Source organism: Vidua chalybeata, chromosome 3, assembly GCF_026979565.1.
Source record: "Vidua chalybeata isolate OUT-0048 chromosome 3, bVidCha1 merged haplotype, whole genome shotgun sequence".
NCBI lineage: Eukaryota > Metazoa > Chordata > Aves > Passeriformes > Viduidae > Vidua > Vidua chalybeata.
This window is the reverse complement of record NC_071532.1, coordinates 42,023,256-42,163,706: the sequence shown is the minus strand read 5'-3', so window position 1 is coordinate 42,163,706 and position 140,451 is coordinate 42,023,256. Positions and strand designations below refer to the sequence as shown.

General features: G+C 40.1%; 4 protein-coding genes across 6 annotated transcripts; 3 read left to right on the top strand and 1 right to left on the bottom strand.

Annotated features, from left to right (window-relative positions):
• Window positions 1–879: 879 nt before the first annotated feature.
• On the top strand, window positions 880–7,089 carry FAM89A (family with sequence similarity 89 member A). Its single transcript, XM_053938219.1, has 2 exons — window positions 880–1,164; window positions 5,105–7,089. Exons 1-2 carry the CDS (start codon window positions 913–915, stop codon window positions 5,261–5,263), a joined length of 411 nt encoding a protein of 136 aa, XP_053794194.1. The 5' UTR covers window positions 880–912; the 3' UTR covers window positions 5,264–7,089.
• A 25,751-nt stretch (window positions 7,090–32,840) lies between these two features.
• On the top strand, window positions 32,841–72,574 carry TTC13 (tetratricopeptide repeat domain 13). 3 transcript variants are annotated; one of them, XM_053937089.1, is made up of 23 exons: window positions 32,841–33,375; window positions 37,091–37,185; window positions 39,952–40,027; window positions 42,813–42,883; window positions 45,129–45,194; window positions 46,686–46,778; window positions 47,835–47,951; window positions 48,770–48,880; window positions 51,190–51,272; window positions 52,374–52,515; window positions 53,876–54,050; window positions 54,493–54,649; window positions 54,919–55,049; window positions 55,381–55,513; window positions 55,997–56,089; window positions 60,302–60,385; window positions 61,832–61,916; window positions 64,216–64,322; window positions 65,676–65,811; window positions 66,482–66,561; window positions 67,702–67,780; window positions 69,274–69,353; window positions 72,412–72,574. In XM_053937089.1, the coding sequence occupies exons 1-23, from the start codon at window positions 32,922–32,924 to the stop codon at window positions 72,533–72,535; spliced, it is 2,772 nt and encodes a 923-aa protein (XP_053793064.1). In that variant the 5' UTR covers window positions 32,841–32,921; the 3' UTR covers window positions 72,536–72,574. The 3 variants fall into 3 exon arrangements, 2 of the variants coding, with proteins under 2 accessions (XP_053793064.1, XP_053793063.1); XM_053937088.1 differs by having other exon boundaries at window positions 64,213–64,322; XR_008429731.1 differs by lacking the exons at window positions 66,482–66,561; window positions 67,702–67,780; window positions 69,274–69,353; window positions 72,412–72,574 and adding an exon at window positions 65,244–65,341 and having other exon boundaries at window positions 64,213–64,322; window positions 65,676–65,760.
• A 779-nt stretch (window positions 72,575–73,353) lies between these two features.
• Window positions 73,354–96,503, top strand: C3H1orf198 (chromosome 3 C1orf198 homolog). The gene is made up of 4 exons (XM_053937091.1): window positions 73,354–75,703; window positions 82,984–83,034; window positions 91,591–92,145; window positions 94,033–96,503. Exons 1-4 carry the CDS (start codon window positions 75,356–75,358, stop codon window positions 94,087–94,089), a joined length of 1,011 nt encoding a protein of 336 aa, XP_053793066.1. The 5' UTR covers window positions 73,354–75,355; the 3' UTR covers window positions 94,090–96,503.
• A 16,795-nt stretch (window positions 96,504–113,298) lies between these two features.
• On the bottom strand, window positions 113,299–135,599 carry CAPN9 (calpain 9). The gene is given in 21 exon segments (XM_053937507.1): window positions 113,299–113,325; window positions 114,121–114,179; window positions 115,190–115,213; window positions 115,216–115,305; window positions 115,960–116,038; window positions 117,444–117,512; window positions 119,822–119,886; window positions 120,462–120,519; window positions 121,020–121,100; window positions 122,163–122,199; window positions 122,762–122,970; window positions 123,616–123,755; window positions 124,508–124,695; window positions 127,883–127,960; window positions 129,760–129,845; window positions 130,092–130,175; window positions 130,688–130,856; window positions 131,208–131,341; window positions 131,948–132,066; window positions 132,485–132,554; window positions 135,555–135,599. Coding segments are annotated over 21 exon segments (1,911 nt in total).
• Between the last annotated feature and the right edge of the window lie 4,852 nt (window positions 135,600–140,451).

Here is a 140,451-nt window from a genome sequence, read left to right as displayed (position 1 = left end):
ATGCTTGGAGATAAAACACTTTTGGTACAAAACTTGGCCGTGGGCATGTGAAAGTGTTGTGGATTAAGACCAGCTGGTAATTAAGCACCACAGCTCCTCGCTCAGCCACCCCACTCCCCCGCCCTCTCCCCCAGTGGAATGGGAAGGAAAATCAAAGTAGAACACGTAGGCTGAGATAAGAGCAGTTTAATAATTGAGAACAAAGTACAAATAAAAAAGGTGAATATCCCTTTGGCCAGTTTGGGTCACCTGTCACGGCTATGCTCCCTCTCAGTTTCTTCTGTGTACCTTTTCCTCAGCAGAGCATGAGACAGACACATAGAGACAAAAAAAGGGATAAACACGACTTAGCAAAAATCAAAACATCAGTATATTCTCAACACTATTCTCATTCTGACTCAAAACCACGGCACGGTACAGGCTACTGAGAAGATATTTACCCCACCCCAAACCGCGGCAGAAAGAAACATCTTGATGGAAAGGTAGTCGCGTTATCCAGGCGACTAATGTAACACCATCTCCACAGAAGAACTGGTCACCCTCTGCCTGCAGCAGTTAATCTGCTTTCATGCTTGCTTTCACTGCGCTTCATCCCTCCCCCGCTGCCCCAGGGCCCTTCTGCCTCCCTGTGCCCGGGGACCGAGCGCTGCCGCGGGGGTGTTTCTGCGGGGCACGGGCTGAGGCCGCGCCCGCAGGCATTCGCCTCGGCTCAGACAAAGCGGCCCCGGCACTGACCGGGGCATCTGCGGCGCGGCTCCTCCGCCTCCGCCGCACGGCTACCTCCCCTGCCTCCCTTCCCTCCGCCGGCCCCGCACGGCTCCCCCGCCCGGCCCGGAGGCGGGGCGGGCTCCGGGCGGCGCCTCCCGCGGCGGGGCCGAGGCGGCTCCTTCCGTCGGTGGCCGTGGCTGCAGCATGAGCGGGCCGGGGCTGCCGGGGCCCGGCGGCGGCGCGGGGCTGCCGCCGCTGCCCAAGAGCCTGAGCGGGCTGCTGAACTCCTCGTCCTCGGGCGGCGGCGGCCAGGGCGGGCGCTGGCGGGACCTGGAGCGGCTCTACGCGCAGAAGTCCCGCATCCAGGACGAGCTGAGCGGCGGCGGCCGGGGCTCGCCGCGCCCGCCTAAGCCTCCCAACCTGGACGCGGCGCTGGCCCTGCTCCGCAAGGAGATGGTGAGAGGGACGGGCCGGGGCTCGGCGGGGCGGCGGACGTGTCGAGCGGCGGCGGGGGCACCGCCACCTCCCCGGGGCCAGAACGGCGCCCGGCTCCGGCCCCGGGTGGGCGCGGGCGGCCCGGGCCGGTGCAGCCCCCGTAACCCTGCCCGGCTGCTGGTACCGGCGGTAGGGAACGGCGGGGGCCGGTGGCGGCGGGGCTGCTCCGGGTGCGGATGGGGAGCCTCTTACCGCGCCCTGCGGCACCCCTCGGGACCCGGCACCCACGATGAAAGGCTGGAGTTAAAAAATACCCCAGTGTCGGCAGTGATTCGTGCGACCCAAGTGGCTGGGATTCGGCGTAGTTTTCTCCAGGACTCTGTTTTGATCCTGTAGCGCGGCGTTATTATAGCAAAATTCTTCCGGGCGACCTGGCGCACCTTTTGATTAAACACTAATTGGGTGTTGGTGCTTTGCTGGTGCAAGCTGCAGCTGTAATGACTAATAATAGCCTAAGCCTCGCGCGCTGAGGATTCTGTAGAATCAGTAGGACAAGGAGCTGCTGGAGAGGGTCCAGTGGAGGGCCACAAAGATAATTAGAGGTCTGGAGCATCTTTCCTACGAAGTGGGACTTCAGGAGATGGGCCTGATTAGTGTAGAGAAAAGAAGAGGAAAATCTTATTAATATATATAAATATCTGAAAGGTGAGTCTCAAGAGGATGGTGCCAGACTTTTTGGTGGTGCCCAGCCAACAGCATGAAGAGCAATGGCCATAAACTTAAACACAAGGAGTTCCACCTCAACATGAGGAAGAACTTTACATTGAGGGTAGCAGACCACTGGAACAAGCTGCCCAGGAAGCTCACGAAGTCTGCTGTCCAGAGACATTCAAAACCCACCTGGACACGTTTGTGTGTCATCTGCCTGAGGTGACCCTGCGTTGGCAGGAGGGTTGGACTGGATGATCTCCAGAGGTGTCTTCCAACTCTTAATAATTCTGCGAAGCATATAAAATATTATATTGCTGAAAATCTGCCAAGACTGTTTTTCTCAGGCTAAAAATGTGCTTGAGGACAAAAAGCTCTTTTGAAAGGTCCTTCTGTGGATTTATAAGGACAGTGTAGTGTGCTGAAATCTTAGTCTGCCCCCAGTGTTTCAATAGTTAGAGATAATTCTTAAAACTGTGTATTAGAATTGCCAGTTTGCATTAAAGCTCAGGAAGGATGGGCGTCTGTCAACTGCTGGGGCTTTCTTCTGCAGTGTTGTAAAAGGAAACAAGGACATATGGTCTTAGTCATCTTAAGCCTTTCCAAAAAAGCAAAGATAACTCATTAGGCAAGTCTAATCTATTTTTTTTCCTAATTGGAAATCAATTGACATACTTCTCAAGTCATTTGATAACTAGACTTCCTCTTTAAACTTCAATACTCTGTTGTCCTTGATGATAATTTGATAAAATACTTCTGAAGAAAAAGATACTTCTAAACACATCAAAGACTTTCAAGCAACATGGTCCTTGGTTCCAGATGTACTTGTCTGTGGCCTGTGCAAATTAGAGAGACTCTTGTGTACCAACAGGCTGTCTTTCATCAAGAAAATAAAAGCACTTTATTACTGATACTGAACACTCTTTCTTGCAGCAAAGATATTTTTATTGAGTAATGGGTTTGCTTTAAATTTTCCATAGTGAGTGAGGAAGAAATGCACAGAGCATCTTCTGCATGATCAAGCAAGGTACTGTGTATGTAAGTTTTTAAAGCTGAGAAAGTGATGAACTTGGATGCTTTGGAGAGGGAGGGAGGAAAGGAGAGGTCACTTCAGAACTGTGATTGTAAGGAACAGAGTTATCACATGGAATTGTGTGCTATAGGTTGGCTTATCAAGAGTCAAACACAGCTTGGCTGGCATTAAAAACTGTGGTAATGCTATCAGGGTTGGACATTTCTCCAGGCTTTTCTTTCCTTGGGGATCATACTTGAAAGTTTTGAAGAGGCTGCATTTTTCTCAGTAGACTTCTTGTTTGATTGCTTGATATTAGTGGCAGCAACAAAATATAAGATATTAAACGTAACCATTTGGTTTAAAGACCTATTATTTTAATTCTGCTGAGCAATTTTTCTCTTGAAGTTTGTGCTTGGCAGTCAGTAGGATTGAACTTCACAGAAGGTACTGAAGTCTTTTATGGAGCTGAAACAGGAGAGCTGCTGGTGACAATGCACCCACTTTCCCTGGGAGACAAAGGTCGCCGGTCTCCAGGTTGACTTTTTTTGCTTGATTCACTCCTGATTGTTTTTTGAGCAGCTCTGGATTGCAGTCTTGTCCCTCAAACATTTAGCTCTCATGCAGGTCTGCCAGGTGGATCTTATGCTTATATGTCAGAGCGTTAAGTCCAGCCTCACAGCATTCTTTCTTACCTGAGGTGAGCTGTTTAGGTTATAAAGGAAAATGGGTGAGAAAAGTAGCATAGATCTGAGGTGGTGGAAAGACCTACCTGTAATATCCTGGCAGCTAGTACAGTGTTCCATGTCTTGTCCTAAAGTCTTCACATTTAGCCTGTGCTGGACTTCATGTTTTAGCTTCATGATGTCACCAAGTAATTTGTATTGTTATTGAAAGATGCTGTATCCTGTTTTTCTTAGTGGCATTGTGGTGTATGATTTTCTTTTCTCCCCACTTTCAGAAAGAGCTACTGGTAGCCTAGTTCAGCAATGTCAAAGTAAGATCTTCATGGTAGCTTCTTGTGGTTTTCTTGTGTGCTGAGTATTTTCTTGTGTCCTGAGAATTTAGAAGCATAATGAGAGGCAAAGAGTTCTCATTCTAAGTAAAATACAGCCTGGTGTTCAGGTTGAAGTAAAGGCTGCTAACATTATTTATTTCCTCTTGACATGAGTTGTGGCAAAAACTTCTTTTTGATGAAACTGAGGCTCACTTGGAGCAGTATGTTGGCTTAACACTTCCTTGAAAAATAAGGCTGAAATGGCTGTTTCTCTAGAATCTCTAATTGGGTTAAAATTTGCTGCAAGACAAAACCTAGTTTTAATTTGATCTGACTTGGATAGGTGACAATGCCAAGTGAACTCTCCATTTTGTTACCAGGGAGGGAGACTGAATTGAGTTAAATGAATAGCTGTATTTCAGCTTGCAGTGCAACGTACTGGTTTTGTACCTGGCATAAAATGCAGCCCTTTTTTTAAGTGGTTCTTCAAATCTTTAATTTGGTCTGGAACTAATATTTGAGAAGCTTAAGGACCAGAATATTAGGTCCATAATTATAATCAAGCCTATGCTTGAGTGGCACATGAAAATACTCTGAACATTTGCAAGAGATGACGTTTGTCCTTGTGTCACTTCTGCTTTAGTTTTGCTGCCAGGAAGTAGTGTGCTGTATTGTGCTAGACACATGTGACTTTGTAAGATGCTTGTTTATGCCAATATAGAAAAGAAAATTAGAGTAGAAATACTTAGCTGGGAAATGGGAAAACCAGTTAGAGTCACATTTAAAACTTTTACTCCAGGCCGTTTCAGACAAAAGCAGAGCGCCTGTGATGGTGTGAGAAAAAGATGTGTGAAAGACACATGGTGTTTCTGGAAGAATATCTCCCTTGCATAATGAGGAATATAGACTTTATGAATTTATCTGCCATGGCTCCTACAGCAGTGAACTGCTTATTGGAAGTTAAGCACATCATTGTAATACAACATTTTGAAGAACACTTTGCATTTGTTCTGTACTATTGCATCACATCATTCATTGCATCACTCAAGCATAGGCTTGATTATAATCCTTTTGTCCAGTTTATCCCGTGGGGCATCTGTCACCTTAGAAAATGAATTTTACTTTCACATTTCGTAACTGTTCAAAGTGGAAAGAAGCTTGAACCTCCAGTTTAGCAACAGAAGATATACCGCATTACACTGCCATAGAAAGACAATTGATTGTTTGAATTGTTCCCCCTTCAGGTTGGCCTTCGGCAGCTGGATATGTCATTGCTGTGTCAGCTCTACTCCCTGTACGAATCCATTCAAGAATACAAAGGTGCCTGCCAAGCTGACTCTAACGCAGACTGCTCGTATGCCCTGGAAAACGGATTTTTTGATGAAGAGGAGGAATACTTCTAAAAACAGGAAGATTCCCCTCGAGGCTGACTGAACTGAAGTTCTTTTGTCCTTCTCTCCCTATAACACACCTCAACAAGAACAACTGGAATTTGTATGGATCCCTCTTCCTGAGGAGGAACACCCAGCTACCCTGAGTTGTATTAAATTCTCTTATTTTAACAGGCTGTCAGTACAAGTTACTCATGCAAATACCGCTTGAGCAAAGTGCTGTACTTTAACTTTTGAAGAGTCTCCAGACATGCTTGACAAGAATTTTCAATTTAATTTGGAAGGTGGGCGTTTTCACCTTACAAGCGTTGGTAGCTTATAACTGGAATTCTAATCGTAGTAGACAGCAGCGACTTCCTGCGATGTAATAACTTCATAAGGGGGGAGGGAAGCCTCTGCTGTGGTGTCAATAGCTCTAGATGATTTTTGGGGGGGTCAGTGGCATTGATAAATGCATTTTGAACAGGCATCTGGATGCACGCACATCCTCAGCACTACTAAGCTAGTTCTGCTCTTACCAGCTGCATCCAGTTTTGTACTGGGTGAATTGTTTACACAGTTTGGTTGTTTTTTTTTTTCTCCTTAAGCTAATTTATTCCTAGCTTACAAGCTGTACATGTGATAGTGAATGTTATCAGCAGGGTTTTTTTTTCTGTTGATCTAATTCACTTTCTTGGTACTACCACTTGGCATTAACTTTTATACACTTCTCTGGATTTCTTGCATCGACGTAGCTCTTCGACCTGCTAAACGCTGCTCTGAAATGGTTTGCTTAGGTTTTACTGCACTGCATAGTAAAAGCACATTTTCAAACATAGTCTGTCTGCCACTATGTGGCTTGGAATATCATGAACTCTTGTGCAAGTGTTCTTGATCATATGAAGAATAAGGAAACCTCTCATATGACAAATTACAATATTTTATACTGGGTGAACTTTGTTGCTGTAAGGTAGATGACAGCTCTTTTTAAAAATGCGAAATATGTATTTTGAGCACATACTTTGCATATATTAAAAGTTTTTATACTAACTTGTTCTTGAAATAGAACTTATTTTTGTTTTCAGAACTTACTAAAGCTCTTAAGTTTTTTTTTTAATTCATAGTGTGAAATGCTTAATCAGCCGAGAGTTGCCAACTGAGTTTTCACCCTTCTCTATTTTAAGTAAAATCAACTCCCAATGTGATTTTAGTTTCTTAAAATTAATTCTGAAGATTGCTGTAAAGCACAGTACATGAATCTTGACACAAGGTAATAATTAAGGGCTTGAACCTCAAAGGGTTTTTGCATGGTTCATGTCTGGCATGCATGCAGTTTGCAGGAAGAATTGGAGAGCACATTCTGGGGTAGCTCCTCTGTTAGTTTTTAACAAAGACTAGGATGTTTCGGTGATAAAAGTCAAGAGACTTCCAGGGTGCATTCCCTCTAAAACTGACTGATTTTAGTGGAATTCAAAGGCCACGAGTAAAGACTGTGCTGTAATTGTGTATGTGTATAAGTTCTTAATCTAGTCTGTGGCAGTGGTTGGATATTTTTTTAATGTTAATTCTGGTCTAATTGGTTCACTCACCCAAAACTAAACTGAATGATAAGGAAAACACAGATAATTCAGATAGTTATATCTGTACTTAAAAGTTGTGTGCGTATGTGTGTATACATGTATAAATATATATACACACACATATTTACATGCAACTTTATGCTTTGACTTAAGAATGTATAAGCTTTTAGTATAATTTGCTGTGCTTTTAGTATTTACATGAGGCTTTTTCTAGTCTGTTGAAGTACTGCTATTTCCTTGCTCTTTCCCAAAAAATAAAAAGCATGATGTTTAGCATAACTTTCTAATGTAGTGTGTATTTTAATTTACCTTTTCAGTGAATACAAACCCTATCCCCCTTCCCAACCCTCCCATAAGAAAACTAGGACTAGTCATCACCCTGGACTGAAAAAATCAATTTTTGAATTACATTTGAAAAAGTTCCACCTACCTCTATTTGGAATGGAATTTCCTGCTTCTCTGTCTTAATTAGATTTTATTTGGTTTTGAATTCAGGAGAAAATCCTGTTTCTATTACTAAAACTAATGATTCTGTTTTACAGATCTTTAGACAGTGCCATTACTTAATAGTCTCGGTGGTGAGAATGGACTAGAGCAAAATTCACAGTACTTTCTCTTACATAAATTAAAAAGCAAAATGATTCATGTTTCTAATCGTGCTCATGATTTAGGCAACATGGAACGTTTGGCTGGTATTTCCTGTGACAAGGGAGGAATAAAAGTCCTAAAACATTACTCCACAAAATTTGGACTGAAAACCAGGATGGATTATAAGGACTTGCTAAGATTTCAGCACCCTGTCCCTTTTATTAACACCATCTTGCGTGGGAGAGAAGTTATAATCTGTGTTCCTAAGGAAAACTCAAATGCCACGAGGGCTGGCTAGCCAGATGAAGGTTTTAAAAAGAAGAAATTTGTTACTAAGTCTATAAGCAGTTGTTTCAGAGGCTGATTTCTATACCTGATGTTGCAGTTGTGAGCTGTATCTCTTTACCACATTGTAACAGCACGAAGCAGGGAAATTGCTCTGAAAGAGAGGTGCCTGGTATGAAAGTGTAGCTTAAATACTGAGTAGTTGCTACAGGCAGCTTCAGTCCGAGTTTGGTGGATGGAACAGAGTCATCATGTTACTACAAAAGCTTCCTACCCGTGGTCCAAACCATGTCCCAGCACAGCTTTCCCATTTTGACTCCATAACCCCAGTTCATCTCCTTAGTTTTTAAGGGTACCTTTTAAGGATACAGTAAAAGAAACCCTTGGAAATTTCTCTACCCAGTGAACACTGTGCAACTTTTCCAGTGCCACATAGCACATGCAATAATGAGCAGGCCCAGGAAAAAACAGGTTTACAAGGAAGCAAGAACAGTCAGGCTCCTGCTGCTCCAGCAGTTCAGAGGGTAATCTACCCTGTGTGACTTCAGTGGCCTTTCTCCAAAGGGCCTATAAATGTGGTTAAGCAGTTAGAAAAAATTGTTGGTTCTCTACTAGCCGTACTTGAAGTTTTATTTTTACTTCAACAGCATATCACCCTCATTCCACTGCCATGACAACTGCAGAGTCATACTGTCATAATTACATTACAGTTTAGTTCCCTGGAAATTTCCTTAGTCTACAAAAAGAAAAGAGTCTGGAAGGACTGCTCTGCTTTGGAGAATGCAGGTGCCAAAAAGTAATGGGTGACTGATACTAAGGCTAATATAACAGATGAGCATTTAGGTTCAGCTTCAGATCCTGGTGAAGTCACTGACAGTGCTATTGACTTTAGTGTGGATTGACTTCAAAGCAGGGATCTTTTCCTAAAATCAAAATTCTGTTTGTTATTTCCACGACTGTGGAACAGCTGCATACTAAGATAAAGGAGATACTCAAATACACACCACAAATGTATTACTAAAAGGTGATGCTTTAATGCACTGAAATGCAGTAGGCAATCATTGGAATAATTTGTAAAAAGCATGAATGTTGCTTCAAAGAAAGAGTTTTCCAGTAAAGGTGAGGCAATATTGCACTCAGTTTAGGTGTAGTTTAGATGCTTGCTAAAGGTGAGGCTTTAGTACAATATTTGGTTAGTCATGAAATTGGAAGACTAGGAGAACTAGGCAAAAATTATTATAGTATTTGTAATTAATTTAGTTTCTAATAATAGGTAACCAAATAATTTTATGTGGTTTCTAAAATAATTTGATTTTTTAAAAATTATGTTTACAATTTCTTGTAAAGAATTCAGTTTGCAAATTTTAAATGCATTGAAGAGAGTAGCAAAGCCCCCGCAGTGCTTATAATTGATCCACCTAGTACCTATTTATAAGCCTAAGGTTTCGTGTCACATTTAGCCTTCATCCTAAGGAAACAAAGTGTATGCAGTAATCTGTCCAGGCATTTTCTGTCAGTCTGCTTGCTATAAACTAGATCTAGAACAGGACAGAAGTTGGAAAGTTGCTCTGTTCTTAGAAACCTTTTAAGAATTTGGAGCTGGAGGGGAGAGAGAGACTTAACTGCTTCTTCCTTGGACAGGATCACAGGTATAACTCTCCCCTTTTGGCTTCTGTTTGGCCACCCCGCTGCCAGAAGGCAAAAGCTGGGTGGTCAGGCAGCTGCTGGCAGCTCTGCAGTAGCTGGGGCACTGCAGTGCTGGGTGCCAGGGGGGCCTGTGGGAGGGAGGTGAGTCTCAGCACATCTTTTAGAGAGTGAGGATGAAAACTGCATACGCATCAAGGGGCTCTGGGAACCCTCCAGGGGCTGCCTTCAGAACTCAGTTGGATGCTGGAAGAGCAGTGGGGAGGAATGTTAGAGTTTCTGGAGGTGAGAGCTCGGCACAGTTTGGAAGAGATGCTGAGGTCCTGGGACATGAGTTCTTTTAAGTCCCATATTTGATTAGTTCTGCTGCTGACACCTTGGGGGACTTTTCATGTCCTTTTTTGACTTGTTTTAGAGACTGGGGTTACGCTACTTGTCATGCATTTTTAATAGGACAGTCATTTGTTGCTGGTACACACTCTTGCTTAACTGAAAAGAACGTGTTTTCTTTGACTTTATTTAGCTGCCTAGCTAAAGCCATCCATTTTCCTTGAGGAAATAGATTGCTCTGAGGGCAAAGGAAACTAATTCCCTCACTCTGCTGTTCAGCTGCCTGCTGGGGAGGAATGTGAAATGGAAGGATTAATCAGGTATGTGCCAAAGGGAACCCTAACAACAGGTCTTTTCTGCAATGTAAAGCTCTATGACCTTCAGCCACTTAGAAAGAATTTACTCTGTTTTTGTGATGCCTGCCTGTACAGGATACATTACCACAGCAGTTTGAGGTTCATATTCCTTTTCATATATGACATGCATTTTCTCAGAAAATAACTCCTCAGAAGTACATTTTTCCATCCATTATCTTTGGTTTATTTGAAATTACTACATTTAACTCTGGACAACGCTGCATGACCTAAGGAAATAACTTGTTTGTTTTTTAGCAAAGTAGTTAAAATATTTCTCTTATTTGCAAAGTCATCTTCTATTGATTTTAACATTTTCTGTAAGTTTCCAAGCTCCCTATGTGGTAAAGCCTCTTAACTGCTTATTCTATGATCCTGGCCACACCAACTCTGCAGGTAGCTTTACAAACACTCAGGGTCTGCTGTGAGGACTAGGTTCTGCCGTGGCTGAAAGAGCCTGGGGGATCTGTGCACAGGGACACACTCTCCTGAGCTGAGGTGGTCTGGAAAAGCCGAGATGGCCGTACAGAACCCAGAAGTGCTCTAGGGATTAAAGTCTAGGTAAGGCTGGATGTGTGCTGGACTGGCACCTGCAGCTTGTGGGGCAATTGCATCTTGTAAGGAATGAAGAGGATTAGCATGGGGTTCTCACTGAGATGACTCACTCAGCAGTGAGTTTGGCTATTTGGTTTTAAATGACAGAGGAACTTTGGAGGGGATGAATATTCACTGCAAAAGTCTCTTTCCCTTAGGTTTTTGGCCCCTTCTATTTCATCTGTTCTATTCACAAAAATTAATTAAATGAATGTGGGAACAACCAGCCCTAAGTAATGAAGCCCACATATGATTTCAGAGGAATGTACTTTTAGCAGTAGAATTTACATTTTTCAGATAAGGTTGGTATGCAAGTTAAAAAGACGAAGCCATCTGCTATTGAAATACACAGACTTGTGACTATTTTGGTTCTTCTCTGACCTTTTGCCACAGATTTTAAATGCATTTGTGCTAAGACTTTATTAAGATAATGTCTGAAAGAGAATGTAATCTTTCAGAATTCCTCAGTTTAATATGAGAGGAGAAATCCCATGCAAATAATGGATTGTTAGAATTTAGTGGCTGAAGCAGATTGTTTGGAATTGTTGGTGCATAAAGAGTTCAGTTCTATGTCAAACTACTGCCTTAAATTCACGTTAGCAGTTCAATCCTCCTTGCAGTGCTAACTACTCACTTTCAGAAGTCACAAGCATTTCTTCCACAGGTCAGAAGTGTCCTGTGGAACATTATTATGTGATTATCTGGGTAGACACATGAGTAAGAGTTTGTGAGCTCCTTTTGGCTCAGGATACCAGGCGCTGTGACAAACAATAAAGTTGCCTGTCTGAGCCCTACCAGCTCTTGCTTAAACTCTTCTGACTCGTCAAACAGCAGAACCTTTTAAATAATTTACAAGTAGGCAGTGTAATAAGGTCATTACTTCAGTTATGCAAGCACCTGGATGACAGGGACAGTACATTTTGATGGTTTTTTTTCTCTCAACTCTTTACAGTATCTTTGGTTACCTGAATCTTGATTTTAACAAAGCACTAATTATTTGTATTGAAAGGCCTCATGGATAATGGAAAATTCAAACATTGCATGCAGAGGTGAGCTAACAAGCAAAGTTTTGAAAAGGTAAAGCACAAGCTTAAACAGGACCACATTTTAACCTGTTCCATTACTCCTAAACAACATCAAAGGCTGTATTGTGGAATAAAATAACTTCTTATATGCTATGTTGCACTAAAGGTAAACAAAAATAGTTTGGTATAGGGGAAGGACATTTTATCAGAATCAGCTGAAAAAAATAGTATATAAAATCAGAGAGAAAATTAATTTCTCATAGCATTAGAGTATCAAAGCTCTGTTAATATGTGGATCTTGACCCGTATGAAAAATCTTGTATCTTTAAAATAACCTTGCTCTTTCTGACTGATACTTAGTCATGATGCTCAAATTGGAAAAACATTTCCTTAAATACTTTGCATCATTGATATAACCTGTAGAGAGCATGGAATATATAGCATCTATTAAATGTATAATTTGTGTGCATTTTTAGAAGAGGAAAGACATTTATGAACAGAGTTCTAGTGTATTTTTGGAGACCATCATTGCACAGTTGCTTGCATACAGGATTAACCCTTAAGGATAAACGAGAGAAGTAGAAATTTGCAGTAATTTCTGTGGGAAAGTAGGAATTCTGGGTTTTGCATATATTTTATCCTGTCTCATGCCCTTCCTTATAGGGTTTGCTTGAGGTCTGAGTTCTCATATGTAAATAGGTTTTGTCTTGTCTCCAGTGCTTTGTGTGGTTACACAATGGGACTTTTCACTTATCACTAGCCAGTTATTCAAAAAGTCCTTTCTGTTTCCGTTGCAAATACACGACTGTTTGAAGCTTTCAATGTTCTTTCTTCTCATAGAGCATAATACTCTTTTCTGTGCTTTTGAATGCAGGTGTGTACAGGCAGAATGCATCAATCAGTATTAGAGAAGCCAAGCATATCTCGTTATTACTGAAGACATTTATTTGTATAAGCATCTGCTAAAATGTGCACCCACTAATGAAAATTTACAATACAATTTCTTTTGCAAATGAGGAGAGTTTGTAGGGATGCATTTATTCTCCAGGAACAGAGATCTCAATGCAGCATGCCCATTCTCTCATTCTCTGAATTACTTTCATTTGTAGGCACTGATTGTATTTTTGTTTCAGCTTAATGGTGTGTTACCCAGTGCTCATGTCCTTACAAAAAGTCTGTAGTAGATATGAAGAGGTGCAGGTTGCCTTGTTCATTTAAAACTAAATCTTCAATGTTTTGTGGTCCTTGCAGCCAAGGAATTTGATGGATTTTCATATCACTGGTTTAGCAAGTCTAAGCAGGGAGTAGCAGAATAGGAAGCGTGCAACCTGGAGAATAAAATTGAAGGACAGAAACTTTCTAGAAGACCAAGCCACCATCTTCACAATAGATTCCTCAAGTAAAATCTTGTATTTTCACAAAATCATATTGCTTGAATAAATGGTCATAGTTGAAAAACAACTGGACATAAAACTACTACATGCAGTGGGAGCTGGCGGGTCTCCTAATTTAGGAAAGGCAGCTTAGGTTTGGTCTCTGAGAGCCAGAATCTCTGCCTGCCAGGGAGAACATCTGTCAGGAGTGCCTATCCATCCCAGTGGCTGGCAGAAGGACCAGATGACCTCTGAGATCACTTCTAGCCCTGTCTGATTCTGTGAAAACAAAACTGTTCCCGAGGGGGTGGCAGAGGCAGCTGCCTGCTCAGGACAAAGAGCTGAGCCTTCAGGAGCAGCTGCTGCAGAGTTTAGAGGAGACAGCACTTTCCAATATAATGGCATGAAATGACAGATGGCACCTTCCACCCTGCCATTATAGTGAGGAAGGATCTGCACACGAGGGCTTCCTGTTTTGCCATCCTCTATTAAGTCATGTTGGAGAGGATTAAAAATACCTCTCTGAACTTTCAATCAAAGTGCTTGTGCAGCTGAATTAGATTAGAATCACCATGCTGGTATTTTGTTACCTAAAAGTAGCCAAGTAAAAATGAGAGAAGGGAGACGTGATCTCTACATACTTCTGATAATGTTTTGTCAGGGACATGACATTTTTTAAAAACTGATACAATCTGTTCTGTTGCACAATACTCAAACTATTGTGGGAGGAAAGTGCCTTTCTTGCTGGTGGCCTTTCCTTTCAATGTAGGACCTTTAAACAGACAGAAGCTGCACCATTTCATACATAGATAAGGCAGAAAATTCACAGACTGTAGGAACAGGATTGACCTTCCCTCTCCTTCTATCTACACACACACATCATTTACATAAATTGCACAATTCAGTTGAGCAGAAAACTATTTTAGGGAAAAATCCACTTAAAGAAGTGCGGAATACATTTGAAAAGATGAGAGTTCTAGTACAAACTAAGTCTTGTCATGTGGTTATGTAGAGAAATGAATACCTGCCATTGTGTTCGTCCACAGCAAACTTAATTTGCTTCTCTAAAGAAAAAGGTTCAAATAATGTCCACCATTCCTGAAAAAAATTCTTCGTGAATCATCAGTATTTTATTTTCATTTTGCTCCCTTCCAGGACAAAATGAGTAAGAGATGGATTGTGTTTTCCTTGCTGTGCAACCCATCTGCCATTTTCACACTACTAAGCAGGATAAATGTCCTTAGAGGGAAACAGATTCCTGCTTTGGTCAAATTTATAAGGCGTATGCTCAATGTAATACATTCTCCTTTGGTCCCTATCCTGCAAAATCCAAGACACTTTTTCTTGTGCTGGTATGTGGCATGTTATTATCCACTGGATGTTCTCAATAGGAAATGTTTTCTTCCTAGTTATTATTACACTTCTGTTGGCTTTTGATTTTCAGTGATCAAAAGAACGCTGTAGCCCTGCTAAGAAAAAGAGAGACTATCTCTACTGTAGCCAAGACATGATACATATGTGGCTTTGATGGTTAAAACCAAAGCTTTATTCTGGAAGAGAAATGAGACCAAAGAAAGGATCAAAGTTAAGGAGTGATGCATGTATGACAGTATCAGATGGGCTGCAGCTTGCCTGGCAGGGAATCACTATAAAGGTAACACCCACAGATGCTTACAGAGTGAATAAGCAGTTCTGAGGAAGGAGTGCAAGGTGAGTAGAAGTGCTTATATGTTGTTGAGGTCTTCTTTTCTTGTTTAAATCTGTGCAATGTTATTGAATTTGTTTACTAAAAAGATACCAATGGTTTGTAGTATTTTTTAAGAAATATTTTTCTGCAAAATGTACCAGTGCTTCCTACCTCAAAGTCTCAAACTGTCAAATAAAGTACCTTATTTTTTCTTTTAGATAGCTGAAAGCAAGATCAACTAATATGCCAGTTCCCTTTGCTCCAAGTTTTTAAACCAATTTCAGATTTATTTTGGCACACAACAGCTGCAATAACTTCAAAATCTGAATAAGGGATGAGTGATTTGCTGTATATACTCCTAGAAGTCTTCAGATGTGTACATTCCAGAACTGCATGCCAGCAAGGGTCAGAATTAAAGCTCCCCTTAGTATATATAAGACTTTAAACATGTCACCTTTAATATTCACATTCTCTGGCTCCTGGCTTGTCTGTTTCCTATCTGACATTCATGGTGTTGACTGACTCCTAACAACCTGCAACTGAAAGGACCTAATGCTTTTCATCTTTCTAAGCAGACATGAACAGATTAATCCTCCCCCAAATCCTGTGATGGTGGAGATACAATCATTTTATGGAGCCACATATATGACCTGCTCAAGGTCACAGCACTGGTTGGTCTTAGAGCCAGGATTAGGATTCAGGTATTAATTCAGGTCCCCAGTCCTGTGCTCAGAGAGCCATGGCATGCACTTCTGTGCAGCAAAACAGTTCTTCTGCCTAAAAAATGTCCTCAGAATTACAGTCAGAGATTGTAAGAAATCAAAGGGATCATCTGGATTTATTTCAGCAGCAGCCAGCACGTGTAAAATCTCTTAAGTTCACACTCTTATGCTTCTATGTAAAGGAATTTAAACCACATTTTTACCCAGGGAAAAAAACCCAAACAAACCTAAACAATAGCTATTATTTTAATGAATAGCTATTAATTAATAGCTAATAAAATATCATTAGCAGTATTCCCAAGTTGCTTTGCAGACCTGGCATTTGTCTACACAGAGCTCAAAAAAAGCTTTATAAATTTAGGATAGCAGATCAAGATTTCCTGAAGCTCCTTATGTTCATATCTTCTTTCTTGCCACCTCAGTAATACAGTAAGCATTACCAGAAAGACTAAGAAGGTCAGAACAGCTAAGAGGCAGGAGAGAAAATGGGAATCTTATTATATACAACTTCCTGCAAATTTTAACTGCAGAAACCTGAGCTTCAAATTAATTCATAAACAAAAACCCTATTGAATTTTAGCAGTGGAGGAATGCATTCATTCTCTCTCCTGCCACATGAATTTTTGCAGAGCTCAACAAGATGCAGAATAATCCCAGCTTGTGGGACTGTTTAGGTTTTTAAGAGATGTCGTCCTGAAATAATTTGAATTTTACAGCTTTTGTGGTTGTATCTTGAATTGACCTTGATACCAAGTCACTAAAACAAGTATTTTGTGATCTGTTTTTCATCACTAATTTCATTCTCCAAACTGAAGATGGATGTTCATTTTTAAAAGCTTGGATTTGTGATTTTAAAAAACAAAAATTAATCACAGTACACATATGTAAGAGTGTCTGTGTGTTCCTTCCAGTTTTGAAATCAACAGTGGTTTCCTCATCAACTCCAGATTGGCACTGCAGTGCTTAACACCAGTCGGCTGGGGAGTGCTCAAGGAGTGCAAAAGCAGGCAAGCCCCTGAGAAACAAGGGCATGCTTGTTTTATGAGAAATCAGCTAATAATTTTCCAGTACAGATGTCCTGCTTTACTTTCAGTTTGGTGAAGACTGGGGTAACAAATGACAGCTTACATGCCTCTGAGATAGGACTTTCATGGAAGAAAGGGCTCCCTTGTCTGCATGTGCAGGAGGGCACAAGAGTGGTAGCCTTTGCACCAGCAAAGCCTAATGCAGCACACGCTAATGCAGAATGAAGGGAGAAGCTCTGCTGTTGCACAGCTCTTCCTGTTCAGTGACTAATTCTATCACCGTACAATTGCTAATCCTGCCTTATAAAAGTGTATTTTTAAGGCTGTAGTGCAAACCATTGAGGTAATGAGATTACTGGTATATTTTCTAGGGAAACCCATAGACTTTACTGCTCGGAAAACATCTTTTGCTATGTCGTATTGTCACTTAGACTATTACAAAAATGTCTGCAATTAATACTACTCTTCTTTCATGTTCATCATTTGCAAACTTGGTAGTAGAATGTTTTTATATTTGCTTAATGATATACTCATAAATATCAATACTGCATATTTTCTTACATATTTTTCTTGAGATGCTATCTCCTCAGTTTTTATTGCCATCTTAATTTTGTAGAAGTCTGCCAGACTCCTACTTTCTCTTTTAACCCTCCTTAGCTTTTACTGTAATTCTCAAATTTTGCATACACTAATTTCTAATTACTTGCTACATGGCCTAAGGACCCACAGGAGTTCCCAGTTCCCACTTTGCAATCACTAAGCTGTTGCTCAATCCAAGTCTCAGTAACACCCCTGGTTTTTCTGTGCATTTCATGCAACACAGTTCTGAATTTGCTCCATAGGCACAATACCCCTTCTGATTCCAAGCAAAAAAAGAGTTTCTATAGGTTCACTCCCAGGTTGCTGTATTTTTAACTCAAATAAATCCTCTCCTATAACTTAGTGAAACAGATTATGATCCCCAGAAAGGGCTATTTGCCATCCATCTTCCAGAATAGGTAACTGTTTCATTACAAAGTTTATGGAAAAAAGATAAGTTCAAAAGACAAAAAAGAGTAAAAGCAAGAGAGATGTGATGGTTTTAAAGAGGCAGAACCTTAAAATAGTCTTGGTTCTCTCTGAAGCACCATATGCTTTCAAAAGCATAAAAGCTGCACTCATCTGCGCCCCCCTTCCCAGTGGGCATCCTTAAGCTCCCCCTAGATTTATGAAATATTAGTGTGTTTGTCATATTAGTTTTGGTAAAGGAGTAACTTTAACACCAAACAATGCTGAATACCCTACATTACTAATGATGCCTCTGGAGACTGAGAACCTGTACCACACCTGCTTTTTTCCACAGCTCTGTAGCTTTTAATTGTCTTCTCTTGCTTCCAAGTTGTGTAAGGGCAGTGGTGGCTCCGGGCAGCATTACAGAGTGCGTAACTGATACATTATCAGTGTATGTGACACCATAGGTAAACGCTGCTTCTTTCTGAATGTGTTCGTGTCCATTCTAGGTGTTCTGAAAAAAACCTCAGAAAATATCTGAAATCAGTTTTTAAAAATTCAAAATGAAGTTTAATTTAAGAAGACTATTCTCAAATAAAATTTATATACATTGTATTTACAATTTTGCCGCTGACAACATCATGTTTACATATAATGATCTGCATTAGTTACACTGAAATGGGCTCCACTCAGCCTCTAGATTGAAACCACTGCCAGTGCTAGTGTGGATGTCAGATGCTCACCAAAGCTGCTCTGTCGCTCCCCAGTTAGGCACTGGAGAGAAAACAAAAGGAAAGGCTCATGGGTTGAGATAAGGATGGAGAGAGTTTAGTCACCAGTTACTGTCATGGACAAAACAGACTCAACTTGGGGAAATCAATTAATTACCAATCAAATTAAGAGTCTCATATACTTCAAAATGTTGCAATTTGGGGTTTTTTGCTTTCTCTGACACACTCAGGAAATTGCAAAGTGTAACACAACAAAACTGCTGTCAGCCTTTGATTTAATAGAATCAGCAACCATTTGCTTTTCTGATCAAGTAACTTGCATAGCATGGGCAGTTCCATCAGACAAACACATTTGATATCTTTTGTGGTCGCAATCTAGACTAACTCTAAACCTATTGGGAATTAACTTGAAGATGTTGCAAAATGTTTTTTGATTCATTCTGGAAAACACAGACCTGAGATAGCTTCTGAGGAAAGCAAAGAATGGTAATAATCCCTATGGACAGTAAAGCCTTCCAGAACTCAAGCAGGAGAGGTAAATATTTGATGGAATGAATGGAAACTGATCTGCACAAAAGTGGGTTTGTGCCCTTTTTACTGTCTTGTGGAAACTGATTCTGTCAGTTCCTTTGTGGGCTACTTAGCTCTTCTTTTGCCTGCTGAGGAAGAAGGTGCAGAACTTCTATAAATGTTTCTTCATTAATTTAGGCCTAAACATTTTTGTTGTTTGTTTATTTTTAAACAACTACTCTATTGCTGAATGGCCTCATGTTTCAATTTTTGTTTCCACTAAATGTACAGCCAGATGAGGACTTGGTGGGGGGGTGTGACTTAAATGCAGAAGCAGCAGTATCCCAAACAGCCCTGCATGTCGGGGGTCAGGCCTTTCACTCTCTCTTCAGCTTTCAGAACAAAGCAGCATTTATGAGATCACACAAAATTTCAAATATTTATGAGATCACCTAAAATTTCAAGCCAGTTTAAAACTATCATTCCTAGAGATTACTCTAGAACTAGATATTTTATTATTTTGGATTGTTACACAAACATTACAGAGAATGTAGGTTGGTTTTCCTACTGTAGTTTCACTCTGGAATACTTGCTTTTTCTCCAATAAACTATTTGCAAATGTTCACTTTTCTCTTTGAAAATCTGGTTTTGCGGAAATACAAATTTTGGCTTTTACATTTTTCCACTGACTCCCTTCCTCTTAAGGGAACAGTTCATTATCCTCTCTCTGCCAAAATGCACTGATTGGTAGCAGAGCTGGGTTTTTTTAAGTGTACCTTTCTTATTACAGCAACAGCTATGCAGCCAGATTTATAAAACTGTTAGGATAGTGAGACATTCATATTTTTAATGGGAAAATAAACAACCTAAGGCAGAAGTTTTATGGCTCAGCACAGTAAATAGCCAAACTTCTAATGCTTTTTTGTTATCTATCACCTTCTCATAGGGATCTATGAAAACAGGGCTTTTGGAGCCTGCTGGCAGAGATCATTCTTAGAAAATTATCATCATGTTGTTGGTATTTCTTCACTGGGCTGACATTTCAAACATGCCATCCCATTTTCTGGAACAAGCAGACCACACCATTTTCCAAAATTAATCCAAAGAAGATGGCAAACCAAGGGAGTATTCGGTTCAAGTTCAATGTAACTGCAAAAAAAAAAAAAACAGAACAAATGTATCAGGGATCATTTAAGAAGATCACAGAAATCATATGAAAATTCATATTAATTTATGTGTATTAGAAATCACACAAATTTGTTAAAAGTCTGCATTCTGAAGACATGAATGAAATTAATATGAAATTCTAATTTTTCAGAAACTCAGAAGAAATCTATTTTATGTTTCAATGATTCATGAGTTGCCTCAAATTGTAACAGATGGATCTGGTGGATATAATACTGTATATACAAAGAGATAATAGTGAGATAATAGGTACTTTTTTTCTTCCTTTTTTTTGTTTCAATCACTTTCTAATAAAGTTTAAGGAACACAATTTTAAACTAGAGCTATTTCAGTCACATATCTGATATAGATTAAAAAGATAACAATAATGACTTCTGTAACATCAGCAGTCTCTCACACATATTCTATACACATAATATAGTATATAAAATGCGAAAATGTACCTCTAATTGCCTGAGAGTTTGATATCAAGACAAACACTTTTATAAATGCAAGGCACAAAGGCGTGTAGTCGTGCTCCCAAATAACAGCTGGAATTAGCAGGAGCTTTCCGTAGGTAGACAACAGGAGTGCTTTGAGAAGTAAGATGAAGTCAGACTTTCTTTTCAGCATCTCAGGTGTCATCCACCACAAGGTAATAAAAATGCCAATGAAAAATGAAGTTTGTTCTGAAAGGAGATAAGAGGTGTTGGAAAGAGAGAACGAAATGCCAAAAATCAAGTCCAGATCTGAATGAATTTCAGTAAAATTACATGTCCCAAATGCAAAGGAGTCACTTTTTAAAAGCCACAGGGAAATACAAATGTTCTCTATCTCCTGTGTTCATTTTAATGGCCAAATATTTCTTAAACCAATTCAGTATCACGACATTCAGAATAATTCTATCACAGGATTCTATCTGTAGGATTATAATACTTGTGATTTCTGACTCCATATAGCAGAGGAAGTCAAGCATGAGAACCTCTTCACTTTCACTTTTTAGCAACAAGAGAGGTTTTTTTTTTCAACTGTCTGTTAGGCTGTAAAACAAAATCAATCATTCTTTGCAAAAGATCACCAGCAATGAACCCTTTTCATCCAGCATGAGAAAGAACACCAAGGTGAGAACACCATTGAGCTACCAGACTTTTTTTGCCACCACTCCTGTGATATGCTGGCATTAATGCAGATGTCAAAGAAACTCCCACAATAATTGTAATAGATGAGTCACTACTGAAAAATCAGTTCAATATTTTTACTGACATACTATAAAAACCTACTTAAAACAACATCAGACAATAAAGGATTTAAATTAAGCTCTGAATGTGTAAGAAAAATACTAGTTTTAGTCTGCAAGTTTGATTAAAACACTATCACATCTGAAAAAGTATGAGAAAAAATGTTTTAACCAGCATAGAACAAAACCGCTCCCCTATCTTCAAGTGCAGTCTTAGAAGTATTTACTCTTTATTGTGGATGACACTAGTCTGTATTTTAGTGTATTTGTTTATAAAAACCAAACCCAAGCAGATACAGCTTTTCCCAATTGTTTACATTAGTAAGGCTGTATCACCTTAATGAATAATAAACTTTGAAGTCAACAGAAACATGGAATAAGGCTGAGCTCTACACTGATCTTCAAACTATGTCAAGAGATATCAGGCAAAGATTTCTGGATATTGCCACTTTTCGTCTTTTCATATCTAATGCTGATCATATCAGTCTGAACTGTCATCAGGACCAAAGTAGGCATTTGCATTAAATGCAGGCAAATTAGAGAATATATGTGTAATTGTGTAACCATACTGGGTTGGACATCACATCCATTCTGTATAAATTTTTTCAGTATGGGCTTGAAGTTCTTCAGTGTTTAAAGAGTATATATTACAAATCACCAATCTTACCTAAAGAAGCTAAGCCAAGCATTCTATAAAAATCCCATTCTTTGGCATATCTGATTAAGTCATCAGGATCTGTATTTTGGCTTGAATCCTGTAGTTGCAACCACCTGAGATAAGCTTCACAGAGCAAACAAAATATGCAGAGCTTCCCATGAATCTGGTAAATGAAAGAACAATAAAAGGAGTAGTATTAAATCAGCATAAATTAAAGCATTAGCAAGAAATCAGTATTTAAAATACGTTTAAACACCTTGACACAAACTCTGTAGGTGTATTATTTTTCTTTAGCATATAAGCAAAATTACTTCTGTTGAGCCACTAGTTTAGCACTTTTAACATCTGTTAACATGATAGTCAAATTACAGTTACAACATGCACAAAACTGCATGAACAGTTCTGTACAGAAGAAGCTATATAACTGTGGTTAAGACCTGATCCATACCATTTAAAATTGGGAAGGCTATTCAGCTAGGAATGAAAAACCAAAATTATGCCATTGCTAGCATAGAATTATACTATCTAAAATTTCTGTTTAAGGGCAACTACTCCATTCAGCAAACTGATTTAAGTAGCCTTGCTCCTTGGGACAATCTCCACTAGAAGAAATTGGTAGTGTAGTTATACCAAAATATTTCTTAGTCATATAAGGGTAAGGCACCAAAAATAAAGGGAGCAATATAACCAAACAAAACCATTTAAAATATCTTCTGAAGTGATGTCAAAAATTATGTTGTGAGGGCCAACAGTTAGCATATTTCCACAATATACAGTCTATAAGCCAGTGCATATATGAGGTGATTTCTGGTCTTATACAGATTAAAACAAGCCATAACAATTTCTGTGCTGGATTCTACTTTTTCCATTGAAGGCAAGTTATGCCAACTGCACATACATGCATAGGCATTGCCAGTTTAAAATTCAACTCAATTTATTTTAATAGATGAACTTTTCACAGACAGTCCTTGCAGAAGCCTCACAGGAAACATCATTACCAATCTCTAGAAACCGAATTAATTAAAAATATTTAAACAGATTTATGCTTGAAAGATGAAGCAAATGTATTTATCTACACTGCTTAAACTGAACTGGCTAAGAGGTACCAACATGAAGACACATACTTATGCTTAAAGATTTTGCTCTAGATTAGCTTCCCTCTCCTGGGAAATCAGTCCTTAGAGTAAAAATATACAATACTAAAACACTACACCTCTACACTCCAGACTGGCCAGCCCAACTATGTAATTCTGCATCAACCACAGTTCAAGTGAAAGCCACCATCTTTTGCTCTGGTTTTGAGGGCATGGTTAATTACACAGAGGGAAACTTATGAGAAATTAGTACAGTAAGTTTAACTGGCACAGTATTGCTAATTTGGTATGTTATACTCTGATTGCTCATTTGAAAAAGAATTGTTTCCAACAGAAATTCAATTTGAAAATTAATTTGCAATTAGGTCTTTCTCTTACGGTGGAATTTAGCACATCATCCTTTTAGCACCAATTACTGTGATAGGCAGGTTAGAGGTTAGGTAGAAAACTGCACGAACAGTTCTTTGCAGTTCCTTCTCTTTAACATGTAAGATGACTTTGTATTTGCTGGTACTGCAGCATCACTTCTGGGAGGACAGAAGCTGTCTGAGTAATGGTGGGAGTTTGAGATTCCATGTGTTCTATTCATGATATAACTGGTTCAGCTTGCTGAAATCTGTGGAAGTGCAGGAGATGAACAGTCTTTAAAGTTTTATAACTATTGCAACAGACTTACCAAACCTAAATATATTTTTAACAAAAAAAGCCACAAGGTAGGGACAAAGCAACTTACATTTATCTTTGTATTGAAAAGAATGTGCCTGTATGCTTGCGCTTTGCATAAAACAGCATTAATCAAGATGATAACAGGATCATACTCAATGTATTTATCCACAGATTTCTGGCAGAATTTCTGAAAATCACAAAATAAGAAGAATTAGGGGGAAAAAAAAGGAAAGGAAGAGTTTAAAAAAATTTTCTCTGATCTTAGTACAACTGGATAAATACAAATTAGCAATTCAATTATTATTAGTTTTTCTCTAATGTCATCTTCATTTTCAAAAGTGTTTTAATCCATCCAGAAAAACTGCTTCTTCTCCCTTGACACTACACTTGACACACAGAATTCCCTTATAAAATAGAAAGATTTATTATTGATTTTTACAGGGTTTGGATTAAGATCGATAATGAAATGTACAGGAATGGACTTTTGTGTTCCACAGATGCCAGAAACTAAACTACTTTTCTAAGACTCAAGAAATGCACCAGTATCATGCTAAAGGTTAACTGATCATGGCTCATTTACTGCATATTTGATTTGTGTTATTTTGGGTATCTTTTAGAAAGAAAATTAATTTTTTCTATCACTTCTTCATTTTCAGAGATGCTTTATCCTCCTATCCTACCTTTTTCTTCCTTTCAAGGAGACAGTAAATATTTTTTGCTGTTGTATTGTTCTTCCATACTGTTAAACTGTCTGTCTGTTTCAACCAGTTTTCCATCATTAAGCAAACACCAATACATTCAGATACTGATAATGTAGTTTTCACAGAGATCCACAGCCAGAGAGTCAGTTGGCACTAAACAGTGGTAGGACACTAAAACATCACTTCTCCAACACGTCTGCTGGTTCTGCTAGAGAGGTTATTTCACCCAGGCCACTGGGAACTGCTGGTCATCAATCCCCTCCAGCTTTATTGACTTACCTGCCTGGCTGATCACTCCTTGATTTGAGTTAGGGCTAATAAAAGGCTGTTATACTGCGAGCAGGAGGGTTAAATAATCTCACAAAAGGTTTATCTAGCAGACCTAAGGAGGAAGTAACTTCTAGCAGAGAGCTGAGGAGTAGCAGAGGAGCAGCAGCCACCACTTCAGCCCAAACAAGTGCACTTGCAGAAGGGTGCTCTCCTGCAGGCCTGCTTTCTCCTGCTGCTTATCCTCCAGCCTGGCTACTTGGTTCCTCCAAACTGTCCTCAGCTGATCTTGGTCCCCCAGGCCTTCACATTAGCTGCCATGCTGAGAACACAACAGTCACAGAAACTATCTCTATTTCAATTATGAGTGCATGGTGGTGCACTGCCAGAAGAGAAATGTCGGCACACCACTTTCTAAAATGCTGCAACAGTCAAAAATGCAGCATCATGCAGACAACACACACCTACAGACAAATGCCCAGGACAGAACATATAGGCTTCTCAATTTTCATTTTTCTGTCATACAAAGACCAACTAAGTACCACAATGCTGCTCAGTCACCCTGCAATAGGATGAGAAGGAGACTCGGAAGAAGGTAAAACCCATGGGTGGTGAAAAGAATAGTTTCATAATTGAAATAAAGCAAAATATAATAATAATAGTAATGAAATGGAAGATAATAAGAGAGAGATAACGCCCAGGAGAAACAAGAGCTGCACAATGTAATTTCTCACCACCCACTGGCCAATGCTCGTTCCATCTCTGAGCAGTGATCAGCCCCTCCTGGCCAATTCTCACAGTTCATTTACTGGGCATGACACTCTATGGGGTATGGAGTATCCCTTTAGCCAGTTTGGGTCAGCTCTCCTGGCTGTGTTTCCTCCCAGCTCCTTGTGCTCCTGCTGGCTGGCACAGTATGGGAAACTGAAAAGTCTTTGACTTGGGGTGAGCACTAATAGCAGCAACTAAAACATCCATGTGTTATCAACCTTATTCTCATTCTGAATCCAAAACACAGCACTCTACCAGCTACTAGGCATAAAATTAAATCAGCCAAAACTATGACAGTGTCCAAAGTTAACACTGCCTTGCAATTTAACAGAATTATTTTTGTAGAATCTGAGAATGCAGAATTTCACCAGCAAATTGACTCAGAAGTCCAACATCAATGTCAAGAAAAACATCTGAACAAATGCATAAACTGAACACAAGGTCTAGGGGATGCTGCAACCTCTAATCAGTGTTTGGTCCAGCTTAAGGAAAAACTCAACTCATTTCAATAGACTTATTGCACTGTGTATGACAGTACACAAGTTAAAGATAATGAATTTAAAAACTCCCTTAATAACCAGGAGTTTGATAAGTCTAAAAATAAAGTGAATTAGATGGAAAAAGAACATAACACAAGACCACAGTTATAAGATTTAATAGAGTGAAAGAGAAATTGCTACTTTAATTAGAGGCAGTGTCTTGCTGAATTTCTTTCTACTGGGAAATCATAAACATATTCTTATAGGTAGTAGTTTGCATATATCACATCTCTGGGTTGATGTAGCATTGGACAAGTGCAATTTTTTCAGTAGGTTTATTCACACAAGCACTGGGCAAAGTAAGATTATTCAACACAAGGGATGTTATAAAGGTTAGATGAAGAGTATCTTACATAAACCCAGTTTCATTATGCTCTCAAATTCTCCTACAACAGAACATTTTCTGACCAGGACCAAAATTCTTTCTGAGTAAAGAATGGTATTTTCAATCGGAATATCCCAATCAAACACTGATCAAAAAATTTGCATTAAGAGGTATTGAAAAATTTTCACTGACAGCTGACATGATTTTTAGACAATGAAAATTTATCAGACCAACCATCCAGGCAAAACCAACAGTTCAGAATTTTACTGCAGATATATATGGAGACTGCTGCAAATGAATACAGAAATAGTGGTGTCCTCTGCCCCACAGCTTCTGGCAGTCAAATACCAAACCTTCTCTGCAGCTGTGAAAATTATGTTGAATTTAGTATTTCTGTCTTCTAGAGCTATATGAGAGCCCTATTCTTAATATAAGTTATATTCCTAAGATACTTTATTTCTGAGTCTCTGTTGCAAGAAGGAAAAATCCTCTGTGCTTACCCAGTAACCTAGCAAGTGTGAGTTCACCCAGGGATTTGTGAGACCTACAAACTACCTTTGCTGCAAAAGACTTGTGTGTGCACTGCTACGGACTAATTGGATGATGGCTGCTGTTCCATTAGTATACTACAGAACTAATATGTCCTCTAGGAAGAATTTTTTCCATACCTGGCTATTTCATTATTTTGTCCAGCTATACAACTAAAACATCTAACACCAACCTCAAATGCCTAGGAAGGAAACCTGTGAGTAAAGCCTATCTTCAGCAAAATCAGTGCAAGCAAGGACTGATGCAGTTTAAGTACACATACGTTTCACTAGATAGTTTCAGCTAGTTAAAGGGATGGAACTTTGGGGACACTGATAATCACTAACACTTTGAGAGAAGATTGGTATGAGCAGCTCAGCTATGGAGAACTGCTTGCACACTTAAGATTTCAGTCAGGCAATTTAACTACAATCCTGGTGCCCATGTCTAGTTCCCCACTGCTGTTCTGCACAGCTCTAGTCAGTGGCCTGGGCAGCATGAGTGAAGAAGGCACATCTTTAATATACCTGAGCTTTTTCATCTTCTTTGGACTTTCTCAAAGATGTGCCTCAGTTATCACAAAAGCAGGAGAAAGAGGTAACTGGATTTCTCTACACTTTTAGCCATTTTTCAACTTGTGCCTTAAATATGTAATTGGCATCAGAAATAAGTAACTGGTATTTTTTCTTGAAAAAATAGACATTACTTTGATTAACATGTACTTTCAGATTGTGTTGCAGAAGAAAAAAGTCAAGCTTCACACCATAAATTCTATTTACACATCTTCTTCTGATTTGGTAAATTTAAAGAACATTATGAGGGTTTGATAGTGACATACAAAAATCCAACAGATACTGTGCTCCCCTAAAAAAGGATAAGTTAAAAGTATATCAATATTCTAGCAAATTTAAATGGCTATTACTTTAAGAACTGTTTGACTAATCAAATATTTAGGAAGATTTGACTATACTTGTTGTTTAAAAAAATTCTTCCACTTTCATAACTTAGAAGTTTGCTTAGTTATCTTAAAAAAATTAAAACCAATTAGCAAAGGCAAATTAAAGAAAAAAGAAAACTTCAAAGGCAAGTACAATCATCTTCTTCATAGTGTAGTATATGAGATTCTTTTTGATCAAAGCAATCTAAAACATTTAAGGAAAGTAACATACATTTTAGAGTCTCAGTTGTATTAAATATGACCAAAAAAAAAAAAAAAAGTACTGATATGTTAATTCAAACTTCATGTTTATCAGCCTTTTATAAATCACTACTCAAAAGACATAACTCTTGCTTTGTTCATTAAAGATACTCAATTTGGAAACAGTGTTCACAATGTGTGCCCAATACAATACGGTATACAATTATTTGAGAAAACACCTTCTGTCCCTGCAGGATAAAGTTTCTCAAGTATATAAACACGACTTTTTTTTGATTCATCTCTCTAATTTTAAAAAAAAATTATTTTGGGATGGGGTTTGTGGAAAGTAAAAGAACACTTGAAGAGGAAGCCATAGGACATGACAGAAAGTAAAAATACACACTGAAGAATAAAGCTTCATCCTGATTTAAAACTACCATGAAAACCACATCAGGAATACATTTGCAAATCTCTGGGCATTAGAAATATCAACGAAACAGTCTTATTATAGTATACCTTTCTCCAGGGTTTGGCAAAATTAAGATACAATTTTTTGCTGGACTACACATACAGCAAATTGTAACAACATTTACATAGCTTCCACATGAACAGGGGTCCATTTGCATAGGTTCTTAGGCAAATTAAAGGCTCTTGTGAGAGTGCTCTTAATCCCAATTGCACCCTTAAATAATAAAACACATTAGCTGTGCTGCTTTCAGAAATGGATTCTTTATTAGGGATGGAGCCACGTGTCACAGTAGACTGAAAAACAAAACAGTCCAGTTTCAGATGCATTCAGTTTCAGAAAACAAATTTTAAAAATTGTTTTTCCAGTAGTGAGTTGGCCTGTAAATAGAGTTACATAAAATTAGCGTATGCTATTTTCCAGGATGACCTTTGTACTCTTGACAGATTCTGTACCATACCACATAAATGCTTTGCATTCAAAGCAAGGTCTCTCTGCCTTGCTAAAAAAAAAAAAAAAAAAAGCTTTTCAATTATTTTTTAATTGCAGAAAAGCTAAATGAAGTGTGAGCTGCTCAGGCAATTTGGCTTTCTTATTACAAAACACAAGGTGTTTGTAAGGTGACTGTGCTCTATATATTGCAGTAAGTAATTTCTTTTCCTTTATTATGGTCTGGAGCATTTTTAACATTTTATTTTTAAACATAACAACATATATGAAATTAAAAACCAAATTTTAAAAACGTTTGCATGCTTTTCCTTCTACTTCTGAATAAGCAAAGTTTGCTAATTTCTTTCTGTATTCATTGCACTTTGCAGAGTTTATTTCAGGTTAGCCAAACGTGTTCCCACCCCACGTCCCAGAATTATTACTGTAGTAGCAGTGTTATTTGAACAGTATTTTTTCCTTACTGTTCTTAATGGTTGGTTTGTAATATATTCAGTGAAGATTTGCTGTATTATTTACGGATCAAGTAAATTTTATGGGTCTCAAAATAATTACCAAAAACCTTCTCTAGAAGGAGCCACCTAGGCTTACTTTCACCATCACCTGTCTCTGGGAATAGGGAACACATCAGTACATCCACAGCTTAGGACTAAACCCAGACCCAGGAGATGCAAAGTGAGTGTCAAATGTCATCTCCACTGGAGGCAATCCTAACATGCCCACAGATTCCACACCCTCCCCTGTCACTCCTCAGTTTTCAAACTAAGCAAAAACCATATCGAAGAGGTCCAACTGTCTCTTGTAACGCTACTTCCACAGCTAAGCATATGCAGGATGGGAAAATGGTTCATCCACTAAATGTGAATCTCCAGCAAGAAGCAATGTGCAATGCCAGAGGTCTGGGCTAGGCTTCAGCTGAAAATGGTCTTAATTAAACAAAACAGATTCAAAAATAACTTGAGGAATTTATGGCACTTAGCCACCTTGCACAGTTATTAAGAAAAGCATGACCTTTCCAACCCAAGTGTACTGTATGGACTTCTATGTTTTATAGAAGAAAGTTCCTTTAGTTCCTTCAGCATCCATTGCAAATTTATTCCCAGAGTGGATAACATTTGTGAGGTCTTTAATGCTTGCCCACATTAAAATTGCAATATGAAGTTCAAAGAAACTTTAAATTATATTAAGAGTAACTAAACTGAAGCAACATTAGGCTGAATTTCCAAAACTGTGCTCTAATATTGTGGGCTGGAAACACATGTTCCTTAATGGAAGCTTTTAGTATTTGCCTCTGGAAAAAATTAATTATTTTCTTCAACAAATTAATAACAGAATACAAAATCATGGTATTTTGCTTATGCATTCAAATTTAAATCTTCCACCTCAAAATCACATCCAGATAAGGTTAAACACATTTTAAAATAAATGTAGGGCTAGACAGAAGTTGCTGCTGGGAGAACTTAGCTTCTTCAACCTTGAGATACTGTTCCAAAAAGTGCTAAATGACAGGGTTGTCCTGAGAATGGCAAAGACCTTTTAGATGCAGATTTCTTAAGGTATCAAGGATAATTTTAAAATAGTATTGGGGAAAGTCTGTAGGTCAGTATGAAACAGTGATGATCCTGACAATGTTCTGCTTGTTCCCAGTTTTCTGGGGCCCTCTGTTTTACCTACCATATGTAACAAATGTTGGGGTTGTCTGTTTTTTTTTCCTTAAGGTGTCAGTATTTCCAGGTACTACTTGAAAATGGGAATGAAACATAAGTGCTTTTTAACAAAAAGAATATCTAGATGATGCCCATTGGCCTCACTTTGAGTATCAATATACAATCTTTCTATGAATTTTTCACTTCTTCTCTCTTAATGCTACAGGGAGTACTCAATGCTCTCACTCCACGAAGACAGCTGAAAAATGTTCTCAGGCTGAGTGATCACACTTTCTAATCTCACCTCAGACCTTCAATTTTTCTTAAATACCTTCAGCTTTTCTTAAGTTTTTAGAGGCCTACACTCTAAGTTTTATACATAACTGATATAAATGATGTTTTGCACTGATAAGTGAGGTCTTCATATATTAAGTGAAGACTTCTAAGCTATCATTATTTTCATGTTTGATCATCAAGAAGATTCATAACATTGACACACTCATATCACTACTCATGAAAGTCTATGAAGGGTATCAAAGGACATTCAGTACTTGACTATTTTTCATTGTCAGCAGCATGATGATTAACGACTTTCCAGGTCTCTGGCCAGAGCACAGCTTTGTCTGCATGGAATAGAATGCCTGTAAAGGGTTGGTACAGTGACAAAAGTATCCTTGCAAATTAAAAAGTAAACCAAGCATTGCTCTATTGGAAACCATGGGGCCTTGGTAGCTGGAGACATGAGTAGGGCTTTCGTGCCATACAGAGATAAACCCAAAGTCACATCAGTCCAACTGAAAGAATCTTTTGATCTTGACAATCTTTCAACATTCTCATCTCCACTTTATGTGCCGTGAGCTAACATGTCTCCAGCTCTCAGCACTGCCTGGGAAATTGAGGGAAAGTTTTGTGACAATACGACATGTGCCACATAAGAGCAACTAGAACTGAAACTGAACCATGATGACTCACAACATAGCAAGAGGAAACAGACTGGTACGAGTCAGTGAAAAATGGTACAGATGTGGGGCTGCATGGAGAAAGGTGGACAGAATTCCAAATTGCTAGGAATGTGTGATTCTTTGCTCTTCCTTTTACTCAGTTCTTTACTCTTTTTATATGAGTTTAGCATTTGTGATGCATACAGCAACTGGGACTTAAGTCTTTTGATTCTACGTGGCATGCCACAAGTCCAACAGACCAGGATCTTTAGTCCTCAAATGGTTAAATGCCAAGGGGAATGAGTGCCATCTATTGGCTCCCAGGTTGCCTTAAATCTGTTTATTAGCACCAGATTAATAAGCAAGAGGAAGCTGTAGACTTCAATGAGGTCTCCCCTCAGCCTCCCCTTCTCCTGGCTGGATATGCCAAGTTACCTCAGCTGCTCCTCATACGGCTTCCTCTCTACATTCTTCATCAGCTCTGTAGTCCTCCTTTAGATGCTCTCCAATAGCTTTACATCTTTCTTACTCTGCTTTGCCCAGAACTGCCCCCAGCAGTCAAGGTGAAGCTGCCCCAGTGCAGAGCAGAGCAGGACAATCCCCTCCCTTTCCTGGCTGGTGATGCTATGCCTGATGCTCCGCAGGACAGGGTTGGCCCTCCTGGCTACCAGGGCACTGCTGGCTCATGTTCAACTTTCATGTTCAACTTTTGACCAGGACCCACATCCCTCTAAATAATCATCATTCATACCCTGACATTTAGGTCCAGTGGCACGAGAGCTGTTTCAAACATGGAGCCACGCTCAGATCTGCCCTTCAGCAGGAGCCAGGCCGAGCACACACAGCAGCAGATGCACTGCAGTGCCCTGCACAGAAGCAAGAAGCATGCAGGCCACTTAGGACAGCTCCACCACACAGATGCACTCAAGGAACAGGAGGAAATGACAATGGGAAGCAGAGCAGACAGAAAACCTGCAGAATCACAGAATGGATTAGGTTGGAAGGGACCACAGAGGGTCATCCGGTCCAAGCTCCCTGCTCAAGCAGAGCCATCCTAGAGCACACGACACAGGGTTGTGTCCAGATGGTTCTTGAACATCTCCAGTGAGGGAAACTCCACAACCTCTCTGGACAATCTGTTCCAGTGCTTGGTCACCTGCCCATTGAAGAAGTTCTTTCTCATATTCAGGTGGAACTTCCTGTGCATCAGTTTCTGCCCGTTGCCTCTCGTCCTATTGCTTGGCATCACTGAGAAGAGCCTGGCTCCATCCTCATGACACCCTCCCTATTTATATATATCGATGAGTCTCCCTCTCAGTCGTCTCTTCTCGAGGCTAAACAGGCCCAACTCTCTCAGCCTTTCCTCATAAAATACCTGGATTCGGGAAAGCGGCCACAACGCGCGGGAATGGCCGGAGCCCGGCAGCAGGGGGCGCTCCAAGGGGCTCAGGCGCCCGCGTGCCACGGGGCCCACCACCACGTGCCGCGCGCCGCCGCCGCCTGCTGACGTCAGAGCTTCCCACGTGCATTCCTGGCCTCTCCCACCCACTGCTCGCCGCCCCGACTTACGCATATGGAGATACGGAGCACCCCGCGCTGGTAGTCCCGGTAAAGCTCCGTCGCTTCCCCGTTGCACTCGATGCAGCGGTAGGCGCCAAGCGCCGCCATGGCGCGCGGGAGCACGCCCAGCCCTATCAGCGCTTCCACACCGCCTCCTCGTTTCCGCGTTCGGGAGAGCAGCCGAGCCAGACCGCGCCGTGGTGCATCCCGGGAGTTGTGGTTTTCCTGCTGCTGCCATACGCCCGACTGCGCCGGTAGGGAACTCCGTGGCCCAGGGGGCAGTGCGACGGCGGCCCCGTGGGAGGGGCGGCGGGGGCATCCCATGTTCCCGGCCGAGGAAGAGCACATGCGCGCCGTGAAGATGGCACCTGCCGGCGCGTTGGCATGCCGTCCGTGGGTGCGCCGTCCGTGGGTGCCGCTGGCCGTGCTGGCCCTGCTGGCCCGCGCCGCGCTCGCCCTCACCGAGCGCTACCAGGCGCTGTCCCTGTTCCAGCAGGAGCGGCACCGGCAGCGCCACGGCCCGGCGGGGGAGTGGGCGGAGCAGTACTCAGCCGAGTGCGGTGAGTCACGGGCGTGGCTGCGGTGACCATCCGCACCCCGGGGCGGTGGTGCCGAGGTCGCGGGGGCGGCGGTGCTGGTGGTGGGCTCGGGGCGGTGCGGGGTGCCGGCGGCCCCTCGGCCGTGGGCACCGCTGCCGCTCGGCTGACTCCTAGCGAGGCTGCTGGCGGATGAGCTGCAGCGCCGAGCACGCCGTGCCGGTGTGTGCCGCGGAGCCACAGAGGCTGTGGCAGCGAGCCGAGGAAAAACTCACCCCTGGGACGGGCGAACCTTAGGTACCACACGGGAGGATCCCTGCTGCCCTACTCACCTCCCGAGCCCAGCAGCTGGACTCTGTCTGCTTCTTAATTCCTGCGCTCAGTAGTATGGGGATATGCCAGCACTCCGTGCTTATATTGTAGTGTTTCTCAGTACAAGGAGCTGCTGGAGAGGGTCCAGGGGTCTGGAACTTCTCTCACGAAGAGAGACTGTGGGAGCTGGGCCTGTTTAGTCTAAAGAAAAGAAGACTGAGAGGGAATCTCATTAGGGTACATAAATATCTCAAAGGCAGGTGTCAAGAGTATGGTGCCAGACTTTATTGATGCCCAGAGACACATGAGGAGCAATGGCCACAAACTCAAATATGACAAATTCCACTTCAACTTGAGGAAGAACCACTTTGTATGAAGGTATCAGAGCACTTAGAACAGGCTGCCCAGGGAGCTTGTGGAATTTCCCTATCTGGAGACATTCAAAACCCACCTGGATGTGTTCTTGTGTCACCTGCTCAAGGTGACTCTGCAGGAAGGTTGGACTGGATGATCTTCATAGGTCTCTTCCAACCATATCAGTTCCATGTTTCAGTGAGTGAGATGCAGCTTGATTTAATTTCAGCCACAGTTACATGTATTTTACTGGTGAACTGGATGCTTCTCTTTATGAGAGCCAAGTTTGGGTAGCAGATTTTCTGCTATTTTTCAGGTTAATTGGTGTCTTGTAATACAGGCATAGTTAAAACTATTTTTATCTGCTTGGATATCTTTTGCGTCTGGATCATGTGGCTTAACGTGTTATGATTGTTGATCTTGAGCATGGTGTGAGTGGGCCATACAAAAATGCCAGTCTGAATCACAGTGTACATATAATACAGATGAAGAGAAAGGTCTATCAATTGCTTGGAATGTGATACTAAATTATGTATAAGAGAATAACCAGTGATGTGTCATGACATCTTAACTGTCAGCGTGGTTTTGTGATTTTTTTTTTTTCTGCCCTTTATTTCATAAAGCCTGTGCTCGTATTGACAATTCCCGTGGTCCCTAACAACTAATATAAAACTAGTATAATCCACTTAAATAATAGACATTGTGGAAATAACTTCTTATGAATTTTCTGCACCTCGGTTTTTACTTTCTGCCCTCCCTCGTGTATGTACTTTTGTCTTCACATTATAAAGTTCTTTGGTTGGTTTTTATCACCTTTTTGTGTGTGTATGACTACAGTGGCTGAGAACCATAGTACATAAACATGAAATCAGATTGTGAAAGTTATCTCAGGTAACTGTTGCTACAAGCTATTCAAGCTTAAGCATAAAACAAGGAGACTTTCACCCAGTGTTGAGATAAAAATCTGTATACCCTACAAGTTAATAAATGGCAAAGCACTTGATTACATCTGTTACTAGACCAGATATAAATGATTGACTCAAGGTACTCCTTCAGAGATGGAATTGGAAGATTAGATTTTGATTTAATGGTGGATGTTTTAAAGAAACCAGTGTAACTAGGATTGATACAAATAATTCTGCTTGAATCATCAGGTATCTCAGGTACCTTGCATTCACTGGTGGTAAGATAGGCCTGACTTACAGAACAACATACTTAACTTCAAATAGCTGTATACCAATTCACTCCTTGCTGTTTAAGTGTTAGGACTAAACGAATTTGCAATTGAAAAAATCCCTTTAGCTCTCGGTCTTTGTTTTAGCACAACTTGCACAGAAGCTGAGATTTTTTTTGGTCTCAAATAGTTTTCCCTGTAGGCTACTACAAGGTCCAAAGTACTTTATCTGGTTCGTGTTTCTGAAAATGAAGAAAACTTCATTTTCATGAAGTTGTTAGTGTAGTTCAGTTTTGATTGTGTCTGACTTGAAGACAAAGGCAGATCCATTTCTCCATATGAGTAAAGCAGTATTTTTGCCCCAAGAACTGCAAGATTTGAGGAGGCTTTTCTCTGCTGTAGCTTGTATCAAGCTTGTGGCTTGGCTGTCTTATTCCCTACCACCTTACAAGAAATTCTTTCACTAAATCATTGCTGTTGTGATGAAAATTATTCCAGAGGTAGGCCATGTCTGCACCTCTTTGTTTTGATGTCTGAAGTGAAAGTTTCTTGTTGAGTCTGCAGCCAAAACTCTTAAGTTACTGAATCACATGCACCAACAGGAAGAAGTAATGTGTTCATAACGCTGGCATAGCACAGGAGTGTTTGACCAATGTGAAGAACAAAGGGCAGTGATGAAACCTCATGCTGGCAGCACTCTTTTTGGAAACTGAGTGGTTTGCTGCTGTTCTCACAGGACTGACTTTAAACTTTGAACTTCTGCTTTTTACCACCCTTGCTTTTGTTGTAAAACTTCTCCCACTGGTTATCATTTATGGCTCAACGTAGATCCAGGTTCCTATTTATAGGGAATGATTTTAGATGCTGCTTTGACTTCTCTTTAGAAGAAGACTGTTTCTTTTTGTTTTTTTTAGCTCTGTGCTTGAGAGATAGGGAATTAATTTACTGCAATCCTTAAGAAGTCAAAATATAAGAGCACACCCTGCCCCCCAGCCTTTCAAACTTAGCAGCAAGTTTAGATTTACAAAATCAAGTGAGATGATAAAATTTGGTATTTGTGACATAGTTTCAAGGAGATAATGCTGTATATTTGCTTTTTCTTGTTTATTCTTGAAACATTTAAAGATTATAGAAGCTTTAGTTCCAAAGATTCGAAAGTTAACAATTCTGTTGGAATAGCAATTGAAAGCATCATATAGGGAAAGTAGTGGTTTTGTAGTCTATCAATCTGAGAGGGTGTTGTTCATTATTATCATTACTTCTTTATTTGTTTGGTATCTTAACCTTTTTCTCTGCTATGCCAACAAGCTGTTTGACTATTAGGAGAAATGAATCAGTCTTACGCTTTTTGAAATGGCATTCTTAGTAGATTACCTTTGTATATCTTCGGTCAATTACAGTTCATTATTCTGGCTGCTTTTTACAGTCTTTATACATCTGCAGCTTTTCTGCAGCTTTTCCCCTACCTCTTTATGGTCCATTCCATTTATTTCCCTCTCTGGGATTGGAATGAAAATTTTATATGTTACTTTTTGGGTGAGAGAATGGAATCATAATGCTGAAAGAGGACATGCCTACCCCAAGCTCTTGTTATTTGCTTCCAGCTTCTTCCTTTTTCACCTCTGCCCCATTTTTTTAGCACCTCTTTTTATTAATCTATTTCTAACCATAAGCATAAGTAGGGATAAAACTAATTATATAAAGCTTTTATGTCAGCTGTTGCTTCCCTGGCTGTGCGGGTGTAGTGCTATGGGCAGAAAGCGCTTCATGAAAGTTCTGCCCTATGGGATGCCCAGTGGGGAAAGTGTTCAGCCAAACATGAAGAAATGTGAGGCGTGGTAATAGAGCATATATGTAACTCTATGAGTTCCTGAAAGTATTTTCTCTCTCTTCTCCCAGATTCATCATTTTTGCACTTCCATGAATCGGATTGTGACATAGGAGGATCATCATCTTGTGAATCTATACTTTCCTTGAATACAGAAAAAATTCTGGTATGTTATCAAGAATATAATGTACAAAATAATTTTACTAGATTGTTGAAGTTACAGATCACTACAGCTGCATAACCAGTTAGAATGAAGTTCAGGGAAATAAATGCAAATAGATCTATTAATCAATAGGCATAGCTGCTCAAAAGGCTTAAATAAGAATAAACTCAAGTTGCTTATAAAAGTATTACTTTGTAGTAATCTGTCATGAGTCAACTAATTGAATCAGATGTCACTGAGAGCTAACTTTCACCTCAATTAATCAACCAATTAATTTTTTGTTTTGGGAGTGCAGGAGCTATGCCTGAAAAAGGGGGAGATGCAGTAGTTTCTACCCAGATTGACTTCCTGGGGTTTACTACAAAACATGTGTAAAAGTAAGAGTAATGACTTCTAGTCTCTACAGAAGTAACATTGTGCAAAGATGAGAGAGACTTCAGACCGTGTTTCACCAAATGTGATACTGACCTGGCATGTGAAGAATATTCTAACAAAAGAAGAGTATTTTTTGGTAGAGAGACCTCAAGAGGATTAAAGAAGATTATTTTGGAATTTGGGTTTTCTTGCAACACTACTCTTAGCCTCTTAGAACAAGGATTTGATGTTACATCTTCAGTCCAGTAGAGTACAGGTTTTGAAAATCTTCAAATGATTTCCATGTGAATAAACAAAGTAGCTTTGGCAAATTTTTAGAAATTATTGGCAATGAGGGAATGTGTAAGCAATATTATGACTGGAAGCAAGTTCTCCAAAGGTGGCACTTGGAATTAAAACTACTGTACTGCAAATCCACTAAGCCAATTATTTAACTTGAATATTCTCCTTAGACTTCATCATATATTATTGAGAAGATCTTTCTAGTCTAGTCCAACAGTACCAGCAATTCTTTCTAACACAGTGAAATGTATATTTGTTGTTAAGAAATTTCCCTGTTAAAAAAACCCGAACTGGTTGTGTTAAAGAGAGCAAGAATTCAACCTGTTAGGATATGGTGCTATGATGAAAAGTCTCCTGTTTCTTGAAGACAGAGTGACTGACATTTTTTTGTGTGTAGAGTTGCAGGATGTTTAACCTGTGCTTGAATTCAGAGTTTGTTGAGAAAGTGTGAGAAAGTGAGAAACCACTTTTTCTGCCACCCCAATGGTTCTGTTACTCTGTAATGACAAAATAGATGAGCTAGTGGTACTTCTCTTGCTGTCACATGCAGCTCAGTAATCCATAGGAAATTATCCTAATGTATTGTGAGATTCTTCTGCTTGGTGCTTATTTTCCAATATCAGTGTGGAATCTTGCTATATCTTATCTTTGTCTGCAGACAAAGATGTGTAGATACGTTTTTTGTAAATCCACCAAGGAAGAGGTTGTCCTTCAGTAAAAAAGTTGTGCTGTTTTTCCTAATATTAAAATGATTATAGAAGAATAATGTTTTGCAGAGTTAAGTGTTAAAGGTCATTACATGAAGGCCATTGGTGGTATAAAAATGTTGTGTTTGTAAATGCATATGGATTGCAATGTAGATTTAGTTTTCTTACTGTTATATCTGTTGAACCCTGCTCATTTTTGTGCTGTTTTATTAATGTTTTTTTCTCTATAAGGGAAATAACTGCCACACTCTGTTACTGTAGCAGATATAGGTGGAGTAACACTTTTCACTGTTACCGTATAATGCAGAGCTCATACATTAACTTTTTATTGCAGTAAAAAATAAAAAGTTTGTAAAATCTGTTTGCTAATTATTCATGCTTTCCAAAATACTCAAGTTCCTAGAGCAGACCAAATGTTCTTCTCATCATTAGACACACAGGGCAATAATTGTGCAATTGGAATTTGACCATTTAACTTTTGCACTTTGTAGATAAACTAAATGTCTGTGTTGTGGACATGATTAATGTGACTACTTTTGATTGGACAGGTAAAACAACCTTAAAGGAGCGCAGTAGTGGAAATAAGCTGTTTAGTTGAATTGAAAGAAGATAACTGAATGGAGAGAGATGTTATTTTTCCCCCTTCTTGTTTCCTAAAACAGTTCAAAAGACCTTTTGATTTAAATGAACATTTTGTATTTTTCTAACATAAACTACTCTGGTAGGCTTACAGCTGTCTATGGAAAGTACTTGTGAAAGTAAACAGAGGTGAATATTTCTACATTTCTGAGGGGCTTGTCTTTGACAGTATTGGTTTCTATAGATGCCTTATTTGGGGAACAGACATCCTAGATAAAGCTACAATTTGAACAAAGTGCAGAAATGATAGAATGTCATTGTTGAAAGGACAGACTCTTTAGTATGGCATTTGGTGAAGTTTAACTTTTTTATATTGATGGAGTGATGCTCTTCTCAGTGTTTATTTTCAGTGTTTTACTCTTCCCTTTGGAGGAGACAAAGGAGTAATTATAGGGTGAACAGCATAAACTTTTTTATGAAGTAAGGTGTCTTAAAAAGACCTGAAAACTTCACCTTAAGCAAATGCAATACAGAAACATCAGTCCTTCGTAAAATCCTGACAGTGTTTTTTCTGAGGTTTAGTTATCCTTATGTTAGAGCAGAAAACAGCAGCATCTAACTGAAGAGAAGCTTTTCTCCCTGTGGAAGACTAGGAATGAACTTGGTTTCAGTTACCTTAGTTTTCACATTAGTAATCACATTAGTTTTAACTCACATTAGTTTTAACTTTGTGTTTTAAGGCATGCTCTTAAGGATTTAGGACATGGATTTTCTGTTAAATTCTATGTTGCTGTTTGCTGAACACTTAAAAATGTATGTTTTACAGAGTCAAGCGAAGTTGCTTGCTGAGCAAAAACGATTTCCATTTGCTACTGATAATGACAACACAAATGAAGAATTGGGTAAGATATTTTATATAAGGTTTGTACAGGTGAATGATGTGCTAATTATTAGCACTAAATGTTTTGAAAATTGATGAAGTGATGCATTAATTTCAAATTGATCTTAATAAGTCTGGAAATACAGCAAGTTTTCTCTGTTTGTATAAAGCAAATACTTATCTCGGTTGCTAAAAACCTTTCCTACTTTCTTCACTAGAACTCTTCACCATGTCTGCTTAAGCAGATGTTCAAAAAGAATTCTAATAAAGTCCTTTTTAATATGCTTGGCTACTTCCTGTTTCCATTTTTCTGTGATTATTGATGACTAAAACTGTTCAAATATCTCGAAAATGTTACCAATGCAATATGCTTTCTATGAAGCATAGATCTTGCATCTGTTTCCTGTCTCCACACTCCTCCCATCAAAACTTATATGCAGCAGGAAAACTTTCTGAATTATGACCTAGGCTGCTACTTGAAGTTTTTCAAAGCACACTCAGCACAAAAAAATGGGGGCATTTCAAATAAATGAACAGGAAATACTTTAATCAAGGGACTCAAAAATGGAGTCGCACTGCTTCTTCAAACAGAGGTGTTCCGAGGCAGCAAAGAGATTGTTGAGGGTGTGTGTCAAGGAAGGCAGCAGACCATCTTTTGTATAAGAGTAAAGGGAGATTTTATTCCCCTCTAATGAACTTAAAATAATTAAAAAGTTTTTTTTGGACATAGCTTCTACCTTCACAAATTTATCCAGGAAGATTTGGGGGCTTAATATTTTTTCATATTCCTAGACTACCTAGATATGTTCATAGGATCCTGCAAATACCAAACTTCTATTCAGATGAAAATATCTGATACTTCTAGTATCTATTCTGTAGACTTGGAATGCTATGCTAGAAGGTCTCTTTCCTTGTGTTTGACATGTAGGCTGGCACCTATCTACCCACTTTAGTCCAAGGATGTTGTGGTGTGAGGAGCCTGGTTTGGTCCTTCTTGTTTGTGCATGTTGTTTTTAACCGTTCTGAGGAGAAGTTCTGAGAACACAGAATGTATGGGGCCTTCTGAAGGAATGTTGGGACTGAAATACTTTGGGTAATGGGCCATTGTTAACCATTAGATTTTTTCATAATGAAGTACTTGTAGTTTTGTAAGTATTGTAATATTAAAGATTAAAAAAATCAAAGATACCGTGTAAAAAGAAGCTGGTACTGTATCAGCTGCTAGCTGTCAGCTACTAGCTAGAGTTTTACAGACAGTTCACAGTTCAGTTTGGCTTTTTGCCAGGTGTCTTGTAGAAATTACAGTTGTTATCAGCAAGACAACTGAGTGACAATGTAAGTCTTGGTTATCTTGCATCCTCCACATTTTTTCTGAACACTGGAATGGTTGAGTTAACTTTATGTTCCATCTTTTCTGTGTTCTGGGATTGGAACCCTAAAGATGATACTAATAACTGTATAGTCTTGAAGAAGAATGAAATGAGGAATATTCAAGAGCTCTTCATACTGTCCTTCCCCTGCCTTTTTTGGTAATTTGGTAATTATTATTACCTTTTTTGGTAATACTATGTATTTGTGCCAAGTGAAGCTTTTTATGTATTGAGGAGAAAGCTTATATTGCACACAAATATTTCCTTCTTCATAATAGAAGTGCTCTGAATATGAGACAAGCTCTGGATTAAATACACTTCTTATTTCTCTTTTATTTAACTGTTTTCCTTTTTTAATGAACTGTGCTTAGCAGCACTGCCAAAACAATGTGGCTCTGTGTGCCTGAAACACAAGTGTCTGTATCCTATTAATAATACCTTTGCTTGAAATGACTTACTTGTCTCTTCTCATGTTTGAATGAATAATTAAGCTAAGAGGTGTCTCCTCCATTGCTAAATTCATTGTAAGTGGGGAAAGGTGAAATCTGCTCGTAGTTCCACTGTCAGCTGTTTGAACAAACTGCCTGGGGGAAGTTCTCTCTAACTTTCATAGCTGTGGTCTTCAAGGTACTGTGTTTTGTTGGCAGTGTAGACAGAGCTTAGTTCAGAGTTAAGAATTGCGGGAGATTAAGACATGCAAAATGAGACAATCTTGAGATATTCAGCTGTCAGAACTGAACTTCAGTCATGCAAGCAAAACTAGAGTTTTGTAATGTGGAAATTACAGGAACATATTTCTAATGGTCTGTTTCTTTTTCAAACACTTGGCTTCTGCTTAAAAATGGGGGGATGCACAAAAACTTAAAAGTTTTTCATAATTATAACATAAGTAAAGACTCAGTTGTTGTTCAGTTTCAGTTTTATAAATAATGAAATCAGTTTAGTTGAGGTATTTTTAGGTAATTCAAATGAAGGAAAACCTTATTGTGAACTAATAAAGTTTAGCAATATGTGCACAAACAAGTGGAAGTTCCTTAATCAAATTGTCAAAAAAAGTTAGTGATAGCAAGGTGGCACTTCTAATTGAGAAAGCATCCAGGACTATTTTATTGGGATTATAGTACCTTTTCAGATCCTGAGTATTTGAGAAGCAAACATGGACCCTTTCCTGAACAACTTGTAAAAAGGAGAGAAAAACCCCACAAGCAGATCACAAAAGCCCAAAACATCTCTGAAGAGCACAGTATGAATTGAGTAATTAATGGATGCTAGGTAATGGCTGAGGGAATGTCATTTTGGTGGCCGTTCAGGAATCCTCTGATTATTTTAATCTTCACTGCGATGTAGGAACTTAAACATTTTATAATTTGATAGTATTTAATACTTTTTAAAAAGTTGGATTTTTTTGTTTTATTTATATTTTTAATGTTTTGTTAGCAATTGCTTACGTGTTAATTGGCAACGGCTTGTATGATGAAGCTCTACGACATTTTTCAACAATGCTGCAGGTAAGTTTTCTGCTTGGACCCCAGGAAATAACTTAATGAAAATATCCCTTGCCACATATGGCTTTTAATAAAACAAATACTAAAGTAAGGATTTTTAAATGAGAGTAATTATTCTACTATTTGTTCGTTTTCTTTTCCATCCAAACATAAGCGTACTGTTAGAACTGGGTGATCAGTATCTTGGTTATTTGGTGAGTATTTTTCTCATCTGTAGGCATCTGTTGGCACTTTGTCCAAAAAAGCACGTGTGTTCAGAGCCCTGACCTCTGCAGAGCTGAAGTTTTTTAGATTGTCTGCTTGTTGTATAGGATGAGATATTTTAAAGTAGACTTTTTTGGGTGACAGCATGTTGCCAGTAATGTGAGAAAAAAAGCCCTGACAGAGATAATTTATTGCTAGTGGCAAGTAACACATTACTTTCACAATGATAAATGATTTTGTATGCTGGCTTTATCCTTTTTCAACTGTAAGAATTTGATTAGTTTAATATATAAATAAAACATAACTAATACTTATATTATGGATGTTCTTCCTGACCAAAATACAGAATTCAGAATCTTCTGCAGCTAAGTAGGAGGTAGTCACATTTAAAACAAAATCAGCCCAAACAATTTATAAACTTTGATTAAAGATGATTTAAAAATACTGCATTTTTATTGCTAAAAACCTGGAACATCCAGAAGCATGGATGTACTTTTTCATTTAAACTGTTTTAAGTACACAAATGCAAGCTGAAAGCAATACTGCAAATAATAGCATGTATTTTTTTTTTAAGTGTCATACAGCTTGTTCTTAAATTGAGTGGAAGTGTGGAAATTTAATGGAATTATTCCAGGGAATTTATCTGAGGACAAGAACGTTTGGAGTTTTTGTTTGCTTTTATTTTTATTTGGTTGATATAGTTTTTAGTGATATCTGTCTTTGATTTGTGTTAATGTGAGGATTTTTTTTTTACCCTAATGAGAATTTCCAAAACCACTGGATTTACGTATTGTTTCCTGTCTTTATTCAGAAGGAAACTTAATATCGGTGAAGATAAGCAAGATACATAAACACTTCTCCCAGTATCTTTCTACACTTGGTGTGATAGAATACTTCTAAAGTGCCCACACCTCAGTGAAAAGTATGCTTTAATATCATGCTTATAGTATGCCTGAAAGGCTGTAATCATGATTGTTCACTCAGTTTTCCACAAGGCAATTTTAAATACATAAAAAGTGAGCATTAAAGCATTTAACTGAATAAAACAGCTTTGCTTAGGCATTATGTTAAATGTAGGAAGTTACCTACTGTTGATGTAAGCCAAGCATAAACTTGGAATCAGCTGAGTCTGGCAAGCTGCCAGCACTGATGTGTCACAGATTGTGTTGTTTTGTCCACAGCAGAGTTTGTTTCTTGGGAAACAGTTTGTTTCTTGGCAGATGTCCCAGTTAAAAAAGACCAGGCCTGTGCTACAAACTTTTGTGGGACATCTGTGTTCCTTGCAGGTGTGAACTGGTTTTCAGGGAAACTTGACTGTATAGGCATTGTTGTGTTGACAAAACAGTTTTGCTGTGTAGTTCTTGAAATTTGTATGGGAAACTGTGGTTGGAGTAAATGACATCAAACAACAAGTAGATTGCAACAAGAAGTAGGGTGCATCCTCCCTAAGTGCCCAAGTAGGAAAGTCACAAAATTAAATCTAACTCAAGGAAAGTTGGCTTGAATTTTACAGAACTATTTTGGTAGAATACCTCTGGTTTTAATTGCTGTCTGAATATAAATTCCATCAGGATGTCTCAATATCTTGCTCCCAAATTTTAAATCTCAAATTTATGTTGCATACAAAATAAGCTTTGAGTGGCCAAATTATGTGTTTCTTATCAGTTCAGTGACATTAGACAGAAGAAATAACATAATTACCAGTAAGGTTGCAGCTAATGGATTGGGTAACAGAGTATTCTAATAAATACTGTGTATTCTAATCTATTCTAATGTATACTCGGTAATAGCTTCTGGTAGGTGGTCACTGGCATGACAACTCCTCTCTGTTTGGCTTTTTTACCAGACAAATACTCCAGAACAATTCCATTAAATTGAATTGGAAGTTGTGAGCATATGAAAGTATGGACTGTAATACAATAAATTTCTTTGCCTGGCAGCTGTGATTGTTCATTGCTTAGTAGTTTAGATCAGCTAAAATTAAATACATATGGAAAAAACCAAAAAGCCCACACCACAAATTAATATTTTATTTGTTTAACAGGAAGAACCAGAGCTGGTTAGTGCAATTTATGGACGAGGGATAGCATACGGAAAAAAAGGACTACATGTGAGTAGATAATTTTTTAAATTAATACCGAACTGAATTATTCGAGTTTGAACTATAAGAAAGCCTGTAACAGGAATAACTAGACTAGTTAGAATGTGTTAAGTACACCCCAAAGTCTTTGTGCTGTTCTACTTCCATGAGGAGTCTGTCCCTTGGCTGGTGCACTGTATTACATAGAGGGGTCTAGCAGATCATACTGCCCAAGCCATGGATACGTTACCTTGTGAGACTGTGGAAGTAAAGCTGCACGACATGAGTGTGCCAAAGGAGAAGGTTAGGCACTGTTGTGAGTGATAGATAGTAAGGCTGTGAGCCACAGCTTCTTGAAAGAGTTGCCTATTAAAATAAGAAGCAGTGTCTTGCCTCTGAGAGACAGGTTTATGAAGTCCCACTGAATTCATCTCTGTATCTCATCTGTATTTCATTTGGAAATGAAAAAGTCTTTTGCAGCCTGGGAACATTGTCAGCTCTTCCAAGACAGTGGATTTTGCATTGGTTTTTGATTGCTTATGCCTCTTGATAGGTATACCACTTTTAATTTTTAAAAAAAACCCAAAGTTAAACTACTTGCTTGCAATACTTACTGCTCAAATAACTTCTTGAGCAGAGAGAAATTTATGAGTAGACTGTGGTCCTTCTAGGACTTTGTGGCCAGTTGAATCATAGTTGAATGGTTGCTAGAGTTCTAGAAGAATGAATAATTGAATAACTTCTTGAAAATTTTCTTTGTACAGAGAGTTTAATTATCAAGGGGTGCTGACAAGAGCTTGGAGTCCCTCATATCTGCTTGTTTTTAACATCAGCGTGAGTTTGTTTTCTCAGTTTAGCTAGGTGTTGATACAGCTTCACTTCGTAAAAGTTTTTGAGTGACACCTTCAAGACACAAAGATGATATTAAGCACAAAATTGCTTTGAGACAAAAGAAAAAGATCAATGAAATCTAATACAGAATGTGCTATATAATTACTTCAATTTTTTTTTCTAATGTAACTACTTCCATCCTATTAATTAACTACTTCATTGAGGACAGTTTAAAATTTTAGATAGGCAGGATGCTGTTGGTGTCACCCCATTTATCAGTACTACTTGGGTGAAGTTGTAGACAGTGCTGATGACAACATTGGTGGGTGTGAGTGTGCCTGTGTGTAGGAGTTCATGTGGGAGCTTCAAACAGCTTTGCTGCCAAGTAAGGTACCTCTGGAGCTATATATCTAATATTTATTCACAGAGTTATATTAATAAATTATTAGAGGTACAACACAAAGATGATGTGTACAAACAAAGTTTAGTTTCAGTTTGTGGCAGACCGATGTTTCTTCCCACCTATTTGCAGAATAATGCGTCTTGATATTTTTAGCAAAGGTGTGAAGAGCTTTTAGTATAAACTGTTACACTTTTAGACACTTAGCCAATCTAGTTGTCCTTCATCTTGAGAGTATATTAGTCTAAGTATGCACAGTTGTTCACCTTGTTTATTTTTCTCCTTTTCAGGATATGAAAAATGCTGAACTTGCCCTGTTTGAGCTCAGTAGGGTGATTAGTCTAGAACCAGATCATCCTGAAGTATTTGAACAGCGAGCAGAAGTGAGCAATTTTTGTGTCTTCTCAGACTTTTGGAAAAGCTGCAATTATACAGTGTTTCCAGTTATATCTTAACAGATTCAATGGCTAAAGCTTGGTGTTCTATTCTCCTTTCTTTTAAAACATACGCATTTTCTCTCAAACAGTGTAATTTGTGGAATATTTAGTTTTAAAATAAGACATAGACCATATAGAGTTACTCCAGCCAATGGAATGACATATATTATGTGTAAATGTTCAGTTTTTGACATACTATATAACAAGATCATTTGTGTTTAAGGGTTTTTTTATAAAATTAATCAAAATACCACTTGAACCTTACTGTTTGCACCTTCTGTTGCCTTAGTAAATCTACTGTGAATACTAGTTGTTAAAATACCAAATTAAAAAAAAATGAAATATTTTGGGTTTATATTTGTGCTTGTAATTGAAAAATCATTCAAACCCACATATATTTTTTATTTTGAAAATCAAGTTTTGTTTTGCTAACTAAATTACAGAAAATGGGTGTTAAGAAGCAGCTTTGTAGACAAATCAAAAGTATAAATATTTAAGTCAGCATGCTGTATAATGATAGCTGCCATAATATTCAGAGTTTTAATGTTTTTTGTGATCTCTTAGTACATTTGTGAACCTTGATCTAAAAATGTGAAAGGCATTTGAATAATTGGAAATGGACCATTTTCCACTGGGGGAATGTTCTTTTCAAATAAGGCTTAGGAGAATACTTTAATGACATTTTCATTTGAATATGTTGAAATGGCTTGAAATTGAGTATTTTGCTTTGACCAACTTGTTTTTAGTTTGGAATACAGGGTTTCTGTGAATGTGGTGATGTTCATGTACACTGATAGTTTTGAGGAAATTCTTTCAGATTTACTCTTTCATAGGGGTTTAAAAGCCATAATTACTAAAATTTATAGTGGAACTTTCCAGCCTATTCTAGCAAATACAATTACTCCGTTAAAGCTGAACATGGAAAAGAATAATGTTCATACTTATAAAACAAGTCTCTTCAGTCTGTCTGCTCTAAACTGTGTTTTGGTTTTGTACTCTTAGATATTGTCCCCACTAGGACGAATCAGTGAAGCATTATCCGATCTCACCAAAGCTATTCAGCTACAACCATCAGCAAGACTCTACAGGCACAGAGGTACCCTTTACTTCATATCTGAGGTTAGTGGATTTTGGGGATTCTCTTTGGCTTTGGTTGTTTGGGATGTTGTTCATTATTTTGTTGACTTCTGTGCTATTTGTACTTTTGTTCTAGAACTTCTTTCATATTTAGTTAAAAAAACCCAAACCAATATAATAACAAAAGCCCTAATTCTCCTGTAGCTGGCTTTCTGACAGTTCAGAGATATTCTCTAAGTATTTCATTTGCAAATCTGTTTAATGACGAGAATCAGTGGACAAGTATCTTGCATGCACACCTCAGATTCTTTTGTGTTTGAGGAGTAGGATGTGGATGAAGACTTTGACTTGATTTATAACCTGCAGCTGCATTTAATTAGTATTGCTAAACACCAGTCTAAAATACTGGAAAATACTTATGGCCAAGGCAGTAAGTCTTCTATATACTTAAAACACTTCTCACAATAAAAAAAACCCTACAAAAATGCCAACATCCAATTTTGCTGTGTGATCTGTGTGTTCTTAAAGCTTTAATGTAGAACAAGTAGCTTTATCTTCAAAGACTGTGTGAATACTAGATAGCTGATTTCCTACTTGATTCTTCTGATTTCACTGTTTGCTTTCAGCTATTTTTCCATTTACTTTAACATGTTTTATACAACAATTCCTGTACAAGTTGGAAATGCATTGTGCATTCTTTTATCTTCTGATTGGTAGTTGATAATCATTGCTGCTTAGCCCTGAGACTGACCTCATATATTAAACAAAACTCTGAAGTTTATTTTTATGGAAATAAAAGTGCGTATTCCTCTTTATTTGTTTGGTGTTTTCTGTATAATCTGAAATCTTCTTTATCATAGGATTATGCAACAGCCCATGAAGATTTTCAGCGCTCACTGGAACTGAATAAAAATCAGCCTATAGCTATACTTTATAAAGGCTTAACCTTCTTTCACAGAGGACTTTTGAAGGTAAAGCTATATTAAACAATAGTTCATGTAGAACAATACCCTTTATTTGAAGTTATTTCCATAAAATAGTAGAAATATCATTGGTGTTGATGTATGTATTTTCTCTCACATAAGGATGATGTTTAAGGTAAAAGAGTGCAAGCAAAATAAAAAGATTTCATTATATGATATGTAAATACTGCAGGTCTTGTTGAATCTTATTAGGTCAGCGATAACAGACATGTTTAAGAAGTACTTTGAAGGATATTTGTATTTAGCACATCTGCTAGTATTTATATGATTACGTTCAAAGATTTCAAAATGGAATGGAGGTTTCCTAGGTTTTGGCAAGGGGAGAGAGATGAAGAGGAAAATAATTTTAAACTCTTCCTTGAATGAGCTAGGGAATAATCAAGGAAAGAGCCTTGCATTTATGCAAGCTTATTTCATTTATATGTTGTTTCTGGAAGGCTGATTTCTAACTCGGGGGAACATACTTGCTCCTTCAGTTTCTAAAATCAGCAGGGAATTAAATTCATCCCATGTATTTTTTAAGTTTTCACCATTTTTTGATTCAAAACTTCTCTCTGTTTTAGGTGTAGTAATATTTCCCCTGTTTCTTGTTTGTAAAGTATTTAGAGGTACTGCTGCTATTTTCCACGATGGAGAGTAATTATATAAGTTTTCTGAAATCCCCAGTTTGAAAAATTAAGATGCAGTGGTGTGATTCCTGGATTCCAGCAGTGGAAGCTGTCTTTTTTTTTAACCTCTGATAATAAATTGGGGTTCATTAAGGGTTGTATGCAGAATCTGGAGGGAACCCAGGACTCCTGAGGTTTAGCCCACTGTCTTTCACCGGCAAGCACTGGTTTTTTTTATCTCTTTTTTTTTTTTTCTTTTTTTTGCAGTCCACTTCCTCACTTTTTAAATATCCAAGCAGGTATTTTTTTACCCCAGTCTCACTGTATGCTGTGAGAACATCAGACTGTAATCGAACTTTTATTGTCTGTATCTTCTTGCAGTAAGAAGAGATACTTGCAAATAACAGTCCAGATTTCTGAATTTTGTTGTAGGCAACAGAGACCCCAAAAAGTGATGGTGAAAATACAGCTGACAAAAATAAATGCTGTCCCAGTTAGCAGAATAGAAGCAACTTCTTCTTCTTTCTGATACATTTTCAACACATTTCTGTACTACCACCTTCTTCCCCCCAGTTTCTTTTCTCAAAGGAAGCATCTTCCCTCTCTGATATTCACGTTCAGAGAGATGGTCACTGAGTGGTTTTTCATCCCCAGTTACACCTTAGCTTCTGGTCAGATTCAGGCTGCCTTTTAAAGGAAAGCTATACACGCCATCTGTTATAAGGCTTGCTGAAAATTGAAGATTTAGGTTGAGGGTAGATGTGTTCATTTTTGAGTGAAAAGAGATTTGTTTGAATCGCTGCTTTTGGGAATAATAATCTTGGTTTTAAAACTTAACTATAGGATATGAGCCTACCCATAGTTGTAGGTGGTTGTCCTACATTTTTGTTCAGTGGGTATTTTTGTGCACATTGTAGTGCTCAGAATATATTTGATAGTTTTTCTAAATAAGAATTTCTAAGTTGACTAAAGATACCAGTAATTTTTTCTGTACAGCATCTAATTTATTGCACTGAAGACTTCAAAATACTTTTTGGGCATTCCTTAGTAATAGAAAGTAGTTGATTATTCCATCCTTAATTCTAAGTCTCAGTATTGAACATTCCAGTTTGTGTAGCCACTCTAATTTGAAAAGCTGAGTTCTTAATCAGGTTCTTTGAAGAGGAATATTTCTTTAACCACATGCTTATTTTGTTAGCTTTTGTTTTTATTACACTGTATTCCTTACAACAGCAATAGCAGTAATAGTGACAGTACACGCTATTGTGTGGGGATGATCAATTACTCTAATCCCTAAAGACTCCAAAACTGAAAAGGTGTATTATGAATGAAGAAGGAAGACTGTAAGGACAGACTGCTTTGCCTTTGGGACCAGATTGTGCTTTGAAAGCAAACTCTGAAGGGATTTAATCTCTGGATTCTATTAAAATACTAAAAGAATTGCTCATTCCCACTGCATATTAGACAAAAGAATTCCAGATAAATCTGTCAGAACTGGAAAGAATGTTTTGGTATTTCATTTATTATGTAATAATTTTTACTCCATAAATTTTGTAATAAATTCATGCCTTGTTTGTTCCTTCCAAAGCTTTTGACATACAACCGTAAATTCCATAGCTAGTAACTACTGAGGATGCTGAAATTTGATGAATGTAGTAAACAAATTTTTCTGTTGCTCCCTTTCTGTAGGAAGCCATTGAATCCTTCAAAGAAGCTCTGAAGCAGAAGGCAGACTTCATAGATGCATATAAAAGTCTGGGACAAGCCTACAGGTACTCATATTCAGAAGCAGTTTTAGTCTTTTTTTCATCTGGTTGTGTTCTTTAAAATGCACTCTAAGTTTTACACCTTTGTTACAAAGTTGAGCAGAACCAAACGTGGTATTTGTTAGCTCCAGTAGCTGATATGGCTATGTCAGGATATGTTCAATATAAATAATTTCTATGTTTACTTTGTATTTTTAATTTAGTCTCTGGTAGCTCACAGTCTCACAGACTCAATGGTTAGTTAAATGACAGTTTTCAGTAAGATGTGTTTTAGGTGTGCTAAATGATTTTTAAATGATAGAAAGTGTTAATACAACATGAGCTGTAGCTGATTAAATCATGCTTCAAATGTAGTGGCTTTGGTGTTCAAGCATTTATTTGAAACTAAAGAGCTGTGGTTAATCACTGTTCTGCTAAAAATTATTTTTGGCAAATGTATTTAAAACTAGTAAACCTTGTTTATTTTTCTTGATTGCTCTTTTTTGAATTATTGAATTAAAAAACTATGATAAACTAGATTGTATACTATTTCTGTTTTAATTTTCTCATGACAGTTTCTCTGTGACTGTTTTTACTGTCTGCTTATATGTACAGCTGTCCTGCACATGGAGTAATTCCAGTCCATAAATTTTTAGTTAGTTTCAGTTTTCAAACACCATATGCTTTCTTCTTACTCAGCTTTTAAGCAGTTGGTAAATTTTTAAGAATATGTTTGTACTTAAAAGTTAAAAAGACCTCTCAAAGATAATTTTTTTCCAAGAATGCTTTGTGTGGAAGTTTTATTTACTTTAATTTCTGAAGAAATACCTTAGGTATGTGTTTTTACAGTTTTAATGTCTGCTGAGGATTGTGAAGATCTGTGATCTTGTGGGGTTGTATTTCAGAATACATATTTCTGGGAGTAACAAACTCTGTGCAGCTGTTCTGTTATTACCACAGAAGAATAGTTGCAAAATTACTGCTTTTGCTCTAGAAATGTTCCTTTAGTATTGTGTTTCTCTTCAATGATATCTTCTTTGGACACCTTAAAATCACCTTTAACAAGTAATTTTTTTTTTCACTATTGCCTTCTATATTTTTCACTTTCCACATTCTGGAATCACCTAGAGAGCTTGGCAACTTCAATGCTGCAACAGAGAGCTTCCAGAAGGCTTTACTGCTGAATCAAAATCATGTTCAGACATTACAGCTCAAAGGAATGATGCTTTATCATCATGGAAGCTTAGATGAAGCACTAAAGAATTTTAAGGTAAGCAGGCCCTAATTAAACACAAAATTTAAATGTTTTAACATGGTCTTGTATTCAACAAGTGCAATAAAATGGACGTATTTCACAGTTTTTCATTCTGAGTGTGTGTGCATTTGAACTAGAAGTATTCTTTTTTGAAGTCTGTCTTAAAAGATAAAACTTAACAGTTTGTAATTTTAAAGTGTAATCTTGCTAAAACTAAGGTGACTTCTTTAACTGTTTTATGTGTTTGTAAAGCCAAGCTCTGGCTGAAGTGTTTTATTTTTCTTTTAAAACTGGTAATTGTGTTCTTGCTAATACTTGGACTTCAAAGTTTTTTCATATTGGATGGAAGGTAAAATGTACTAGTCTGTAATTTTCAGCTGAAAATAAGTTACAATGTTTATCTAATTTTTCTAGAGTATTTTCTTTTGAAAAATTCAGCATATGTTATGATTCATCGTGCTTGCAAAAATTTTTATGTTGTCAAAATCTTGCCTATCTCTGCTGGTATTAAATAATTGCCTTATTTTGGAGACAGACCAAAAAAAAAGGCAGATCTTATTTGTATGCCCATATTCTTAACAGGGAATGAAATAAGATGCCTTTCCAAATGAGTCTGTGCTTATCCCAAGGAGAATACTTTATGTGCATTATTACATATTCACTTTCTATAACCCAGTTTGTAGATACTGATGTAATTGAAAAGGTACTTCAACTTCTGAGATGGAGATGCTCTTCTAAAGACATGTAATTGCTGGCAGAATTGGAGCATTCATTTCTGAATCATAAACAGGAATTTGCTGTGTGTTTAACCTACAGTAAATAGCTGAATAACATAGGAGTGTACTAATGCATTAAGCAATGAAGAGATGAATACAGAAAAGATATATATCTATATAATTAACCCCAAATGATTTGTAATATTGTCAGGAGTATATTTTGCCTAATTTCACCCAGCTAACATTGAGCTAATATTTTTACAGCAAAGTATGCAAAGGCATTAGCAAGGTTTGTGTTTTCAGGTTTTTTCCCTTTTGATAAAACTGAAAATATTTTTTGTACATTTGCTAGCAGTTTAAGTGTTCAGCAGCATTTGAAAGCAAATGATGATGGAAGTGGATCTTAATAATCAATAAATATTTATTGATTATTAATATTAGTTATTAATATTAATAATTAATATAATAGATACGATAGTTAATAATTAATCAATTAATAATTAGTTGTTAATATAATTATTAAGAATCAATAAATCTTTATTGATTAATACATCTTTATTGATTATTACATTATTCTGGCCAGACAGGATGGATTATTTGAAGATATTCTTTCTGTCTCTTGATTGAGACAAAGGTGCTTTGTTCCTTTAATCTCCTAGAGATGTCTACAGCTAGAACCATACAATGAAGTGTGCCAGTACATGAAGGGTCTCAGCCATGTTGCAATGGGACAGTTTTATGAAGGCATAAAAGCTCAGACCAAAGTTATGTTAAATGATCCTTTACCAGGACAGAAGGCCAGTCCGGAATATCTGAAAGTGAAATATCTCCGAGGTAAGTTGGAATTGTTGGGGTTTTTTTGTTTGTTTGTTTTTGTTTGTTTGTTTTTTTAAGATATTCTTAAATGCTTCATGGACTCTAAAAGTGCAAGCTTGCTTGTCGTTATGGTCGTTCTAGAGAAAACTGTAGATTCTCATGAGCACTGTTGACTGTGTATGTTAAGAAAAAAGTACACTGACTTATTGTTCATACAGTTAAAAGCTAGGGCCAAAACTGGAATATACATTTCTACATAAATGTAGACTGTTGGTGATACTTAGTTGAAAGATTTTTTTCTATCTTGGAAATTGGCTAATATAAAAATTATATTATCTAAAAATAATGACTTAAGTCGTGTTATTTAACTGACAAGCATATAACCTGGGTACTGTTTTTGTGTAATGGCATAAGTAAACTGATTATGCAAACAGTATTTAATTTTATTTCTTTCCTCCAGAGTATTCTAGATATTTGCATGCACATTTGGATACCCCTCTTACAGAGTATAATACAGATACAGATCTTCCTGGAAATTTCAAGGATCACTGGGCCAAAAATCTTCCTTTTCTTATAGAAAATTATGAAGAACAGCCAGGGTTACAGCCACATATAAAGTGAGATTTTTTGATTTTTTTAAGCCTATTTTAAATGGGGGTGTCTGCCACTGAATTCAGTCAGACTGAATTCATTTGAGGTATTGGGTGTAACTGCAACATACTATGTATGTTCAGTGGACTGGAGGAGGAATGAGTGTTGTCTACCCTGTGTTTAAGTGTTTCTCACACAAATGGTATTGATTTGTAAAACACAGATTTGTTTGCCAAATGCTTTCAGGATTTTTATGGCCAAGCTATGTCTGATGCATGTTTTTCTCCTCTGTAAGAGATGTGTTATTTCAGAATTTTGAAAACTATAAGCCTGATGTGCAAGAACTCATATGCGTAGCTGATCATCTGGGTTCCATGATGCAGTATGAGACACCTGGATTTCTTCCAAATAAAAGGATACATAGAGGTATACTGAAAATGTTCTGTAAATTTGAGAGGGGATGAGGGAGTCAATGTGATAATTGAATGCTGTATCTTTTCTATCTGCAAATTAGTTTTATGCTCTGTTTCTTTCAAATCAGATAGAAAGTTTAAAATAATCATTATGTCAGCATTTTCTTGACCTAGCTGGGCACTGGAAATCAGGATCTCCCAGACTTTTCAATGTTGTCCATTCTTTTCCTGTAAATACATTTCTTTCTCACTTCAGTTTTTCTGTCTGTGCAGCACTGAGTATTTGGCTTTAATTGGTTTTCTGTTTCTGTTGTTGGTACCTCTATCCTCATGCCTCACCTCAGCAATGGGATTGGCCACTCTAGAAGTAATGCAAGCTGTGCAGCGGACTTGGGCAAACTCCAAAGTTCGGATGAATGGGAAGACCAGACTGATGCAGTGGAGAGATATGTTTGATGTTGCTGTGAAGTGGCGAAGGTAATGGTCGCAGAGGACAGAGAGCAAGCCTGGACTGGTTGTTGTTAATGATGAGTGCTCCAGCTGATCAGAGGGTTGCAGTCATGGAGAAGAAAATGAACACTTGCTGCCATTCTGTAACTAGAAAAGTTCTGATAAAAGAAAAGGATGGTGTAGGTACAAGGAGTGCACTTCTGAAAATACTCAATTTTTCTTCTTCTATAGAGTAGAGAAAAAATCAGAGTAGGGTTTTCCAGTTGAAGCAAAGCTGTGAGAGACCATTGCAGCTAAGGCAAATAAAAACTAACAGTTTCAACTCCAGAAACATCAAATGTTTGTGTTGTATGGTTTTTATAAGAAAAAACCCTGTGTTTCAGGAAAAGTTCTTTTCCATAATCTGAATTCTAGTTTTTGCCTAAAATTGTTCTGTCTGTGAATAAAGCTCTATAGAAATATTACATGGATTGAAATGTGTGCCAATGTTGATGTCCTTTGTCTTTGTAGGATAGCTGACCCTGACCAGCCTGTGCTTTGGTTGGACCAAATGCCTGCCCGGAGCCTTAGCAGAGGTTTCAATAATCACATTAACTTAATCAGGTATGAAAGTTTTACCAAATACCATTCCCACACACAGTAAGGGGTTGTACCAGAAATTAACAGCTCTTTGTGAAACAGCGTTTTACAGCATTCAATGTATATGTGCTTATTGTTTGACTTTAATATTTGTTTTATGATTTCTGATGGAACATTTGGGATTTGTGCACAATTTTCTCTTATGAGATTTCCTCTTTTTCCTGAATTTCAATTGTACAACTGAGTTATAGCAGTATCTAACAAGGATCCAGAATATGTATGTTTTTACATGCTGTTTTTATTTCCTAAGTAACCTTAAATGTAAAAATTTTATTAAGTTCATCATAGTTGTAGTTTTTGTGAATGCTGCCTCTCAAAGGCATGGCATCAGTATTGAAACAATGCTTTTCTATTAGCTTTAATACTGATTTACAGTGAAGAGGAAAAACAGTTCTCATAGTTGTTTTCAAGGCAGGCCAAAGTAAAGCAAAAATGACAAAATAAGGAACCTGTGAAAGGTAACAGTTGCATTTCCAAATAAAGGTAAAATTTAAAAGATACAACCACTGTTGTACGTTCCATCTTCTCCCATGCTGCAAAATTCTGTATTTGTAGTCATGACAGTGCTACCTCCCTTGAAGTAGCACAAGTGTGATAGACTCGATGTGGCAACATCACTGTCAATCACAGGAGCAGAGTGTGTTTGTGTAAGAAAATATGTAGCCAGGTTTCATCTTAATTCACCCCCTCCTAGGAAATACTGAATCTTTGATCTGTCATTCTACTTTTATGTATGTCTATCTCTTTGTTCTTTGAGAAGCTGTACTGTAAAAGGAGAATGAGGGTAACAAAGCCTTCTCAAGAATTATTTCAGGCAGAGAAACAGTGATGTTCTGAATAGCAGAAGCTAATGAGGATTTGTCCTCACTTTTCCTTCCAGTCTGTGGAATGGACCCTAGCAGCCTCTCCTTTACTTGGAGTGGTTAATGCAGCATTAAACTCCAGTGCAGATCATATACTTTGCAAGATGTGCTGCTTTTGAACAGTCTTGTGTTCAGGCTTCTCTCTTCACTCAAGTCAAGGGTTACATTTGGGCTCCAAGCTGTTTCTGTCTTTGCTGTTGCTACATTCCTGTCGTGTTTTATGTACAATGCAGCAGAAACCACAGCCATCTGTACTTGGAGACAGAGATGCATTCCATACTTCACCTGTTTCTTCATGGTTTTACTTCTAAATGGGAGAGTAAAAGCCTAACTTCTAGGTGATCTGTGTTGGCAGAAAGGCTTTCATGTAACAGCATGAAACTAATACTGAACATTTAATCTGTGGAAATATGTCCTTGTACAGAATCTCTGTGTCATGAACACTTGTTTTGCAGTGGCCAAGGTACTTGTTTTCCTTTCATCAGGGAGTGCTGGCAAAACTGATGATGTACTATTACAGCTGTTTTGGTCATTTTATAGAAGTCTGAAGCAAGCTTCATGAACATTCAGAACTGTAGGCCCACAGTGAGCCTAATTCTAACCTTTTTGGTTTAGCTCGGCCTTTTGGGGATCTCATCAGCATTTTTGGCTGTGCTTGTTTCATAGATAACTAGTGGTTCTCTGAAAAATACTGGTTTGCTGCCTTTTATGAAGAAACAGTAGATTTGAAGCACCCTAAATACCACTGCCTTAGGAATTGCTTGTGCTTTAGTACTGGATGGTGATTGCATTCTTTTTGACTCTGGAAACCTCTTCTGGTTTGGTCATTCTTCAGCCTTAAGTAATAACCACTTTCTTTGATCAGCTTTCTGTTGTGATTTGTTTCTCCTTTTGGCTCCATCCCGATTATTTCACATGATGTGAGGGATAAAATAAATGAACATATTAAGTGGTAATGGTTGTTTTTTTTTTTTTTTTTTTAGTTTTGAAGCATGTTCTAGTTCACAGATTTCTAAATTAAAATTTCTTCTTAAAGAATTACGCACATTTGTATAATTTCCTTTTTACATTACTCAGCTTGTAAAATGGCTGCTGATTGAAGAGACTAATAAGGCACAGAGCTAATACCCTTTTCTTGATAACTGAGATGGATTTAGGGTCTTTTGACTGTCCTTCAGGAAGATATACTTTGTTTTATAGTTAGGTTATGGTTTGAAAGTTATTCTCATATCCATATGACTAAGGCTGAATTCTTTCTAAAATAGCATGGCTACCTGACAGCCATGCTGTCAGTGTAACAATAGATTTAGGCTGACAAATAGCAGTTTGCATGGTTATTATGTATATTAAAATAAAAGCTGTTCAGTCAAACAAGAAGTATAGCAACAGAAGTTGGGTGTTCTAGCATTTGTAAAAGATGTAGTCATGCTGAGCTCAAGCTGTTCTCTAGGTTTTATTTCATCTGAATTATACACCAGGAATTTCTGTGGGCAGAAATACTTGGATTACTTGTCTGTTAGCACAACCTTTTTCTTTACTTGAATTCTTTCTTTCCATTGGAAGTCCAGTATTGTTCAGTGATTCCTGTCAAATAAGTCTTGTCATGGAGGCATTAGCATTCAGTGTCTGCTGAGGTGTTTTTTTTTTTTTTAATTTGTTTGTTTTTTGGTTTTTTTTTTCTTTTCTTTTCCAGAATGGCAAAATGTTTGGAATGTGTCAGAAAACAAAAACCTTTTTTGTTTGTTTTGTGCCAATTTGGGGACCTTTTTAAAAGGTACATAAGAAACATCTTGCATTTCACAATTGTTGATAGGAATTCAGATCTTAATGTTCTCAAGATGCAAGTGTGTCATCTGTCTCTTTGTTGGTCTATAGACAGGGGTGAATTTGGCTTATCTCCTTTCTGGCTTAAATGATCAAAGCTAGTAAGTTTGATTTAAAGTAGAGAAAATGTTTTGGAAAGCTTTTGTTGTTTTCATAGACAAAGCAAGGATTTGTGATCAGCTAAACATTAATGATATGCTTAATGTCCTTATTAAAAAAAAAGACAGTCTGGAACACTGCAACTTTGGAATTCTTGGTGATAGTGTTTACTAAACAAGAAGAAAGAGTGGGAATAAACAGAAATCACTTTTGACCACCCACCGAAAGTCTTTCTTGGTGTGACAGCTTCTAGATGGCCTTATAGAAGGTAGGTCTGCTTTGGACGTATTTTCCAAGATGACACTAAAGGAGAATCCACTTCCTTATGCTGACACGCTACTGCCTGTTGTACAGATATTTTTAATACAGATGGGAAAGGATGGGATGTATGACAAGGGCAAATTATGTATATTAGATTTGTCTTCATCCTTCCAGTTTCTCTGCCTCCCTTTCCTATGTGCAGACATGTGTATGTGTTCTAAATATGTTCAGTTTTTGAGGACTGATTGCTGGTTTTCTGAGACTAGGCCTCCTAAGGTGAGAGACTGTCAAGTGAGACATTAGACAGGGACTTGAGCTGACAAAAATCCCTTAAAGTGGAAAGAAAAAGCTAGGTGTACACAGCTTCCTGTGATTGACAGTGGTTTTGCTTCCTCAGAGAGCGATAATGCTTGCTTTATAAAATCTTGTTTTGTAGACTGGGAGAAGAGGAAGGACTCCTACAAGTGCAGTAATGGTATGTAATTTTTCCTCTGAGTGGTTATAATCCTAACAGATTTCTACCACATTTCTACATTTTTTTTTTTTAAAACTTACTAGTCCAAGGGAAAAAGCAACACCTTTAATGTTTTTGTTTTTCAGTTACTACTTGTAACTGTTGGGTTTAAAAGCAAAAATACTTCAATATAGAAGGACATAGGTGAATAAAGAAAAATACATGTGGACAGTCAGAGCGGATCAACATATATATTGCCAAATATGTAAACTGGACCATGTTGGTTCTCTAGATGTGCAAATTGAGATTTCTTATCTAGTTGTGTTGTATCTATGAGTCAAGGGAAGATTATATCTTGTACAAATTGGTAATTATTATATATAGATAGGATTTGCTGGAATCAGGCACACTAAAATGGAGAAATATGCATGGAATGTAGTTTATCAGAGAACAACAATTCTAATGATACATGAGTTTGAGCAAGTTCACTATGTAATCTATATTTAAAATAGAAGATTGGCAATTTACCACATAGATAAATCCTACATGGTTCATTTCTTTAATTTACAGGGCAACTGTGAATAAAATTGTGTCAGATATTAATGACTAATATTTGTGTCCTGGAATGTTGAGTTGAAAAACAAGACTTGAAAAAATCCTTTCTTTTCTTTGTAGGGGACAGGTCATTAACATGCGGTACCTGGAATACTTTGAGAAAATTCTTCATTTTATCAAAGACAGGATCCTTGTTTATCATGGGTAAATTACAGGGTTTTTTCCCCCTGCTTTGTTCTTCTGCTAATAGTGATCTGAATTTTACATAATACTAATTTCACGAAGTCTGAAAGATTTTTTTTCTTAGTTTAGCAAGTTCTGGTTTCCTTAGCATATATAATTGTTTTAATTCTTACAGGAAATGGAAAATTGTATTCAATGGAAAATTGTATTCATAAAGAAACTTAATAGGAAAAAAAACCCTGTGAATTATAATATATCTAGAAACTAATAACTGTTTTGAGTTTGTAGCCATGGTTCTGTCATGATTGGATCTCTATTCTTTTTGAGTTTATGATTTATTAAAGAAGTTTGGTTTCCTCCTGGTAGAATCAAGTACAGTTACTCTGACTATTGATATAAATTTATTAAGAAGTGAGGAAAAAAGAGAAACAAAGATGTGGAAGGTAATTTTCATTGACACAGGTGTTTGACAAGGAGTTTTAAATGAGCAGAGAATCTACTAGCTGTTACGTAGATGGGTTGGTAGATGCTGTCCTGGAACTGAAGAGAGTTGTAGAATCTTGAATGAAATAATATGACTAAAGGTAATACGAAAATTGATGTTGGCATCTGTTCTGAATACTGTGGCTCAGTATTTGGATAACATAAAAAACTCTTTTAGCTTTAAGCCCTCTAATTTTCCTCTGGCCTGGTAACTTTTATTCAATACTGAGTTCTGTTTTTCAATCTCATTATGCTGTTTAAATATCAAAAAATGGGAGCACAGAAAATCCTTATAACAGTTGAAAATGTTCAAGTTTTAGAAATTTATGATAGTTGCTGAAAATATGTAAGTTCTGTAGTAACTGGCAATCTGTCCTCTATTGATAGGAAGTTTGTTCAGAGTAAGCCCAGTAGCATTTGACCTTAAACCAGACCAATTTGTGGTGTGATTTCTAAAAGAATTCTGTTCTTAAAATCTGGTATAGTGTAATTAATAATTCTTAGGCCAGTACTGCAACAGGTTTCTTCATGATCCAGCTGTGCCTGCATCTTAAGTATTTACTTGCCTTTGAGGCTACCCAGGTGCGTCTATTTTGTGAAGAATATTTCTAATTTTAACTCTTGTACTTCCATCTTTCCTTACCTAGAACCCCCTGCCCGCACATGCTCATGCAAACACTGTTTGATGCTTTAAAGTGGCCAATAGCAAGAGTAAGACAGAATAGTTGATTAGAATAAGATAAATCTGAATAGTGAAATTGAGGTTTGAAGCTGAAAAAAAATAAGCTGACCTGATATAGCAGAAAATTGCTTTTTGAAATATAGGAGACCATGTGGACAAGTATAAAGGAACTAATTTTCTGGAAATAATTATTTAACTTTCAATAACTTACTTCACTGTGGCTGATGAGGTTAAAGGTATGTTAATTTCCAGAAATTCTACAGATGTTCAACTGTTGTATTACATATTTAATTTTTTTCCAGTGCTAATAATCCAAAAGGACTGCTAGAGGTTCGAGAAGCTTTGGAAAAGGTACATAAAGTAGAAGATCTTCTTCCCATAATGAAGGTAAATTACAAAAAAAAACTTTAATATATGGTAAAAAGCATAAAATGTGTTCTGGGAGATATTCAGTTCCTCAAAATAAAACCATTGTATATAAACTTAAAATGAGTAACTGGAAATACTAGCTTAGTTTACTCCAAATCTGGATATATAGGGTTGAACCTTCCCTTTGAAATGTGCAAATGGGTGATGTATATTTGAAATCCTTGGCCTAACCGTGAACTGGTAACAAAATAATGGGAAACCAAAATGTTAAATGTAATTCTTTGAAGTCAATCTTCTCAACCCAAGAGTCAGATCTGCCATAGTAGGCTCACTCTGTGCCTGTATAATAGGAATGAAAAAAAATGATTGATGTGTCTGTCAGGTTAGGTATATGGAAGCTCTTTTTACTTTTATGTTCATTGGTTCAGCTCAGTATGTGGTGGGGCTGGCACAGGGAAGTGGGGGAATAGTTGTTCCTTGTGACTGATAGCTAAAATGAAGTCCTGGATAACATTTTTGAGCTTAGGAAGACTTAGCAAAAAAGGAGTGGGAAACTTAGAGGTTTTATTCCTGCTGCTGGTGGTCTTTGTCTAAAGGCTTTGGATATATGACCTGCAAAATGATTTATACTCTTATCTCAACTTGAGTAGTAAGGCTTGAGCTGGTTTTAAGTAAAAGTTGTTCTCCTTTCCCCCCCCCATTCCTCCAAATTAATCTAGGGTGAACATACATCTAGGGTGTAAGTATTTGGGGGTTGGGGAAAGAAAGATACAAAATATGCCTTTTTAAAGGATTGTACAGGATTTTCCTCAGAGCAGAATAAAATTTGGGTAGAAACCATTATGCTAATTAGAGACAAATTCTTTACTTTATCTTATGTGTCCACATTGGAATTTTCTATCTAAGCAAAGCAGCTGGGTTGCCATAGAGCAGAGATCTCTGAAGCTGCTTTGCTGATACTCCTGACAGACTGTCTGGGTTTGGATGTGTTCTTGATACTAATGCTCACTTGTGCGCTACAGTTATCTTTGCAGGAACTATGGGGTTTAAGCACTACATTTTTCTCTGGGTTTTAAAATGTGTTGTGTATATATGTTCTTTGAAGACACCCTAATTTAAGAGGTCCTTTTAATATTACTGTCTTGTTCTTGGCTTTGAAAGATGAAGCCAAATGGATACAAACCAAACCTTAACAAAAGTTTTTGCTGAAGAGGTAGTAGGTGTTGGGGTGGATGGACATCTAAGTGTTCCCTCCTGACACACAAATGTGCAATCTGGTTACTTTTTAATTAGTAGGACAGAAAAAATGCTACCAGTGGATTTAAAAAATACAGGTTACTCAAAGAAAATGATGAAAATATATAAATATAGTGGACTGTACATTACTGTTTCAAAGTAAATGTATCAACTGGCAGCAAATATTCTTCCCAGTTTCCATACCTGTACATTTTGGTCTGGTTTGAGTCTCTTGCATCCCATTCCAAACTGTATCAAAGTGGAATGCTGTCTCATTAGAGGCTTTTTGTTCCTTTAAAATAAATGCAGATTCTCTTGAAACAAAACACCCTAGGTCACAGGTTTTGGGTTAATATAAATAACTGCATGAGTGAACACTAGTGCATACTGGTCTTTATTAGTGCCTATATGAGTGTCTGTCTAATAGTGATGTAATTTGGTTATTTGGGTAGCTGGTGAATGCTGTATGTGGAAAGCTGGGTTTTTGGCTTTACGTAAATGCAGTTTTGCCTGGTTTATACAACTCTGGCTACAGTGTTACTCTTAGATATTGTAGCTTTGTAAAATTCTTAAACCTAGAGATATTTGCCTTCTGATGAGGATAAGCATCAACTGAAAGTGGATCACAGTTAAGAAACCCTTATTTTGGGTTGTATTCTAGAATTCACACTTGGACTAATGCAGCCACTTAGTGTGTTTTAGTGTAAACATAAAATGGGGTCTCAAAATCCTGCTTTTCCATTTACATTGTCACACCAAAAGGTTACCATCAACATGCAACTTGGGGAGGAATCTGTACAACTTGAACTGCTTTGTACAGTGGCTTTTCATAAACAGCACATTTTATTCACTATTTAGTTATAAAGTTGAATGCCACTATGCCTCATTCAGTATTTACAGTTTCCATTCAGAAGGAAATAAAGGATGAATGAAATTATGCCACTGACAGTAACTTTGTTCTGTTATGTAAATTGGTCCACATTCATTTCTAGTCCATGTATTTTATGTGCTTCAAAACAATAGGCAGATAGTCTCTGTCTCTGCTACCTCTAATATTACTTTTTTTTTCTTTTAAAAGCAGTTTAACAGTAAAACCAGAGATGGGTTCACTGTGAACACAAAAGTCCCCAGCCTGAAGGATCAAGGGAAAGAATACGATGGATTCACAATTACAATAACAGGAGATAAGTATGTTCACTGTTTTCAAGGGTTAGGGTACATTAAGCAATGATGAACTGTTAGCAATTAATTGTCTGAAATGCCATTTCTGTTCATATAAAGTGGGTTTTGTTTTTCACTAGTGGCATTTTTGTAAAAAACTGAAGTTTATTCATTTGAGTGCTTAATTCCTGTTGTGTTTTCAACAAGAAGGAGATTTGGATAACACTGATGGAACTGAGTTGATTCTCAAACATATAGCACAAAAGTGATAAGAGACCTTGTTTTTCAGCTTATGCCTAAAATGCCTAAAGGGGAAAAATATCAAATATCTTATCTTTATACATATCAAAATGCATTTCTTCTTGTGAGACCTAGTATTTGTGTTGACTGAGAAGTCCTGATTGAAATGGAAATTTATGTGATGTAAGAATAGGAGACACACTCTTCTATTTGAGATTTTGACTTTTTTTAGGTTTGAGATGTTTGCAGACCTTCTATTTGCAAGTGAAAATTTGCATAGTACCTGAATGTATGAGAATACAATCAGGAGGCTTTGGGTCACTCTCTGGGTGAGATAGTAAATGTCTCACTTTATGGATTCTGATTCTTTGTCTTTCTGAAAAATGAGCAAAGCTGAAGCTTAGAAGTGCTGTCAAACTATTAAATAAAAACTTTAATTTAAAAAAGCTTAAATTCTATGCATTGGGTTTTTTCCCAGAATTTGTGTGCTTTCAATGAGTGGCATGGAATCCAAACTTCTCTGCTAAAATATTAATGTATCTCTTGTTTTTTTATTTTACATTCTAAATCACAGGATTATATATGATGAAAGGGCATTAAATATATGGCCTCACTATTTTGAGGAAAACATTTTGGTGTCAGTAAATAGCCTAACTTTTGTTCTGGACAAACTTTGTTCAGTGTCATTCAGTCTGTTTTGATCCACAGTTTGTAACTGCTTTATACCAAAACAATCCTGTTTTGGTAGTTTAGAAATGAAGAAAACTACATACAACATTCTATAGAAAAATCCTAAATCTGTGAAGGTATTTTAAAATTTAATATTTCTTATTTTTTACCCACAATTTAAGTGAAACACTAATCCTTGTCAGGTATTCTTTAATGGAAATACTTCATCTGCTATTAGGTGGCAGTCTTTATATATTCTTTCAAACTTAGGATGTGATGCAGCATTTTTAATTCAGTTATTTTGGGGGATTTTTAATTAAATGGGAAGTAATGCACATGATCTCCTGCTTAAGAAAGATGATAGAAAAAAGGTGATGTGGAACTGTAGTAGATTTGTAATTTACCCTGGATATGCATCAAGTTCTGTTCACAAAATGTCTTACCTCCTTTTCTTTTTCATTTGCTTAACAGAGTGGGGAACATACTATTTTCAGTAGAAACTCAGACGACAGAAGAGAGAACACAGCTGTATCATGCAGAAATAGATGCACTATATAAGGACCTAACAGCTAAAGGAAAAATTCTAATTCTGTCTGCAGAGCTGGGGGTAAGGCTGTTCAAGGAATGATTAATTCCTTGAAAAAGCCTTTTATGTTTTTAATAGTCTCAGTTCTCTCTGTTTAATAGTCTCAGTTCTACTACTTCTTGACAGAGCTCATAGGTGATAAAGTCACTTAAGCCCAATTATGACAAGTACCTTAAGAAGTTGCTATAATTCTGTTACTTTAAAATTTGCTGGGCTTTGCCTGTAGTACTAGAGAATGTCCAGGCAAGATCTCAGTATTGCAATGTGTTCTGGTTTTTTATTTTTCTCATGGGTCTGTGTTCACCTTTGTCATCATCCCTGCAAGTACTGTTTAGGGTTTGGCTCATGGTGGTTACATATAAGATGAGTAACACAAATTCATGAGAAGCGCTAGAATTGTGTTTGTGTTGATTTGATATGCTAGGACAGTCTAACTAAATTTGGGCTTGTGCCTACACATCCTTTAATAGGTGTGTAGATGAACTGTGTTTCATCTAAATGTTAAAGATACAACAAAGTAGTTTGTTCAAACATCTATTAATCAGACTTCAATTTCATAATTTGACATTTTTACATTTGAAATGGTTCTTAAAAAATACTTGTGATAATGTAAGACTTTGCAATGTGTACATTTGTAAGGTATTACCTGGCTGTTAAATTATCTTTAATTAATGCTTTTTTCTTCTCTTAGGAAGTAGATGCTGTTTGCAACTTGATCCTGTCACTAGTTTATTACTTCTATAATTTAATGCCACTTTCAAGAGGATCTAGGTTAGTGTTGGTATTCTCATGTCTGTTACCTTTAATTCCTGCTGTATGATGTCCATGCCTTGCAGTATCTTAATGTATTTTTTAATATTAATATTATTTTTAATAGAGCTGTGTGCCCTGCACAGCTTTTCCTTTTCTGCTGCTGTGACAATGGGAACTGGCTTGGTACTGTTTTAAAAGCTAGTTTGTAATTGCTAATGGTAACTATTCATAGATGCATGTATATTTAAAGTGATGACTAGTCTCAGCTCAGTCTTTATCAATGTCAGCTCACACATTGAGAAGTGTTATTTTTAAATTGTAATGCCTGGTTTTCTAATCCATATTGTGTTACACCACTATAATTTCACTTAGGAAGTTTTTTCTGAAATGTGTATTTAAGATGAAATATACTTCGGCATAACTTTAATGAAGTACACTAAAATATTATTTTAGTAAATTGTTGCAGCTGTTAGGGTCACCAAATGAAACTGCAGGATAAAGTTCCATATATCACAGAACTCTTCAGCTGGAATTCTAGTTTAATGCAAACCTGCGTACATCTAAAACTATTCTGAATCTCTGTTCCACAAAGCACTTAAGCACTTAATATCTTTAATCTTACTTCTAGATACAGTTCAGCATGGAAAAACCTCTGAGATTTTGGGATTTTATAATCAGATTTTGCATTTATCTTATAGAATGTAAAAATTAAGGGACATTCTGTCTGAGATTCACAGTTCAAAAAATTAAGTTAAAAGTTAAATAACTGAAAAACTTTACAGTGCCTCTAGCTCTATTGGAGTAGAGTTCATAAACTCTTGTGGGCTACAGCTGATCTTCTTGGGAACAGGAGTCTGCTTTATTTTCAGCCCTGTGGAGTCTTAAGAGCTCCAAAGTCTGAAAATATGGTTCTGACTAATGTAGAAATAGTAGTAAAACTCCTTAGGTTCATAACTTCATTCTAGTGATGATGGATAGTTACAGTGATTTCACTATTTAAGTGTTTGTGCTTGGTTTTTTTTCCTTCTAAAATAACTGGCACAGTAATCTTTACTAGCCTTCTATGAAAAAATACTATGTTCCATTTCTTTTGTAGTCCAAAATAGCATTATGGAAAGATTTCTACTCCATTTGTTGCTTTTAATTTTATTCTTTTAGTGTGATAGCTTATTCAGTGATCATGGGAGCACTAATGGCAAGTGGAAAAGAAGTATCAGGAAAAATCCCTAAAGGAAAGGCAAGTATCAAAATATCAAAGCTCAGTCTTGAGGGAGAAATTAATACTTGTAAATTTGGGGAAAGAGCTGTAAGAATGAACAGAAGTTGCATGCTTATTTGCTGGAGATAGGTCAGCTGCATGTTATGATGTCTTGCAGCCTGAGAGAGTATTGAAAATTCCATTACTGTTCTGACAGCTGGTGAATTTAGAGGATGGTATGTGCAATAATTTGGATTAGCCAAATTGTAGCAGTTTGGTCCGATAGGAATTACAAATCTGTTGCTGAAGCATTTCCAGTGTGCTGAGCTGCTCTTTTCAGTTTGCTTTGAGAAGGGTTCTGAGAATACTGGGGTAGAATTAGTGATTCTTCTGGTGCACAGCAGAAGTTTTCTATCTGTACTCTCAGCGTATTGTAGAGCTTTTAGGGTTTGATTAGTAGAAATGGATTTGCAATTTCTCTTGATTTCTCCTTCTCCTCTGTATTCTGCTGAAGTCAAACTAAATCCTAGTTGTCCTAGTTTTTAAGTGACTCCATTTGAGTATTATACCACCTTGTTTAATAAAGGATTTCCTTTTCTTCGACAGTTGGAGGTGTTAGCTGTATTACCTTTTCAGCATGAAAGGAGTGAGAATACCTCTGTCTCTTTAATGTATTGTCAAAAGAATCAGTAAAATTCCAGTAAGAATCCAAGTTGTTGAAGAAGTTATCCCTGCATGGATAACTGAAGAAGGGGTGATTTTATCTTTTGTTCTAGAAAGTCCCGAAAACAATGTACTCCTTTGAGTACAATGAACTCTAGTAGCTTTTAAGAGCAAACAGCATTTGCTTAGCAGCAAGAAAGCTTATTTTCAGTACACCATTAAGCTGCTATCTTCCCCATTCTGTGAGAGTTCAAGCTAAGGTAAAACACTTCTGTGGGGTTTCTTAAGTATTTTTTTAGAACTTGATAGAGTAATATTTTGCTGCCTGATTTTATGTAGGCAAGCAGAATTTCAGAATTACTTCTAAGCAGGATTTCTGATTTACAGAAACACTGGGGACATCTTTACATTTGAGGGTTTTTCCTGAAACAGAGTGCCTGAATACAAATAAATTTACTTTTTAGAAAAGCTTTCATGATGTGGAAGAAATTGTGGAATGAAATTGGAATTTATTTTTTGCCTGAGTTGTTAGAAGGGCGAAGCTTGTCCCAGACTTATGACAACATGCATTTTCAGGCTGCTCTGAAGTCAAAGGTGCACAGTAGCCAAGAGTCCTGCTGTTGTCTGACAAGTCATTCAGTAGCCATGGCCAGTGTAGCTTCCAGTACTGGTTGTGTTGGGGTGTGCAAGCCCCACAGAGAATTTTAGTGCCTGGCTTGAATGCTGACTTCAAACAGATGGTGAGGGCACAAACTGGTTTGTAAGCTTACTCCTGTCTTACCAAGAATATAGGTAATAAAGCCCTCAAAGCCCTTCCTAAAGTTAGAGGAATGTCCCTTAATATCTCTTCTGTTTTCTTGAATTTTCAGCTGGTTGATTTTGAAGCCATGACAGCACCAGGGTCTGAAGCGTTTACCAAAATAGCAAGGAGCTGGATGAATCTAAAAAGGTAAATCCTTTTGATGGGGAATGGGGAAATAAAATACGAAATACTATATGTAAAATTCAAACCTATACTAAGAAATGTTACTTAGAAATTACGAGTTTAGTAAAGGATTCAGTGTATTTTTTAACACTGTTTAGGAATTGATGAGAAGATTTGCATTTACATACACAGTAACGTATTTCTAGTCTAACAGAGTAGTTAGTAGTCTAGACATTCAGTTATGTATTATCCTCTGAGGAAATTATTTGGGTTAATGTTTTCTTCGTTTTGTCCAGTGGGTCAAATTTGTCTTTTTATATTTCAGCTCATCATTAGTACATCTGGCAATGAGTGAACAAAGCAAGAGGAATTTTTTACCCTTTTTTAAAATTCCTATGGGTCTCTTCAAATTATGCATCTGAAGTAATTTGCTTATCCTTTAGTTCTGTTTTGATTTGGAGAATAAGTGTTTTCAAAGTAGGTAGACATTTTAAATATGGAGAATTCCATTACTTAGTATAGGTGCATGACTTGTGCAATGCTTCAAATTTTTTATTTTCATATGAATTTATAATTTAATACTGCATACATTGACAAGGAATTAATATTATGAATCAGGTGCATTTGATTGGTCCCCAATTTGTTATTCCCCATACAAAATATGAAAATCAGGCCAGACACAACACCAGTTCTAGTATGCTTCAAGTCAGGGTCAAGACACTTAAAGGGTTCTGAGAGAATTGGCCAAGGTCCTTACAGGGCCATCTATAATCTTGGGAACATGGTGTACATCAGGGGACATTCTTGGTTACTGCAGGAAAGGAAATCTTGAGTTCCACTTCAGGAAGGCCAAAAGGTAACCCAGAGAAACTGTAGGCTGGTCAGCTTCATTTTGATCCCTGGGAAAGTCATGAAGTGAGTCCTCTAGGAAAGCATTTCAGTTGATATTGAAGGAAGAAGTCAGAGAAAACAATCAACATGAGCTTACCAAATATTCTGTGACCCAATGATGGTTCTCTGTGGCAATAAACAACTTTTGGGGATGATAACTAATAAACCAGAAGAAATTCAATAGAGAGCCACCGATATTGCCAATCGTCTGGAGCACATGCCTTAACAGGAGAGAGTTGGGCTTGTTCAGCCTGGAGAAGATAAGGCTTTGATTGAAGAGCATCTCTGCAGGACCTCTGAGTGTTTGGTGGGAGGACAAAAAGCAATGTGCTTGAGTTGAAACAACATTTAGATTTGGCCTAGTCTTTTCATCAGCAGACTGCCCAAAGAGGCTGTGTAGTCTCCACCCTTGGAGATTTCCAAGACTTGGTAGGATAAAGCCCTGACATCCTGATTTGACTTCTCAGTTGACCTTGCTTTGAACAGGATCTTAGATCCCATACCTCCTGAGGTCTGCTCCAGCTTCCTAGAGACTGTGGAACTCTGCAGCTGCTTTTAGTGCCAAACATCTCACACTGATTAGTGTTTCTTGATTTCATTATCAGGGGTTCTGAGCCTGGTGAATTTCACTAGACTATAAAATCCCTTCCTAAGTGAAGAAGGCTAATAAGATTCAAGGACATCTTTGTCAAACTTAGACTAAAAATCTACTTGTAAATGAGTAAAATTCAGTATTCATTAAGGAGTGACATTTTTAAACTACATGTGTAGCAAGTTGTGGATTTTATTAAAAGTAGTCTCTAAGACTACTTTTAATAAAGATATTAAGATATCTTAAGATAGCTTAAGATATTTTAGTGCTACCCATGTGTTTCTGCTTCCCTCAGCTGTACTGTTGAAACTTATGGGAATCCATGTCAAACCAGATCAGGGAAGTCATTCATGTTAAAAATAACCTTGCCAAAACAATTTATTTTTAATCAATACCATTTTGTAGTACAGTAGAATCTAGGGAATCACTGGGTCAAAGTAGAGATGTATAATAGATGAGGAAATGAGCCAGAGTGGAGAAAATGCTAAAGTTGACTTTGCTGAGGAGAAAAAAAAAAAAAGAAATCTGAAGAACTACAGCCCAAAGGACTTGATATAATAACATGAAGGTAATTAGCCTGAGTGGCTAATTTGTCTGTGGTAGACAAATAATAGTGGATATGGTAAATAAGGCTGGGAGACTTAAAGCAATGCATTTTTCTTTAACTTCTGCTGCTTTTGAAAGCTCTTCTATGTGGACATGGTTTTCATTCTGTATGGTGACGGAGTAGTCGTGAAAAGCAAGAGCTGTTTGTGAACAACAGATTCTGAGAATCATTGAATCATTAAGGCTGGGAAAAAACTTTAACATCATTGAGTCCAACTGCTAATCCAGCACCACTGTGTTCACCACTAAACCATGTCCCCAAGTGCTGCATCCACATGCCTTTGATGACTTCCAGGGATGGTGGTTGTACCATTTCCCTGGGCAGCTTATTCCAATGTCTTCACCCTTCCCATGAAGAAATATTTCCTAATATGCCATCTAAACCTTCCTTGGCACAACTTGAGCCAATTTACTCTGGTCTTGTCCCTTGTTAACCTAAGAGAAGAGACCAACCCCCATGTGGCTACACCCTCCTTTCAGGTGGTTTTAGAGGGCAATAAGGTCACCCCTGAGCCTCCTTTTCTCCAGGCTAAACCCCATCTCCCACAGCTGCTTCTCCTAAGACTTGTGCTCCAGACTCTTCACCAGCTCCATTGCCCTTCTCTGAACTCATTCCAGTACCTCATTGTCCTTTTTGCAGTGAGGTGTCTAAAACTGGGCACAGGACTTGAGGTGTGGCCACACCACTGCCAAGTACTGGTGCCCTGGTCCTGCTGGCCACACTATTGCTGACAGAGGCCCAGATGCCGCTGGCCGCCTTGGCCTCACTGCTGGCTCACGTTCAGCTGCTGTCAACCAGCACCCACAGGTCCTTCTCTGCCTAGCAGCTTTCAGCCACTCTGCCCTAAGCCTGTTGCATCACGTTGATTCTAGACACAGGTCCCAAATTTGTTGGAGAAAGTGATGAGGAGAAGTCTGAGTTAACTAAGTTAATGTGCTAACTTGCAGGGAAATTATAAAACTCATTAAAAAATAACTTTTTTCCTCTTTCAGTATTTCACCTTCTTACAAGAGCCTACCATCAGTATCAGAGACTTTTCCAACCCTGAGAACGATGATTGAAGTATTAAATACAGACTCATCTCATTGTCTAAAAAAAACTATAGTTGTTGTATAATTTATACAAATAAAAGGCCAAGAGGTACTGCTTTGTAAATTATTTTGAATGGCAAATTATGGTCAAAATGGTTTGATTTTATTTTGGTTTTCTTAATAGAACAAACTTACTTGACTATTTATCACCAGTAAAAGAAATCTTTCTGTGACCAATAATATTAAAGAAGAAAAAAGAAGCAGAACTACTGCTTTTTTGTATTAAGACACACTCTAACAAAAATAGTTAATGAGGGGCCAAAGTGAAGACCAGTAAGAAACTTGATCAGTTATGAAAATCTATTTAATAAAAAAATAGAAAAGTAATCTTCATGGGAAATAATGCTATCCTACTTCTCACTGTTTTTTTTCAAAGCCTCTGTACAGAACACTTAGAGCTCTACCATGTGTAAGTAACTGGAGAATACACAGGCATTTCATGTAGTGCAGTCCAGTGAAGGAACAGGTGTCACCTTAAAAGAATGGAGCTCAGGGAAACATCATTAGGAAACAAAACCAAACCAATTACTTATTTGGAATTAGGCTCTTGGTGAGTAAATGTCAGAAACACAACAATCTCCCTTTCCAAGTACCCATTGATGGTGGTGGTTAGCAAAAGTTATTAAAAGAGTGACAGAATTCAAGTATATTGGGAGCACTAGCTAGTGTTCCTTGAGTTGTTTTTTGTTGGACAGACTTGGCAGCGTCCTGGAAAGGCAGGTTTCCTTAACCAAACCATAATAAAGGCAAATTTGATCACCTGTATGTTTAGTACTAATGAATATGAATTCTAAACTTTCTTGATCAGAATTTTTTTTGCAAGTAAGAATAAAGGAGGCTTGTAAGTTTTCATTAAAAGAATTGGGATGCTGTCCATTTGTGACAAAGGTATTCCAAACATTCTGTTCTTGAGTACCTTCTTCTATCCCACTAGAAATAAGCATTGTTTGCTTCTTATGTTTAAAAGTCTAGAAGTTTAAGAAACCTCTACTACATTTCATTAAGGAGGAAAGGAATTGGTATTTTCCTGGAAAAACAGCAGCCTGGAAACTATGCCTAACTTTATACCTTGTGTTCTAATGTGATCTTCTAAGCCTCTTCTAAGTTTTGTTATGCCTTGTATTATTCATTGAGAAAGGGGAGTTATATTGGCATTTGACCAGACGGTCTTGGGAGCTATAAAAAGGAGGGGTTTTGTTTTGGGGTTTAGACCAGAGGGAGTGGAAAAGGGATGGTGGGGAAGAAAAAAACTGCCTGGACAAACAAACCATGTGCAATTGTTTGGGTTTCCTTGTCCTCATTTCTTACTCCTGTGACTGACTTCATCCTCAGCCCCTGGTGGCAGACAAAAGAGATTAATGGGAGATCACGGGAGGGTTTGGGGTAACGTGTGTTACACCTCTTATGAGTGTGTGTGTGGCTGCAAATGTGTTTCAAAGGCTTCTTTCTCTGGGTGTGATGTAGATGACTAAGAAAGTGAGCTCAAGTCAAGTGCTCTCAAACAAGTTTAACAAACAAAACAGGATTATATAACTGGGCTGGTATGTGATGACTTGGGGAACTGTAATTACCTCCTAAGGACCAAGTATGTGGAGAAATCTAATTATCATTTTCCATCCTCTTCTGTGCCATCTTAGACAGCTGGTCTGGCAACACCATTTGAACTCTTAAATGGGAACATTAATGTATTGCAGCCCCAGTCATTTATCTATTAAGAATGATAGTAAAGAAAGCAGACTGAGGAAAAAAAATAGGCTAAGCAATGAAAAACCATTAATCTGAACCTCAGTATTTGTGCTACTTTGTAATATATTTTGAAGATAATAAAAATTTCCCCTGCAACTACCTAGGCCAAAAGTCAAAATAGATTTAGTCTCACATAAATCTTCTGACATATTTGCCTATCTTGGGTAAGCTTGACTTTTTTTCTTGTTGTTTATTGGTTTTTGGGGTTTTTTTTTGTGGAAAGGAACTATGCTTCCCCCACCCCAGGAGACTGGTCATCTTTTGGGAATTTGTGTGTGGGACCTCGGTGAATCTTTTGCCAAAATAAGGACTTGTTACTGGAAACAAGCATTTGTACAGCAAAGGGAGAGACCAGAAAACCTAGTTATTTCAGCCTTTAGGCATCTATTTTACCAATGTAACTAATTCCTACTGTCTAGACTTGTTACACTTAGGCTGCAACTTTACTATCACATTAATACAGAGGCTTCAGACCGTCTTGCACCCTAACTGGTGGAGTTGGACAAAAGCACCTGTGCCAGGCATCCTCTCTCTTCTGACTCCAGCTGCTGTCTTCTATGGTGTTAAGAAACACGTACGACTTATTTAGGGAGTGAGGAAAGGCAGGTTCTTGGGCACGGTGCTCCTCTGCCAGCTGAGGCAAGTCCTTTCGTGGTGCTCCTAGCCCCGGCAGCGTGGGAATACTACAGTTTACCTCCTCGACAAAGAAAGGGAAGGGCTGTGGGAGACGAGCGCTGCGGGCAGGAGCACTTGAGGGCCGCGGGGCCCGCTCAGCCTCACGCTATCGACGGTACCAAGACCGAAGCAAGCCCGGGGGGCGGCGTCCCCACTTCCGTCCCTGTCGCCGGCTCAAGGCGGCAGGAGAAAGGCCGGCTCCCTGCAGCGGTAGTGGCGGGCAGGCGGCGCTGCGGGGGAGGCGGGCAGGGGCCGCCGCGGACTGGGCGTGCGGTGGGCGGGCAGCGCGGGGCGGCGGCCGCCCAGCTTTATAGGGAGCGAGGGAGGCGGCGTCTGCAGGAGCGGAGTGGAGGAGGCGGTTCTCTTCCCGGTCCCATCCCCAATCCTACCGTGCGAGTGCGGGGCTGGCGGCGGCGGGGTGGCCATGGCCTCCATGGCGGCGGCGATCGCCGCTTCCCGCACGGCGGTGATGAACGGGAACCGGCCGCTGGACGAGCGGGAGCGCAAGCGGTTCAGCTACTTCTCCTCTCTGAGCCCCATGGCGCGCAAGATCATGGCGGAGAAGGAGCGGATCCGCGAGCGCTACGGGCCCGAGTGGGAGCGGCTGCCGCCCCGCCAGCAGGACGAGATCATCGACAAGTGCCTGGTAGAGCCGCACGTTCAGGCCCGCTACGCCGCGCACCGCGGCACCACCCGCCCGCCCGCGCAGCCCGCCTCCTACCCCAGCCTGCGCCTCAACACCGGGCAGAAGGTGGTGCGCTTCGGAGACGAGGTACCGGGCTCGGGGGAAGGGGCGCCGGCGGGGTCCGGGCGGGAGCGGCGCTGCCCATCCCCGGCACCACCGCGACCTCCCCGGGCTGTGGTGCCGCCGGCGCTGGGCTGCACGGGGTGGCGGGCGTTCCGCACCGTCGGCAGCGGGAGGAGTTACCCCGGTGATGAGCTTGATTCCTTTCCCCGCTGCCTGGCTGTGCGGGAGGGCGGGATGTTCACCGCGCAAGAGGCGATGGGTCACACCGTAAAGGCAGGGAAAGTGCCGACAGCGATAGCATTGAAGTGGATTTTGCAGAAAGGAGACTTGGAGAAGAGGACGGTCTCAGTTCCCCCGACGGCGGGGCATGGCGCTGGACACAGTCTCTTGCTGAAAATGGGCTGTAGGGAATGTTTACACTGAATTAAATCTCTTCCTTTTCGTTTCTAGTTTTAGACGCGGTTAAAAATACAACACTGAAAACGTTCCAGCTCTTGGCATGTTTGACACCTAAAAAAATGCAGCCTGTTCCATGTTACATGCCAGGAAAAACAAGGGTGTGGAAAGATAGATGGCAAAAAGTACGGATTTTGAACCATCTATCCAATGGTGAAGCGTGGCAGCCCTTCTGGAAATCCACAGTAAAAGAGTACCCGGTCTGTGGGTCGTATTACCGAGTGTGAGCCCTTGAGGAGGAAGGTCTAACAATGCTTAAAGAGACCTGACAGTACTCTTCAGATACTGTGTCTCTTATTCAGTGTATTGATTCCTTTGTTTTCTATTCTTTTACATTTCTATTATATTTTTTTATTCTTGTATGATTACAGAGCTGGTTTCTTTCACTATGTCCATATAATAACTTTAAGTGACCTATTGTTAATTATGTGGCTTCTACCAGAAAAAAAAAATCTGCTTCTCCATTTGTAATCACCAATCCAATTTTAAAGAGAGCAGTGCTATTTTTAGGCTCCTCTCCAATATCCCTTGCAATGGGATTTCTAAGAAGCATGTGGGGCACACTGATACTGGGCATCATGGTTCCCAACTGGCTTTGTGCCAGGAGACTGCTGCCCTGTCAGGAAGGTGTGATGCTGTTCTGCACACACATCATATCTAAAGCTAGAGAGCTACAGCTCAGGTTTGTCTAGTTCATGATACCCAAAATTCTAGATAATATTTGATAATAATGGCCAAAAAGAGGTGCAGAAGGACACAAGACAACAAATTTGGTTGTGCAAACAACCTTTGAAAAGAAACTGAAATCTGAAGTTAATTGTGAAAGAATTTAAAGAGTGTGGAAAAATAAATATGTTCAGTTTTCCCATCCTTGGAGAGCTCTGCTGTGCTTCCTGCTTTGAATTATGTGGATCTGGAAGGAAAGCAAGCATGTTTATAGGCTGTTGTGCTGCACTGTATGGAAATAATAATTTTCTAAACTTTAAGAGTCCATCTGAAACTGAGCAAATAGTTTTCTTTCCCCTCTTCTCCCCAAATACAGTTACAATATGCCTAATGTTAATGTTTCTGTAGCCATTAACCACAGAAGACACGGTTCGGCCAAATACTTGATACAAAGTGTTTAATTTTGGAAGTATCTGCCTCAACTGACTTCCTCTTTGACTTCTAAGCAGAAGTTAATATAAATTGCTTCTCTGAAGAAAAGAGATTGCACTCATTTTGGCATTCGCCATTTCCATTTTAGTTCTTCCAACTGTACTACTCAGCCTTGGAGCCTTTCCTGGCTCTTCATCTGATAGCTTCCTTTCCCCTGGCTCCCTTGCTGGCATTCGACCCAATAGCTGGACATTTGCCCTGACTGACAAATTGTTCCTCCTTGTCTCACTGTAGCAGAGCCACCGCCATGCCGGTCCCTCGCCTGTTCAGTTCAACTTCCCGGGCTCGCGAAGGCTTGGCCTGCAGAGCTCTGTTATCTCTGTGTCCTGCTCAGATGGCTCAGGGAGCTGTGCCCCTGCTGCCTGTGTGAGACTCAGCTCTGCACGCACCGTGGTCACCCAGCCCTCGCTCAGGACAATTGGACTGGTCCTGCCTGCTCTCCCTGGCTATTGGTGTATGGTATCCTAAGGCAAGGAAATGGAGAGTAACCCACATGCCTCAGAATCACTTGTGGATGCTGCAGCGCTTTCAGTGACAGTGTTTTGGCCTGATGATGGTCTTGCTGATACACTTGGTCCAAAAGTTTCATGTTTCCAGCCACAGCTCATCTTCCCTGTTAACTGATGTTGAAATCTGTAGTGATCTACCTGGGCTTGCTTAAGCATGGAAATTTGATCTCTCTGACCTCATGTTCTTTGGAGTTCATGGTAGAAAGCAAACCAAGAATGAATACTGAAGATACTGATTTGCTGGTCTGGACCTCTCACTGTTTCAGTCCCATTTTCATGCATATGACCATTATGATAAGGTGGTCCAGAGGATATATGCATGTAGTGGTCCTGTATTTCTGGACAGTTGCTTCCCTCTTTCTTGCCCCCACCATTTCCTGTAAATTTCTTCTAACACCAAATTTATCTCCTGAACTTGTAGCCCAGGACTGTAAGTTCTCAACCTATAAACAACTCTTACATTTTCAAAACACATTTGAGTATGTTGGTTGTGTGGGAAGTGTGTTACAGAAAATAGATGTGCAGTAAAAGGACCGTGGCATCCTGTAGCCATGATCCAGTCATTTTATGATGCTAGAGCACTGCAGCACCATGTGTGACTCTTAGCAAATGCCTGGAGTCACTGTTCCTTCTCTTCCATCTCTCCTCATTTCAGCATCACCAGTCATGGAGTCAGTAGCAGAAGCCCTGCAGGCACTGTGAACACAGTTTCAAAAGAGAATTAGGCTAACAGGGTCATTTCACACCCCAGTGAAATAAGTTTTGTCCTGTTTGCTGAAGATTGACTTGCTATCATCGCACATGAGCCAGCTCAGGAGACTATTTGTTGCTTTACCATAATTTTCTGTGTCTAGACAGCCCCAGCCTCCTGACCAAGGGCTTTTGGATGCTGCAACAGAGCTTCCTCTTTCCAACAAGCCTCCAATTGCTGGCATTTCTCCATTTATAATTTCTTCATTTTAATGCCCATAGCAGTAGAAATGAAGATGAACTGAGCAGACAGAAATCTGGAATACAAACTGAGATTGAGCATGAATGTAATATAGATGGATTATTTTTGAAATATGCCATAAACCATGAGGAGAATAGGTGGAAAACCAGCAGTATGTGAGAGGCTACCACCCTTTGCACGCTGTAATGGCCAACCTTTGATAATGCAACTGATTTGATGTCAGTCGATGCCACTGGGTTCTCTCTGGTTCAGTGAAAGATAGGTTAGATATTCAGTTTACAGCAGGTTCTCACTGTTCTCTTAATACCACCCCTCTTTATCCATAAGCATGTGACATACTCATGGAGTCATTGTCTGATTTTTCCTTTGTTTTTTAGTTTTTTTTTTCTTTGAATCGATATTCAGTATTTGAGCAGTAAAAGAGTTGGATGTGAAATAACTGAACTTTTTATTGGAAGAAATGCCATATGCTTTAGGAAGTGTTAAACATCTTATGTGGAGGAAAGACAGGTAAGAGAGTTTGGTTAGCTTCATTCATTGTGCTTTAAGAGGGAAGCTTGACTTACCTGCCTTCCGGCAGAGATGCTGTTTGTTTTGCTTAGCCTTAAGAACTTTGGCACCAAACAAAGGATCAGCCCTTTTACTTCCCTACTTAAAATTGCTTTAAAGCAACAAATAATTGATATAGCAAAAACTTTTAAGTTGGGCCTTTTAGAGATTTGTGCTTTTCAAACACTCAAAGATGAAAGGCAGCTTTTGAGTGCAGTAAAACCTCAATAACCAGCAAGTTGTGTTCTAATAACACTTCTGAGAAGCATTTATTGGTGAGTTTGTGTCTTGCCCAGCTACTGTCAGCTGTGCTGAACAATGCTCATGTCAGATACACAGGCATATTTCTACCAGTGTCTTCCATTTGGAAACTCAGATATTGTTTTGCAGCAAGCTGCCTACATATAGCAAATGTAATTTGTGATTCTTTTTTATATCTTTTGCAGCTGGTTGTTGAAGTAAAGTGTATGACCAGATTTTTGCCTCTCTTTCTCACTCATCTTTTTCAGCTTAGAAATGTGTTGCATGAGGCCCCATTTCTTACAAATAGGTTCTTTTTTTTAATGCTGGTGAACAAAAGTTTATTTATTTGCCTTCTTTCTGGAAGAAGGCATTGTTGTGTGCGGAAAACAAGCATGTTGATGATAAAGGGCATTGAAGCCTTTTTCTCTAGAATTTCCAGTCATAATTCACTTCTGTTATTATTGAAATAGTTGATTCTTTTGCTCCCAGTTGCGTCAAGCATGTAAGAACTTGTTTATTCTACAAAAAACCTAAGTTACTTCTCATATTTTGTTGGTGATAAACACAAATCAGGTAGTTTAGATAGCACAACACAGTTCAACAGTATCCTGTCTTTTCACTTGGTCCTCTGCATGTTCTCTGTGTGAAGACACATGAGGTGGAGGCCACAAACTTCCATCCCTTCCCTGACAACGGGCAGAACTTGTCCTTCATCCTAGCCCCAAATATACTTCAAATAACCACAGACATCAATTGCTTGAAGATTTGTATCCTCCAGACATGTCTTATCCTATTTTATTCTTTGCTATATGCCATGGAAAATCTTTTGAATGTGGACAAAGTCCCTCAGAGTTACTGGCTCTGAGGAGGCCTGGGCTGTGCAGCCCAAGAAACGAGCCATCCTTTTAAGTAAAAAAAAAAAAAAAAAAAAAAAATCCTTTTCTTTTAGAGAGCTGCTGCCTAACAAGGGTCTATTACTTCCATCTTACATAATCTGTGAAACTCTTAGACTGTATCCCTGACCAGAACTTTTGACAACTGTTACCAAAATTAATTCATTCCAGGAGCTTTTTGCTTGCCTATGCAGGAGGTTGAGGTTACAAGTTGCAGTGCCAACAAGGACAATGATGCTTGAGGAGACATCAGCTTCTATGAAGTGGGAGGCTGACTTGCTCTGTCCTGCAGGGAATGATATATCCTACTGCATAACAGCCTCACACCTTCACTCTGCCTTCCCCATGCTGCTTTTTCATCCCTCTGTGGTCGACCTTTTGTCCTCAGGGCCTGCTCACAGCAGCGGTGTCATTGCTGAGTTGAGGGTGTGCAGGGAATGTTGGGTAAAGAGCTGTCCCTGCCAGTGCTGTCTTCTCTTGCCTCAAATACAGCAAAATAAAGAACTGGATGTCTTGGATCTGGGACGAGGATGAACTTGGCTTACTGCCAAGTTTAAAACTGGTTCCCGGCTGGTTTGCTTGTCCTGTGAATGGCAAGAAGAGACAGCTTCCTCTAAACTCTTTAGATAAAGCCCACTGGCACCTGTGCCTACACATCTGGAGCTTTAAGGTGCTGTGACTGCATGCAGGAATGTTACACTGTTCTCTGGACTTCAGTTCTGTCCTTTACTGCTGTGGTTGAAGTCAAGCCCTGATTTATCCAGACCCCATGCAGAGAGAAGTGTTATAGCCCTGCCTTGTGTGTGAGACTCAATCCAATGGTTAGGTTCCCCCATCTCTCTTCCCTTCTGGGCCATGATTCCTCTCTTATGCATGCCTCAGAAATGGAGTGCCAACTCCATTTCAGAGGCAAAGGATATTGTCCTAGAAGGAGTTTGAAATAATTAGACACACCTGCTGTGAGGTATCACACATTGAGTGGTGTGGCATTCTCATGTAGACCACAGCACACCACAGTGCCAATGCTGATGGATACTAAAAAGCAGACTTTCGCTCATTTTCTCCTTTGAATGTTAAAATATCTGAGAATCTGTTTCCTGGATTGAGAGAACGTGAATTACATTTGTGTTATTGGCAAAAATCTCCTATACCAAATTTCCTTTTGGCCACAATATGTGCTTAAGAAGAGCCCGGGCCTTTCCTCTTAAATGAGCTCTACCAGAACAGTTTCTTTTTACGTTCTCATGTATACCACAAATACCTTGCTGCTAGAAACCCTGTGTTTCACAGATGAATAATAGTTGGGGTATGACATGTTTTTATGTTTAGGAGATGGTTTTAGACACTTATAATCATGATCTCATAGCTCTAGGCCATAAAAATCTGCCTACGGTGAAGTAAGAGAGGGCAGATCAGGAGAATGTTATCAGATGTCTGAGAAACATATTCCTAGAAAGGCAGAGACCAGAAACAAGAAGAAAAAAGCAGCCACAGTGAAATGTGGGGTTCCTGTGTTGTGCTAAAACATGGCTGAGTTCTGTTATTCTCTGAACAACAGGAGTGTGAAAATCCTGCATGGTCACTCCTGGCCTTTCCCTTTCCATACGGTGTTCCCACTCCTATTCTTTCCCTGGTGTGCTGCCGTGTCCACGGGCAGTGACCTGCTCAGTATGGAGGGTGCAGCTCACCACCTCTACCTGTGGGACCATCCAGTGTACCAGTGAGTCCCAGCCACAACTAGGAATAGAAATGCAATCATGTTGTTGGAATTCTTCAACAAATATGAACAACAATCATTTTTCAAATTATTTTCCACCCTTTCTTTTTTCAGTGTGGGCTGCATGTATTTCCAGAGGACATGCCATGTATGAAGAGATTGTTTAAATTTCTCAGTTTAGGATTATTTTCAGAAATGCAGCATCTTCAAATAATGGATTTCAGATTTTGTGCTGTGGATGCCGTGTGGCTCCTTCAACACCACTGAACATGTATTTCAGAGTGGCCGTCGCTGCTGTGGTGCGATGATGTGTTCTGTTGGGGCTGGATCGAGCTGTGGCTTGGCCTGATGGCCATGCAGCTGTTTCACTGCCCCACAACTGCTTGGTTGTGCACGTGCTCTTTGGTCTGCCAAAGGGAGAAAATGGGAAATGGGACTTGATTTCCCTGAGGCCCCTTCTCCTTTTGTTGTTTCTGTCCCTGTGTGTTGCTTGTGGCTACCAAAGAAATGCCTAGTAGAAAACTGTAAATATAATTTTAAAGCTATTTGTGGAGAAACCATTTAAGGAGATTTAGGCCAGGCTAAACCGTCATATATTTTGTAGATTAAATTGGTATAGTATTGATAACCTTCCCCTTAGAGGACCTGCTTTCAGTCAGTCTTAAAATGTAATCAGTGCCATCTTTAGGTAGTGCTTTCACTTTTTAGTCAGTTCTGTAGCAGTGGTTGTTATAGTTCCAGCACTGTAACATAATGTCATCTGTGTGATGCTTCTGAGAAGATGAGCTACTCTTCTGATTTTTAGTCATTCTTCAATTTTATTTCAGGACATAACTTGGCAAGATGAGCACTCAGCTCCATTCTCCTGGGAAACGAAGGTAATTAAACAGCTTTTTTGGTTTTTTAATGTTGCTTTGTCATTTTATGCTGTTCCTTCTGTGTTTATTGTCTTCATTTTGTTACTTGATAGATTAATATCACCTTTATTCTGTGCAAGCAGTATAAAGTGACCATACTACAAATCAAACAAGACTGGTATGCTTTGATTTACATCAGGAGAAACTCAGAATGTACTTCATGAACTAATGTTCTGGCTTTGAGTGCAGATGTAAAACCAATTCATTACAATTTTATTTTTTGTTGCAAACTTTTAAATCAACTTTCTATGTTTAGTAAGACCCTTGTCTCAGATACTGTATAAATATAGCTGCATTTCACTTTTAGGTCAGGGGTAAAGTACCTAGAAGATGGTGTAAGAAATTTGCAGGTATCTCATAACTTCACTGGATTCTTTCTGAAAGCCTGTCTAGTACTTCATCTTTTTATTATGAACTAGAATGTTAGGACAAATGTAGTCAAACTTGTTAACCTAGGGTCATGCTAGAAGTACTGTGCTATTTCCTCTCCAAAAGGCTCCTTAAAAGAATAACATATATTTCTGTGGTGAGCTGGTTTGGGGTTTATTTTACACCTCACTTTATCTCTGATATTTTGTTAAAGCATTATTTACGATGGGATTCTCATATGGCTAACACAGAGCCAGAGTTCTCCATCTTTCTGAACCTGCAGTGTGAGGAAACAGTTGTGCCATATGTGTGGTGGGAAATCAAGTTTAGTTCTTCTTGTTGGAGAAATTCTGGAAGCAAAACCACAGCTCATTGTCTTTCTCAACTGGGTATGGCAGGCATGTTAATTTAATCACACATTTCAGACTTTGTGTTTTCTGCCCTTACCTGCCAGAGAAAGCTGCTACTGCCCTGTTCCCTTTTTTTTTTTTTTTTTTTCCCTTGAACTATGTAGATAATCATGTACGACCTTATGAATATAATCTTAGCCTAATGCAGAGTAATTATTTGGAAATGCCAGTGAATATTAAATCAATCCAGTTGATCTGAGATTAGCCCTCCCTGCTCAAGGTCACTGCCTGTAGCTGCACACCATCTGTGCTTTGCAGAAGCTGATTAACCTATAACTTGATGTGACTCCTGGGTCCTGGCAGCCTGCAGTGCTGTGGTTTAAGAGAAGCCAATGCCAGTCTTCACTTGCCTTAAAACCCCCTTAAAAGCTGTGATGGTTCAGGAACCAGTGGAGGATTTTCTGTGTCTCTCTTTCCCCTCTCCCTCCTTGCTGACCAGAAATAAAAGCTGTGCCACAGCTGTGGGCTGAAAAGTTGCATGATCTTTTTCTTTAGCAAAAGTCTAGAGAATCCATTTTGTCTGGATTTATGGGGTATGGTTTGGTCGGTTCCTGTGGATTCTTCCTTTTGGTTTTTCCATAGTGTATCAATCTTTCAACCAAATCCTTCCACTGCTGAGTCTTCCTTTTCAAAAGTGGAGATCTTGCTTTGTGCTTACTCTTTGATCTTCCCTAACTTTTATGAGGTAATACTGGAAGGCAATTTTTAATGAGGTACCAGCTGAGGAAAAAGTAGCCTTACTCAAATGGTCCCATGTGAGGAAACCTGAATGAGCTGTTCAAGAAGGTTGGTGTGTTGTAATGCATTGTTCAAAGACCTGTGAGCATTCCATGAGCTCTACCCAGGATGGGTTGTTCTTTCCATAGTAGTCTTCTCCCTGATCTCCCTTTAATGCAGAGCTTTTTGTTTGGTTTGTGTTTTTTAGCATGTTATTGCCTGAATGTGCAGGAATATGCACTGGCTTACCCAAGGAAGGGAATGAGGCTTTTGTAGAGCAGAAGAAAGTAGAGATGTAAATCAGTAAAGCCAATAGGCTTTTTTTTTTTTTTTAACAACGAGAAAGAAAAATAAACCAGCAAAATTAGTATTTTCTGTAACTAACATGATGGAAACTGTGAGAGGGTAGTGAGAAGTGTAGAGAAGAGGGGAGGGCGTGTATTCTCCCAGGTTGAAGGCTCTCAGCTGTAACAGTGATGCCAATGGGGATTCTAGTTGATAAGGTATGGACAAATTTTTCTCACTGTAGCTAGTGCCATGGATTCCCTACTTCCATGGCAGTCAAACTTACCTAGAGAACAGTGTACTGAATTGCTGTCATTTTGTTCAGAACGTTGTTGAAGGGCTTAGTGACTTCACTTGTGTCACAAGTAAACTTTCTGTATTCTCATTTTAAACACAAATGTGAGATAGGGCTGCAGTCATTCATATCACAACACTTACATGAATATCACCACTATTTTTAGATGAGTATTTCTTGTCTCACCTTTTTATTTTTAAACCCTCAGACAAGGCAAACAAAGCAGAACTACAATGTAAATTACCAAGTTAGCTGTTAGACAGCATTTAAAATAATATTTTTAGTAGATAATGATAAAACTTCTCGGAAGGAAAACTTGGGAAGCAGTGAGTTCTCTTGGCACTGCAAAAGGGCTGACATTTTAAAACTAAAGATTGAATTGGAGGGAGTGATTTGGTTCATGGGTGGAGCCCTCATGGACATAACATGTCTTGAAATGTGGGTTACATTTTTAACTGGAGCTCTACCCAGGTTTATGAATTCAGGGCATTCTATTTATGGCTTCAAGTTTACGTGAGATGAAAGATGACATTTTTGGCTGAGTTTAGCCTTTGAGGTTTCTTGGTTTGTTTGAAGTAAAAATTCAGTGAAACTCAACACAGACCTCAAGATATAAATGGAAAACAAGAATCATGCCTGAACTTGGAAGTAAAATTTTTCTGCAACTCTTCCTGAACTCAGAACTTTATGGGGTTTGTGATTTTAGATTTGGGCAGGGGCAGGGGGGGACTTAATTAATTTAGTAATGGGCAGAAAATATTTCAGTTTGCCACCTCAGTTAACACACGGAATGCACTGAGCAGCATGGGAATAAATTGCAATTTACCTCTAATCCATGCTATTAACAAAAATAGGTTTTATTCCAAATGCTTTAAATTGACACATGCATATCTAAAGATTTCTTTATCTTGATACAGGTAGAATAGTTGCTGATTTTCTTCTGTTTTCAACAGGCCTCCAGGTATTTGTTGAAAAGAGAAGCCTCTGAGCTGTGTTTAAAACAAACAAACAAATAAAAAAAAAAAAGGCAACTTGAAGAAATGACAGGCTTCAATTTCTTCAATAAAAAGCTATGTTCCACTTGTAATAAATATGCTTTACCAACCATTTCCTTTATCTAAAATTGAGGCAGTTTTCAGTATCCTTCTTCATACAAGCCCTAGTTGTTTGTTTTTTTTTTTTTTTTAATAGGAACACAGTGGCAGAAGAGAATTTTTTTCCTTCCTTCCTTAGCAGCATATTATAATTGTTTGTTACAAGCTATAATTTGGTGTGATTATTTTTACCAAGCTGGCTTAAATGGCAGCACTTCCTTGGAAGGAGAGTGATCCCTGAGCTTTTGGGATTAGCCTTCCCTTTTTTATTTAGACTAAGTATGTTTAAAATACAGTGCTGCAGTGCTGTAAAACTTCTGTTGACTATTAGTTCTTGAGCAAAAAAAAACCCGCCAAACCCAACCTGTGGTAATAGAAGGTGTGTTCAAGGTTTATTTTAGTCTGTATGGCCAAGTGTAAGGATTCAGTTACCTGCATCAATCTTTGTTGGTTTTGAGCATAAAACCAGGCACTGTCAGTACAAGTTTGCTCAAGCTAGCCAGAAATAGTGACTGACTATTCAGTTCATATCAGCAGAGTATAGAATGTAATTTCCTCCAAAGGTCCATATTATATAACATTGGCATTATCTTTCTGTATGGACTGAAATTACTTAGATTGGTTTTGAGTGCTTTGCTCTATTTTTTGCCCTTGCAATTTGCCTCTGCTGACCCAAGGATTTCTTTCTGACTCTGAAAAGATCCTGAAAACACCCATGGTGTGCACAGGAAACAAAGCAAAAACTGCAGCTGCTTTGAGCCCTATATTTATTTTGGTTTTGTCCATTCAGCAAAGCAAAGTCATCTTCTAAATATTTTTAAATTGTCTTTCTTACCTCTGCATTTATCAGGCTGTGCTTAAAACAAGTTGCTTTTGACAGTGTTTCTGTAGTCTTTGTCTCAACAATTTGGATTTTTCAGCCTGCCAAGCAAAACAATTTGTTTTGGCTGTATTTGTGTGACTGCTTAGTAAAGTACTACACATTCCTGCTGAGTGAATAAGAAGCTTTAAAAGATCCTGGGTTCTTTGTGGTCATCTTGTTTTTAATATGTACTTATGAACTGAGACCTGATTTCATACAGTATAATTAAATCATTACATTCTCAGTGCCTCTGGTGCCTCTCTTTCAGCATACATTGTTTCCCATGAGTATATACAGCCACTGTTACAATTTAGTGGATTATTGCTGCCTTGAGACTGAAGTTTGGTCTAAATTCTTTAATCCAGTAAACAAAATTCCTAAATACCTTCATATGGTCTTTTTAAGGAAGGATGGACATGCAACCTCCTAAAACCTGCAATTTATATTATTTATATTTATAATACAGAAAAATGATCAAGACAGGATTTCCTATATTTAAGCACTTGCAGTGGTTTGGGACCAGAAGGATAAGACTGAAAAGATCATAGACTTCTAGGTTTGCTTTACCTCAGAATACTTCTTTGTGTATGCTTTCACATGCACTCTCTACCCCCTCTCTCTTAATGTGTTGAGAAAGACTTGCTCATGCAATATCTTGAAAATACTACTGCTGTAAAATTACTACTGTTAATAGCTTTTATTTGAATTCCAATAATTTATAGAAATTACAGTTGGGACTGTACTAGTCTGTCTATAAACTCTTGAGACTTTCTGTGCTGAACGATTCCCAGAAATACCATTTGGACAGATGGTAGGAAAAAGAAAATATTTTTATTTTATTCCTCAGATGGGGATTTATACATACAGAAACTGCAGCTCATGTAAAGTAACACAAAATCAATGAAAGCAGTGGGGAACTGAAACCCTCTCTCTAGAATCCCAAACTGTGCCTGAAAGACAATTTGCTTTTGACCATGAAATCACATCCCACTGTTCAGTGCTTGCCTCCCCAGGGTGGCAGCTAGCAGAGTGCCGCAAGTGCAATTCTACTTCTGAGTGCTGCATGGGCAGATGCAGCTCACAGCAACTCTGTCCCAACCTGGGGAAGGCAAAACTTTACAGGTGAGCTGCTACCCTCAGTTTGGCTGGGGCCAGGAGAGATGTGCATCAAGATATTCTCATGGCTGGCAAACCTAAAGGAAAAGGACATTTTTTGGGAGGGAGGGGGAGGTTGCTGTCTTTTAAATATAGTTTCTTTCCTTCTCCTGCTGACGCAACCAATTGCCAATTTGCAATCTGATGTAAGAAATTGAGAGCAGAACTCTAATTAAAATCACATTTGTGGTGTCTAGTGACTCATTAGAGTGTGCAGTACTACTCATTACTTAGATATCAGCATAGGGTATTTCACACATGGGCCTTTTCTATCTCTGAAATTATCTTCCTACTTGGGCTGCTGCTCTGTTGTTTGGTTTGTTTTTTCCTTGCGGGGAAGGGTGTTTTTTTGCCAATTTTTTGACCAGAAAGATATTGCCTATTAATCATTTTATTTCGTCAGCTACATTTCTTAGGGGTTTAGATGTGTTAAATAACCTCAGAAGTCAAATAGAATCATTATATATTTCAGGGAAAACAGAATATCTTGTGACTGGTCCACAGAAATTCTTGGCTTCTGGAATTAAATGCTAGAAGCAGAATTATCCCTGTGACCTCTCGGAGCTGTATTTACATCATGCTGAGACACAGTGCTTTCAGAACCTGTTGGGGTAGTCTTGTCTTCTTTGCCTTCCTTGTGGGAGAATGAAAACTCCTGAAGAAGTATTTTCATTTGGATTATTCCGTGTCAGGCTATGAACTGTTTATCTCCAGAGCATTCTGTGAGACAGATATGCAATCTCAAATGTCAGGTGGTCCTGTCTCCTGAAATGGGTGCACCCTGTGGTCTCTGCACCAAAGGGCAAAGAGGACATCCTCTGCAGAACATGTATCCATGAGCAGGTTGGAAAGGTACAACTGCCTGAAGTGCTGCTTCAGTGCCACACTCTTCTCTACACTAGGAGCGATGTGCCACTTCCAAACCACAGCTCTGAGTTGATATTTTGCCCCATAAAAAGAACATAAAATATCACCACAGTCAGTGTCTTTAGCTCCACAGCCTAAGAACTTCTCAGAAAGCCTGGCTTTGCTTGTCTGGCTAGCTGCTGTTGAATTGCAGAGCCATCTTGTTGGTTTACTTTTTCTAATTTTTGTTTTAATAGACCCATACTTCCCTTCCATTGGTGTTTTTTCTGGATTTTATTTCCAACACTACCCTGGTGGACCTGGGGGCTATGATGACTGTTTGCACTCTGGGCTCTGATCTTCCCTCTCCCTTGGGCTGGGGGGGTGGAGGAATCATTCTGCTGGAAGTGACTGCTGCTGTGATGGCCTTTAGCTACTGTCATCCCCAGTGGGAGCCCCAGGACAAGCTATTCAGAAGACAGCAGACTGCTGCAGGACAAAAAGTAGCACTGTTTTAATTCCTACATGACTTAAGTCTTCCAAGATGGATTTTTTTTTTTAAACCTGGCTTTGATTTTTAGAATCTGTCTTTTGTTTTTTCTCTTGGCTACTGGGGAATTGCAGGTCTATTTTATATTGTGTTGTGGGTTTTTTTAAGCTGGGATTTTATCAGTTCTAAAGTCTTAAAGCATCTTAACTTCAGGGTGGTAAATCACTATTCAGTAATACTGCCAAATGAGCTTAAGGAAATAAATCCCTATATTTTAATATAGGGAATGGCAGTCACTGTAAATAATCCTCTACACCATTGCATCTATGGTTTGTTTATGCAAAATTTATCTGCGAATAAATAGCCTGCTCTTAATTTTACGTCATGACTTGTTTAAAAAAAATAAATCAGAGCACTAAGGTTTTTCCTCATAGTTTTTTGCAGGCAGGGTGGGGTGTTGAGTTGTTTGGTAAGACATGTGTGTATCCTTGCACTCACCTTATTCTAGCTGAGCTATAATTACTTGCAGCTTGTTTATGTTCTGCATCTTTTGATAGCACAGTATATTCTTCATGAGAACATGGAGCATGGTGCTCTCTTGCCTACAGCCTTGGAAAAATGATGCATCTAATTCTTTAGAAAGGTCAGATCTAAGTCCATGAAACAAATTATGTTTTTTAAAAAAAACTTGTTTTATAAATAATCTGGCTTAACAGTGGTTCTTTGATGAGAAGTTTCTGAATATTAACTACTAGGCATGTGAGTCCTGCTAGATCTAGAGTCCCTTTGAACTTCACATGCACAGTAATATAGGACTCAAGATCAAACACTTCAGTGAAAATTATATGCAACTAGGACTTGTTTTAGACTGCAGCCCATAGATGCTATTGCAGTTTCATTCAGGAAAGGCTGGGCAATGAAGTAGAATGGTGAAGAAACATCACAAATTTGTAATGAACTTTCAAAGTGTCTTTCAACCATTTGTGGCAAAGGCTACAAGTCCTATTGAGATTTTTTCAAACCTAATCAGGCCCATAATGACAACAACACAGCTTTAACAGTAAAGGGATTTTTTTTTCCTTGCATTATTTGTTCCTTTTTACAAACACAAGTCTGTGTATTAGGTTTTTCTTTCCTGGCACGTATGCTTACATGTTTCTCAGAGGGTAATAAGGCTTAACTTTTATTAGCCTGAAGAGTGTCTAGCTAGTTGAGAATCATTTTACTTAAGTGGTGGTAAGTAAAACAAACATTTTGAAGTACTGTTCACTTTTCTGTGACTTGTAAAATTATTTTCATGTGTTAACTGTGGTCACTTGCTTCCCTGGCCCAGTGTTACCTCTCAGAAATGGGTACAGCCATCTCAGTACTGCAAGTGAAAACAAACCAGAGCTCTGGAATAGGTGAAGAACTGGTCCTGCTGGCGTTATTTCTCTTCCTTCAGAGGGGCATTAGAATTATAAAATGATTCACCTATGCATAACCATTACATCTAATCCTTTATCTTGGAAGCAAATGGACCTGTAGCCAACTATTTTAAAGACTATAATGGAAAATTGCCTTTTGAGCTACACTCCAAAGCTTTTTTTTTCTTAAAATTTTCATGTAAAACATCTCTGACTTTCAAAATGCATCTGCAGCTGTTGTAATGTTTTAGTGCCACTATTCTTATGTTTCAGTGCTGTTCATGCTGTGCACTGCTGCCTTAGATGGCACTGAGCAACTCCAATACAATTGCTTTCTGTCTCCTCTGAAGCAGGTCTGGGACTTTTATGTTTGCTTGCAGTTCAGACTTTTAAAAATCATTATTTTTATGAAAGTACAAAGATGACATTTATGAGGAATTAAGTTATCTTTGCTGTGGTATCTGTTGTCTGAGAGCTGTCTCACAATGGGCTGAGGTGTTATCTGTGTGCACCAGGGTCAGAAAGTTAAAACTGTATCTATGTAAAGGGCTTTGAAATGCTGTTTTTCTTTTTTCTGTCCCTGAACAGAGTCAGATGGAGTTCAGCGTTGCATCTCTCTCCATACAAGAGCAAGGTGGTGTCCAGTTGCAGAACGAGCAGAGGCAGCCTGTTAAAGCAGCACCTGGTGTCCAAGTCCCTAAATCTTCTCAGGCCAATAAGACCCCTGGCTCTGAGGGGCTGATAGCAGCATCCAGAAAGGAAGAGGAGTCGTCCTTCTGGAAGATAAACGCAGAGCGCTCGAAGTTTGATGGAGACAAGTCTGAGTTCCAGTCCCTGACCCCCAGCCAGATCAAGTCCATGGAGAAAGGAGAGAAGCCCCTTCCCTCTTTTTACAGGCAAGAGTCTGCTCCAAAGGAGATGACCAAAGCTGAGAAGCCCAGCATAACTAAACCAGAGAAGTCTGTTGTCCCCAGCACACCTTCTGTGTCTCTTGAATGGGAGAAACCTCTACCTACTCAACTCCCTACTAGTTCTCTAGATTACTTCTTTCTTCCTGATCCACCACAGGATCTGGCATCTTCTAGGACAAACAAGGAAGATACTGATGGTACTATACTTACAGACCCACAAATGCCTGGACAGGTGAGTACTGCTATACCCACTGTCCTTATATTTAAGAACTGTACAGCACATTAAAATCTGGCAGGGCCACTCTGGAAGATTAGGGACTCCAAAAGGCACTAAGCCATAGCTCAGCTTGATGGCTTTTTTGTCTTTCAGATGTGAAGAAGTCTATTTAATCTGTTATTTAACAGTCTGTTTAACATGTTAACTTCAATTAAGTGCTTTTTAACACATAGGATAAAGGCACAGTTTAAATCTAACACCAGAAATGCTGACAAGGCACCAAGTAGCTAATTGACAGCAACCTAGCAAGTTGCTGTATCACATAAAAGAGATTGTGGGGTTTTGGGGTTTTATTTGAAAAAGAAAAACACTTAATGGAAAGAATAAGCTTTTTAACTTGAAAAGTTCAAGGTGAACTAGGGTCTAGCATACTTTATTGGTACACACAGCATAGTGGTGAATGGTGAACTAGTTCTCAGCTGTTACAAGTAGTAGCCTGAGAGCCACTTCCCAGTGCTTTGTCCCAGGCAGCTGTGCTGCTTTCAAATGTGTTTTTTTTTAAAGTCCAAAATAGAAATAGAATGAGCTTCCAGAATTAGCCTTCTCAATGTTTTTTTAAAAAACCCAAACAACAGAACAACATAAAATAACCTTAAGCAGATCAATAGCCAGTTGAAGCTATTTTAAAAAGCAGATGGTGATCTGTGAGAAAAGAAAGGGAACAGCAGGATATGATACAAGGAGGGAAAAAAAAGAAAGAGATCAAAAGCTTGAAAACTGTGAAGTAGAGAAGAGGAGTGGTACTTCAAGCACAGCTGTGCAGTTTTGTTTGAAATCTGTGGCATCACTCTGGCAATAGCCTGACACATTACTGTACACCTTCAGCACTTCACACAGGTTTTTCTCTATTTTCCCAACTGGGATTGTTTGAATTCCAAACAAGATGATGTAAAGTCTGAAAGATGCAGGGTGAGGTAACTAGTTACAAGAGAAGTAAGTGGCAGCACTTAGGAGAGAACAATACTTAAGCCACTCCAGTGTTCGAAGCCCTTTGTTTAGTTAGCATTTTCTGAGGCTGAGGGATAATGTTTCCTGAGCTGCCTAGCTACAATTTGTGAATATGATAGTCCTTTAATTTGAGTTTTCTTACAAATTAACAGTTTCAATTCCTTTGTGAATGTTTTCAAGATAACTGAAATAGTTTGAAAAGTCTGTTTTTTCTCTCTGTGGAGAAACAACCCTCCCATGTGAAAATGGGAAGAGAGGAGCAGAGAACTTCGTGTATGATAAGAATTTTCTTCCTTTCTTTTCTGGATTTTCTTCCCTGTTCTGGGAAGCCATGCTCTAGGAAGAGAATCCAGAGACTCAGCTGTGCCTCTTGAATACTCTTCCTAAACACTAGAATCACCTTAAATGTCATGGCTAACACTGCAGGAGTATGTATGTTCTGGATAGCCTAGTAAATAACTTGTCATCAAAGTTTAATCTGTGTAGTTTTCAGCAAACAACTGGCTCTAATTGCAACAGACAATCTGTTGAATTAATGATGCTTGCCTTCTGTGTTTGTTTCATTCTCTGAAATTCGCACTATAGTTTAAAAAATTGATCTTCATTAATTTTTTCCATGACGGAAAAAAAAAACATTTTGCCTGCAGACCACAAGAATAATTTTATTTTTATCTGGAATTGCCTTTTTGGGCATTGTGAGTATTTTACCATGTCATGTCTAGCATTTTATGATGTAGCTACTTAGGTATCCTAGAGCATGGTGAAGACCTTGAAATATTGTCAGGCAACATTTTAAACTTTAGTTTTTAGATAGGCTGTCAGATATTGAGTTTGTAATACCATAATTAACAACTACATCTTATTTCCTTTTTTTTTTTTTTTTTTACCTTGCAGACTAGTACAAGCAATGTTATCTTGAAGACTGGCTTTGATTTTCTAGACAACTGGTAAAAGATACTTCAGAACAGATCAAACCAATTTTGGGGAAGGAGTGAAACACCTTTCTCCTTGTATGTTAATTTACTAGCATTTGTGTCTTTTTCTAGAAGTAACTTTCAAACTCTTAAATGTATCTTTCAAACTCTTGCCTTTGTATAAACTTTTGTAATACCATATGCGTTTTTGTTTTTTAAACAGTGATAGAAGTGTGGTTTCATTTGGATATTTTTTTAATATCTGTTAAAAATTTTAGTAGCTACTGTATTGAGAGGATGGGAGAAGTTACTGTACACATGTTAAAGAAACACAAATGAGAGTCTCTGTATCCTAGAAATGGAACCTACAGGACCAGATTGCTGTTTTCAGTGGAAACCTTGCTAGCGTGGCTTGTAAGAAATAGTGTTGCACGTGGAGTGGTTCCAACCATACTTCAGATAGCTAACAAAAAACAGTATGAAAAACAAGCATCCAGAATTGCATTGATTGGTAGATTTCGTTTCCTTTGAAAGTATCTTTTGTATCACTTACTGAAGACACTTTTTCTTCTGAAGAAGGCAAAGGCATTGCCAAAATGATGGATGCAAAAAAGCACTGTGTTTGTACCCTACAAATCTGCTAAAATAACTTAAGAGTGGTAGAGAAATGACATGGGGAAATGGTGTTTCTGATGTTTGGATTGAAGACTTGGGGATGGGTAGAAGGGAGTGGGACAACACCTAACGAATTTGAGAAATTCTTCAGGGAACACAATTTTACTGCCTCCTTACCTAGAGCATAACTCTTCATAATACTAGTGCTGGAACTACAGCACTGAGAATTTCTGGAGTGTAGATTACCTTTGTGTTAAACCACTATGTTTATGGGAGGTCACAGCAGTATGAGGCTTTTTTGGTTTTTAAGCAGCTTATCGTCTCATCAATTAAGGACTCATCAATTTTGGTGCTTTTTCCTCCTTGTGGGTTCATCCTCTTCAGTGTTCAACATCTGGCTTACATTTATTCCTAAGGTGCAGAGAGGCATCTCAAGGTGGTCCTTGGCAGTGTTGCCTCCAGTTCTGCTTTTGAATGATCTTTGGTGTTTAAAATGTATAGAACAAGAGTAGGTGTCGTTTGGATCTGTTGTCTCTGAAATGCAGCATGATTTACACACTGATTCTCACTGTGTTTACCTCACCTTGAAGCCTTAATTCCCCCACGCACAGCCAGTGACTGGTCTGCTCCAATGCCAAAGGTTTGACTTTTTCCTTTACCTCAGCAATAGTCCCATAGCATTTGTTTGGGGTAGAAGGCAAAACACAGGGCTCTAATGGGTCCCAGCCAAGGCTGTAAGAAGGTCACCATCTCCTAAGCCATAGTTGTGCTAGGCTTCTCATGGATTAGCACTTGACATTTGGTTCGGTGCCAGGGGCAGTTAAATGTGCAGAATTGGATGCAGCAGGATTTTTTCTGCTTGTTACAGGAAGAGTTTGCAATGTCCTGGAAGAATCCTTGCCTCTAATTGGTGTGCTGCTTGCTCTGAACAAGTAGAATATGCTGATAGAGCATTAAAACTTACTTCTTGGACAAAGAAAATGCTGCAAGCATTCCTTTTCTTGCCCCCACACCCCACAAAAAAAAAAAAAAAAAAAAAAAAAAAAACAAAAAAAAACAAGGCCAAAACCTCCACTTTTTCTAGTGTTTTCTTAAAAGGTTCCTTAGCTAAATGGTAAGATCACCACAGAGTAGAAGTCATTGTATAGCATACTCTTATATATAGGCTTCTGAAAGCTTTTTTACATTCTTCCTGAGATGTACAAGCTCCTGTAGTTTGTGGATGTTATCTCTTCATTCAGCAGTTCAGAAAATACTTGTTATTACCATCCTGGATTTTCTGCTGTTTTTTCTTTTGTAGCATTTGCTACAAGCATCCAGAGTTAATACAGCTTAGAACAACTTTCACACAAATTCTTTAGGTGTATGATTGATATTGACTTGCACCTTCCTTTTAAAGTTAATAAATGTTAATCTTGGGGTTTACAGTTACCAGCGACTCTGATTTTCTGTACATTCAGCTGCTGAAAAGTAGTAAATCAAAAATGAAGATGCACATTCTAATCTTACTCTGATTTGGGGAGAATTGAAAACAAAGTCTCCTACTGTCAAGGAGCGTTACTTTAAATCTCTGGTAATATCTTAAAGCTTCTTAGGGAAGACCTGGGCTGCCTGTCTCTTCCATCAGCTAACTTGACCCTAATACACATTGGGACCAGCTGGTAGAACATGCTGCAGAACTTTTTACTTATCCTGGTAGGTTTTTCCTGTGCTTTGACAAGAGTTGATGCTCCTTCTTTCTTGAATATGTTTTTATTAAACATTCTTACAAACAAGAAATTGTATTTGGTCACATTTTATATTAACAATGTTTTAATAAAGTCACTTTAAATAGAACTGTCAAAGTTTTTGTGCTGCTTTGTATGTTGTCCTTGATACACTGCTTTCCTCCGTGCCATTGGAGTCGTTTGGGGCATCTTGAATCTGCCTGAGAGACACACAAGAATGATTTGATTGAGAATTTAGAAACTGAATTTTTTGTATCGGGGGAAAAAAAATCAACACGCTTCAGCTGTTTTTTCAAGCCTTTAAGTGAATCTGTTTGGGGAGGTATTCTTGCTTTATCATGTAATCTGACAGCTGGGGGCAGGATGAGATTTGGGAAGACTAAAATCTATTTGTACTTCACTGTAATAGACTTAAACCTAACACACACACTCTCCCACCAGTATCTCCAGGTAATCCAAAGCAGTATCTGGATCATTATTGCAGAAGCAATTTGAAAACTTCATGTTGTGGTTTAGCCCCAGCTGTCAATGAAATACCACACAGCTGTTCCTTCACTTCACCCAAGCAGGATGGGGGAGAGGATGGGTTATGAGTGGGCTTTAAAAGCACCTCACAAAAAGGAAGGTGCTAGCGGAGGCCACTGGGTGGTCTCACTGCCTGCCTTTCGTGATATGCAGCAAGTTCCCAAAGTGTAAGAGAATCAAGTGTGCAGCCACAAGGATAGTTTTTCTTCTGCATGCTCACATCTACTTCTTCCAGAAATGTATTTGGAAAAACAATTTGGTTTGTACTCGAGCTGATTTCCAACAGCTAAAAAGGCATTTGAAGAAGAACTTGGTTTGGAAAGACTCCACAGCCAACTAAGGGTGGTATTCCAACTATATTTATGATCTGGCCTACACATAATTTGTTTCAATCTTGTCTAAGCTCCCTCTCAACTTTTAGAAGTTCTCTACTAAAGGCAAATCCACAGCATCTGGGCACTGTCTCAGTACATGGAGCCAGCAGGTCTGATGTATGAGTGAAGACTTGGCAGAGTAGAAAAGATGCTGTGGCTGAAGAATGGTGACTGATTGATTGATTGATTGATTGATTGATTCAGTGGTGACTTTGGTGATATTTGCTGAGGTTGGGACAACCTTTGAGGTCATGGTTGTGGGTACTTGTGCAGCACCCAGCAGGCAGTCCTGCTGATCATTCAGCAACAGCATCCCTCAAAGAGCTTGCAAGTCATGTCCCTGGGAGACAAAGCCAACTTTGTAGGGGTTATTAACAGACAGACCCCTGGGCTTTGCTGTCCAAGTTTGCCCATCACCCACTTGAATCAGTATGTTACTGTATATTACTCTGAGAGCAAAACCATAATGTGGTGACCAGTGACAGGGCCTGAGGGAATGGCCTGAAGTTGTGTCAGGGGAAGTTTAGGTTGGATATTAGAAAAAAGTTCTTCACTCAAAGGGTGGCTGAGCACATGGCTGTGAAACTTGGACCTTATGCAGGATCAGGATATAGAGCTAAATGCCCTTGGGAAGTCAGGATTTGACTGGGATGCCAACAAAACAAAAATGGGTCATTTCTTTCCTGAGTTTGTTCTCTGAAGTCCAATAACCAGAGTTGAAGGCAGTGTTTGAAAATCTCCCACTTGCAATAGGTGCAAATTATCTCGGAGAAATGTTTTTGTTGCTGTGAAGTGCTGGCTGCTTCACAAAAGATGGAGTGGCATCCCGATGGAGATGGGAGAAGAAAAGGTGATGGAAGAAAAAACAAAGTTCAGCTGGGAGGAGAAAATTCACCACATGGGTCCTTTCCACCCTGACATTTCCAAGCTATGTGAACTGGAACACTGGCTCCACTTAGCTTGGTGGCAAAATTTATTTTGACTTGTAGGAAGCCCAGGCTTTATTACAGCTGTTTGTTATTAAAGTTCTAACTGAATATCCTGCTCTCTTTGACACATTTTTCAGACCTTACATCTGCCAAGAAAGAAACTTCTGGTGTGTGCCTATAAGCTTATGTTTAAGAAACCCTTCTCTGGCCTGATCAGTGTTGTACTGATCCCTTTGTGTTCCACCCTTTTGGCTGCAGCTCAGTTGCTCCAAGGCAAGAGTACTGCAAATATTTGTGGCCAGTAATTAAAGCTTTTTTTTTCATAACTTCTCTGTCCTGGAGAAACTGAGCTGCTGCCAGTGATTCAGAGCACATAGGAGGGCACCTTTGAGCTCCCACCAGGCTGGCAGCAGTGCAGGCAGCAACTGCTGCAGGGACTGAAGTGTTGGGAGCTGCTGCCTGGGGCTGTGCCACTGCCTCTAAGCCCTCAGCACACCCCATGGCCTGAGTCTGAGACACACTGAGCTCCAGAAAGTGAGTCTGGCCAAAGTCCCTGCAAAAGTACTGACAGATGAGCACTTCTTTGCCCACTGTCCTGCCAACACAGGAGTACTGCTTCTTGCTTGTCCTCTGTTTCATCCTCTCTGGCTCCCATCTCACCAGGAGAATGGTTTAGCAGTCACTAAGAGCCATGCAGTGCCTTATTAGCGAGAAAACGTAAAGTTGCAAGACATTCTAATAACATAGCGAGGCATCAGAGACCTGCTTTCACTGGGGCACACCTAGCATGCTAAATTTCATGCAGATCTTAACTGCTTTTCCTCCAGAAACCACTAAAAGGAGTTGAGAAAGGGAAAAAAAATCCCAGATAAAATAATTCTGAATGCCCAATCTTAGGGCAAGTTGTACCATATCTCTACCACTAGCCTTGACCCAAGCTTTGAGTCAACCAGCTAACTATGGCATCAAATCATCTGACTGTGGAAATCCCACAAAAGTCCCAGGGAAACTTCTCATCACTGAGATTTCACAAGTAGCATTTCAGGAGCACTGGTGACTAAGAACAAGCTTAGCAAAAAGCAGAGTACCCTCCTGGATGTTCTTCTCACCAGCTGGTTCAAAACCAGCCCTGGCTGGGAACAAGCAAATCTTGCTTATGACTTTGAACAAACTTCTCCCCTCCAGCCACGTGCAGTTCCTTGTCACTGATGTGTCCAGCACCTCTCCCCGAGGAATGACATTCACTCCCCCCTTCCCAGCATGGCATGAATGTGCCAAAGCATGGAGCCAGGTCCTTCAGACCTATAGCCAGTGATTGAGACTTCTCCCTGCCCCATCACTGGTCTAGGTCACTCCTGGCAGGCAGCTGTCCCTTTTGGGCTGTCAAGACTCCGGGGCTCAAGGGGTGGGTTGCTGTGGATAGATGGAGCAAGAACCAGGAGTTGGCCAGGTGGGCACTTGCTGACGAGCTTGTCAGCCTCCGGTCCAGCCTGCTCCAGCACTGGGCTTGCCCTTTTAAAGGAAGCTTTCCCCACCAGGCTCGCTCCCCAGCAGCAGAGATTGTTGTTGCAGCAGCAGCTTAGCAAAGGGCCCATGCCAGGATGGGAAACTTTCCCTTCGAGGTATTTGGCCACCAGTAGCTCATAAGCTAGGCACCAGAGCCCACCTGCAGCCCATCAGTTCTCATGACCCTCAGCACAGAAAAACCTTTCATCTTGAGCTGTTATTCACTCTCCAGTCTAGTGCCGTCCTGCCAAAGCCCCCACCCCTGCAGCAAGCACCTCAGTGGAGGGGCCACAAGAAGGCTTCACCAGCTACAGCAAAGTCTCCTAAAGCACTTTGTTTAAAAACCCCTGGGCGAACTTCTCAAACATGCCTGGAAAATCAGGCACAGAAGTATTTGTAAAGCATGGCCTTTAAGAGACCGCTGGATTTTTGTGGGCATTCTTTAAATATGTTATTTTTGTCTCTATCAACATTTTATTTTTCTTTTGTACTAGAGGGTGCAAAACCCTAAGATGTACAAAGCCAGCCTTGGTCCCTCTGCTGGCATCAGCCCAACCGCCAAGTCACCAGCCTCGCCTCTGCTCTTTCCTCACACTGGAACCCACCTCTTTTCTCTCTTACAACACCACTCTCTGAAGCCAAATGACTTTCACCAGTGTAGAGCCAGAAGAGCAGATGGAAAAACTGGGTTGTAATGGTAATGTGCTGGTAAGGGAAGTTACATGATAATAAGAAAGAGAATCAGGGGTGGCTTCTGAATCTGGTCTCACAGGTTTTACCCAGCACTCAGTGACCCCAGTTATAGAGGATTTCAACTGACATGAAAAAAATCCACTCCTGACTCCTTTTAACTGTACAGTTTCAGTTAAAATCCATAGAAGCAACATCACTGAGTTTTTCTTAGTTAATTTGCAATGAGTCCCCCAGGGTATTACTTTTGCTAGAAACGCCATTAGCATTTACAATTAAGTTCACTGTGAGGCACTTCTGGTTTTAATTATATAGCATTTATAATGCTTCTTCTGGCACTCTCTTAGCATGGAAAAAATGAACCTAGGATGTAGAAAGATAAAAAAGCTATTAATTCCAGGGCTAGAAATGACAGATTGGTATAGTTACAAACAGATTGCTCTCTGTAACCCAGCCCAAACAGCTGGCTTTCAGTGTTTGGATAGGAATGCACCAAATATGACAAAATGTCTTTATCTGGGGAAGCTAATTTTAGACACTTTTATTTTGGCCAGGCAGTAGAAATACTTAGAGAAGAAATCATTAAACTTCCAATGAAAAAGCTGTTTTTGTAGGATGCATTGCACGCAGTGTTTCCACAGTAGCTTCCCTGTGTGTCCATCACAGGGAGACTCTGGAGCTGCTGCTCAGCCCAACCTGACCAACACCCAGCTGAAACACACAGGCTCCAGGAAAGTTGCATTTGCCAGTGGCTCCAGCAGGGCTGTGAGAGGTGATTGCCAGCACCTGTGGAGTCTCAGCTTCCAGACCAGCACACACCCCACATCCTCACTCACCCTGGAGAGACAAAGGTCGTGCACTACAATCGGTGAGGGAGCAAAACAGCTTCCTGCTCCATGAAAGGGGAAATCCAACATTTCAGAGCTCCCCACTGCCTCAAGATAGGGCTGAGGCTTTTCACAGTTTAAATTAAAAAAAAAGTACCAACATCTCCAGCATCCTTCTGGCACACAGGTGATGTGACTCAGTCTCTTCTCAAGGCTGAGAGACTCCAAACCCACTTTGGGGAGGCAATGACCCTCCTGAGATGAGAAGACCAAATACCAGCTGTCAGACTGGCTCAAAAAGAGCAGGCAAGCCAAACAAGTGCATGCCCCACATACAGCTTTGTAAAGAGAGTGATTATAACCCTGTTACAGAGAGAGGGAAAGCACATGGCACATAAACAAGTTGTTTGTCGCCTTCTGCTGAGAAGGCGGGCGACCTGGTATCAAGACACAGCACGGCAACCCGGCCTCGCCTGGGTCACTCGGTCCACTGACATGCACAGACACCAATGTGGTGGATGGTCAAATGGCATTTATTATCTCATCTCGTGAGGTTAAATAGTCAAGGGGGCTTTACTACGTCAAAGGGGGACGGTGGGTCTGGCTAGGGTTAGTAAGGAGTGGAAAACTACTGGAGTTAGGAGGGGCTGCATGCTTCAGGGGTGATTGATCACCTATAGCAGGATGAGGGGGGAAGGGTCTTGCTTTCCGTCACATCCCGAGATTTTCCGTTCGCCTGTCCCTATCTACCACAGTTGTTACTAGAGAGGTGCACTGAAAGATTTTTAATTGATCCAGAGCTTGGCTGTTTAAAAATTCATAGGCTTCAAGTTACTCTTGCCACGTTTAAAATTACTTAAGGTTTTGAGTTTAGCAGCCTCAGCACTTGCAACCAGCTACTTACAAAATGTGGTCAGTTCATGACCTCTTGCAAACAGCTGATCCAGTTTTGTGCAGAACATGTTCTCTTTCCATGCCCAATCATTGCAGGAGACTCAAAACCAGTGGTAGTTGTAGGGAAGGGGCATTCACAGTCCTGAAGGACACCGAGTGTCAACAGGATGCAAACAAGGATACACATATATTTTTAAACTCAAGAAACTGGGGCTTAGAAATGATCACTCTTTGTAAAAGCAACTGAAACACTGAAAATCTGCCAGCAGTTCTGCTCTCAGCAAAACTCCAAGGATCAGAGTCAGCTCCATCTGTCATGTTGTTTCCAGAGCAGATTGTGTCACAGCCCAGCTCCTTGCTGTCCCTTTTGGCAGCAGTGCTGGGCCTCCACCCCAAAGCGCCTCCTCCTGCTCCGGTGCCAAAGGGATGACCTGGGATGGAAGCCATGGACAGGCAAGCTGCAGTGATGGGGGCGTTGCTGCAGGACACTTCCACTGAAGTCTTTGCCTGCAAACTTGGTGTGACCTCAGATTCCTCGATTCACCTAGAGATGCCCTTACAGGCTATCCTGCAGGGATGCTGGTCATGTGTGTGTGTAAAGCACATCCAAACCCAAGGACAGTAACACTGACATTTGTTGTTATCTTTTGAGGCCTGGCAAGATGAAGGCCATGGAGGCCTGTGGATTAGGTTTTTTACATATAAAATAGAAAATTAAAATAAAAAATAGAATATGAAAACCTCCTGGCTGGAGCAATTGCTAGTAACCATGGTAAAGACAAGGTGCTCATGGCCCTCCTGGCCTGCCTCAGCCTCAGTGAGACCAGTGATGGATGGCAGTGTTCCCCTTCCCAAATTACTCACAGTCCACAGTTCTTCTCTGTGAAGAGCCAAGAGGATGCCCCTGCCTCAGCTGACTGCATGAGGTGTAGCCCAATGAGTGAACATGCCAATTTTGTTATTATAGGACATCATTTTTTCCAGTGTTGAAGTTATTCCAAAGAACTTTTCTGCACTGAAATCCCTTGGGTATTCTCTTGATGATGCAAAGTATATCAAGACTCCCATTCAGAGACTTCCAGTAAAGCAGTGGGCTCTGATCCTGGCATCACCTCCTGCTAAATGCCAGAACACAGCTCAAAGTATCATTTTAAACTCCTGAAAAGCTGCAAAAAGTACCAGCTGAAGTCACTTGGAAGCAGCCTCACGGTGGGAAGGACAAGAAATAGACCTTTGTAAGTCAATTGAGATGGTGGCAAAGATGCCTTTCTGGATGCTAGCCGGGACACAGGTTGCTGGTAGAGTAAATGTCCCCACACTGTGATAGACTCCATGCTGGGACCTGCACAGGAATGCTGCTGTGGGATGAAATTGTGGCTGGCCAGTCTACTACCAGCAGCCCCAAATCATTTCCCACACTGATGTGTCCTGCAGAGGTGGCACCCACTGGTATACAATAAAGACAAGCCTTTGCTGAAGCAGTAGAGGTTATGGAGAAACTTAAATTCAAAATGCACTTACAAACAGAAAAGGCCGCCAAACGTGCCTGAGAAAGAGCTTTCTATAACCCATGGATGTTTCAGGACACTCACACAAAGTGGGACAGGACCTGGCACACCCCAGCTGTGTGTAGTTGGTGGCCCTTTTTCAGGGGGTTCCCAGTTCTCAGCAAGGGTGCTCGCCCTCACATCTCTGTGTGCTGTGTTTCTGGCAGGAAGTTGTTGCCCTGAAATGGAAATGTTTTCCTGCTTGGAAAATGGGGGCTTATTGTGCCTCTGGGGGAAGGCAGACCCAGCATTTCACCAGTGCTCATGCTGACAGAAAGAAAGACAGCACCTCCACAACGCCTGCCACAGTGCACATTTGGGGCCAGCTTTGGAGCTGAAGGTGTCTGCCTTCAGGAGTTACCTAGGGCTTCTGAGGCTTGTAGGGACTGTTAACTGAGGCATGAAGAAGAGGCAAAAATGCCTGGGATATTTTTGTTTTGCTTTCTCATGCAAACGTGACTGAAAAGAAATCTGTGTGTGCAATGCATATGCAGGGTGAAAGCCTAGAGGCATGGAAATAAGGGGAAAATACCAGCAGGATGCAGAACATCCTTCAGGTCTGTGTCTGGACACCAGGGACAGTTGATTCCTTGTTTCAAGGAGACCAATCACATTGTAGAGGCTTCAACAACCTACACAGCAAAGGGACCAGCTGGGAAAAAAAAAGGCATTTTACAGTGAATTCTGCATTCTGTTGCCTGCTTGGCCCTGCCACTTGGAGAATATTTTGAGTTTTGAAGTCTGGCTCCCGTTTAGAGGCAAAACAAGTGATGCAAGATTGATTGACAGGCCTTTGTCATGACAAGGTTTGTTGCACTGGCCAGGGGGCTCTTCCTTACAGCACCGCTGGCCAGTTCCCACATGATACACGTGCACATTCCTATGTCTTTCCCTTCAGAGGTCCATGAAACATAAGGGAGATTTTTTTCGGGTTCCACGTTAATAAGTAACTGGAGAAACAGAATTTTGCCCTTGGGACAGAGATGAGTCCATGATTATGGGTAATTTTCTGTGCAGGGCACAGGGGCTTTGGTACCCTTTCCCAGTTAATAGTGAAATTGGATGATCCATGCATGTTGGACTCAAAGCTGGCTGTCAGTACTTTCAGGGGACCAGCTGCCTCACTACTGGCAGTTGTGACTGAAGCCTTGTACACAAGCTGTGCTAAATGTACCTAAAACACATGTATATCTCTATATAGAAATAATAATGTATATTACATATTTTATATTAAGTATATAAGCCTACCTTAACATACATATTAATATGCTTCTGGAGCAGTAGATTTCCATAGCTCCCTTCCATATCTCTCCATTTGAGAGATGCCTGAGAGCAAAGAGACTCTGGAGAGAAAAGGAATGTTCCTCAGTCAAACAATGAAGCATTAGAAAACTGATATTAGGGCTTCCTAGTTCTAAACCACAGATTTCCACTCTTGGGGTAGTTTGGTGTTAATGCTTTTCAAGAACTGGTTGTTAATGATCAGGAAACTACTAAATTAACTACTCTGGAGAGTTAATTGACTGAACACTTTCAATCATTTATTGGGGAAGGAAATCCTTGCCTGTAAACAAATCCAGTGTAGGGTTATTTCATGTCAGGAGTGGCAACAACACATCAAGACATGTACAAACCATGAGTTAAGGCCACTGAAATCATCAACAGGGTTTAGACTTCAAAAATAATATATTTGTATTGATCTTTATTTGTATTCAGTTTTTTTAAGCTTTAAGACTTCCTCTAATTCCTCCTCATTTTATAGATATTTTCAGTAATCATAAAAGCTGAAACTTCCAGTAAAAATCCTGACATTTCTCACTTTCTGAGAGGCTTCTGGAGTAAATGAAATTCTATGGCACTGACAGTGCAACTGCAAAGGCTGCCAGCAAGGAAGGCGCTTTTCTAATCCAGACTGAAATTCTCAGCAGATTTCCACCACACATGAAGCAAAGAGCATCTTTTCAGTTAGCCCAAATCATGAGTTGTGTCTTTCTGCCATAAGCAGGGCAAAGGAATCATGTCTGGTGTCTCTTGGGCCATCTTAGGTCTAGATGTGGCATGGTAATGGAGAAATTTGCTGTGGTCTATGGAGGGACAGAAGGACAGGGTTGCATTGACCTTGTGCAGGCATATTGTCCTTGTGCTTTGGGTGTTCTGGGAACATCCCTGCACCCAGCCACAGCGGTGGGCTCTAGCTGCTGCCTGCCAAGCCCCTCACACCATCCTCATCAGGGTGTCTGGGGTGCTGCATGGCTGCATCCCAGCAGAAAAGCTGCTTTGCGCATGCGTCTTTTCAAATTGTGGGAGATTTTTCTACTCAAAAATAGGCATCTGTTTTTAGGAAATGCAGAAGTTAGGCGGCTGTCCTCGAGGCTGTGCCTTGAGGAGCATGAGGGCAGTTTAAATGCAAAATCTGTACACAGTTGGGAAGGTTTCTTTCCAGTGCCATAGGTGTTTGATTAATCAGATTAAATGATTTTTTACTGGAGGTCTCTAATAGGCTGAAATAATGAAAATATTGTCCTGTCCCCAAAAACTGCATACAGGCAGCTCTTTCCACCAAGAAGGATTTGCTCCATACATCATTCCCCAACATCAGTGAGCTCTAATAGACACTCAGCCCCCCAACACATGGCTCTTTTCTCCTCAGAACTTTTGGGGTGGTGATGGAGCCTTTGCTTCTGGTTCTCAAGACTTAAACCCATGATAATTGTCACTGTTTATGCCTTACACTCTTTCATCATCCTGGAAGAAGGGAGCAGCACATTTGCTCCCTAGTGGGCTAGGGATGCCCTGTAATGCCACCCAGTTAAGCCAGACTTGCTGTGAAATGTTTGCAGACTGCAGTGCAAGCTGCTGAGGGAGTGGTCCCTCTCCAGCTCCTTGCAGATTCCCCATCCCACACTCAGCCCAGAGCTCATTTTTTTCTTCTCACTCTGAATTACATATCTTTTCCCCAGGGGTTGAGCAAACTGCACAGTGACTCTTTTTCAGCCTCCCAGCCTGCCTGTGCACCTGGTTTAGATCAAAATTTTTCTACTGTAGCTCTTGTTGGCTCAGAAAAGTGCTTTGACAAGCTTGAAATTTCCTGCCTCAGGAAGGAATAACATCTCTCTGAGAGTGCTGTGCGATCTGTTGGAAAGGTATAACCCCTGAGCTGCAGAGAAAGCTGGACTTATTACAAGGATCAGAAACTGAAACAGCCTTTGTCATGGCAGGACTAAAGATGTCTCAGAGTTCCTGGCTCCAACAACGTAACCCACAACTTGGCCTGCTGCCCTTGTGACATGGCACATTTATTAAGACACTTCTCAATATCTGTTTCTTGTGCTCAAAAGTTTTCCTACCCCAGTTCAAGAAAATACATCATATATGATGTCCCTGTAAGGAATAAAGTCAGACAGTCTCTAGCTGAACCTGGTAGGACAGAAAATCAAGCTGACGCTGCAGCTGATTGTGACTCATCCAGTCCCCTTTCTCCAGGGACATGAAGAAACCCTCCCTGAAATGGCAGAAATATTTATGCAAGTTTCAATGCTGGAGAAGAAAGCTGTGAGGATGTCAGTGTCTGTACAACAGCCCCCTTGAGTTTTATCTTCACTCTCCTTGACCCATGTCCTGACAGAACTTTTGGTAAGCTATTCATCAGGTAAACAGATAAACCAGACATCATCATATCAACATATGGTGACAGTGACTGAGAGCTACCCTATTAATTGCTGACCCCATTTCTATTTCAGTCACTTGGCATGTCCTCTAGGAAATGAATGGATCACTCATGATAAATCCATTTTCTCTGGCACCAGATAATCTGCTTTCAAGCTGGAGCAGATGCTGAGATGCCCATACTGGCAGCCTGCTGCTGAATGACCAAGGGGGCTGTAGTGCAATGTGATTGCGTCTCTGAAGACTTGTGTTGGTTCCCCTTTGTACAATAAATAGTTCTGCTGCACAGTATTGTGTCCTAAAATGCCCTGCTGATATATCAGAGAATGGGTCAGGTTGGAAGGGATCAGAGAGGATCATCCAGTCCAGCCTCCCTGCTCAAGCAGGGTCATCCTAGAGCACCTGGCACAGGATTGTGTCCAGGCAGTTCTTAGACATCTCTAGTGAAGGACACTCCACAAATTCTTTGAGAAATAAGGTCCCACTGATTATTTCCTGAATGAATGACAGCCTTGAATTTGGGTGTTAAACAGATGCGAAAAAGCTGAGTGTCTAACAACCAGAGGAGACTGGAGAGAGGTAAATGCAATTTGAATTACTCAAGGGTTTTGAGCCCAGATCTCCTATTTCAGCTCTGATCACTGGGATATGAGACACCATACAGTGGTGGTTGGGACCTTCTCAGGTACCTGTGCCAGAGCTACTCTGCTTTGCAGTGAAAAGGGACAGTTCTTTGAGAGGTCAGGGGTGGAGAGAGTGTGCAAGCATTGAAAAGTATGATTTGCTGGTCAGACAAGGAGTATGCTTGCCATGAAACACTTAACTGTCTAGGGGCACAGCAACTGCATCCCAGCAGTAGGTGCCCTGAGTGCTGGGCTGAAGAATTGGACACAGATTTTCTCTCTAGCCCCAGCAGTGCTCAGTCCTGCACAGGCACAGCTGGAGCTGGGGGGCTGGAAGAGCCAGATGTGTGCCCTCAGTCAGCCTTCTGCAGGCAGATGTGGGCTCCCAACCCACCGAGAAGAGAAGCCAGCTCAGCTTGGACCCTGGCTGCCAGAGCCCCTTTCCAAAGCCTTGCACTTGCCATTCCCCTCACTGAGGTCCTGGTACAGCCCCACAAAACTGTGGGGAGGAGGGCAGAGGAAGCCATGGGTCTGGAGCTGGAGTGCCCTCCCAGAGCAACACGGCTGCTCACCGTCGGGACATTTTGTTTTCACTTTATTTGTGTCCCTGGGACCCAGCTGCTTAGCAACTGGATAAAATTGTCACAAAATGCTAGCATTGCCCCCCTCACCAGGGCAGTGGCTAGGCTGTGTCCTTGGGGGGGCTGTCTGCCAGGCAAGGTAGCCACACAACACTCATGAGGGACCCCATGCCTGTCCTTGTTTTCCTGGGTAGTCTCTCCCAAGAATTTGGTCCTCATGCATGGCAAACACTGCACTGCAGGTAAGGAATGTGGGCAGCTTCATCTGTCCCTGTGGGCAAATGAAACATGGACACTTTTTGGATCTGTGATAAATGCTTTTTATTCTCTGAAGGACCAGGAAAAAAAGCACACTTCAAGGAGTCCAGATAAGTACCTGGAAAGGAAATTATTCACCATTTCTGCTGTATACTTGGGGGAGATGAATACACCATCTCACTTTGGTTCAGGGCTTTTTATCTAAAAAAAAATGGCAATTAAGAGTTATAACTATATATTCCTTGGGCCAGAACAAGAACAGGCATGTGTCTAATGCCTGCTGCTGTCTTTGCTCTGTTTGAGTCCTCTGCCTCTGTGGATAATACTCAAAGAGGTATACAGGCTGCCCAGGAGGCCAAATCCTGCTCAGTGGAGCTCATTTCCTTTGAAGAGTCATGCAAAGGACAAAGGATGAAAATAAGAGATTTTAGGAGAGCAATTTATAACACACTTGCCCTTATAAGTGCCTCATGTGCAGAAGATAGTTGCTGGCAATTGCTGACATCTTGTGTGTTTACCTCAATCAGCAAGTATTTATAATTAATTTTTAAAACGCTGAAGTTCCAGCCTTGCTGGGAACATTGCAAACTGCCCTCAGCACTCTGGTGTTCTTCCAAAACACATGCTGCCACAAGTCAAACAGCACAAAGGCTCACATATTTCAGGGGGGAGGTGGGGGACTTATGGAGAAATAATGCAGTTCAAATGAAAATTATTTAGATAACTCATCTCTAGCCACAAATATTAAATTTCACGACTGGAAGCAACCAATACTGTTATAAATGGGGTGAACTGCCACATCACTTCTAGCATGTCTCCTACCTGACACCACAGCACCACAATATAGAGGATTTGCCAGCAGTGGGATGGCCAGATTTCACTTTTTTTCTTTCCCCTCGCTCCCCCTGCAATGTCTCATTCACCACCTGTGCTGACACATGAGTTTGTAGGCTCCCAAAAGACCTAGTGGGACTTAAAATAGGTCTGTAACAAAAAAAAAAAAAACAAAAAAAACACACACAAAAAAAAAAACCCAAAAAAAAAAAAAAAAAACCAAAAACAAAAAAAAACCCATGAACAAACAAACCCAAAACACCTACCAAAAAACACACAAAAACTAAAAAAAAGCCCCAAACCAAAAGAAAGATGCAGCATTGCTGAGCCACTCCTTGGGAGCTATTTAAAGAAGCATGGGATGCTTCTGACCACCTTGTACTCACAATGTTTACTGATGGTTTCTGTCTCTGTTTGTTTGGAGAAAAGGCAGACCACAATTTCAGTTTTTCAGACTTTTTTTTTTAAGGCAGTTTTTTGATGGTAGTTTTCACTAGCTATCTCCCTTCTGGCCTCAGCAAAAGGCTGGGAAGAAAACCTACTGCAAGGCAGGAAAATGCCATTGCCAAATCTACCATCACGGTGGTTAGGGTGGTGGAGGTGGTGGAGCTCATGGCAAACCGCAAATGAATGTCCTCACTAAAGGTTTATGCCTTGAGTTGATGTTGTTCCTTTAAACTCAGAAATGTGCCATGTCTTGGTGCACTGCCCAGCATCTTGGGGTGCCAAGGTGGCTGAGAGGACACAGGGGAGCAGAGGAGAGACAATCAGCTCCAGAGCAGCAGCCAGCCCCTGCTAACACCTAACCTAAGGCTTTAGCAGTAGGTTTAGGGTGAGATTTCAATTTTGTGAGGTAGTGGGAAAGCATGCTCAGATTGCAACCCTGTAGCTAAATGATTCTTAGTTTTTTCCACTCACATAATTATGAAAAATGACTCTCATATTCCCCATTAATGTTGCTATTAGCAGACAAGGCAGGGCTTCCCAGCAGGAGCCATTCTTGCTAACAAGGTCTGTGTGCACCACATTAGGGAGTGTACCACTCCCAGCTTTCGGAGCACCATAAGGGATTTGCCATTGCTCCAGTAATGGTATAGAGCCAAATATATCTGCACCTCATCTTATGTCAGAGAAGGTAGCAAGCTCTAGCTTCAAGGTTCTTGATTAAAAGAAAAGGAGACCAGCAAGCCCAAACTCCTGCTTCTGGGCAAAGTAGCCCTCCTGCTCTAACACCAGGCGAGTGCAGCGCTGAGAAGGACAATTGTGTTCAGGTGGGGCTGTAAAATCAAACGTCTCAGTCTCCCACTCAGTCACTCACACAAATAGTGCAATAGCACACAAAACCCGCACCTCACCAGGGATTATATAATCCTCCACCTTCACGCTGCAAAAGTTACTGCCAGAGTTACTCTTCCCTTTTTAAGGTGGGCCCTGCTCCAGTGCAGAAAGGAAAAGGTCTAGCACAGAGGACAAGCAATTACTGTTCTTCACCTTGATATTGGCAAGGCTTTTAGCACAAGCATCTGTAATATCCTTACAGCCAAAGTGGTGAGACAGGAACTGTGCTGCAACAGAGTCTGAGTGGCCATGGAGCAGCCCAGCTGTACCTACAAATTCTGTTGGGCTTAATTCCCTTATGTGCCCTCTGCTGTGGCTGTGGGTGCTGTGTAAGCCCCAAGGCAGGACTGGGACTGGGCTCTCTGCAGAGAGCTGCCTGCCCAAGAAAGAGGCTGATTCCTAAAGAACTCAGAGGTTATCTCCCAAGTTCCTTGTGGTACAGTCAGCAGGCAACCCCTGGAGTGGGCAGAAAACTCCTCAGGGCTTTTTTTTTTAAATGCATGGATTTTGTTTTTAAAGCTGAGGAGATTTTTGCCTGTACCTCATAGCTCCCACCTTTATAATTTTTGTATAGCAATTCTGATTTCTCTGGACAACATCAGCTCTGTGGAGACAACAGAAAGCTACACTGGTAATGCCAGGTATTGAGACATCTCTTTTCTTCTGCATAGCATGTGAACAATGGTATATTACAACAAATTTGTATCCACATCTAAGCTTGTATCTAAGTGAACCAATGAAGGATCTGTAATTTGGGGGTGTTTTTGTTTCAAGTGTGTGGCTGAATGTTCATTGGACAGTTTAGATTTTAATCCAAACTTTCACAAATTTAGACAGCTGTCTCTGGTGCTGTAAAAGAGCATACAACCAGCACATCTGAAAATCAATACACTTCATGGGGCTCAGTACCTCAGTTAATCAAATACTGCAACCATCACCTTTTGCTTAGCTTCCAGCTAGCTCCAGAGTATTTTCTGCATAGTTACAAGATTGTAACTCTTAGAAAAAAGAAAAGTTGGTATTTTAAACACCATGATCTGTATGTTTTTTCACTGAGTTTCACCTTTACTGCAGCTTGATTTTCTTTCCTGAATTGTTCATTAGGTCTAAATCTAGTGAAAACAAAACCCTGTCTGTGTCAGTGATCCCAGACAGTAGGGAATGCAAGGCTAGCCTAGGGCCATCTGTTACACTGTGAGAAAGGTTTTAGGAAACAAAGCCAGCCAGTTGATTCATTATAAAATAGACATAAGTTATGAAGATTAGCATGGAAACAAATCCTGTGAAGACCTCTTAAGTCTCTGGCTGCTATTACTGTTACTTTTTAAGTCAGCACTGGCTACCCACATCACATGAATAATACTGTGTAAGTCACAGATGCAAAATAGCATCTGCAGAGATCAGGAGCTTACCGATGGGTACATTTAGTTAATCTAAAATTATTATAGTTGTTCTTCTGGAGCATGGCTGGTGTGGGACACAATCTCCAACTGCCTGGAGGAAAAGGGCCCCATGCAAGCGCTCAGTGTCTCAGAGGTCACGTGTTTCTCTGAAGATGATGACAAACTGTGTGCAACTCTGCAGAGATGGACCTATGGAACACTCACTGGCTACACAGCAAAATGTGAAGCAGAAGAACTTTGTTGGTAGCAGAGAAAGGACTAGGAAAATGTGAGATGCAATAATTCTTCCCTAAAGTACACCTGTGATGAATGTCAAACCTTAGCTTAACCATCCTTCTAAGGAACCCTGGACCTGGGACCACAACTATTAAGAAGTGAATTTTCATCCACACAGTCCCTAGTCTTTCTTTGTCCACAGTTCACCAGACTGCTATCCACGTGGCTACAACAGGGAACTTGCCATGCAGCCACACATTATTCCCAGAAATAAATTCCAAACAGAACATGTTTTATGCAACCTTGTATTTTCAAAAGCCTGTTACAGTAATCAGTAGCCAAGCAGCAGTAAAGACTTTTGATCACTGTAGTCTGTGCTATGCTGAAACTGAACTCAATTCTATTTCATAAAAACCTGTGGTCATTCAGGAACAACAGCTTAAGCCTGACTGAGAGGCATATGTACTCCATCCAAATGCTCAGTGCCAAATCCAGTACTAGGCTCTAACAAAAACACATGATCAGACACTTTAACTCATCCACAGGGCTGGAGAACAGAAAGGGGGGCAGCATGCATGTTTCTCTGCAGGAAATCTCCTGGTGAAGTTTGCATGTGAAGGGGACCTCAGCTCTTGGGGCAAAAGTCTCAGTAGCCAAGTCGCAAGAAACTCCTGGCATCCAAATCAGATTTCTTCAGATGTTCATTGCCAGGTTGATAAACTAGTACCAGAAAAAGATCAACTTTACAATTAAGTATTTCAGGCCCTTCTCCCTCCCCATGTCTTTCCCCAAATGAGAGCCATTCCAAAGCAGTGCTTTGCTCTGAATTGACCCCAGGCAGGAAAAGGGACCTTTGCTCACTTGGCTTTTACATCCTGTCATTAAGGAGAGACCTCAGCCAGCAGGAAGGAATAAGGCAAAGCACTACATGCTGGAAACACCAGTTATTTTATTTGCATCCCACCTGTCCACATTTGTTCCCACATTTCTTTTCCCTGGGAATTCATTGTGTCTCACCCCAGGAAGCTTTGGTTTAGTGTGAAATGAGAGATGGCTCACAGCAACAGGGAGACAAGGAGAGCACAAGAAAATAAGAAACCTGAGGATTTTGAGAAGCAAATGACAGACATGCACAGGCGAGGCTGATCTCAATTCCTGGGGGCCTCAGGGGGAGTGAAAGACCCCCCCCATTCCCATCTGCTCTTTCCTCTTTCCCCTACTGAAACCTGGCACCCAAGGAAGGAAAAAAAAAGCAGAGAAACTAGAAAGGGGCATGGGAAGCTGTCAATATGCCACAGGGCAAGGAAGGAAGGAAATAGCGTGGAGGAGATTTAATCAGTGTGTGGGCTGTAGTGGGCTCTAAAATTCCAGCAGTGGTGAAACCTATAGCAGATACCCCACTGCACTCTCATGGGCACCTGAAGTGTCATGCAGAAATACTCCAGCTCTTAGAAGAGGACAAAGCTCTAGAGAAACCCCATCACTTTGTCAATGTTTATGAATCTGTGCTCATACCTCGCCTATATTCAGGTTAATGAACTCCTTGTTTTTCACACTCAGTGCTTGGAATACTCCTGAAATGAGAAACGGACAGCAGTGCTATAAATACACCGCATTCATATTCACACATGAGCTCTCCCACCCACAACGATGGACAAGTGGCCATGCCAAGGAGAGGGAAGGCCTGGTGCAAAGGCAGATTGCTTAGGATTGCTTGGTGGTGGCAGCTCCTCTGACAAAGCAAAGTCCTTGCAAGAGGAAACGTCTTGCTGACTTAAGGCCTTTATGCAAGGCTCTCTTCAGGACTTGTCTGGAAGAAGTGTCCTGAATCTGCTAAACAGTCAGATTTGAAGTATACTCTGAAATCAAACCAAGCAATTTGCATTTCTTTATATATCTTATTTAACTTCTATCTCTCAGAAATTTAATAATTCTATTGCTACAGTCAAGCCAGAAAGTAAAGACAAGAACAAAACAAAAAAAATCAGCAAATAAAGTTGATTTTTCTTCTCATAGAGTGAATTGAGTTTTATTTAACTTTGTGGCCACGCTAATGATCACTTTATCCAGTCATTTTTTTAACCTATCTCTACTACTGCTGTTTTGTAATGAGAGTGACTCTGTGCCAGAAGTGAACTGAGACCTTGGGTGCCTTGGTGTACAAGGAGCCACATCTGAAGCCAAAATGGAACATGTCATGTAAAAGGTACAGGAGATACCTGCCCAAGTACACGCCAGTTTTCTCTTTCCATGAGGCAGAAGTAATATTTGAACCTTGAACTTGTGTGATCCCAAATTAAGCTCCTGGGTAAGCCACAAGAAGGATTTTACCAGCATTCTTCACATGCCTTCAATATTGCTGCAGCGTTTATGTAGCAAGCTCTATTCACATGGGGAAATTTTCCATTGGCAGAACATTTTTCATGTTACAGGAGAAAAGCCATCCTACATGCAAATGCTAAACACAGCTCCTTTCTGTTGGCCTTGTACTCAATCTCAGATATTGTGCAACATGCTCAACAGCCAAAAGCAGAATGATTTCTTTTTCAAAGGGGATGAAATTCCAGAGGAAGAAGATACTCACGACTCGCATTCTCCAAGCGTATAAGCAGTTCAGAAAATCATCAAATTCAATCTGGAACTGCTCATCAGAGTATCGGAGGACAATCAGTTGCAGCAAGTAATTGTTGAGCTGATATCCTTCCCAAAGACACACACACAAAAAAAGTGAGCAACCTCACATGTCAGGGGGAATCTACAGATCTCTATTAACTAATCTTGAAAAACAGTTAATGGGAGGATACTCCATGTCACACATCCATCCAGAAAGAGATCTAACCACAAAGTTCCTTAAGTCTGAAATAAATAACAAACTCTGAACAGGAAATTTTTCAGGCACTGCAGTTTCTAGTCCATGCACACTATGATGTATGAGAGACTGTTCTGTCTTCCTGAATTTGGAGGGATTTCTGCAAAATTATCTGCTTTGATAAATATAAGTTGTGATGAAATACTAATGCAGTGATTTCTCTTCATAGCAGCTTACTCGCTATTCCTTCAACCCTTGAATATAGATGGACTCCAAATTGGTCTGTTTCAAGGTCTAACCCTACACATGTGCAGCTCTGTTGAGTTTAACAGAGCTCAATAAAATATAGAGATTGCTCTGACTGCCTGCCCTTCAATACTGAGGGTAACTGGGGCAAAATTCCCCTATTCAATGTGCCCACGTTCTCTCTGGGGTTTAGACCTCCTTCCTGTTCAGGAGTACCTGGACTGTGTGATTGATTGTCCTCTTCACTCATGCTGATCTGCCCAACAGGTTTAGCAGAGAAAGTGCAGTGCTTGTCTTACCTGCAGCTTTAAGAGCACCATGAAGCTCGTAAGAGGACATGCAGCCAGATTTATCAAAGTCAAATTGAAGAAAGATACTCTGTTATGAAAGGAGAACACAGAAAGCTCAATACTGGCATATGGAAGGGAGCACAGATACAGCACAGAAAGGCAATGTGTTTATCTCCAACTGCATAGCATAAGCACTTAAGAAAGCTGACAAGACTTTGGTCTAGATCCAGTCTGATTTTATAATGGAGGAGCAAATCTTGGTCCCAATTTTCTTTGTCATATGAAGAGGTTGTTGTGACTTAAACAAGTACTGCCAAATCCAAGCATTTAAAAAAAATGAGTTGCTCTTCATTAAAAATGTCATGATTTTTTGAAAAGTGATTTTAACTAGAAAGATGTATTGTTCTCTGTCTTTTAACTCTTAACTGACACATTCTCTTAATCTTCTTTTATGTTTTTCTCTGTAGTTCTGAACACTAGAGACAAATTTTAGCATGATGTAACTTACTTAATAATGTCACTTATTAATCTGCTTCGACATATAAAAGACCTGAATAACCACATTCATGGTACAACCAAGAGAACTGGTCCAACAGTTTGAGGTTTGACCTACATATTAAGCAATTTGCAAGCTGGAGTTAAATTCCATCCATTTATTGAGACAGCAAATACGACTCTCCTTTGGAATATGAGTTATTTGGAGCTGTCATCACATTCAGCTTAAAATTTTCCAGCAAATATATGTGCAAATCTTCCTACAGAGTACAAGGATTTCTCAAGCCCCTTGCTGAAACACAATGTATCCTTTGTTAAAAGAGATGTGGCATTAGTACCCAGAAAATGTTGTCCATTCTTGATGGGCTAGAAAAGAAGCAAAGAACTGCATATTTTGAATGCTTTGGTGAAGCACGAATTCAGAAAAACCTATTAATGGCCATAAGGAAACAATTATAATGTATTTTATTTGAATATTCAGTCTGTGATTGATTCTGCAAGCCTGCTTACTCTTACTGCCATATACAGTGGCAGGGAAATGTGTTTAAAATTAGAATCAGCACTTTCCCAGACTTCAGTACAGTTGACTTCTGAGAGATCAGTAATGAAAATGCAAGGACTTAGGAAAAGATTGTGTCCTACTAGTAATGAATCATCACTTTCTTCTTCTGTACAACAGCAGCTATGGAAACTCCTTAAGTTTCCTTTTGACTGGCTTGCTTATTAGTGTCCATTGCTTTCTTTATCCCAAACATAGTTGATTAGCTTACAAAAATCTCAGTTATTTCCAGAAAACCATTATGATTTATCATCATGGAAAGCTAAGAATGTCTTTGACAATCCAAAACAAATCCCATGCTTTTAAAACATTTGTTTTGTGTTAAAATTCATGGCTGGAACACACTCCTGTCTCCATTTTTGTCTGCATATACCTAATAAACTGTTCAGGAAGTAACTAATGAAATGGAAGAAAAATTACAGTGGATAATGTCACCTACTATCCATTTCTTCAGTTTTTCCCAGAAAACTTTGAACTCACTGAATTCCAGTTTCCCGTTGCCCCTGGTCTGGTAATATGAACTAAGGAAAAGGACTTGTCGTATGAAAGTCCAAATTCAATCTGAACTTACCAGAGTAGTTCCCTTAAGCAGAAAATGTTGACTGGAAAGCCTATGGTGCTGCTGAAACTGGCATTGGGATTTCTCAAAAGGTAGAGTTACAGCAGTTACAGTCATGCCTGTGGCTGTGATACTGGAGGAATATTATATGATATAAAAACACAGCTGAGCAATTCAGTCACTATATAAAGAAGAAAAATTATTCTAAGGCAAGAACAGTTTTGGATGTAAATGGGATATAAATGACTCAGAGAATTAAATTACCTTATTAAAACAAATTGCTACTATACCCAAAGGAGTTAGTAAACCAATGTGCTGTTCAGTATTTTTATCTAGATCTGTCCGTTCTGTTGCAATCGCTCAAGCAAAAATTCATGGGAGTAGTGGGGTGAGACTGGCAAAATCTGGTCCTTATGGTCTGAAATAAATGCCTGTATAGCAGTTCTAGGAGGCAATGATTAGATCTGCCTGGCCTTCCCCCTGCCTGAAGCGAGGGGCTTATTTCACTGAGTTATTGATGAACTGAGCACAGTTCATTTCCAGGATGAGACACCTGCTCTTAAATGCTAAATAAGGAATGGTCCCATTCCCCTTCCTTTTTCCATCTTGCCAGGACAAAGCCCTTGCTCAGAGGGACACTGGCTCAGTGAGCATTCATAAAGGTCAAAACATGCCAAGTGTGGTCTAGCTAACACCTGCTGTTATTTGAACTGGTGACATTATTGAGGGCACCCACAGATTCCAATGGCATTCTCACTTCTGCAAAGGGTTTTTTTTACCCAGCCAGGTTCTTCTTCCCAGGGTCATGTAGAACTCTGTCCCTGCTCCTCACCACCCCATGGTGACAGTTGCCAGGGAATTCAGTAGCATGTGACACAGAGGAGACTGTGCCAGCATTGACTTGGGTTTTCATTTTTATGTTTTTTCTCCTCCATTGTGCTCCAAATAGCATGTCCAGAGTGGGATGATTGTGTCTGCATTCCTTGTGCTTCCAAAGCAGAGGAAGAGATGTCTCCCTATTTATTCAAAACTATGCAGAGATTTGCTTGGAAGCATTGCAAATCATGGAAAATATTCAGTTGTATCCTAAATAGTAAACCTGGAACTGCTGCCATTCTCCAGGGTCAAGCACAGGCCCTGGATCTGTGCCAATACCATGTAAGGATGAGATGCGAACATGGACCAGCTCCCTACTGAGGTTTGGTTTTTAAGCAAGGAAATTTAGGACTGGTACTATTTCTCATTGCATGTGCAAAGTGACTAACCTGCATTGAATTTTAATATTATAAACTAGCTTTAACAGGATAAAGTTCTGTCTGCTTTTGTTTTCTCTAAATGTTTGAATGGCTATTACCTCTGTCATGGACTGGAGCAACAAAAGCAAAAGATAAGAAGATCTCAGCTGAACAAGTAAGACATAAACCAAACATTAGATACTTGCCTTGATATGACTGTTTTTTCTCATGTAACAAACCTGCTTATGGGGAAAGCACACTGCAAAAGCACCTCTACCTGAGGAGAAGCCATGTTAAGCAAACTCAGCAGGAACCAGAACTCTGCAAAGGACAGATCTGGTGGGGAAGCAACAGGGCTGTGATTCACCTCACCCAATGTCTGAGCAGTCATTTAGCACCTGTCAGTTAAATATATCCAGAACAATTAATTACAACACCCCTTTTGCTATCTACAAAGGAAGCCTAGAAAGCTGGCTTAGATGTATGCCTAAATTTGGACCGACAACTCTCACCCACATATCTGTTTCCTGGAGTCCTAGGAATTAGCTGAAAGACCAGATTTTCCAGTTTTTAAACTGATTGTCAAAAACGAGCTTTGATATCAGCAATTTTCACCACTGCTGATCCTTAATTTCTGACCCATAACTTGCATGTATAACTCTGTCTGGTGAATTTAGCCCCCTGACAATAGACTTTTCTTGAATTAAAATTTATGGGTCTCTTTGAAATAAACAACAGCTTGAAAAATGCACTGTTCTCTTCAGAAGTAGCTTGAGATTTACTTCTAAAGGTGGTCAGCATTAAAGCATCTGCCTCGAAGTCTGCAATATAAAACAGTTTGTGCTGAAACTCCTAATCCTAAATTTCTAAAATAAAAATCAGGATAAAACAGTAATGTATATTTGTTTTCTTTGGGTAGTGATCTGCCATGACATTACCAAATGCATTTCTGACATCCACAACATATAATGTTATGGACAATTATATTCATTCTCCATTTAGCCTCCTTATTTGAAAGGATACATCCATAAGATAAATGATATTTCGGCATGAAATGAGACTTAAGTTCTTGAATTTTATGTTCTTTGCTGAAAAAGAATAATAATACAAAAGAAGTCATGGTCAAAGCTGTCTTTTATAAGCAGAAAGGAGAAAATTGGACTAATGAACAGAGATAGCTGACTCTTAGTCCTCATTATGGGAGGGCTGTGAACTGGAAGATGAAGGCAGCTCTCACCACAGAGAAGTCTCAGTCCAGACAGAAGATGCATTTACTGGAGACATGACAGGAAATACTGTCCTTGATTTGTAAATCAGGAGATGAGGTTCAGGGATGACAGGTTTCCCACTGTACAAAGGGCCTGTAGAAGGATCATGAGCTACATCCAGGTCTTAAAAGTCCCATTCTAGTGCTTGCTTTTCCACAGCAGTGTGGCAGTGCAATGGAGAGCTGGCCTCACTGATCCACTGACATGGATCATGCTGGAGGCAGGGCAGGCTTGTGGTTAGGTCATGAACCAAATGCTTTCCTCTGCCCTCGCTGGCTCAAGGACACCAAGTTGGGGTCGTAAGACAGCCTTGAATTTTCTATATGTAAATTAATTAAATAGCAGATTTTATAAAGTTATATACAACCCTTAACTTAGAAGTTGTCAGCACTTACTTTTTTTTAACACAGCATTCAGAACATATTCAAGCTCTTCTGCAGATATCTCCATGTCCTGCAGAAAAATAAAAGTGAAGCATCTGTTACTTGAATATTTCTGTAATCAGACATACCAAAAACCTAAGAAAACACAAACATCACTCATCTGTACTTTATTGCAAATCATCAAAAGAGAACCATCTAAAACCCAGAAAAAGCTAAAAATTTAAGGGCTGGGAAAATTCAGGAGTGCTGCTGTGCATAAGTGTGTCTGAAGGAGATCTCAACGAGAGCTGTTGATGCAAAGAAAACTCAACTGCAATTGAATATTAAACCAGGCAGGCTCCTTCAGAGCTTGAGTTCAAGCTTTGGTCCTCCTGCTTGCTCACCAGGGACTGCACCCTTATCCATCGAGCCATAGGACATGGTGACATCTGGTGCCCAAACAACACACTACAACTAAGCATCCTCCTAAATTATTTTGGGTTTGTTTCATGTATCCATGGCCCTGTATAGGAGTGGAAGTGTTTCTCCTCTTTTTACATCTTGCTCTGACCCAAAGTGTTGTGCACTCACCTTTCCTGAAATCTGCTCAAACAGTGTCCGGAATTGCTTTTCTTCTTCAGTTTCTTGTGGGCTTGGGGTTGGATTTAGAGGCTGCAACACCAACCACACAAGTCCTTATAAGAATTGTAAAACATGACATTTCTCCTGCAAACAGCCCCTGTACACCCCAGACCAGTGTACATCTTAAAATAAGGGTACATATGCTTCTAAACTCTGCCAGATCTGAGGCCTCCCAGCTACCTCTCTGCCCAAGGGGAGTCACCCTCTCATTCCCTTCACCTGAAGAAGTATATAGCGTGCCATTGCCTTGGTAAAAACCAAGAGCACCCATCCTGGAAAACACCTCTCTCTCCTCTCATCCCGCCCTGCACCATTCTGTTTCCCCGGTCCTCCAACAACCACAGCGCTGTTGAGCTCTCTCCCGTGGCATTATCCTGGGATCTTCTTGAGAGCAGCAGCCAGAGGTGGCTGCATTTCAGCATATTACCCAGCACAGATTTATTTTGTATAGAACATGGCCCTGAGATCACGGAAACTAATTAGATCTTGGCTTAGCTTGTTTCCATGGGAAGGCACACCACAATTAATGCCTTATTTGCAGGGATACACTTAAGCAGGAGCTGACTCATACCCAGCTGCAACTAGTGCTCAGCAGGCAGACCAAGCCATTCAAAAGCAAAAAGAATTCAATCATTTCAGTAGGCACGTGCATGTGTAAGCATTCTCTCTCAAGTCCCGCAGATACTGAGAAGTAAAATAAAGATATTTGTATGCAAAATTAATGTAGGTCTAGTAGACATTTTTTTGCCTCTTATTTTTCACAATAAATAAAATTTTAAAATATGTGAACAGCCATGTGGCTGCCCAGTGCTAATGGGTGGTGCACACTGCACACGTGGTGGCTGACACCCATCTTTCATGCTGGCTGGCACTGACTGCCTTCAAGGGGATGCGAAGCATAATGATTATGATTTTGATTGTTACAGCTCTTTTACCATATTCAGCAGAGCTTAGAATTTCAGTGACATACACAAAGCTGGCAATTGTGTAACATTCCTGTGAAATGAAAGTGGTTTAGCCAAATACAGTAAAAGCAATGTGTGCCGGCTTCTGCTGAGCTATTGTCTTGCTACTTTAACTCTGTAGACTTACCTCAGGAAGATCAATGGCAACCTTTTCATCTAGATCCCTGGAGAAAACAAAACCTTATTTGGTATCTGAAGGTATTCAACATCTGCTTGGGGTAGAAACTTGCTTGCTACCTCTTCCCCAGGTGAATGATAAAACAGGGTTTTTTTGCACAGCTGTGCATGTCATCTGCTAAAGAATTAATCTCATTCTTTTCTCATTATTCATTGTGAACACACTGTTTCCTCAATATGCTTTTTTAACATAAAATTGTCTTTTGGACAGATTTTGGGAGGAAATAAGCACGAAGCAAACACTGCTGTACTGTTGTATTCATAGAGACCCAGACAGTACCAGCTAGCAACCCTTCCCTGTCAAACATCCAGCAGATTCATCATGGCACACCCTATTTTCCCACCTTCTCAACTCCTCTCAAAAACAAGTCAGGTTTAGCAAAAATGTAAAAACAAAAAAGTACAAACAAAAAACCACAAATGATCAAGAACTTGCCATGCTGGGTCTCTGCTGTGGAGCTGGGTGCCTGGCAGCCACACTCTCCCCAGCAGACAAAAACCACATGTGCAGGGGAGCACTGGAGGGCCCAAAGCTTGCTGCTGACTTACTCAATGATGGCCTTCTTCTCAGAGAAGATCCTCAGGCAGAAATCTGCCTCCTGGTGTGGCTTAAATGTGGTCGGAATAAGAATGTAATCGCCCGGTGGCAGCTTGAATCGGTGGGATGCTTCCCTTAAATTTATGTAGGTTTTGCTCCTGGCCTTGGAGGGGTGGTACCTGAAGAAGTCTTTGCCCAAGTGTCCATCTCTGCTTGGGCTCTAGAAAGGGGAAAAAAGGCAGCGCTGCACTGGCCAGGATGTGCTGAAAGCCATACTTACCCCTTTTCTAATCACAGAGACAAATCCTGCCTGGCACAAGTGTCACCCCAGGCTGTGATCCTGACTCTCATTCCCTCTCCCAGGTGCTTACAGCAATTTAGCTCCCACCTTATAGCAAGGACCCACTACCACTGTCCTTTCCCACCCAGAAGGCAGTTTCAGAGCACTCTGGGACATGTCTTCCTACTTAAACATGCCCTGCCATTAAACACCACCATTCCAGATAGGGTGTCAGAGAGCAGTGACAACAGATTCACCAACCTCAACCTCACTTGGGGACAGGCATCTGTGTGTGATGTACCCCAGGATGCTCAGAAGAAGCAATATTCCCTCTCCCTAAGCCAGGCAGGGGGTGACAGAGTCATGGGGCTGAGGGATCTGTCCTAGGAACCCATGGCACCATGGGGACTCCTAAATTCTCCTCTGAGAGGATTCCATCCTCCACAGGCCTTGATGTAACTGTTAGGCTACTTACTGAAGGTTATTTTAGGTGCAAAGGCCCCAAAAATGGGGCAGGGATACAAACCCGAAGAAAGTTCCAAACACCAATAGTGCAGCTCCTGTGCTGTAGCAGCAAAGGAATACCTCATAAATAGAGTAGCCAATGGTCAGCATTTCAGCTCCAAGCTTCTTGAGTTTACGTCGACCCTTTTTGCATCAGTCATCTTGTCCATCGTCCTTCTCAGTCAAATGCAGCTTGATTTGTGGATTTGTCCAGAAAGTTTCTGCCAACGGAAAGAACACCAGAGAGTTTCTTGATTCAGAATAATAAACCACCACCACTACTACAAAAATACCCCCACCAAACCAAAAAAGACAATAAAGATGAGGCTTCACTCAAACTTAGTTTTTCCATTAATCGTTATACTTCTTTCTACTAAGCTTTGCAAAAAATAAGCCAAATCCTAAAGTCCTTCATGGAACTAGGTGTAGGAAAGATTTTAGGCCTGATGCCTTATTAAATTACCATGGTTTAAAAGAAGTTGTCAGATGAAATTTTGCTAAAATTACATAGCTACAATGATCCATGACACAGCTTCAGAGGCACATAAATATGTTGGCTGATTTGGGCTTTTTGTCTCATTTTATATTTGCTGCTACAGTTCAGCTGGCTTATTTGAACCTAGTCCTGCTCATGCAAATGTCATTAAGAGATAAATCAGATCCAATGAACCTGAGAGCAAAACAAGCAGTCTTTCACCACAAAGTCTCAAGTGGGACCACATGACCATTTATCACTTTGTTCATTGCTGGTTTGTTCATTCAAAAAAAACAATCACAGAATTGATTTAAATACAGGACTCTTAAACCACACGGTGGTTTGAGTTTCCTCATTTGTCCCTTTAGCTGGTTCCTGTCAGCTGAACTGTCCTGCACCCACAGCTCTGGCTACAGAGCTCCTCTCTGAAGAGCTATAGCTGAGGGCAGGTAAAGATTTCAGTGCCTGCTTCTCATTTTCAAACTGGTATGTACTTACATAGGAAATTTATACATCCTCCTGCGGTGGCTCCCCAGACCCAGCTGCCTTGGTGGATGGTCAATTCCCATTTGTGGGTAGTACTGTCTTCCAGGGCATCTGGCAGATGATCTCAATAATGATCTCAACTTTGCAGATTGCAGATCTCAACTTTGTCAAAATGCACTTTGAAGTCTTCAAACTTCATCCTGAGCAAAAGACGTGGTAAGGAACAGGCAGCCATTCATTTTTGTCAAGGATGCCCAGCAGAAGTATTTATCCCCCCACCAGAGCCCCAGGGCCAGATCACCAGTTCATGTAGAGTAGTTTTGGTGACCATGGATATATGCCAGTGTACAGCAGGAGAGCAACTAGCTTTCACTCACTGTGGTGTAAAGCACAAGCATCCTTTTTGTCTGCATCTCATTCTGACATCTCTTACACTTTTATTCAGTTACAACTGAGTCTAAGATGAAATAGAAGTGACACTGACACCAAACCTACAGTGGAAAGAGTTATTTCACCAACACCATGCTGGCCTTAATGGCTGTGTCTGTATTGCCAAATACCCAACCAAAGAATTGTCTGGCACATGCAGGAGCTAAGTCTTCATACAAATCATCTGTGTGTTCAATGTCAGGCACAAAGATAGCACATCCAGTGACACATGGTGATGGATTACCAAGCCATGATATGATTACCTGTCTGCACTGCAATTAAAGTTAACATTTGGCTCAAGCTTCTCACCCTTCCCTCCCTTGTGAGTGCCTGGGACCTCGTTCTAGCAAAAATATACACCAAATGTGAGAAATAAAGTGTGTTTGGACTTGAGAAATGTCTCCAACCTACCCTTGAAGGTACCATAGACTCTGCTGCCTGCTATGTGCCCCACAGATTGTGTTGCATATATTTTATGCCCAAGGTGGAGACACGTACATGACAATGGGAATGAGGGAGCAAATGCCACAATATGAGCAGTTTTGAGCTGCTAGGCTGGGCTGGTTGATAGCAGCCTCTTAAGCACATGGAGAAGATATGCCAGGAGATTTTATATAGCAAGTATAAGGACAAAAAATACCAATGGTCCTGTTGGCCAAGGAGTCAGTCCAGGACTAAGCAAACAGCCAAGAGAAGGGACAGCCAGAGCCAGGCACCACTGGGCATTGGGTGCAGCCCTGAACAAAAGTAAACAGTGCACAGAAACTATCTAAGAGACAGCAGCTTACATGGTGTGCACCACAAGGACAGGAGGCACATATACTCTAAGCCTGAGGGTAGCCTTGGTAGGCTGAACATTCCTCTGATGCCTTAGGCCTTCATGAGGGCAATTTGACATCTAGATATGTTTTGTGCTTTGAATTTCTATCTGGAAGAGCCCTCCTCTCTCCCTGGACCATAGAAATAAGACACAGAAATGGATCTCCTCCCTAACACAATCTTCTGCAACTGTCCCTTTCCTCCTGTGGCAGATGCCTAACAACAAAATGGAGTAGCAGGAGAGCCAAAGCCCTCCAAGATACAAGTTTGTCTGTGGCAGTGGTAGATAGGACCCAGCTAGCCCCCACTGTGCCTCGTCCAACACAGCTAGTTCCATTTTTCTTCCTCATAACAAATAGATGTCTGCAGTGGTATTAATTTACACTTGCTATGGGCCATTTTACAACTTGGTTTTAGTGTGGAAAGAAACAGCAGGGTTTGCTTTGCTGAGTTCTGACCTTTCTTGTCAGCTATTTACAGATATGGCTACCCTTAGGCACTGCTAATTCTCACTCTGATGCTTAGGACACCAAAGCAGGGGCAGCATAGCAAAATCTGTCTTTAAATGGCTTGGTTTCCTGGCCACATTATGCAATTTTGGGCCCTTTGGAAATGTGCTGCAAAGCAGAGGAAGGGGTTGCCCTTTATAGATTGGATTTGACTTCTAGGAGGTAAAACACCTGTTCTGATTTCCCTAGAGCTTTTCTGGGTATGTACTTACAAAGGGAAAAGAAGACTCTGACCCTCTGATCATAGGAGGGAAGGGACTAGGAGGACTGAGAAGCTGATTTCTTAGCCAACCACAAGATGCCCCTTTGCATCTATTAGAAGCATCTGGACAAGACTAATATGAAATGCTAATATGTAGCCAAAACATCTTTAGAGTAGTTAATGAGGTCGCAATGTTCTCAGCATGTCACCATGAAGATTTTCTTCAGTTCTCACAAATCCAAAGAACAAAAGGGTCTAAAAAGGGATTTTTTTTCTATTAATTTCACTGGCCATTTGATGCCTCCTTGCACACTTTCACCTCCATCACATGATCAGACTTTAAGTTCTGCCCTGTATTGAGATACTTGCTGGAGTTACTTGGGTTCCATGTAAAGTCTTTGTCTCCTTTACACTCACCACATAAGCTACAGATGTAACTAGGTCAAACACAGACAAAAAACCCCACCAAACTCAAAACCCAAACAAACACAAAAGCTTTTTGAAGAAACTGCATAGTATTTGCTATGTCAATAGCAAAATAACTCAAAATACCTTATGTAAAAACACAATAATGGAACAGCCAATGGACCTAGTCCCCTCCAGTCATCAAAATTTGCAATAAATCATTTTGTGTGACTTAATGTGCTGCGTTGTCTATCTCAAATAACTTCTCAGGCCTGAAGTTGAACTTTGATTTAACTTGCAGGCAAAATCCTGGAATAGCTCCATTGCATACCTCTCTAGATTTCCCTATGTGTAATAGAATTGAGCATCTGGCCCTGGAAGATGTGACCCAACACATTGCCACAGCACAGTCGATACAGGGGTGGGGGGGGGATCATGTACAAGTCAGTCATCTGCTCTGTCTGAGATCATGAATTTGGCATGAAGATCACTTCACACTTCTAAAGCAATTTCCACCTGTTTTGTTTTTTTTTTTCATTTCATTTCATTTCATTTCATTTCATTTCATTTCATTTCTTCAATTTTTCCACAATTTCACACATATCTTGGTGGTCTTTTACTTTATGCAACTAGTAATATTGCTTCTCAGGACTCATTCTCTCCCAGGTGATGCCCAGGTGATACAGTCACCATCATAGGTGGTACAGTGCCATACAATGCTCCCTTCTGTATATTCTGCCTTTGTTCATGGGAAGGATTTAAAGGATGTTACACTCATGGGAGACACGCAGTATTTGAAATACCAGTGCCACTAACTAAACTGATTTGAGGGCTTTTGTTATTAAAACAGATAACAAAAGGAGACACATAAAACACAGAAAACAAAGGGAGCATTCTACCTGCCCTCTCTTAGGCAGAAACTGAGAATTTCATCATGCAAAGACTTCTTCCTTGTTGCTTGTTCTGGCCACTTGCACCTTGATTTCTGACTAGAGTCCCACACTTTAAGAACCTGTGTCTTACCAGAACTCTCCATCATCCCGTGCTGCCTGAGACAGGCATCTCTGCTCTGATGGTCTGACTGAGTGCCACTCTGCAGAGCTACAGGAAAACAAAATCAAGCTTTACTACAGGTATGTGGCAATTAATTTTCCCTGGCTCAGAATGACTGGCTGGATGTAACAGCAGGCTGTTCTCCTCTCACGTGTGTTTTAGTTGCGCAGCTTACACGAACACAGTTGCATTTAAGAGGTTTCCTGATCCCACTGGCACTCACGGTTCCAGAGACCCAATTAATGCAGCCAAAAGCAGCATCAGGCCAAAGATCCCAAAGCTGCTCCAGAGTGGTCTTAAAATGGGTTACTGACATTAGGACTGGTCTCAGTGTTTGAGTTGAAGATAATAGGGCTATTGGTAAACCTCAAGATGTTGCTAAGTAAACACTCTCCTTAAATCTGTATTCCATCTGTAGCACCATCATCTTTTTCACTCTTGTTGCTAATTTAGGGCCAGATGTTTGTTTCAAAATTGAGTTAATGGGAACTGAATAGGTTCCTTCCCCTGCACAGAGAGATTCAGTGGAGTAACTGGGGCCCCAGGTTAAGTCTTTGCTTCCTTTTCATGCACCCCTTCAACTCTAGCTGTGGCATATCAAAACCAAACAGAAACCTGATAAAGCTTTTCAGGAATCCTGGAAGTGCACTACTGTATTTCCAATTTGACATAATAAACTTAGGAAGTAGAAGGCACCTTCTGTTGTGTTTTTTAATTCCAGCAACCACTGCAAAATGTTAATATAGGCTCCTGTACTGACCTGCAAATCCCTCTTCATCCTGAGTTCCAGAAAGCCACCCAAATGCAGAGTCAGAGCTCTGCCTTGCAGAGACAGCCTTTTTGATGAACAGCATAAACTGCCAGATGCCTGTCCTGATCATAACCTCTCCATCTTTCTCAGATTTAAGAACTCATTATACACATCAATTATCCATGTTTTTCTTCAAGACAAAGGATCTGAGCTGATGTGGACATATTTAATTTACTTCTGAGCCATGATAAGGACAGGGAAATTTAAAGTAGTCCTACAAATGGTTACATGTCTCAGCAATATTAAAGGGCCAAGCAGGTTATGGTTCCTCTCCTCTGCATCTATGTGAATTAAAAAAAAAAACTCAGAAGAAAAAGTGAAACAAAAATGAAACAATGCATATGTGCAAAAATATACTGAAAAGTGTGTGTTGGAGAGGAATGCAGTGTCGCTTTTTTTAACCATGTATTTTTTTCATTTTGTATTTTTTGCTCTTTGTTTACCATTAGTAGTAAAACCTGACTGGTTTTCAGGCCAACCCTGCATGTGTTCTGGGGTCCTTCCACAACTTTGGCATGGAGAGGGTCTCATTTAATGCCCATTTATTATTATTAAGATATTACTCCTGATGTGTTTAGAAACCCCAAGCAATCAACCCCCAAAACAAAGAGATATGCAAGCTATTCAGAGGGGGTAATACATTGTCAGTTTCAGCTTACCTGTAGTAGGATGAACTATGGATGTTGTGTTGCAAGTACTACAGCAACAGGCTTGTAAATATTTAACCAAAAATATCACTCCAAATGTGTAACTTTTACAATTGGGAGTGTATTAATATTAACTTATCTCATTTATATTAATGCATGATTTCTGCTGATGCTAGGTTTTGGGGGCTAAACAACCTCAACAATGTCCCTGATTGTGCTGCTTTGAAAATACTGAGGGGGAGATGCTGTAGGGCAGTAACACTGTTAGGCACATGCAAACTCTTGGTTTAATTTCCCGTGGAGCAGCTGGGGCTCCAGGAAGCCAGCTATGGAGCAGAAGCTGGGATTTGGCCTTTGCGAGGCCAGTGTGTAAGGGACAGTGTACCCACTTGTCACTCCAAGGGCCGTTCCACTCTACCTCTCCCCACAGGTTCTTTATCCTTATAAGCTGCACTTGCTGGCCCCTATAGCTCACCTGGGGAAGAAGAAAATAGAGAAAATATCAAATGCCAGGATCTAGGCAGCAAGGCTTCTCCAGTGTGCAGAGGCTGGTGTTAACAGCTGGGCAAAAGGTGCAGAGTGCCACAGGAGATGTGGGAGGGAAAGTTGGATGGGAATTTGGACCACTTCTCCAGGATAACTTCCCCCCTCACCTGAGGCTGAGGGGACAATCCCTTAGCATTTCCCCAGCTGTCTCCTTGCCCCGTGCTGCTGGACATACCTCTTCAATGCCAGTCACAGAATACTCATGGCCTTTTACAAGGCCAAATGGGGTTCGGGCTTCTGACTCGGCAGCACTGCAGGTCTTGAATAGGAGGAAAAAAAAGTGAATTAACCTCTCGCTTCAGAATGAGATCCCAAGTGGTGTCACCTGGTCCCTTCCAGGCTAACCCTTACTACAAAAAGGGAACTTGTCTTTCTGCTCAACCATGGTCCCCTTTCGGGAAAAAAATATGTGGGTTGGTTTAAGTGTTGTTCACTCAGAGCAAAAATGAGGTGGTTCCAGAGTGGAATTCCTCCTCTGCCCCCGTGATTTTGTTTCAGCACCATCTACATTTCCAAGATCTCAATCTTTACTCTCAGACTGAGATCAGGTGTTCACATGGTCTCATTTCTTGTAAAAAGGCTTTGATGGACAGTGATGATGGTGAAGGGCCCCATCAGCCAGCTGAGTATCACACTGCCTAGTTCAATAAAATTTTAACTAGTCTTTGCAAGCAGCAAACTTCATCAGGAGAAAAAGTGAAACTCAAACCAGAAAACACTGAACCCCAAAGTTGAGGGCACCAAGAAACTGAGACCCCATTTCTTACTTACATCAATAGAACAGCCCACCATTGAGCATCTTTTCAGGGCTTTTTCTAGGATTTCATAGAAATTGTTGGGAGCCACCTTAACATCATACATTTCTCCTAAAACCCCAGTGAAATCTTCCATGGCTTCTATTGTACTGCCACCCTTCAGAGACTCATAGCTGCCATTCAACCTGGAAAACACACACTGACTGTGAGAATTGCTTTCAAGATATCCATGTTTGTGAGCTTTCTTGCACGTGTGTAGAATTGCAGCAATAGCACTGAAGTCAAAATAAGTACCCCAGAGTGTACCCAAGCAGTAGAATTGGGGTCATTCTGCTTCCCTTTTTAGTTGCATTTTTAATTCATCCATTTGTCCGTATGTTTAAAGCCTGGGGGTGTTATTTCTTTAGTGCCAGTTGTCAGGCTGGCAAGGGCAGCAGCAAAGCTAGAAGCTGCTCACTAAATTGTGAATACCATAAAAACAAACTGTGAACAATGTATGTACAAATAGCAAATGATGTATGTGCAGTGGGACTTACTTGGCATAGGCTTTCTCTAGTAAGGCACTCCAAAATTCATTGAGTTCAGCTGAGTGCAGGAAAAACAGTTGGCCCTTGAAGGTGGGTAATCTGTCATCAATCACAACATCCAGCCACTCGTTGTGCTGCCAAAACTGTTTAGAAAGGATGGTGCATGAGTTTGCTGACAGCACGGCATTTCCTGAGAGTAGGATTCTGGTGTCCCAGTATTTCTAATTGTAAGTTGGTGACAATCATAGGCTCGATTAGAAGACATGTAAATCATCTGTTCCTGCTCTGCCCTGCAAGGCTGCTCTCTAGGAAGGGTGATCTGCCTTGAGAAAGCATCAAGACTAAATGTGTAGACATGTACTGTAGCTCCTTGCCTGGATAATGTCAATCACATACCTGCACCAGTGTTCACCACATAATTCAAAACTCCTTTAGGACACACGTTTGTTACAGATCCCAGTTCCACTCCTTTAAGGACTTATATCCTAAGTGAGGTGTGTGTGCCCAGGAAAATGTGAAACTATTTCTAAAGCTATGTATCTGTTCACAAAATAGAAGTGGCTGTGTTTGTGCCTGTATGAGGCTGACGTAGCCCTCTAGTTGTTTCTCAAAAGATGAACAACAATGTAAGCTCAGAAATCCTACTTTTTTCAGTGTCTCCTCTGCAGTACCTGTCAGCCTCACTGCAAAATACACCATGAAATGTAATGACAGAGATGTGTTCATTCTGTGACAGATGTTCACCTTACCTGGAAGTGAAATATTCCAGCATAATCTGGCCCAAAATTTTGATCCAGTGGCACCACTCTTGCTAGTGTTTTTTCATTCAGTGTGAGAGAAGCAATGGCTGCTAATAGCCAGCAGTCACCTGTGGATTGAGAAGGGGGAAAGAGGAGAAAAAGGGGCCAGAGGAGATGTTAGCTGCCACTTCCCCTGAAACCCAAAAGACAGCCTGCATGTCCCCAGAGAGGTGTCCCTGCCTGGCCAGGGCAGACTGTGCTTCAGTCTGGAGGGGCTGGCAGACAAAAGACTCCCTTGGGCTCACAGTACCCTCGAGTGAAGATCCTTCCCTCATCCTGAGCTCCACTGCACCAAGATGGTCCCTGGCATGGATGGGTGGGAGCTATCCAAGAAGTAGCCGTGGGCCAGGCGAGCCTGGGCAGGACCTCCAGCTCCACTGCTCCCACCAGCTCAGGAGGGACAACAACCCCTCCTCTGTGAGGACACTGCTGCTGTGCCTCACAGTGTGTAGACATGAACACATCCATCCAGGAGGAATCACTCACCAAGATCCCCTTGACAAATGTCAGTTCTGGTGGCTCCTCCAAGGATAAACTTGGGGTCTTTGACAATGTCCTGCAACAATGAGACAGAGAAATTACTTAGAATTTCTAAGGAAAAATAGGAAAATATCACCATCACTCTGAACCAGAGTTGCAGCAGTGCTGACAAACCCTGTGTGCCACAGGGTACACAGAGCTATATTATCCTGCAGCAGTGTTGCCACCACAAAGAACAAGATGGGGAATCCTTGCTAATTAATTACAGTGTAGAGCAATTAAAGAATCAACTATCCTCATTTTTTTCATAATTAGTTGGCTGCTAATGAAAGGCTGGCATTCTTTATTCATCTGTAGGCAATTGTTAAAATATCATAGCACAAACTCATCCCGAAGACTGATGTTAGACTGCAGCCCTGGTTAACAAGGCTTTTTGTTTTCTTGCTTTCCTCCAATGGCTGAAAAAAATAAAATTGGCAATTTACTTTTAACTGAACTAGTTATTTACTTGCATGTAATACCTGGGACATACAGTGTCTGACAATCATGAGAGAATTTCGTCCTCAAAAAAGCAAACAACAAAGACAGCTTCAGTCCTGCTAATTTTTAGGAGAAGCTAAAAAATTAGCTAAAAATTATGACCATGTGGTCAGAGGGAATGGTGCTCATGGTGGCATTACAGCAATTCTCAAGCATTCATTAGACCGATTTAGTTCAATTACTAGTACTATGGCTGGATAGAAAAATTATAGTGATAAACTAATAAGCGTGGCAGGAATTCTTCTCTTCTCCATTTTCCCATGAACTGTATAATGAATGCAATTGATTGAACTGAATGGAAAAGGGGAGAGGAGAATATCTAATATATTACTGGAGGAATATGCCTGTAGTTAATCAGCCTGCCATGATATATTATTGCAGACCCTGTGGCATGAAGCAGATCCTTCTGCCTAAGTGGCAAATGCAATAAATTAATGGGGATGGTGGGGGAAATAGAAGAGCACATTCAGTCATTTAATCCCTGCATTTGCCTAGATTAAATTGAGTTGCTCTGCTTTCATATAACTGCATTTTCTCAGACCATAGGGTAGAATATTGATAGCTTTGTTCAGCTTCCTGCATTTATTGCTGAAGCACCTGCTGCTGGAGCCAGGGCACTCCTCTCAGTGAACCAGCACTGCTGCTGCGGAGCTCCCCCTGCAGAGGCAGTGTCCAGGAGGAAGCTGGTTTGCATATTTGTTGTTTGCCTTTGTTGGGGAGGAGGTGGTGGCCAGGTTATGCCTCAGGCACAGGTGCCTCGGGGAGGAGGTACCACAGAACACCATGTCCCCAGAGTGCGGAGCAAAGGGAAACAAACAGCAGCTCCTCCTTACCTGGCCCGCCTGCTTGTTAAATACACTCAGTCTCGTTGGGACTGGGCATGAACAATAAAACCACAGCTCATTGCCTTTAGACATTGATACAGCAACGGCTGATAAAGTAACTGATGTTCAACAACACACTTTGTTTTAGCACCATTGCTCTCAGGAGACATAATTCTCATTGCACCTAATGCATTTAGCTGTTACCAAGAAGCCCTGTGTGTTAGCAAGGGACAAGACAAAAAAACTTTCCATGGACATAAGTTTGATTCATGACTCATTGTTTATTACACATCTCTGTAACTCATACATGGAAAAATGTTTTCAACCTCCTATGTCTAGAGCAATCAAAAATAATTTTAAAAAAATCAATTTAGAGGAATTGAAAGGGTGTTGACTGGACTTGTGCCACATTCTCTGCTGAAAAAAGAGAACACACTCTACAGTTCTTGAGTGGGTGTTGCAAAATTAATATTAATTTTAAAAGGACTTTCAGGTGGTATAATAATGTATAATAATATTTCAGCATATTAAAGAACAAAACCCAGCATTCACACACAGCATGCAGTAATTTAAGGATTCACCTGCACAAAGATACTGCCTGGAAGTAGGAACATACAGTCTTCAGAGAGATGAAACATAGTGACCTGTGACTGTTCTGATGCTGCATTAAAGCTGTGTTTCTTTAAACCCAAAAGAAAACACATTGCATCCCAGTGCCTGTCTTGCACTGGTAGAGGGGGTGCATAGAGACCTAAAGCACACTGGGAGTGAGATTGCTTAGGTGATTTCTGTGATTATATTTCTCTGCCTGGTTCCAACCTGTCATACTGGTTGTGCATGATTGCTCATACTAGGAATATTTCTTTCTTACTTCCTCTTGTATACCATAGACTCATTTGAAAATGGTAAAACCCGTTTGTCTTTCCTTTTTGGGTTGGGTTTCTTTCATTCTTCAATTTATATGTCTACCTTTCCCAGTCACTGGGGAAGGGAAGGGAAGGGAAGGGAAGGGAAGGGAAGGGAAGGGAAGGGAAGGGAAGGGAAGGGAAGGGAAGGGAAGGGAAGGGAAGGGAAGGGAAGGGAAGGGAAGGGAAGGGAAGGGAAGGGAAGGGAAGGGAAGGGAAGGGAAGGGAAGGGAAGGGAAGGGAAGGGAAGGGAAGGGAAGGGAAGGGAAGGGAAGGGAAGGGAAGGGAAGGGAAGGGAAGGGAAGGGAAGGGAAGGGAATATAATGAGAAAAGAGTCTTGCATTCTTCAGATTGTTCTAAAATTTTGAGGAAGGACAGTTTGAATTTGTAATTAAAAAGGATTTAAAAGGATTGCTAAACAAAATTACTAAATGTCTGAATCTTGGAGCACTTCACTTATGTAGAAAGTCAGATATTCATCTGATACATATCCACATAGCTCACTGACTGCAGTGGGAGATTTACAGATTAGTGCTAGTTGAAGGTCATGCTCATGCTGCTACAAATATGCATATATGCAGATATATGCATGTCAAAGTAATGAGAAAGCCTTCTCTACTCTCATTACTAAAGATTAAACTCTAACAGATTGTAAATCAGAAGATTTAGATTATTTGTCCCTGCAATTATCCTAATGTACTGTGCTAGAATTCAGCCAAGCTACTGTAAAATACTGGTAGGAGAGGCAGTAAAAACCAGTCACTACAAAAAGAAGTTGGAATATAGATACCCTGCACAGAGGCTCACCTTCTCCAGTTGTGGCAACTCACCTAGCACATGCTCCAGGCCCATGTTCCCTTTGCAAACTAAAATGTGTTAAATTGAAATTGTTACACCACCTCTATTTTGCTGCTTCTCCTGATAGATAATAGAGATGAAACTGATTTAATTTAAATGCTGAGGAGCCAGAGCAGAGCATAACTAATACCCTGTCCTTACACATCCTCTCAGCCTCCCCTGAGTTTTAATTCTCGCTGTGCAGCTCACAAAAGTGGGGGGGGGGGGATTGGAGTGTAAAGGCAGATGCCATTTGAGGTAACTTACTCATCCTGGAAATGTTTCAAGTTCAGCATACAAAGATCCTGAAGAAAACAGACCATTCTCCACTGCCCCTGTGTACCATACACAAGGGCACACAAGCTCTCAACCATCCCTGGTCCTATTTTACACCAAATTTTAACTATTCTGAGCCCAAAAAAGACAAACTAGCACCTAAGAGCTGAGCAAAGGAAAACTATTCTTTAAGATTTAGTGTCACAGCCATGCGCTTTATATGCCTCATAGCACTCTAGAGTCACCACACCCGAAGCATCTCAGCCTCACAGCCCTCTCCTGTGCTGGGAGGGCAGCCCCACAGGCCACCTGGCTTTCTGGAGCACAGATAGGCAGCAGTGCCTGTGGGGGCTGCACTTAGCATATGTTGGGATCTCCAATCTTTTTCACAACTGAAACTTGTCCAGGAGTAACAGCTTTAATTCTACTCTGTATCAGCACTGTGTTAACTACCAGATGCTTATCACTGGGAATTAAGATAATTTAAACCCTTCTTTAAGCTTACTTTGTTCTTTCCCTCCCTTGGTATCACTATCATCAAAGAAAAGTTTTTTATAAAGGAAGAAGCTTCCAGACTATGAAGAAAACACAGAATAAACATCAGTCCTTTGCAAAGAAATGACATTTTTGCTTTGGTTATTAGTTACAGAATGATGGGGGAAGAAGGAACCTGGAGTGATGCTGGGTTTGTGATCTTAGAGCATGTGACTGGTGCAGCCTCAGGCTATCACTGTGAAAGCAGGGGAGTCCAGCGTAGCCAAACACTCGTTAGTTGTGCGCCCCTCAAATTAACGCCAATCTGAAAGCCCCGCCTTCATCTCAGGTCGCAAAAGGGTCTGTAGATTATATTTGGAGCGCTGAAAATTGCGGCTGCTGTCCCAAGAGAGTTGCTGTTTTGCCCCTGTAGCTGGCTGAGTGGGGGCTGCTGCAGCTCCAGAAGATGGAAGAGTCCTGTAATGCCTGCAGTGAGGAAGGAGCCAGTCTGTTTCTCACTAATGTACTGCACACACTGCACATCATTAAAAACACTCCTCGAGTGAGGCAGGAGACCACCACAGACAGTCTGCTCAGAGGAGCACCAGATAGTGCCCAAAACAGGAGTCCTGCTGGTTGCAACTATTTGCCCAACCAGGCAGAGGAGCAGGAGGAGGGGTGGAGGTGTCTTGAAAGAGGCTTGGCAAAAGATAAAGGGGAGCCTGAATTTATGCCGGCAGCACGGATATCCCATCTTCCACAGGTCTCTCTATGGCTATGTTTTGAATTTCCAGGCTAGGAGACAACAACAATTGTGCATAGTGCCCTGTGGACAATTTGGCTGGGCTACAAAAATTACAACCAGAGTTTCAAAACCTCAGTAGTGACAGAAAAGATCAGCCACCAGAGATAGCACTTAGGAGATCCCCAGGGAATAAAACACTGGGCTTATTGCAGCATCCCTGCAATTCTGAGGGCAGCCAGATGTTTGGTGGTGGAGGCTTTTGGAGCTGAATACTGTGGCATTTCCCAGACAGTGGTCACCTGGCTGCTTCCCTTGCTCAACTTGGGTAACAGCTTGAGGACTTCAGTGGCTGACCCAGCTGGCAAATATTGGGACAATGCAAAATCCCTCCCTGACACAACAGCATCTTCCAGAGTTCTGATAAAAAACTGGCACCAGCTCTTTCAGGCAGGCATTTTGCTGTGCTGGTGCTGCCATTTCTGCTGCTCTGCCTTATCCACAGGACTGTATGAAGATAGAGTGAGGTCTAAAAAGGTAAACACATTGAGCTGGGAGTAGAGAAACCTGGCTGTTTGTCCTTGAGATGTTGCCAACCTGTTGCATGACTGAAGGTGATTCATGTCACCTCTCTGTGTCCACTTTCACTCTCAGGACAGGCTGCTCTGTCCTGGCTGCTTTAGTCTGGGATTTTTTCTTGCTCCTTGTAGGCACAGCCTGTGCCACAGGAAAGGACCCAAAATTAATTATATGTTGCTGATGTAACTGTTAGACTGCAAACTATTTTGAGATCCTCAGGGAAGGAGGTTTCTTCTGCCCACACACACGGTGGGCCCACTTTCATGCCTCTGTGTGCATGTGCAGGCTGAGCAGAGATCATTCTTAAAGTGCTCTTAAAAACTGCATCTGCCACTGGGACAGATAAAAAAATAGGGCTATGAAAATTCGAAGCAATCTTTACTCTCAGGGCCTGTAAACACAAGCTATGACAAACCAGATGTAATTTTAGGCTGATTGTACTAGTGTTAATACAAGCTTCCCTGAGAAGCTGAAAGAGACGGCAAGATGGTGGTGCTCCCTTCTCCAACAGGAAGGATTTGTGGCACTGCCAGGGCGAGGGTAGGCCAGGCAGCTGGCTCAGCCAGGGCACCCCTCCCGTGGGGAGGGAGCACTGTGCCACACCAGCCCTTCCACCTGAGTCAGCTCTCAGCCTGCGCACTCATCATGTGCATTTTGGCATCATCCAGGCAGACACCCTGTTTCCCTCCACCCCAGCACAGGAATGGCACATGTGATCCTTGGGGTTTATGGGAGCCAAGTTACCAAGTTTTCCATTACTCCTTGCTGTGAGAACCCATGGCAGAAGCAGGATAATCCCTCTCTTTCATCATCTGTACTTTGAATGTTATTATTGAAAAGCATTTTTGCAATCCTCTTTACACAAAAAATTGGGCAAGCTGCGTACATCCCTCATGCTCACCAGAAGCTTTCACAGAGAAATGGTTCCAGCCAGCATGGGCAGAGGTCAGACATACAGCGAAAACACAGAAAAAAAATAATATGCAAACTTATTCCTATTTTATTAAAACAGCTAAAAAAATATTACTTTGTAATGCCTTTCTCTACTATACACAGCAAAAATAAACAAATAAACACAGGCCCATGGCAGCTTGCCACAATTCTCACAGAATGGGAGGAAAATTGGTTTACTAAAGTACAGAAATTTGCCAGAGTGGTACTCCTTTCTTACCTATTCACTCTGGAAAAAGTCACCAAATACTCTGTGCAGCTGAAGTTAGAACAGAACCTGTAGGTCTGGCAGGAGACAGAGACACATTTTAGACCCCAATGCAGTAACTCTGCTGCAGTTTGTGCACGTACAAGAGATTAAAAGAGAAAAAACCTGAAACACGGCTAATTAATATGAAAAGCCTACCCACAGTTTTTGAAAACTGTTCATATTTTCCAGGGTTTATGTTGATTTTGAAGAGATAGCAGTATGTTCCTAAATGCTCTGTGCACAGGAACAATGGTGAGGCTGAGGGTCAGGTTTGCTGAGTGCAATGTTTCTTTAGTATAGCACTACTGAGAGGATATTTTTGGTTTGTGCTACAAAATGAGCCAGCATTAAGCTGGCCTCAGCTCAGACATCTTTATTTCCATGGCAAGTTGAAGACAATCCCTTGGAGAGAAGCATGAGAGATGCTGGAGCAAGCAAAATTCATGGCAGCTGGCTGGCTGGGGATTTCCTGAGTTAGCAATCACACCTGGACTGTCATGTTCTGCAGAGGCCAATGTCCACACCCTCTGTTATTTATTTAATTTAATTGCTTTTTGTACCAAGATCTTTGGTCTCTGCAGCATCCTGTGACAGTGTCTCCTGCAATCCAAGCATACAAAAGGGTTCTTCCTTTATATTTGTTGATTTATAATTTTACCAGGAATGCACTGATTCTGGCAATATTACAAAAGACCGATTCAACACTTTCTGTTCACCTTCAGCATTTTATGTTTATACTTCCCATACCAGTGGAGTCTCCTCCAAATTGAAATATCTTGGTCTCTGTAGGCACTCTACTGCGCCACAAAGATTTTTCCTGGCTGTCTCACAAACAATCATTCTTCCATTCCATCCCTACAATCAACTGCCACACCTGGGGTGACCACTGCAGCAGCTGATGAAGCAATAGTCCCCAGTCTTCCTTTTGTCAGATCCTCCCACATAAGCATTCTCTTTTGCCTTTCCTCCCTGTCCTTTTCCCAGTGCCTGTTTACCCTCTCCATTTGGAGCCTTGTTAAGACTCCAGGCTGTGTTCTCTTACCAAAACAGATGAGAGAGGGAACGCTGTGAATGTTGATGGGATGTAGAGGTTCACGATTACCAATGTCAATTCACAGGCTGTATAAACAAACTGTCTGTGGCCTGTTTCTCACTCAATAAACTTTTAGGCTTAATAAAGGAAACCCTAAAATTTAGTAATGAATTATATATGCCATGTACATACTATTATGTTTAAATTAGCCGTACATAATTCATAATCTACGTATGTCAGATGTGCCAGCTAAAGTCAGGAAGATGTCATGTGAAGCTCTGTGGTCTGAGCCTGTGAGCAGAGTAATTTATTATCCCTCCTCCAGGTCTGCTGCCTCACAGGAGACAAGAGCATCATCACTGGAGTACATCTGGCCCTTTTGAGTTCAGGTCTCGGAGCAAAATTTGAAAACCTGAAAAACAAACAGAACTGAACAGAATAAAATATTTACTATTGTCTCTGCACAAAGTTCTGAATTTTATACAGCTTTACCGAGAACAATTCAGATCAATGAAAACACTTTTTGACAAAGCGCAAGGTTCTTCGGCAAAAAAATAGCTGC

Excerpts from the sequence above, each read along its gene's own strand:
- FAM89A (XM_053938219.1), top strand. The coding sequence starts at position 913 with ATGAGCGGGCCGGGGCTGCCGGGGCCCGGCGGCGGCGCGGGGCTGCCG. Across the intron at positions 1,165-5,104 it reads CCCTGCTCCGCAAGGAGATG|GTTGGCCTTCGGCAGCTGGA; the intron begins GTGAGAGGGACG and ends TTCCCCCTTCAG.
- TTC13 (XM_053937088.1), top strand. The coding sequence starts at position 32,922 with ATGGCGCGCGGGAGCACGCCCAGCCCTATCAGCGCTTCCACACCGCCT. Across the intron at positions 46,779-47,834 it reads TATTTGAACAGCGAGCAGAA|ATATTGTCCCCACTAGGACG; the intron begins GTGAGCAATTTT and ends TTGTACTCTTAG. Across the intron at positions 51,273-52,373 it reads AGTCTGGGACAAGCCTACAG|AGAGCTTGGCAACTTCAATG; the intron begins GTACTCATATTC and ends GGAATCACCTAG.
- C3H1orf198 (XM_053937091.1), top strand. The coding sequence starts at position 75,356 with ATGGCCTCCATGGCGGCGGCGATCGCCGCTTCCCGCACGGCGGTGATG. Across the intron at positions 75,704-82,983 it reads TGGTGCGCTTCGGAGACGAG|GACATAACTTGGCAAGATGA; the intron begins GTACCGGGCTCG and ends ATTTTATTTCAG. Across the intron at positions 92,146-94,032 it reads ACCCACAAATGCCTGGACAG|ACTAGTACAAGCAATGTTAT; the intron begins GTGAGTACTGCT and ends TTTACCTTGCAG.